Source organism: Pocillopora verrucosa, chromosome 6, assembly GCF_036669915.1.
Source record: "Pocillopora verrucosa isolate sample1 chromosome 6, ASM3666991v2, whole genome shotgun sequence".
NCBI classification, from domain to species: Eukaryota; Metazoa; Cnidaria; class Anthozoa; order Scleractinia; family Pocilloporidae; genus Pocillopora; species Pocillopora verrucosa.
The window spans coordinates 20,774,799-20,918,136 of NC_089317.1; the positions used below are offsets into that span (position 1 = coordinate 20,774,799).

At 37.7% G+C, this 143,338-nt stretch overlaps 6 protein-coding genes, 3 long non-coding RNA genes and 4 pseudogenes across 19 annotated transcripts in view; 7 read left to right on the forward strand and 6 right to left on the reverse strand.

The window, feature by feature from the left end:
* Nucleotides 1-339: 339 nt before the first annotated feature.
* Nucleotides 340-6,630, reverse strand: LOC131793726 (uncharacterized). Its single transcript, XM_066169196.1, has 13 exons — nucleotides 6,575-6,630; nucleotides 5,595-5,689; nucleotides 5,217-5,264; nucleotides 4,745-4,774; nucleotides 4,394-4,423; nucleotides 4,072-4,101; nucleotides 3,778-3,807; nucleotides 3,264-3,299; nucleotides 2,833-2,862; nucleotides 2,322-2,366; nucleotides 1,589-1,630; nucleotides 687-762; nucleotides 340-448 (listed from the first exon to the last, which is right to left on the reverse strand). The coding sequence occupies exons 2-12, from the start codon at nucleotides 5,659-5,661 to the stop codon at nucleotides 692-694; spliced, it is 459 nt and encodes a 152-aa protein (XP_066025293.1). The 5' UTR covers nucleotides 5,662-5,689; nucleotides 6,575-6,630; the 3' UTR covers nucleotides 340-448; nucleotides 687-691.
* Nucleotides 6,631-12,966: 6,336 nt separating this feature from the next.
* Nucleotides 12,967-18,006, forward strand: LOC131794210 (fibrous sheath CABYR-binding protein). The gene is made up of 17 exons (XM_066167946.1): nucleotides 12,967-13,076; nucleotides 13,823-13,905; nucleotides 14,213-14,266; nucleotides 14,572-14,607; nucleotides 15,041-15,076; nucleotides 15,253-15,288; nucleotides 15,490-15,525; nucleotides 15,736-15,771; nucleotides 15,973-16,008; nucleotides 16,219-16,254; nucleotides 16,458-16,493; nucleotides 16,703-16,738; nucleotides 16,948-16,983; nucleotides 17,193-17,228; nucleotides 17,453-17,488; nucleotides 17,664-17,694; nucleotides 17,904-18,006. Exons 2-15 carry the CDS (start codon nucleotides 13,839-13,841, stop codon nucleotides 17,473-17,475), a joined length of 540 nt encoding a protein of 179 aa, XP_066024043.1. The 5' UTR covers nucleotides 12,967-13,076; nucleotides 13,823-13,838; the 3' UTR covers nucleotides 17,476-17,488; nucleotides 17,664-17,694; nucleotides 17,904-18,006.
* A 1,585-nt stretch (nucleotides 18,007-19,591) lies between these two features.
* Nucleotides 19,592-23,858, reverse strand: LOC131794187 (uncharacterized). Of its 3 annotated transcripts, none has more exons than XM_059111722.2 (4): nucleotides 23,740-23,858; nucleotides 22,415-22,555; nucleotides 20,703-20,990; nucleotides 19,592-20,329 (listed from the first exon to the last, which is right to left on the reverse strand). In XM_059111722.2, exons 2-4 carry the CDS (start codon nucleotides 22,518-22,520, stop codon nucleotides 19,740-19,742), a joined length of 984 nt encoding a protein of 327 aa, XP_058967705.2. In that variant the 5' UTR covers nucleotides 22,521-22,555; nucleotides 23,740-23,858; the 3' UTR covers nucleotides 19,592-19,739. The 3 variants fall into 3 exon arrangements, with proteins under 3 accessions (XP_058967705.2, XP_058967693.2, XP_058967700.2); XM_059111710.2 differs by lacking the exon at nucleotides 23,740-23,858 and adding an exon at nucleotides 22,804-22,973; XM_059111717.2 differs by lacking the exon at nucleotides 23,740-23,858 and adding an exon at nucleotides 22,748-22,973.
* Nucleotides 23,859-24,856: 998 nt separating this feature from the next.
* LOC131794222 (uncharacterized) lies at nucleotides 24,857-30,567 on the forward strand. Of its 3 annotated transcripts, XR_010717868.1 has the most exons (8): nucleotides 24,857-25,176; nucleotides 25,336-25,440; nucleotides 27,683-27,770; nucleotides 27,961-28,028; nucleotides 28,196-28,262; nucleotides 28,619-28,701; nucleotides 29,137-29,161; nucleotides 29,377-30,567. It is a non-coding gene; the product is annotated as an uncharacterized lncRNA (long non-coding RNA). The 3 variants fall into 3 exon arrangements; XR_010717867.1 differs by having other exon boundaries at nucleotides 27,683-28,028; XR_010717869.1 differs by lacking the exon at nucleotides 27,961-28,028.
* Nucleotides 30,568-31,355: 788 nt separating this feature from the next.
* On the reverse strand, nucleotides 31,356-34,104 carry LOC136281940 (uncharacterized; annotated as a pseudogene).
* A 9,164-nt stretch (nucleotides 34,105-43,268) lies between these two features.
* On the reverse strand, nucleotides 43,269-45,742 carry LOC131794151 (uncharacterized). The gene is made up of 3 exons (XR_009340943.2): nucleotides 45,580-45,742; nucleotides 45,213-45,357; nucleotides 43,269-44,531 (listed from the first exon to the last, which is right to left on the reverse strand). It is a non-coding gene; the product is annotated as an uncharacterized lncRNA (long non-coding RNA).
* A 118-nt stretch (nucleotides 45,743-45,860) lies between these two features.
* LOC131793790 (patched domain-containing protein 3-like) lies at nucleotides 45,861-58,275 on the forward strand (annotated as a pseudogene).
* A 1,945-nt stretch (nucleotides 58,276-60,220) lies between these two features.
* On the forward strand, nucleotides 60,221-67,313 carry LOC131792729 (uncharacterized). Of its 6 annotated transcripts, none has more exons than XR_010717864.1 (9): nucleotides 60,221-60,560; nucleotides 62,075-62,181; nucleotides 63,635-63,706; nucleotides 63,796-63,900; nucleotides 65,523-65,610; nucleotides 66,048-66,114; nucleotides 66,471-66,553; nucleotides 66,988-67,012; nucleotides 67,228-67,313. It is a non-coding gene; the product is annotated as an uncharacterized lncRNA (long non-coding RNA). The 6 variants fall into 6 exon arrangements; XR_010717865.1 differs by having other exon boundaries at nucleotides 62,078-62,181; XR_009340872.2 differs by lacking the exon at nucleotides 63,635-63,706.
* A 951-nt stretch (nucleotides 67,314-68,264) lies between these two features.
* On the reverse strand, nucleotides 68,265-82,109 carry LOC131792718 (mycocerosic acid synthase-like; annotated as a pseudogene).
* A 14,308-nt stretch (nucleotides 82,110-96,417) lies between these two features.
* LOC131793039 (patched domain-containing protein 3-like) lies at nucleotides 96,418-105,258 on the forward strand. The gene is made up of 5 exons (XM_059110451.2): nucleotides 96,418-96,531; nucleotides 100,227-101,450; nucleotides 102,365-103,509; nucleotides 104,509-104,859; nucleotides 104,972-105,258. Exons 1-5 carry the CDS (start codon nucleotides 96,485-96,487, stop codon nucleotides 105,169-105,171), a joined length of 2,967 nt encoding a protein of 988 aa, XP_058966434.2. The 5' UTR covers nucleotides 96,418-96,484; the 3' UTR covers nucleotides 105,172-105,258.
* A 4,005-nt stretch (nucleotides 105,259-109,263) lies between these two features.
* LOC131792968 (uncharacterized) lies at nucleotides 109,264-113,027 on the reverse strand (annotated as a pseudogene).
* A 2,087-nt stretch (nucleotides 113,028-115,114) lies between these two features.
* Nucleotides 115,115-142,353, forward strand: LOC131792388 (FERM, ARHGEF and pleckstrin domain-containing protein 2). Of its 2 annotated transcripts, XM_059109758.2 has the most exons (34): nucleotides 115,115-115,410; nucleotides 117,778-117,882; nucleotides 121,348-121,390; nucleotides 121,574-121,652; nucleotides 121,962-122,006; nucleotides 122,175-122,227; nucleotides 122,877-122,950; nucleotides 123,054-123,100; nucleotides 123,520-123,607; nucleotides 123,781-123,869; nucleotides 124,026-124,092; nucleotides 124,442-124,536; nucleotides 125,236-125,376; nucleotides 125,845-126,612; nucleotides 127,400-127,584; nucleotides 131,240-131,412; nucleotides 131,637-131,692; nucleotides 131,913-131,943; nucleotides 132,628-132,761; nucleotides 133,276-133,354; nucleotides 134,045-134,146; nucleotides 134,246-134,330; nucleotides 134,559-134,609; nucleotides 135,183-135,241; nucleotides 135,396-135,467; nucleotides 136,146-136,214; nucleotides 136,303-136,392; nucleotides 136,505-136,654; nucleotides 136,898-137,006; nucleotides 137,440-137,684; nucleotides 138,052-138,159; nucleotides 138,354-138,413; nucleotides 138,696-138,787; nucleotides 139,072-142,353. In XM_059109758.2, exons 1-34 carry the CDS (start codon nucleotides 115,288-115,290, stop codon nucleotides 139,151-139,153), a joined length of 3,849 nt encoding a protein of 1,282 aa, XP_058965741.2. In that variant the 5' UTR covers nucleotides 115,115-115,287; the 3' UTR covers nucleotides 139,154-142,353. The 2 variants fall into 2 exon arrangements, with proteins under 2 accessions (XP_058965741.2, XP_058965748.2); XM_059109765.2 differs by lacking the exons at nucleotides 138,052-138,159; nucleotides 138,354-138,413; nucleotides 138,696-138,787; nucleotides 139,072-142,353 and having other exon boundaries at nucleotides 136,505-136,656; nucleotides 136,899-137,006; nucleotides 137,440-137,588.
* A 699-nt stretch (nucleotides 142,354-143,052) lies between these two features.
* The window catches only part of LOC131793967 (uncharacterized), an 8,025-nt gene continuing 7,739 nt past the window's right edge, over nucleotides 143,053-143,338 (forward strand). The window contains exons 1-2 of the mRNA XM_059111466.2: nucleotides 143,053-143,179; nucleotides 143,254-143,338. The exon at nucleotides 143,254-143,338 is cut by the window's right edge and continues 130 nt beyond it. Coding sequence (XP_058967449.2) covers nucleotides 143,053-143,179; nucleotides 143,254-143,338 — 212 coding nt within the window. The remainder of the gene's footprint in view (nucleotides 143,180-143,253) is intronic.

The window sequence follows — 143,338 nt, forward strand, 5'->3', positions numbered from 1 at the left end:
TTTTTTGTTCCAAGAGATGGTCAAGAGATGGGAGAAAGGCGAGTAGGTCTTATTTTTTGCGTCACATGTAAGCAGACGAGTTGCTGAGCGAAATTATTCAAAATGGCGGCGTCTGTAATCGAGTTTTCAGCACATGTTGAGACAATTTTCAAAGCTTTAGGTTAACCTTTCCAATTTCATAATGCATGGGTGTTTATTTCTCGAGTTCTTCAAGAACTCGAGATTGTTATATGGTTTATATCTCCACCATTTAAAGTTTAAATGGTGGAGGTATAAACCATATAGTATCTGGAACATACACTCTCTTAAAACTAGCTTTACACAGTCAAAGAACGTCACTCTTTTTCAGCAATCAGTCTTTATTGCGGTTATGGCAACATTTACTACAGAAACAATTTTATTGCTCCCTCCTCTAAGCTACTTGCCATGATTGCTGTAACGTAAATACCTGCAAATGCGAAAAAAGAAAAAAATTATTAATGATAATCTCGGCCTTCGAAGAAGAAGGAGATCGAAATTTGTCCGTGCAATCCTTGTAAATCTTCAACATCCCTAAGTACTCTAGTATCACCTGGATTCCTACTGCTTTTTTAATTTGATGTTTTTCAATTCTAACCTTGCAAGGCACATGTGGGAAAACGCCACGCTAAATTCCAAGCGTGGCCATAGCTTCAAGTAAAACTTACCTTATCTATTCATTTCCTGGTCCCCATTCTTCAGCCCAAGTTTCAAGCCCTCCTAGATGCAGGCACAGCGAACCCACTAGAGAGAGCATATACATCAAAACTTAATTAGTTACGAAGTTAATACCTGGCAAACAAAAGTAAGGCATTAAGTTTTATTCATTCAAAGGCTTTATATAAATTTCTTTTAGGCTTAACAATGTATGCAAACGAAATCATAAGAGAAGCTCAAATTGCAGTTTTGAGATTCTTAAGAGTTGCTTAATCGTTGGAATTGTCTTTAGATGTGTTGAATACCCGTCAATGGACGCCGCCATTTTGAAAACAACTCAGTAACCTGGTCACACCCGCAAAGAGCGCGTTTTGGTACATAGACAGCTACTGCTTTGCTTAGCACTTAAGTCATCCTTTGAGTCAAAAATGTCTTTCTGAACAGCACATATTTCCTCATTGGGTCACCAGAGTTAATAAAAAAAGAACTGAAAAAAGAAGCTGCGGATTGAAGCATCCATAGCCGAGACAGTTTTCGAAAAGCTAGTCTGCTTTTTGGAGAGAATAATCAAATAGAGTGATTTCTGAAGGATACTTCTTCCCTAAGTTCAGTGTAAGTTTGCAGTTTCTGAGGAAATGCGGTATGTTGACTTGTTTTCTTGAAGAAAGAATATCTCATCTTGATGCAAGCCATAATCACTTCGGGGGATCGAAGACATCAAAACTTTATTTCTCGATGCGAATGCCCTATATAAACATAGAAAAATTCCCCCTATGCACGATAAAATCAAAATATGTTTACACTACAGTAGAAATTCTGCAAATAATGACAATAATATAAACATTAAATTCATAAAATTACATCAGTCTTCATAGAAAAACAAAACCAAATAATTAGAATAGGCAATCCTTACATCGCTGCAAGGATTCCTGTCTCCTCTCGGTGGGAACGTCGCCTTGAGCAGATGAAAACAAGTAAGAATTTAGTACGCTCAGTTTCGCAATGATTTGAGACTTGCGGACGAAAAGTAATATCAAACTCCACGAGATGAGCCTCGGTGAAGGACAAAATCATAGATTGTCTTACAGAGCTTTTGGTTAAATACAATACTAAAATGCACACGGCATTACCATAGCAAGATAGCAAGTCAATTATATACCTATTGTATTAGTGATTATCTATTTATTAAATGTTTTGAATTTATTCCCGTGTTTTTTTTCTTGGCTTCTCATTTTCAAACTGTCTCCTTCCCAGCCGTTCTTAGGATGTCACGCAAACCTCCAATCGAGTCTCTCTTAGGCCACCATAATTTTTCATCCCAAGCGTCTTTGCGCTCTTTTTGTGTCTTTGCCAGTCTGACGCACACGCCAAACCGTCTACCAAGGAGGTTTTATCCAAGTTATCATTTGTTAATCGATTAGCTATATAAGTGAATAAGGGACTCGAAAATGAATCCATAGAGGGAGCCAAACCCCCCCCCCTCTCCAAAGGAAACAGCGTAAACACGGAAAATAACTTTTTGCATAGACATAATCTTAAAATGAAGACAGTACAATAGGCAAGCTTACAATAATGATATATAAATAAACTTCAAAATCATATCTATTTTATACAATTGGCAAAAACAAATTATTTTAATCAGTTACCTTGAAATCGCCTGAGGAATATTTTTCTATCGGCTGGCATTTCTTCTGAAAACGAGCAAGTAAGAATTTAGTAAGCTGAGCTTTGCAGAGATGCAAAACTTGTAAACAAAAGCTGATAGCAAAACCAATTGGGGCGAGCCCTGGCAGAGGACAAGATGATAGATTTTCTTAACAGTACTTTGCAAATTTGGCGAATACATTCTTGCGAACTCAAACCTCAAGTTTGGTGTTAATCATTTATCATGTAGGTAATTCTTTATTAATGACATGCATGTTTTTTATGCATTCATTTATTTTTGACTGTCATTTTCACGCAAAGATCTCATCGAGCTCCTAGTGCGCTGCCATTATTTTCAGTCCCAAGCCTCTCAGATCTTAGCGCCCTTTTTCACGGCGGCATTCTTATAAAGCTTTAGAGCACATAATAAACCGCCCGCTTGACAGGCTGTATCCAAGATATTTATCATCAGTCTATAAGCCACGCAAGTGAATAAGAGGATGGACAACGAACCTTTTTCTTCCCTTCTCTGAGGCGCATCACCTGAAAACAAGAAAATAATAAATATAGAAGGTAAGCTTCGCAATGATACAGATTGGAGGTCACAAAACTCAAAACTCCATCGGATGAGCTTCGGTGAAAGACAAAATCAAAATCTGGCGCACACGCCAAACCGCCCACTTAGGTTTTATTCCAGTCATTATTTTTTAGTCTCTTAGCTATACGAGTGTACAAGGGACTCGAGAATGAACCCATGGAGGGAAACAACTCCCTCCCCCCCCCCCCGGGAAACAATGTAAACACGGAAAATAACTTTTTACATTGACACAATCTTAAAATACAGAAATTACAATAGGCAAGCTTAAGAAAATAATGTATAAATAAATATCAAAAACTTATCTAATTTACATAAATATAAAAAACAATTCATTTTAATCAGTAACCTTGATATAATCCTCCTGGGACCGGCATTTCTTCACCTGAAAACAAGCAAATAAGAATTTAGTAAGCTGAGTTTCACAGTGATGCAAGCCTTGTAGACAAAATCTGATAACAAAACCAACTGGGGCGAGCCCTGGCAGAGGACAAAATGATCGATTTTCTTAACAGTACTTTGCAAATTTGGCGAATACATTCTTGCGAATAACTCGCCTCCAAACCTCAAGCATGGTGTTAATCATTTATCAGGTAGGTGATTCTTTATTAATGACATGCATGTTTTTTATGCATTCCTATATTTTGACTCTTATTTTCACGCAAATTTCTTATGAAGCTCCTAGTACGCTGCCATTATTCTCAGTCCCAAGCCCCTCAGGTCTTTTTGCTCTTTTTCGCTGCGGCATTCTCATAAAATTTTGGAGCACATAATAAACCACCCGCTTGGCAGGCTTTATTCAAGATAGTTATCATTAGTCTATAAACTACGCAAGTGAATCAATAAGAGGATCGACAATAAACCTTTTTCTCTCCTTTTCTGGGACCCATCGCCTGAAAACGAGCAAATGATAAATTAACAAGGTGAGCTTCGCAATGATGCAATGATCCAAGACTTGAAGACAAAATCTGGTGGCAAAAACCGCAAGGATAAGCCACGGCGGAGGAGACAATGATCATTTGTCTTAACAGAGTTTTACAAATATGACTGAAACATATTTGACAATAACTAATTCACATACCTAACATGTGGTGTAAAACCTCGGTGATATATGTGATTCTCTACTGAATGGTTTGAGTTAATGATCGACAACAAACCTTGTTCTTCCCTTTTCTCAGGTGCGTCACCTGAAAACAAGAGGCGAAAGACAAAGTTATCAACCGTCTTACAGAGCTTTTACTTAAAAACAATTCTGAAATGCAACCGGCATTACGATAGCATTACGTTCTTGGCCACGGTATGTCACGCAGAGTTCTCATCGAGCGCCAATTACGCTGCCATTATTTTCAGTCCAAAGCCTCTTAGATCTTAGCGCCTTTTTTCGCGGCGGCATTCTTATAAAACTTTTGAGCACATAATAAACTGCCCGCTTGGCAGGCTCTATCCAAGATTTTAATGAGTTAATGATCGACAACAAACCTTGTTCTTCCCTTTTCTCAGGTGCGTCACCTGAAAACAAGAGGCGAAAGACAAAGTTATCAACCGTCTTACAGAGCTTTTACTTAAAAACAATTCTGAAATGTAACCGGCATTACGATAGCATTACGTTCTTGGCCACGGTATGTCACGCAGAGTTCTCATCGCGCGCCTATCACGCTGCCATTATTTTCAGTCCCAAGCCTCTCAGATCTTAGCGCTCTTTTTCGCGGCGGCATTCTTTTAAAACTTTTGAGCACATAATAAATTGCCCGCTTGGCAGGCTCTATCCAAGATAGTTATCATTAGTCTATAAGCTACGCAAGTGAATCAATAAGAGGATCGACAATAAACCTTTTTCTCTCCTTTTCTGGGACCCATCGCCTGAAAACGAGCAAATGATAAATTAACAAGGTAAGCTTCGCAATGATGCAATGATCCAAGACTTGAAGACAAAATCTGGTGGCAAAAACCGCAAGGATAAGCCACGGCGGAGGAGAAAATGATCATTTGTCTTAACAGAGTTTTACAAATATGACTGAAACATATTTGCCAATGACTAATTCACATACCTAACATGTGGTGTAAAATCTCGGTGATATATGTGATTCTCTATTGAATGGTTTGAGTTAACACTTATGTTTTTTCTCGGTCTCACATGATCATACTCTCACTATGCAAGGGAAGATCCTCCATAACTTAACTACAATCAGTTCAACTGCACACATTACAGCAGAAATGCTTAAAACAATAATGTATACTTTAAATTATCAAAATGGTATGTACATTAAATTAACAGCGAAAACAAATAACTTGAATAAGCAACCTGAAAGTTTTCTGATGTATCCTCTTCGCTGGACCTCCTTCCCTTCAGCTGAAAAAAAGCAGATAAGAAATCAATATTGCTCACCTTCGGAATAATTCAAGACTTGCGGATTAAATTTCAAATTGAGTTTTGAGACCACTAGATCTCCACTTGAAAAAGGGTCACCATTATCTTCAAAATTCTTGCTCTCCGTTCTCCTCACCAGCTTTTCTACATTTCTTTGTTACTAACCCAGGAGATTGTTCTGTTTTATGAAGGCAACATCCTGTAGCAGTTAAGTTTGTCTATTTTCACCACCTACTTGCTAGATATTGTATTGATACTGAAAAAAGAAGTTAGAAGTCAGTCAATTCCGGGAGACAAAGAAAATTCTTGTACCTGATACAAAACAATCCATGAAAAACAAAGCCACCATGCAGAGCAACAAAACTGTGGGTATCTTCATCTTTATCTTGCGTTTGCTACTTTGAATACTAAAGAAAAAAAACCCAGAAAAACAATTAAGCAAAACCGATATGGCTTTATGTGGAAGAGAGACTTCAGTGCGCTACAAAGCTAATTACAAGTAAAAGGCTAATCTACAGATTAACATATGGTATGAATACCCTGTGAATAACCTGATGTAGAGGACAGAGTAGAAATGTCTAGCGCGTGTCAAGATCTTTAGCGGGCTCACGTGTGAAACCATTGCAGGATTATAATAAAATGGCAAATTTTGCAGAAAATAAAGATAGGCGTGGTTTTTTTTTTGCCTAAGTTAAGACGCAAGAAAACATGACTGAAAGTCTAGCAACAGAGCGTTCTTTAACAGGAGTGCGAAATATTATTTGAAAACCATATTTTGTCCTTTGAATGAAATTTTAAGCGATAAAAATGAAAAAGTCTTATGTTCAGTAATAAGGTGTTTCTTGAAAAAAAGACCGATATTAACAACAGCTCGTATACTACAAAGAATAGCAGGTAATTTAGTGTTAACGACTGGGTTGAAAACGTAAATTAGCCACCGTAAAGGGTAAAAAAGCTGACGTTTCGAGCGTTAGCCCTTCGTAAGAGCGATGACGAAGGGCTAACGCTCGAAACGTCAGCTTTTTTACCCTTTACGGTGGCTAATTTACGTTTTCAACCCAGTTGTTAACACTAAATTACCTGCTATACTCTCCCACCGACGCAGCACCACAGTTTCTTTAGAAACTTACCCCTTTACTACGAAGAATAGTTTTAGCCAAGGAAATGATCTATTTAACCAACTTTACGCCTTTGTAAACAAGACTTCAGCCCTGGATATCTTATACCTCCTGACAGGAAAAATGTGAAAAGAACGGCCTCATGGAGAGAAGAAAGCAGCTTACTTTGCACACCTTGTCACAAGATTCTGTAACCCTCTTGAAGTCTTCTTCTCGGACGGGAATGAGTAACTAATGATCAAATTAGGGAGTTTGCAGCTCTTTTATGCGATTTCCAAACAAAGAAGAGTTACTATTCTTGGCCGGAAAGCGCTTTAGGCGAGGTAAAACAATAGAATTTGCTCTTCTTGTAGACACAATCACACTTCAGTAACTAAAAAGGGTAACTAGACATGAGTTTTCTTACACGATAATCTTGATCAAGATGAAATTTACGAATTAATCTAAATATATTTCAAATTTTAGTAAATGCGTTATTCACAGTCCATGATTGGAAAGGTACAGTTCAAGATGTAACCTATAGAAACCATTTCTGCCACTGCAAACAGTTGGATTGCCAGAGGTCAGAAGACGTAAATAGGAAAAGTCGAATTAATTCGAGGGCTTAAGAGTAGAGCTTCTTTTTCTATCACATAGATATTTACCACACATACGTTAATGTTTAGTCTTTATCAAAAAATACATATATCTATGAAATATCAGAATATTTACTTTTACAGGATGATATCTGCGTGCATTGGACATGATTCATTCTCGCTATCTTCATACGAAAAGATATCTGTGTCGTCATGGTAATCGATCCTTTGAACGTGGCGGTTTTCATAAACGTGGCAGTTTTTTTTTATGAACGCGGTGGCTTTTCTTTTCGCTTATACTTTTTTGAAAGCTCACCAACTTAAGTAAGCTGTCATAGAAAGGGGAATCAAAATTAAAATTCTCTTCACGTCCATATATCTAACCCCAATTTAGACCCTTGACCAAGGCTGTGACCCAAGTTTCACTTAGAGGAAACGACTGAATAAGGAGCCTGGGAGGGGAAGGAATTTTGACTTAGAATTTCGCGAGCATAAGCTTTGTTTCCATCATAAAGATATTGATTAAATACCACAATTTCTCCTTTTTCGTAGGATAAGATCTTCTCCATGCGTAATAAGTTTATAAACACGGTGGTATTTCTCTTTATGAACAGTTTTTTCTTAATTTTAGGCTGAATCTTATTCAGTCCCAATGTCAATCAAAAAAACTGACGAACGGTATCTTAGCGTAAAGGCCTTGTCAAAGTATGCTTTCGTCTAAGTGGAGTGAATAGTGGTTTAAAGGTAAAAGGTTTTTGTTAGTTATACAAGTTTCCCACTTTTTGTCCGAAGAGTTTCTCCAAAATAGAAACTGATGGTCAAGATACTCAGATAATAGTACCTTGCAGCGCCAATTATTCTAGTAATGGGGTCAGAATGAACGCTGGGATTGGCCAACCCTGTACGTACCAAGTCCCTCAAGGGACGTGCAGTTTACGTTAAGCGTGTTTTCCTTCGCTAAACCCAATCGATCTATAATTCACGTGCACCTCTGAACAAAAAACATGTTTTTAGCTCCGATATTTCGGATCGGTTTGAAGACGGAAGTTCTCTTTTAACATGCCCACCTATATCTAACTTGTAACAAGCACGTGCACAGTCAGGGTCGATAAAATGTCAAGTTATACGAAACATAACAAACAATGAGGCCATCGTAAATCTGCATGAATAATCAAAATACCAATATTTTACTTCATAACAAAACTCTGCTCTCCAAGAAGCTGCTCCAATTCCAACACAATTGTAAAACAGTTCCATAGCATTGAAACTTATCTTCGAAGTAAATAACTTGATTTCAGCCTTACTAGTGTCAGTGAAAAAAGTAAAAAAAATAAAAAGCATTCGCGAGAAGAAAAGCCACCGCGTTCATAAAAAACAACAACAGACAACTATCAGGTTGATTATTCAATTTATTTGTTTTCGCTGTTTATTTAATGTACATATCATTTTGATAATTTAAAGTATACATTATTGTTTTAAGCATTTCTGCTGTAATGTGTGCAGTTGAACTGATTGTAGTTAAGGTATGGAGGATTTTCCCTTGCACAGCGAGAGTATGATCAAGTAAGGTCAAGAAAAACATAAATATTGATTCAAAACATTTAATAGAGAATCACATATACCACCGAGGTTTTGCACCACATGTTAGATATGTGAGTTATTTGCAAATATGCCTCAGTCATAGTTGCAGAGCTCTAATAAGACAACTGACCATTTTGTCCTCCGCCGTGTCTCATCCTAGTGGTTTTTGCCATTGTATTTTGTCTACAAGTCTTGGATCATTGCGAAGCTCACCTTGTTAAATTATCGTTTGCTTGTTTTCGGATGATGCGTCCGAAACAGAAGGGAAGGAAAAGGTTGATTGTCGATCCTCTTTTTCACTTGCATAGCTTGTAGGCTAACGATTAATAACTTGAAGAAAGCCTGCAAAGCAGGCGGTTTATAATGTGCTTTAAAGTTTTCTAAGAATGCTGCGCCGAAAATTAAAAATTAAATTAAGCATAACTCATGATTTGCTAGTTGCTAATTAGTGGTATCGCAATAATAGCATGATTATCAATGAAAACAAGCTGCAAGCAATAATATTGGGAACAACTGATCATACGTTTTCTTCTGTTGTCAAGCCCTCGATTGACGTATTTGTTGCGAGAATTGACAACAAATTTTGTTTCGATAACCATATATCTGCCATCTGCAAGAAGATAAACAATCAGTTTAGCCTTATGTTAAGACTTCATAAACTGATTTCTGATTGACTTCATGTTACCACATTTTCAATACTGCTTTACAGTTTGGCATCACTGTGGTGCACGTAATGCAGAAAAGTTAGAGGCTTTAACTAAACGCATACTCACATTACTTAAGGATTACAGCTCTTCCTATGACCAGCTACTTGACAAGGTCAACCTCAATTTTTTATGTTTGTGAGTATATGCGTATGTAAAAAAAACGCTGATACAATTGTGGTGGAAGCTGAAAATTTCATGAACAAAACGTTTTACCGCGAAATGTAAATAACATATTTCTCTTTAAATTTAAGTAACTTACAAGATATCTTGGTTTATTGTAATATTCGAATTCCATGTTATCCTCAGCCCATCGTGGAGCGAAAGAGGGTCTGCAAACATACACTTTTGAGAGCCTTTCAAGACTTTATAACAAAAAAGATCAAGGCTGTGCGGAACGGGATGGAAGGGTAAGTGTAACAACTTATTACAGACTTCTACATGAACCCGAAATAGAAGGTTTTAGTTGAAATTTAGTACTTTTCGGGATGTCTAAGGTAATTTTCACATTCCCACACAGATCAATGATCTCCTTGGCCCATCAGAGAAAGGCAAAAAATGGTTTGCCAACATACAATGTCATTAAAGAATTTGGGAGGCGTCTCCCACAAATACCATAAAGATCGAAGCCGCGCGAAAAAACACGCCCAGGTCCCTTGAGGGACCTGGTGCAGGGTTGGCCAATCCCAGCATTCATTTGGACGCATTATTAGCCGAGTCGCATATTCTTCGTTCGTGTTTTCATAATTGACGTTCTTACTCGTCTGCTTCGCTCATTGGCAAAGACATTTTCAAGACGAATAGATACGTTTGTGTCTACGAGGCGATATTTAATTCAAAATTTATTATTTAAATACCAATTCCATATCAGTAAATCAAAAACACCGAAAGAACACCGGATGCAAAGATCAAAGGCACGTAAGAACTGCATGAAGAAAAGTTTCATACATACAAGACAAGCTCTCCACATAAAGCTTATTTTCTTTTAAAAAAGTCGATTTCAAATAAGAATATGCTGTTCAATCCGAAAAAAACGAAAAGAACGTTCGCGAAAAGCCGTGACACGTTCATAGACCCAATGACCATGATAACTTAGTCGAATTTACTTGTACAAATGTAATTGTTCAATAAATTGGAGGAATATTGGATTTTGATGAAGGAGTTTCAGAAATTTTGGTATTTCATTAATATCTGTACGATAGAAACGATTATTATATATTCAAGCGCTTGAAGTCATTGTTTTTGAAAGTCATCTTACCTCTGGCAAAACAGCTGTTTTCATTAACGAAGAAGATTGTTACTAGTTACATCATTGTTTTTGAAAGTCATCTTACCTCTGGCAAAACAGCTGTTTACATCATTTTAACAAAATGGCCATTTCAAATGGCATTTATGCTCAGTCGAAGTGAAATGTGATCAAAAGAGAAGTGCTTTAGATGGTTATGCTAGGAACCCTGAGTTTTCCCACTTCCTTACCTCGGGCGTTTCTCCAAAATGTGAACTGATATTCGATATACATTATGAACAGAACATGATTGCACGTGAACATGACTGTTAATTTATGTTCGAGCTTTGTTACGCTAAAGTCTCTCACTTGTTCGTAAAATCAACTCTCACTTCATTTTTTTTTAACAGCAGCCGACTCTATAATCAACAGATCGCTTATCAAGACACCTCTTATGGAAAACTTGGCAAGGACTGGCCGTTTCATTTCAGAAATGAGGAGAGCCACGTCGACAACACTGAATAACGTCTGCGCATGCCACTTTCTCGTATCTGAATACATGGCAACAGAATACATCAGTTGATGTGCCCCCAATTTTGGACAATTTAGACCGTTGATATCCTCTATCAACTCAAACAACTAACAAACAAACCTCAGTAGACACCTATCGCTTAAGACTTTCCGCCATATGCACATAACACCATATTTGTAGCACAACCTGTGTGCCCAAGCTGCATTTTTGCGATAAAAAAATGGTGTTCAAATTTTATTTTGCTTCCCTGTTAAAAAACGGTCTATTTCGAAATTTTGTAGCTCCTCTTTTCGTCTTAGGTCTTAATAGCATCGCTTTTAGTTTTCTCCAAAATTTCACTATCATGTGGGCAAATATGCACGTGGTGAAGTAATGTACCATTGTACGTGGAAATCGTTGTTTAGGCAGCGGGAGCGAAACAGTTTCTTTTTCTGTACTCGTAGTTCAGAATCATAATGGCCGAAAAACGCTATCGCTACACGTATGGATATTTTTTATTGATTAAAAAATATACAACGTTTGAACAGCAGATGCATCAACTTACTACGCTTTAAAAAATTCGTCGACATACAGATGCTTGTGGACGTGTACGTATTTGCGACATTTAGACAGGCTGGCCCGGTTCAGCTCAGAGCTGGTTTGAATGAGGGCCTGTGTAAACATTGACAAGGCCAGACCACAACACTGGGACCAACGCTCCTTACTCTTTATAAAAGTGCGTAAGTCCTTAAACGTCCCCTGCTAACCAGTACAGAGAAGATGCAGGAGACGGGGCTTACAATTTATCGTAGAATAGAATATCTATCCATTTGCCGATGTCATAACAAAGGCAGCACATTCTCCTCAGTTTTTTTTAGTCCCTAAGTGTTGGTCCAGTCTAAGATTTGAACCCTCGACCTTCCGCGCGTCAGTCCGGCGCTGTATGACGTGCGGCTAACCAAGGGCGGTTATCATAAATGTCAACGTGATCATAAAAGTCATGCCCACCGGCGTCCGTGTTTACCATTTTCAATTTATCTGAAGCTAAATATCAGCTTCCTTTTTCGGAGAAACGCTCCAGGCTAGAAAGTAAGAAACACAGGCTTCTTTCTAAACAGAAAGCGCAATTTTACATGAGCATTATGATAAAATAACATTGATTGGTATATTATGTGATGTATGCCACTCGGAGTAAGTCAAATTGTTTTTGGAATTCATCTGACCTCTGACAACACAAATGTTTGCTTTAACGAAGATGATAGCTGTAGCTAACAGCACTTACCTTCGTTAAAGCAAACATTTGTGTTGCCAGAGGTCAGATGAATTTCAAAAACAATGGTTCGTGCGCTTATGGGTATGATATTGGTTTCTATCACGTAGATATTGATGAAACACCACAATTCCTCCTCGAATATAGTACATTTGACTACGAAGACGATCCGAGAAGGTGTGACTAAAGGAAGAAATCGCTTGCCGTTACTGAGTCGTTCTCTCTAAAGGATCTTCAACCTGAGCTTAGCTTCAAACTTGCAACTAAGACAGACAGAGCAGGAAAGATTAACAGAGTTTAATGTCCTTTCACCGTTAGAGATTTTTATACTTATACATAGAAGTATATATACATATATAGTATTAATTTACACTGGGAGAGAAACGAATATCATACTCTCAGGTCTACGATTTTTTTAGACTTTTAACTTACGTCATTTGACCTCTGGCAACACGACTGTTTGCAGCGACAGCAATCGTTTCTCTTAGTAACGTCTCGGGTAGGACCTTTTTCAATCACATTTTGAAAATAACATCTGAAATATACTCAGATTCTTCATTTTTATCATGATCAAGTTTAACATAAATTGAAACTCAAGTCCATCACCCTTCCTGGGCACGGAAGTGTGATCGTGACTATGGCATAAAATGCGTCGCCTCAAGCACTTTTAAAAAAAATGACTTTTTTTTGCATCTAAAATCACTTTAAAAAGCGGCAAACATTCTTGTTTGATCATAAGTTACTCATTCTCGTCCGAGCTGCTGCGAAGAATTCGAGAGGCTTTCAGAATCTTGTGACAAGGCGTGTAAAGTAAGTTGCTTTCTTCATTCCATGCGGCTGTTCTTCCACAATTTTCTTAGCTTTTTCTTACTAGTAGAGAATGGATATCCAGGGCTGAACTCTAGATTACAAAGGCGTAAAGATCTACTTAAATAGAACATTTCCTTAACTAAAACCATCCTTCCTAATAGTATGAGCTGTTGTTGGAATTAACTCGGCCCGCTTATCAAGACACGCCTTATTTACACGAGAGTATCTAATTTTTATTACTTCAAACTTTTTTCAAAGCCCTTCATGAAATTTCCGAGTTTTTTGCAAGATCAATTGACTGCCCTGTTCTTCACAATATTTTTCAGTTCGGTGTCACTTCTTTTTCTTCCCCGTCAATCTCTTGGAGTAGTTTAAGAAAAGAAAAATACTGTCAGCCTTCGGACATAGGGACGGAGAAAGCAAGAAGCGTTGACGAATGTTACCTGTCGCCCCTGTACGCTCTTACGAAGAACGCACTGAGAAATTGGCCTTTCAATTTTAAGGATGACAAGCCTCGTCGAAAGTGCTGAATAACGTCTGCGCATGTCATAATCTCACTTCTGTAACCATAACAACAGAGAAGACTAAACGATGTGGCGACAATTTTTAAAATTTAAAATTTTGATATCCTCTTTCCTCTTATAAAACGACTTGTTGGCAAACTAGAGCTGACTACCCTCCTTAAGGAACACCCACCACTCATTGATATTTCACGTTTTCCGTTTGGTTTTGTCAATTCAATACAGCGAAAGCAAGATAAACATGAAAATGTCCACAGTTTTGGTGCTTTGTATCGTGGCAATGTGTGCCATGGACTTCTTTGTGACAGGTAAAAGAATTTTTCAACTCTGAAACTCGCAGAAAAAGGCGACTTGTAACTTCTCTTTGCAACATTTATATATTTTCTAGCGAGAAGATAATTAAAATAGACAGACTAACCAGGTATAGGATGTTACTTTGCTATTTAGGAGTAGAAAGAAAATATATAATGGGGAGAAGAGTTATGAGGCAAAAGTCGGGAGAACAAGGACGGGTAACCTGTTTTCGATCGGAAATCTAGTGTTTTTTTAAAAGAAATGATTAGCAAATCTACCCGCGAATCTGAGCTTATTGAATTTTCACCTACTTGTTTTCAGCTGGCAAAATTGAGGCTGAGCGAAGACAATTTGGCAGACTCGCGAGATTGAAAGGTTGCATCTCACGTTAATATCATTTTAAAACTTTAAAGTGTGTATTATTATTTTTAAGAATTTCAATCTATACGTGTGCTAAGGAAGAGACAAGTCTAAATGAGATGAAGAAAAAAATAGGCAAATATATATATAAACAATGAATAAACAATGACAAATACAACAGATAATAAACATTATCCCAATATTTCAGGTTTCACGCAGACAATTTTGTCTGTCACTGAGCCTCTACTATCAGAATTCGTCCACAAGTCTTGCATCATCGCAAAGCTAAGATTACTAAACTAATATTTTATTGTTTTCAGGTGAAGGAATGCCTGCCGAAAGAAGGGGAGAGACAGGTTCATCGTCGATTCATTTGTTCACTTGCATAGCTTGCATGTTGACTTAAAAAAGGGTATCTGTTAAGAAAATCGGATAATATTTCATCCGATGTGCCTCATGCCTTTAAATTTGGCTATAAAATTCTCCATAAGTCTTAAATCATTGCGAAAACAAATTTTCCAACTTATTATTTAATTGTTTTCAGCTGAAGCAATGGCGGCCGAAAGAAGGGCACAACCAGATGAAATTCCTATCCACTTGTTCACTTGCATAGCTTGTTGACTTATAATTTGTAATTAATAGTTAATAATTATTGATTGATTAGACAATTGATAATTTTTATCTGTTGTGCCTCGTGCTTTTTTTAATTTTTTTTTTTATTAATAAATGTCACAAGTCTTTGATCAGCGCGAAAACAAATTTACTAAATTATTATTTAATTGTTTTCAGCTGAAGCAATGGCGGCCGAAAGAAGGGAACAACCAGGTGAAATTCCTATCCACTTGTTCACTAATTATTATAATTATAATTATATAATAATTATAATTATTATCTTGCTGTGCCTCATGCTTTTTTTAATTTTTTCTTTTATCAATAATTGTCACAAGTCTTTGATCAGTGCGAAAAAAAAATTTGCTAAATTATTATTTGATTGTTTTCAGCTGAAGCATGGGTGGCCGAAAGAAGGGAACAACCAGGTGAAATTCCTATCCACTTGTCTAATTGCAAAGCTTGTTGACTTATAATTCGTAATTAATAATTATTGATTGTTTAGACAATTAATAATTTTTATCTGTTGTGCCTCGTGCTTTTTTTAATTTTTTTTTTATCAATAATTGTCACAAGTGTTTGATCAGTGCGAAAACAAATTTACTAAATTATTATTTGATTATTTTCAGCTGAAGGAATGCCGGCCGATAGAAGAGAACAACCAGGTGAAATTCCTATCCTCTTGTTTAATTGCATAGCTTGTTGACTTACAATGAGTAATTAATAATAAGTAATTATTGATTGTTTAGACAATTGATTATTTTTATCTTGCTGGGCCTCATGTTTTTTTTAAGTTTTCTTTTTATCAATAAATGTCACAAGTCTTTGATCAGCGCAAAAACAAATTTGCATAATTATTATTTGATTGTTTTCAGCTAAAGCATGGGTGGCCGAAAGAAGGGAACAACCAGGTGAAATTCCTATCCACTTGTCTAATTGCAAAGCTTGTTGACTTATAATTCGTAATTAATAATTATTGATTGTTTAGACAATTAATAATTTTTATCTGTTGTGCCTCGTGCTTTTTTTAATTTTTTTTTTATCAATAATTGTCACAAGTGTTTGATCAGTGCGAAAACAAATTTACTAAATTATTATTTGATTATTTTCAGCTGAAGGAATGCCGGCCGATAGAAGAGAACAACCAGGTGAAATTCCTATCCTCTTGTTTAATTGCATAGCTTGTTGACTTACAATGAGTAATTAATAATTAGTAATTATTGATTGTTTAGACAATTGATTATTTTTATCTTGCTGGGCCTCATGTTTTTTTTAAGTTTTCTTTTTATCAATAAATGTCACAAGTCTTTGATCAGCGCGAAAACAAATTTGCATAATTATTATTTGATTGTTTTCAGCTAAAGCATGGGTGGCCGAAAGAAGGGAACAACCAGGTGAAATTCCTATCCACTTGTCTAATTGCAAAGCTTGTTGACTTATAATTCGTAATTAATAATTATTGATTGATTAGACAATTGATAATTTTTATCTGTTGTGCCTCGTGCTTTTTTTAATTTTTTTTTTTTATTAATAAATGTCACAAGTCTTTGATCAGCGCGAAAACAAATTTACTAAATTATTATTTAATTGTTTTCAGCTGAAGCAATGGCGGCCGAAAGAAGGGAACAACCAGGTGAAATTCCTATCCACTTGTTCACTTGCATAGCTTGTTGACTTATAAAAAGTAATTAATAATTAATAATTATTGATTGTTTAGACAATTGACAATATTTATCTTGCTGTGCCTCATGCTTTTTTTAAGGTTTTTTTTATCAATAAATGTTACAAGTCTTTGATCAGTGCGAAAACAGATTTACTAAATTATTATTTGATTGTTTTCAGCTAATGCAATGGTGGCCGAAAGAAGGGAACAACCAGGTGAAATTCCTATCCACTTGTTCACTTGCATAGCTTGTTGACTTATAATTTGTAATTAATAATTAATAATTATTGATTGTTTAGACAATTGATAATTTTTATCTTGCTGTGCCTCATGCTTTTTTTAAGGTTTTTTTTTTATCAATAAATGTCACAAGTCTGATCAGTGCGAAAACAGATTTCCTAAATTATTAGTTGATTGTTTTCAGCTAATGCAATGGCGGCCGAAAGAAGGGAACAACCAGGTGAAATTCCTATCCACTTGTTCACTTACATAGCTTGTTGACTTATAATTAGTAATTAATAATTAATAATTATTGATTGTTTAGACAATTGATAATATTTATCTTGCTGTGCCTCATGCTTTTTTTTAAGGTTTTTTTATCAATAAATGTCACAAGTCTTTGATCAGTGCGAAAACAAATTTACTAAATTATTAGTTGATTGTTTTCAGCTAATGCAATGGCGGCCGAAAGAAGGGAACAACCAGGTGAAATTCCTATCCACTTGTTCACTTGCATAGTTAGTTGACTAATGATTAATAACCTGAATAATGAGGGCTGTTTAGAAAATGGATAGTTTTTTTGTCGCTTTGCCTGAAAATATTTCCTCCGCTGTGCCTCGTGCCTTTATCTTTCGCTAAGAAAATTTGTCCACAAGTCTTTTAACATTGTAAATTTTAGCTTATTAAAATTTTTACTTGGTTGTTTTCAGGTGAAAGAATGCCGGGCTATTGAACGGGACAAAAAGGTTCATTTTCGATCCACTTGTTTACTTGCATAACTTTGTTGACTATGAATTAATAACTTGGATAAAGATGTCTGTTAGACAATAGCTAATTTTTCCTCCGCCGTGCCTCGTGCCTTGAAGTTAATCTATAATCCTGGCGAAACTAAGCTTACCAAATTATTATTTAATTGTTCAGTTTCAGGTGAAGAGGTGCCGGCCGAAAGAAGGTAAGGAAACACATCATTGTGGAAAATACATTACAAATGATGCCTTGCAAGGTTAAAATTGAAAAAACATCAAAAAGCCACAAGAATCTAAGGGAAACGAGCGTGCTTAGGAGCGTCGAAGATTTGCTTGGGTTATACGGACAAACTTTAATCCCCTTAAATAGCCGTCATTGTGTTATTCAAAATTATTTTTCTGTTTATATTTGCAGTATTTACAGCACCCATGGCAAGTAGCTTGGAGGAGGGATCAGCAGAAATGTTTCTGTAGTAAATATTGCCATTACCGTAATAAAGACTAATTGCTGAATAGAAGTGGCTTTATTTGACTGTGCAATGTTAATTTCAAGGGAATGCATGTTCCAAAAGGAAATGATTTGTGTCTTCGCCATACAAAAGAATTAAGGAATTTTGACGCTACGGCAGTGTGGAATTCTAAAGAGTAACCTAGCCCTTAAAATTTGTCTCAGAATACATCAAACATTCGGTTACACTCGTCTCCATTTTGAATTTTGCTAAGCAGCCCGGCCGCCCTTACCTGTGATCTAAAAACGTCCCACCCATCTGTCTCCTATTTCCTGGCGATCTCTTTGAACAAAAATATTTATTTAGTAACAATCAGAGCAGCTGCTGTTTACAAACCACACGTTATGGTCTTTTTGTACAAAACTGGTAGCCTTGAACCGGATTGGGTATTCCATCCAAGGAACGTCCTGAAGTTCCACTAGTTACATGGAAAGAACAACCAAATAATCGTTGTAATTAGCATAGCTTCATATTCGTAATCAGGACTACGAACCGAAGTAATCACGTCGACCCTGTATGACCCTTTGTTTTCTGAAATGTTTCCCCCCCCCCACTGGTCTCCAATCTTACCACATGCTCACATGCTATAGAATTATCATTTACACAAGCACAAGTACCGCAGACTTTGCAGATGACCTAGCCTGGCGCTGCTTTCTCACGGCCAACATCAGATGCAAAATAAGACCACAGTGCTAAGAGCCACCTCTACACAAATTGGCCTTAAGATACATCAGGAAAAGACCAAGATCCTCAAAATCAACACCAGCATCCCAGAACCAAAATCTCTAAGAGCCACCTCTACACAAATTGGCCTTAAGATACATCAAGAAAAGACCAAGATCCTCAAAATCAACACCAGCATCCCAGAACCAAAATCTCTGGTTAAGGAAACCACTAAAGAAGGTGGAAACATTTGTTTATCTAGGTAGCACTATCGCTAGGCAAGGTGGCACAGACGCAGACGTCATAGCACGAATCGGCGAGGCCACAGCCTCCTTTATACAGCAAAAAATCATCAGGAGCTCCAAGGAGATAAAAAAGAGGACCAAGATCAGACTGTTCTACTTCAATGCCAAGTCAGTCCTCTTGTAGAGCAGAAACCTTGAGGCAGACCCACCAAATACCAGCAGAAGATGAAATCAGAAGGTGAAGATGAAAATGGATAGGGCACACCCTTTGCAAAACAACACAAAGTGTTACAAGACAGGCCCTCTGCTGGAATCCCCAGGGTAAGAGAAAGAGAGAGCGACCAAGGAACACTTAGCGTCGTGATCTTGAGGTTGACATCAGAAAGACCGGCCACTCATGGCCCAGAACAGAGGTCTCTAGCGGACTATCTTTCATGCCCCAGTAGGAGCGATAAGCTCAGATAGAAAGATAGAAGTACAGCTGCGTTTATTGGAATATTGTTAGAAAAAATAAATTAGGGTGGGACATTAAAACTTTACGAACTCTGAGGGCCTCACTGAAAACCGTCATGGCGAGCAAGGCCTCCTCATTAAGTAGTATCATTATCATTACAATTATGATTATTATTATAATTATCATCATCATTATTATTATTCACCCAATCGTGTCCTGGTCAATCGCGCTTCTCCGCGCCCCAGGAAGTTTGCTCGTTTTCTTTTTTTTTTTTTTTTTACTTTGAGTTCTCATTTGTTCCTTGTGATAACTGCCTTTTTTCTGATTGGCTGCACTGATAACGTTAGTTTTGGTTAAACGAGACTAAATCAAAATTCACTCTATTGTAGTTTTATATTGTTCTCAGTAAGTCTGCAGAGTTGATCCCCAGGGAACAAATCTACCAATGGCGAGCCTGGCGGTGTAAGGTGTTTCTCCAGCTCCGATACGTTCATTTCAGTCTGGTTGAGCCATTTTTGATCCCTGGCATTGTTACTAATGACCGCAAAAGACTCTGCTCTTTGGACTTTTGTATCGTTAGACTCCTTCCATACACAGCAACCCGCTGTCCAGACAGCACGGGGTATGGCAAGATTTACACCATCGAGGACCACTTTTGAATGAAATGATTCTCCGTTTTCTTCAAGATAATTTGCAAGGCTAAATTCCGAGGATCCGGTTAGTAAGAACAAAGTTCCATGGCGGGCTCGATCTCCACACATACCTGCAGCGTAGCGGCGGATTTTAGCCTCAAAAATCTGCCAAGGTCCGCTGTTAGATGCAACGTATTGTGGGATTGTATTAGTGAGGGTGAATGTAGCTTTCATGAAATTTATATCAAATGTATTTATGGCGACAGGATTCATGTGCCCCCTGCTGAGAGGCTCTCGTTGTATCGCTCTTTTGTAGGCATTGTTCAAACCAGGGACACCTGGAAGAGAGAGGTATTCAAAGTATTCTGATACTTGTTTATGGAGAATTTACTGAAAAAATAGATAAATAAATAACAAATTTTCAGCTCCGTTGTCTGTGCTCTGGGGACACTAGATTGTTGGTGTCGTAAGTGATAACTTAAATTTCGTTGGATAATATGCGTCGCAGCTATAGCGGAGTCGGACGAAACTGGACCCGTTCTGATTCTTCCAGCCCGCTGAGATTCCTTAATAATCACACTTTTTTTTAATTTTCACTAGGTTGGAAGCGCTCTCACGACTCCAACAACGACTCCAGGTACGATTCCGCCGCAGGTGAAACTACCCCTGAGTGAAAAAATCAAAGACTCGTAAATATCACAAGAGTAATACCTGGAGGATTCCTAAATTTTCTTCTTTTTACGTCTCTTCGGCTGTATTTTCCAATGAAGGGCGCTTGCTGTGCAGTCACTTTGTATGCGGAATAAAAGGGGATATTTCTGTCCGGGTCAAACAGTGAAATAAAGTAGGGATGAGTTCCTGGGGGATCCTCAGGAAGTAACTGACGAATTTCTTGTCCCCGAGTGATACCTGGAAGACCCTCTGGATGTCTGTTCCCAGCGAAAAATGATGGCGACGGGGCCTTACATTGCCTGCGATGAGGAGCCTCGTAACGAGTTTCTTAACATAAAACAAACAAAACAAGACTGAAAAACAGTTTCAGTTGAGGGGATGCAGCGATAAGGGCGGGGATAATTTTTTGAAAAGATCTCTATAAGGAGATTTAATGATGTTATTCCATTCTTTCTTTTTTCATTTTAAAAGTGATTTTATTCTTCCTGTTGGAAGACACGATGGCCTCATAGTTGGTATGCTGACTCCTAGCCGAAATTTCCGTGTTCAAGACCAGGCGTCCGTTTCTCGAAGGTTCCGGTAATTTAACGGGCCCGTAAAGCTGTTCTGTTTTCCTTCAAGATGGGGATTTCCAATGTTTTAAAAAAAATTGTACAACAAAACTATCAGCTAAAAAAAACAAAATGGACTGGTAAAGCTGACTAAACCTGCTTCTCTCAACTTTAGATTTCTATTTCAAAATATGACTTCAAGCCCTGTTCGTGACCGGAACTTTTGAGAATGGGCCTCAGGCCCAGGTCGTTCTGCTGTGTTCTTGAGCACAGCATTTTACTCTCACTCAGGCTTTTACTCTTACTCAGGCTTTTACTCTTACTCAGGCTTTTACTCTTACTCAGGCTTTTACTCTTACTCAGGCTTTTACTCTTACTCAGGCTTTTACTCTTACTCAGGCTTTTACTCTTACTCAGGCTTTTACTCTTACTCAGACTTTTACTCTTACTCAGGCTTTTACTCTTACTCAGGCTTTTACTCTCACTAAGGCTTTTACTCTCACTCAGGCTTTTACTCTTACTCAGGCTTTTACTCTCACTAAGGCTTTTACTCTTACTCAGGCTTTTACTCTTACTCAGGCTTTTACTCTCACTCAGGCTTTTACTCTTACTCAGGCTTTTACTCTTACTCAGGCTTTTACTCTTACTCAGGCTTTTACTCTTACTCAGGCTTTTACTCTTACTCAGGCTTTTACTCTTACTCAGACTTTTACTCTTACTCAGGCTTTTACTCTTACTCAGGCTTTTACTCTCACTAAGGCTTTTACTCTCACTCAGGCTTTTACTCTTACTCAGGCTTTTACTCTCACTAAGGCTTTTACTCTTACTCAGGCTTTTACTCTTACTCAGGCTTTTACTCTCACTCAGGCTTTTACTCTTACTCAGGCTTTTACTCTTACTCAGGCTTTTACTCTTACTCAGGCTTTTACTCTTACTAAGGCTTTTACTCTCACTCAGGCTTTTACTCTCACTCAGGCTTTTACTCTCACTCAGGCTTTTACTCTTACTCAGGCTTCATTTTACTGTCACATAGCCTCCCTCCAGCCTGAGAGGAAGCTCTCCAGCTGATACACCCCACAATAGAGCTTGCCAGCAGGGTAGACGAAATGCTGGGGAGAGGGAGTGGCTTTATGTTACAGAAACCCAGTAAGTCTCGGGTGGACATGGAAGATGGGCCACTCGGCCTTTAGCAGAATTTACCTTCATTTATATACTCTCTGGCTTCAGAAACTTGGTTGGATAATGCAAACACTAACAGCACCACATGAATAATTGAAAATGGCCAAACATCTCCTATGTAAAGCATCGTAGCGTGCAATTAAACGCAGTCAGTTGCAGTTTCTGTTAAAAAAAAAGTAAAATAATTAATGAAAATAAAGCGGAATAAATCGGTAAACAAGACGAGAGACTGAGTCAGCAGAAGAAGGAACCTGCTGGCTTAAAAAGGACAAAAAAATCCTACTTTTGGCGTGGCGAGCTCAACGAGAATTCAACAATTCATTCAAGAAGTGACCAGAAAGTGCAATTACTCACCACTAAATCACAAGCTATGCAAGTCATTCTTTCAATAATAAAGTTTCTTTCCAAACCTTTCGTTCCACGTTGTTTCCGTGTGAAATTAATATCATTTTGATATTACAACCCGCAATCCATAGCGCAATAGAAGGTTTCTTAAAGGAAAAAAGCCTCCGACTTGGTTCTTAGCTTCACGGAAGACATTGATGTATCTTCAAGATGCAATCGTAAATTGTTGTTATCCGCCATTTTGAATGGTTATGCGGATTACCGCTGTACTATAAGTCCCAGACTCCCTCCCCGGTTAGTCTCCTTTCCGTTCTCTATTTCCTGTTCCCGTTCGCCGTTTCCCGTGATCAATTTCAGTTAGGTTTTCACAACACCCAGACGCTTTGTAGATTGGAAAAGTAGTTTTCAATCAACAGCCACCTCCCCACTTATCACGTGTTCATCACATCTTTATGTTTAAATGTGACCAAAAACTTAATTGTGAGGAGTCTTTTCTCATCCAAAATAGACAAGAAAAATTATGCAGGCGCGTAATACTAGAGGAAGGTTAGAATTCTGATGCGTAAGTATGCAATAGCGAGTGTAGAGTATATCCTGAGTATACCCTTGTCTAAAATCGGTTGAAAGTGAAAGGGACCTCCTTTTACGATGAATAAACATAAGAATACATTGTCTCGCAGTACAACTTCCTGCCCCAACAAATGATTTGCAAAAGCTTAAATTTTTAATTTTTTTTAGCTAAATGAAACGTTAATATGTACAAAGATACGCAAGTGCAAGACAGTGTGGACCTTATAACGTACAAAAGTCAATTTTCATCACAAAAATGTTGTGAAACGACACTGGCAAGCTGGACCTTAATAAATTTATGCATAAAATCAAGTATTTGTCCTTTATACGACGGCACGCTCACGGGATTCCCTAAGCTTTCACATAATAATAAATAAAGATAGCTATTTTCATTAAGCATCTGCTTCAATAGATCGAACAAATACTCTTACCGGTTCTATCCAGAAAGGACGATCGAGTAAGATAGTTGGGCAACCACCGGCCGTTCTCGAAGTTCGAAAGTTATGAAAATTAATATCCATAAGTCAAAGGTGGGTCTTAACGTGTCAACACGCCTCCCGAAAGCCTGCTTCGTTTGTGGGCACTGGGTTCAAATGGGAAAGCGGGCTTTATTTTAAATGAATTTCGTAATAGAAGTATCAAAAAACGGTTTGTTAAACAGTCAAGGGAGTAACATAATCAACTGAAAACGACTTAAGATGGGTCTTACAAACGGTGGGTCATGATCAGAACAGAGTTGGTCAGCATTGTTACGAGTTGCGATCCTACTTGGGTCATGCCCAGATACATTCGCAGACCGCCGGTGCCTCGCTTCCTTTTCAGTTTCTCCTCTCCTCCTTTTCAGTTCTTCCATTATTCCTTACAGGAATCAGTCGATCTGCTTGAATTAAAGACGTTTTTGAAGGTCTTGCGGATTGACTTGCATCAAAAAAAAAAAAAAAAAATTTTAAAAAAATCCTACGCACCATCCGCCTACCCTATGATCCATAGATTATGTGGTGGGTATCCTCCAGAAATGAAATCATTAAGTTGGTTTAAATAAACAATATTATAAAGCAGAAAGTGGAATTTAGCCTCGAGTGATGAAAATAACACCGCGTGAGGAAAAATGGGATCAAAGAGATCAATAAAAAATAGTGTAACTTTTCCTAAATACTAACTCAGCAAATCAACCGAAAGGTCATGAAACATAAAAAGGTACCATGTACTCAGTACGCTTTCCTAATGATATTACAGGACTTGAAACTGAAATTGAATTTTAAAAAGTTACAGGCTTGAAATGATATCACCGAAAGTAAATATCCCGTACATCCAATGTGCCTTTAGAAAATGATCACTGGGTTGATCGAGGAAAAACGCATCGCTAATGCGTTTAGCTGATTGAAATAGAAATTATTAGCGTCTTTGGACCTCTTTGAGATATTTATGAATTACCCCGCACAAATAGGCTCACTTCCGGGCGCTAAAACGCCATATTTGGAAGGAGTATTATCCTCTTGTACTTTGACCAATCACAGCAAGGATTACACTGAGCTCTTTGAAGCCATGTTGGTGTAAGCGTGGAGGAAGTTTAAGGCACGCTTTGTTGTTGTGTTTCAGTTTTGAATTTCTCCTTGATTAGTCTACCATCGAAGGGTTTTTAATCGAAGGGGGAGTGTGGTATGGTCCGCTTTCGTGAACCCGTCCAAACGCAGATCGCGTTAGAATGTCTCGCCGTTATGACATGGGTGAGCAAGATACTACATTATTGTCTTTACCTAAGATTGCACTCATTACTCTAAACCCAAAGAAGACACAATTGCAGAACTGTTTATTGGTCTACTTGTTTTGGGTGACTCCAGAAACATTTGGCAAGTGTGTCAAGCAAGGTGAGATCATGAACATGTGTATATTTAAAAAAAAAGTGAGGATTGGAAATACTTTGCCACCATGCCCCATTGAGAAGTGTAACATTATTCTTGTTTCGCTCAGTCTCAGTAGGACAGGTGCATTGTGTCCTTTGTCAAATGTTAATTTTTTTTTTGTAGCCAAAAGGTAAAGGCAAATCTCTCTATGACAATGTCTATGAATGCCTGAACTTGGAAGAAAGTCAATACTTTGGACTAAGTTTTTATGACAAAAATTATAATTTGGTAAGTGCCTCATTGTTTTTATAACAAAGCAAGAACTGCATCCTGGTGATATTGCATTCAATTTCGTATAAAAAATGAAAGGTACAAAGTATAAGAAAAAATTACTCGATTAAAGACTGCAAATACAATCATGACAATTCTCCTGTTTACTTTTTACCCCCACATCAGGATGCAGCTCAAGTTACTTTGGTGTAATTTGGAAGGAACTTTGTCTTAGTTGCCCTCTTCAGATCTTGAACTTTGTTTCAATTATCTGGAAGTACAATGTGTTTTTGAGGCATAAAGTTTAGTATCAGAAAATGGAGTGGCCTTGCAGAATCATATTCTCAACATCTGAATAAAACTGGCTCAGGGGACTGAAATATATCCAGAGAATTCTCCAATCTCTGATGCCCAGTAATCCCTGATACATGTTCTTGAGAAGATGGTCCCAGAAAATGTATTGTACATGTAAATAACTTGCTAGATTGAAGTTGAGTTCAAAAATTGCACTTTAGGTATAAGGACTCCATGAATTATTTAAGCACATGGATTACACCAAATGAAAAACATTGGTTTCCACAAACTTTTCCCAATGATAATCACACAGTTTCTGTGGAAATCACAACCATTATCCATCTCAACATATCACTTCCACCTCCATCACCAATGTGCCACTCAAACTACCCCAGAGTTTTAAAATTTCATTAGTCGGGTGTTTAGTTCACATTTAGATTCTACATGTATATTCAACCCTCTTACATGTATATAACATGATGTCACAAACATAGAAAAAATTCCATGAAGTTATTTTGTACTTTCAAATTGTAACATAGAGGCATTTGAAGTATACTGCCATTGATGCAATTTTGCCTGGCTGGAAAATCTGGAAGATTTTTGGTTGCACACTTGAATTTTTTTCTCTAGAGGCTTTGCTCTCAAAAATCAATAGTTGCATTGTTAAGCCAATATTTTCTTTCAGTATACTTTGATGTAAATTCACAAAATTTTTATGTACATAGCTCACAACTGAATTATTCCTCCCTCTGGCAAATTTTTTTTTCATGAAAAAAGAACATTTAAGGAATTTTTCTTTGTTAAATAAAATTTTGTTCTTGATACTGTTTTAACCCTCAACCTAATTTTTGTAATCTCACTGAACTTATCACAGACATAATGGCCTCCTCTGTCATTCAATTCCCCTACTTTGGCACCTTCAATTGATATTTCTATGGATTTGTCTTCATCAGGAAAAAAAGCAATTTCTTAAGATTTCTATCAGCACTTTTTGCATATTATTGTTGTATTGTTTAATTTTGTTTTGTACCTTCAAAAAGTACATCAGATGTGTGTCTGCAAAGGAGGGTCTTTATTTAAGTTGAAAATAATGATTTAAAGAAAGTAAGGATATTGAAAAATAAGACAAATAGAGAAAAGGGGTTTTGATGAACCCTAGAGGATATAATTTGATGGCTGGTTTTTAGCAAGGAAGTAGGGAACATGTTCTAACAGTTTTGCGAAGATTTTTGTTTAATAAGCACAAGTCACAGTGTATCTGTCTTTTATTGGCAGGCCATATTTTTAGCTTGATAGCATAAGAGTTCATGAACAATGTGCTGGTCATTGCGGTATGCAAAGAAAATTGCTTTTCTAAGCTTGCCTCTGGGCAAGTTGAAACCATTTCTCACTTGTCCAGGACCCATGGTATGGGCCTTTTGTCATCTGCAAGCAGAAAAAGGAAAAAATGCTTCATGCCCTCCAGGCAAATGTTAAATCAAATCAAGTAGTGCAAGTGGAAAATTAACTAGCACTGGATTATCTATCAGGACTTTTTTGCATGTGGTCATAGTTTTGGTATACATGTATATGTTTAAGCTACTAAAGGCAATTTATTTACATTTATTAATTTTTTTAGGACCCTTACCATGGAAAATTACTTACAAATTTAGCTTTGCCCCATGCCCAGGACTTATTCATTTGTTTATTTCACTTTGCTTTTTGGTCATTATTTACTTGTTTATTTATTTATTACATCCATTTTAAAATCACTGGTGATCCTTGTTAGGTTTTACAAAATGGTACCATGTACATTTGCAGTGTTAGGAGCAAACTGTACCTTAAATACAAAACCTTAAATTTGTACCTTAAATTTTTTTTTTTTTTACTGTTGTGGAACAGTGAGATTTCCAGTTTTTTTAGGGCATTGCAATTGAATTTTTGAAAGATTGAAACACCTGTATAGCATTTTCCTTTGTTTCTTCAGGTGTCTGTTGCCTGCTGGTGCTGACTACAACCTCCTGGGTGTAGCCAGAATACTAGAGATGCATGGTATTATACTCTATCCTGCCAAGGTAAGACATTCCTTTGAAATGCTGAATATTTTAGATCTGAATTGAATGGAAAGAAAATGAGGGGAAGGAAAAATAATACCAAGTTAACTTAATTATCAATAAAATTCCTTACCCCTTTGCAAGTGATGGTGATGTGCTACTTTTTTTTATTCCTTACAAGACAAAGATGATGTTGAACTTTTCCTTGCAGGCCCAGCCCATACATGTATGTGTGTCTGTATATTTCAGAACAGGACAAAAAAATTAATACATTTCCTAGTAAGTTCATGTGCACATGGTGTTTTCTCTACTTTGAAGTTCCTAATCCTCCTGTCAGTACCCCTCACCTTTCCCCCTTTTGTCACCAAAATTACAGGTGAAGTAAAATGTTTTTGTGGTTTTGTTGATCATCTGTGCCCACTGGTTATATTTCATTTCTGTTTCAGGGAAAAAATGAGAAAGCGTAGTTTTAAGAGAAGAAGATCTCTTTTGAAGCTCCATCCTGAAATATTTGTAAGTTGCAGATGTCATGAAACATTAGAGCCTGGCATTTATGAGTACAGCTATAGGGCTATTACTCAATTAAGTTTTGAAATTTATCTGGAATTGCTTTAGTTTTGCCTTATTCCCTCAGTGATTAGTCTCAAAAATGCACGTCATTGTCTAAATCAATTGGATGCAAATTAATTAAAACCAATCCTTACTTTGCTAATTGTGGTTGCCTGTGCTTTATATTTGCCTGTTTTAACTTCTTGTTTTTTTTTTCTTATTAGTGCTGATTACTTCAGTTTTGATTTTTTGACACAGTCTAAAACTACTCTGAACGAACCTATAGATATTTGGGTTAATTGTGTTCCTTTTTATCTTAGGGCCATAACTAGGATGTTGTGGCAAGTAGGAATGCATGTAAAAGCTTTTGGAAAATTGCAATAACTACACATGCTTTCTTCAGGTAAGTCTTTAATGTGTTGGTTTTTCTTGAATACCAGAGAAATGTGGATTACTATTCTTTTTTTGTTTAATGTACTCAGTTAAAGCTGCATGTACATGTATATCATTATTATAGAAATTTTGCACCACTGTTTAAACCAAAACATAAACCAACTCCAGTGTAATAGTTGGGTTCTCTGTGGCTCCTGGGGTACAGTGCACATATTTATCTCTCCATTATTTTCTAACAATTTTGGAAAGTAAAATTCGTATTCATCATCTTTTTTTTTCATCCAAACTTGACTAATAATTAACAACTTGAATAAAGAGTTCTGTTGAGACAATTGATAATTTTTGTCTCGCTTGCGTTATGCCTTTTTTAAGTTTTGTTATCAATAATTGTCCACAACCGGTTGATCAAATTAAGGTTACTAAATTATTATGTGATTTTTTTCAGGTGAAAGAATGCCAGCCGAAAGAAGGTAAGGAAATGGATCATTATGGAAAAATACATCATAAATGATGCCTTGCAAGGTTAGAATTGGAAAAACCATTAAAAAAACACAAGAATCTAAGCAAAACGAGAGTGTTTGGGAATGTTAAGATTTCCTTGGGTTATACGGACAAACTTAATCCTCTCCTCTTTAAATAGCGGTCATTGTGTCAATCAAAATCATTTTTGTGTTTATATTTGCAGCATTTACAGAAGCTTGGAGGAGGGATCAGTAGAAATGTTATTGTAGTAAATATTGCCATAACCATAATAAAGACAGACTGCTGAATGGTTGTGGCCTTTATTTGACTTTGCAAGTGATTAACATAATCGGACGACCGCGAAGACGTTAGGAGTTAAAAGGCGTACAATGTATTGTTTTTCCAATTTTGTTCCATATCCCAAAGCTGTTTGCGTAATGAAGTATGGGGTAAAAAAGAAATCTTGCCGATACTGCGTTGCTATGCATTTTTTTCTGTTTAATCCACTTTACTGAATTTTGATCTTAGCTTTTGTAAAGTAAAGTTGTTGTCTACATGTAGCTGTTTATAGCCGAAAAACAAAAAACTACAGCACTGCCAACGTGGACGTAAAGTCAATATTTTAAATATCTTTCCTTTGTTTAAACATGGGGAAAAGATTTGTTTGCATAAAAGAAGACAGGGAATAAGCCAAGAAATATAACGACAATGCAATTGGAACTTGAAAAAAGGGATGTGCATGGCACTTGTTGGGCCCATTCCGATTAAGCTATCTTTCTTTATCAACTGTTTTCTTTAAAAGCATCCCAATAACTTTATCATCGTAGAAATTAATGGTCCCCGAATGCTAGAGAATGGTCTAGTTGGGCCTGGGAAGCTAACAGCATTTACCAAGAGCGCAGAAACAGGACAAACATTAAAAGAGCAGATAACGCGCATGAAAGAACTTTGCAAGCGCATGGAGAAAGAAAGAATGGAAGCGGAAAATAAACTCGTGTATTCTCCTGTACTAGTTCCCCTGTATTTGAAAGTTAAAAAGGTATAAATAATCGGCAATAGAAACAGGTTTTTATCGCATTCCTACAATTTTAAGGAAGTAAGGGAGTGGAGCGCTTATTTGACATTTTGGCTCAGGGAGTGGGCGTTCATTTGGAGGTTGGCTAATTCGAGCCTAGACGGAAATACTGTATTTCAGGAAATAAAACTGAGCACAAAAACACCATTTCTCTTCATGGATGACGCCAGGTTGACAATGACTTTTGTAGTGACAATAATGTATTTATTCTACAAAAAGGCAATTAAAGAGCAAGCTTATATCTCCAATACCACTAAAATATCTTTTGAAATTTGTATAAGCTCATTTATGCTTCAAAAACTATATAATAAATGAAACTGATGCTAAATAAATGAAACAAGATCAACCCAGTGTAAACGAAAAGCCTGATCTCAAACAGTATCTGTGGATTGTACTTGTGCTCTATGAATTATTGAGTGGGAATTTACCACCAGAAGTCTGAAACCCCTTAGCCTAGGATACCAGATTACAAGAGGAGCAAGTTTTTGAGAGCTCTTCAGTTTCCCAGCTTGCTATCGTAGCTAACCTTGAACTTGCAGCTCGGAGGAGGTTATTAAAGTACAGTAATACTCCGCTAACTCGACTCAGTTAACTTGAACCCCTTGGTAACTTGAACAAGATACGATTTCCCGTAATGAGGCATTTTGTTTCCTAAATTGATATAAAGTTATGGGGCATTAGGTTCAAACAAAATACTTTTATCTTCTAGGGCTAGGGGCCAGGGGCTAGATTTAAATATAAGTATATCATATTTACAGCGTTTAGTTAAAGTAAGAAAATATAATTATTGGCTGTCTAGGTTGAAATGCGCGTAAAATGTGTGTTAGCACTCAAAATCTTTGCAAAGAGTACCTCTAGATTGAAAGTTGTGAGACAAATCAAAACAGTCACCAAAGGCCAACACAAAAACAAAAATTAAAATATAATGAACCTAAAAAAATTTGGATAGACACCTACTGACGACCTCATACGCTGGAAACTGTAAGAAACATTTGAATTTGGTGCACTTTGCAACTGATTGGTTGAGAGTGTGATTCAAACTTTCTACTTTTAGAGAACTCACAGTGGATAGTGAAACAAAAGGGTTGGACCCTGGATTAATTCTTGCACTCAACTAAAAAATTCCCTTATGGAAGAGGTTTTGCTCCTCTATAAAAGTCCTGTATCCCAATAAAATGAAAGTCAATCAACTTCTTCTTAATTTTCGCTGTTAAAGAAAACAAATTACCTCTCTTTGAATGAAGGAACACGTTTACGCCTCTAGAAAGTTTTCCTACAGTACGTCTTTGATTAAACATTCTCGGCGGAGTTGGGAACTCTGGGAATAACATGCGGAAGGTAAATGCAAGGGCTGTCGCTAGGATACCGCCTGTTACTTTGGCTTGAGGTAGCTTACTTAAGGAGAAATGATCACCAGGACAAACAAGGTGGGTTGTACTTCCATCAACCAAGTCTCCCCAAATGTCCGCGATACGGTGTGATACGGCATTAATGAGTGAAGAGCTATTGTCCTGACATTTAAGGAATGTGAGAGGACCTCGATAACGAACCTAATAAAGATAAAGTGGTAAAAATACATTTTGCATTGAGAATGTTCCCTTTAGAGTGATGATTTTCAATAGCTACCCACATTTCCTCTTGTAAAATATTCCATTGAGAGTCGGGAATTTGCTCACCGGAGCGATAATTTTTTCCTTCAGTACAGTCGGTTGTGTCAGTCAAAATCTAGATCAAAGCCTAATTGCGTCATTCGTATGTAAGTGGGAAAAAGCAGGAAATTCATCTATTTAAACAATTCTTAGGGCACAGTAAGGAAATATTATTGATTAAAGATTTTGAACTAGAGCTCCTAAATGCAAGGTGCCGGTTTATGGGTTCATAAAACTGCCAATACAAGTTTCATTTCCGAAGAATTATGTAATTAAGTGAAAATGCTATTTACCTCAGCAGGCTGCCATTCGTGGTGTGTTCGATTGGCAATGGTTTGATTTGTGAAAAGAGCCTCTCTGAGGGTTCTTAGATTGTAGGAAGTAAGCCCCTTTGTATAATGCTTCTGTTCTGCAGTTCATCAATTATCCAGTCTTGAGTGTGTGTCTCCCTCAGTTGTCTGTATTCGCTAACGTTCATCTTAAGGGAACCTAGGGCCAGCTTCTCTAGGTAGCTTTCATACTGGAGCTAAATAGAGGTAAGAAACATCTAATGAACTACAAGAGAAAACACTGGGCAGTGTGAATAGCAATGTGAAGCCACTTAATGGCTCTAAATCACTGGGAACACGTAGATATTGATTCGCTATTGACGATTCTTTACAAGTCGTCAGAAACTTGCCTTCCGTTTAAAACCCTTTAAGGTTCACAAACCAATGATCCATTGGTCCTTGCTTGACTGTTCAATTTTAATTGGCTGTTAAAATGGCCACCTAAGAAATCACTAGATTGTATAACGGACTCATGTTCTACTCCAGCTAGTCTGCTTCCCTCTCTGAGTACAAATGAAAGTTCTCTTTATGTCTAAAATTATTTGAGTTTGAAGGTCTACTGTACCAATAGTCGGGTTCGAAAGCAATATTTTTAGATTTTTTAAGACGTCAAATCCTGATTCCTTAGATAAATATTACTTCAACCCTAAGACCATAGACGAAATTATCCAAAGAGATCACCCATACATACACTTGCTTGATGAGGCATTTGAGTTACATTAATTCATAAACTTCAAAGACTGCAACCCCAAAATGATATGCATTTCATCTCAAAGCTTTGTTTATCAAATTGGCTATTAGCGGGGTGTACACTTTTAACAATAACTGAAAATTTTGTATTTTTGTCAAACCTGAACTTGTTAGATAACATCGAGTCAACTCTTTGCGTAGTAAACAGCCTAGAGGCTATAGTCTGTGAACGTGATGACCAAGGGAATGTGTCAATCATGGCAACAAACTCCACACTCTGATTCTGTTCTATCAACATGGAAGCCATTTCGTACGCCAGAAGTCCTCCATATGAATATCCGCTTAGAAAGTATGGTCCGTGGCGTTGCTCCTTCATGATCAAATGCACATAATGTGTGGCAAGCTCTCGTACACTTCCCCAGTCTTCACTGATGACTGTGGGGTCGGTAAAGCCCAGGGCATAAAAGGATACCAAATCCTGATGAGGAAAAATGAAAGATACGGCCATATGTTGAAAGACTTTTACAAATGATAGCTCAGACCAGCTCTCCTTAGGGAAAAAATTACTTAGAGGTAAAGACGGCTTGTAGAGCATATCAGCTAGAGTCTATTCCTTCAGAAGTCACTTTAGCAAACCAGGAAAAGCTCAATTATCCCTAGAAACTGTGACTTCATCAGACATCTTAGCCTTCGATGCATGACCCCTATAAACTAGAAAGTGTTTCTTTAGCCATAGCCTTCCACTTTTCGAGTTAAGGGAGAAATGTAAAGGATAATTTTTTATGGGTTGTAAGATATTATGCAGCAATAGATTTGGAACGAGATCTCATTCTGTCAATAGTCCTATAGAGGAGTATGTGGACTTACAAAACTGACTTTAGCGATAAATAACATGATGGAATTGTCAGGGCTTTACCTGTCCTTGAAATCCAGAGGATATAGGCACCAAACTTAACACATAGCGGTGTGAGGGATGGACACAGAAGAATTTTATTGCTGAGCCCTCAGGAGAGTACAGGGGTAGGACTTGCACTTCAGGCTCTGATGAGATGGTTGTGGGAGATGATTGTTCTGATGATTGAGTGTCTGTGGGTCCATTTTCTTGGGTCTCACTATTGAGGCTGGCTGCTTTTCCAAGAAGCTTGGCATTAACTTCCCTGGCCAATTTTGATACAGTGGTATCAGGCTGCATAAAGTATAGAATCTGAAAAATAAAAGAAGAAGGTTGAAACCTGTAGGATTTATTTTTTAACATCTCAGTCAGTACTCATACATTTCCATCTTAATGAAGAAATGCGTAATGTGGCCTCCAGGTTGCAGTTTGTTAAAAGTATTTTAAAACTCTTTACTTTTGACCCCCAATTACATGTTGAAAAATGATCACGCAAAACATTTATGAGCCGAGACTTCAACCATAATTTTTCAAAATTCTCTTTGTAACTGACTCAAATGATCATAATAGCGCCAAATAATAAACTCGGCATCTATTGGTTTGTTTGATTTTGTAGATAATGGGGCGATTTTGATCCACTTGAATCATAATGGAAAGCTATTGAGTTCAAATACAAGTGGAACACAATTACCTTATTATAGAACTAAAAACATCTTAAAATGGTTCTAAGGGCTAGACCGATCTTTATTCAATGGGAGTTTTATATCTTACCATCAAAAGAAAAATATCTCAATTAAATAATGTTTAATTCATTACGTAACGAACTTACCTCAAAAGTAGCCTGTAAAGTGGATTCAAGTAGCATTTTAAGGGTCAGAGCTCCAGTTGAGTCAATACCCTGGCTGTACAAGCTTTTGTTTAGATCCGTTTCTGAAGAAAACGAATGTCCTGACAAGTCTGACGTGACCATGCAAATATACTCCAAGACAAGTTTGCCTTTTGCTTCTGGATTCCTTTCCATCTGAATCCTTTGCAGCAAAGAATCGGTTGTGTTTGTCTGGCCATCAGAAATGCTCATTCCTCCAGTGATCAGTGAAAATCGGAGACTCTTTCGAATTCCAGTGTTACTTTTCATGAATCTAAACCAGTCAACACCAAATAGGGAGATTTGAGAACGACTCAGCTCCTGGGCTAAAACTTTGGCCATGAATTTGACACCTGAAAAGTAATTACAAAATGGACTGTGAAACGTTATTGTGATGAACAGCTTGACTGTGCACAAGTATCATGAATATGCAACCTGAATCCCGGAATACAAAGGAAGCAGAGAATGTTTTGTTTTAGAAAACTTCAAGTTGGCGAGATATATATTGACTGATTCAGCAGAAGTTGCCGTCTCATATTCAGGAACACCATTTACCACCAACTGATTTCTGTTGTTTGTGAGACTTCTGATTCATGGAGTAAACACTTTGCAATCAGCTCAACCATCCATTCAAAAATAAAGTAATAGAGAAACTGTTCTGTACAAAATAAAAATAAATCAATCGTAGCTTTTCAGTCACTGTGTCAAAGATAGCCTCTGAGCTGATGCTTTCAGCTCAATAGACTTTTCAAAGATAATGGAACTATTTCATGTGCACTCATTGCAGTTATTTTTGTTGCCTCTTTGAACTATTTAACATTCAGATGGAAGTATTTAGTAAGTGTTGACCTTAAAATTCTTTGTGAACTATACTTTACCATCTTTAGCGTTTATGAAGTCCAGTCCTGTTTCTGCCATGTGTTCAGCTAACGCCATATTACGTGCTAACACACCGGCCCCTCCTATAGGCCCCCATTTTATCGAAAGACCGAGTAGACCAAGCACCTGCCTCCGGTAATGGGCGAGAGAATCTTGGAAAGCGTTGCAGACTGAATATGAGGATGATCCTATGTTTCCAACGTCTGATGCCATAGAAGAAATCATAACGAAGAAATCCAGATCCATTTTCAAGCTATTTGATGTAGTAAAAAGGAAACTAAAATATATCTCACAGGCATTATTTCGGCTACATTTAAACTGAAGACGCAAATTTGTGAAGCTCAGGTGTTGTGCGTGCTTTAGATAAATATACCATATAGTTTAGTCAATTTGGCGATGATTCGCGCGTTGTTCAAGCATTTTTCAGTTTTAAAGTAGAGTTAGTTGTGAAATATTTAGCCAAAGTTTTGTCAATTCAATTTAACTGGCACTATTGTAATCTATATAAAAAGTACACACTCCCGCAATCAAAGTCTTCTCATTTATTTGATGAGGGGGACATATATGTTAAGGAAAGCAAAACTTCATATCAATGGGTACAACGTTGGGAGTATTACTTGGTTTTACAATTTTGTAAACGTTTTCCAATATTTTAAGAACAATAAAAATTAAGATTTAGGAAAAACGTTTAAACTTCCTGACATAAGATTATTACAGTAACCTTGAATTTTAGGTCCCATGACGTTTATGAAGCCTTCAAATGTCCAATCTTGAATTAAGGTATCGTTAAGAACTATAGCCGATTGCACTATTCCTGCTACACTTGGAAGAGATTCAAGCTGCACTTTCAACGATCTCATGGGCTCTTGTTTTGAGATGTCAACCTAAAAGAGGCAAGGATAATGTAGTTTTTAATTCCTACACCTCTCACTGTGCTTCAAATCCAAAACAGTTTTTCAGACATCCTTCAGAAGCAACCTGGCTTCTCCTACTTGGGAAATTTCACTCTTGTCAGCTTGTCATTCTTTCAGCATGAAAAGTGTCTTCGTAGCATGCCTCGTACCAGATGAGAAATTTTTTATTATTTAAGGAACCCCCAAAGGGTTTTTTCTCAATGTTGAAGCGAGTTTGTTTTGCTGTTTTCGCTTTTGTAGGTCACTAAAAGCGATCAAAAGGGCGATGAACAAGGTTCGGCTGTTCTGAGGTGAATATTGCTCACTTACAGAGGAGTTCCATAAGCTAGAGAACTAGATAACCGATTTAGATGAGATAATTAGATATGTGACGTCATGGCAGTAAACGTTTTCCTGACTGTGTTGCACTTTGCATCCACTCACGTACACCAGCCTACTAAATTTTTGGTTTTGGAGTTATTAACTCAATTGATAAAACCAGATTATCTTGTTTTAAAATCTGTTTTTCGTCTCTCTCGCATGGTCCAGAGTATAACCCTCCTGATCAAAGGTGTCCCTGTATTCACTCAGGTGTGACGACAAAGTTGCAATGAGCTATCACTTATACCGTGTCTTACTCGCACAAGTCGAACAACATGAATAATAGAAAATAGAAGAATTTCCAATCCAGAAAATCATTCGTTTTTCATACTCTCTCATCGATGTTGGCCATGTTGATGTATGGAAGGTCAGGAGCGTGAGAAGTTTTCTTATAGCACTTCGATTTTGACTGTGGGAAGTTAGAAAGAAGAATATTGTATGTGAAGAATGGCTATATTGCTCTAGCTTTAACTACAATAAAATGTTGCGACTTTCATTTAAAAAATTTACTTCTATAATAAAACGATATCCGTTACGAATCTTCGATAAACGTTGATAGATAAAATGAAATTCCTTAACAAACAAACAAACTCAATACTGCACTCCCTGAGCTTACGACTTCGTTGGCTACAATCTTGCTATTCGTGTAATGAGAATGCCCACAGGTGAATAATTTCAAACCCTCTTTACAATGTCTCACTCTTGAGCTCTGAAGAGGGTGTGAATATTATCATCTTGAACGATTCTCTTGTGGCGCCATTAGCATTGCTGAAAGGGTGTTGATTGTTTGTGTAAAGATTTTTTAAATATCAATGTTGTATCTTCTCGCAAAGAAGTTGTGGTGCTCCTTGATTTGTTCTTCTGTCAAAATTGTGTCTTCGTAAATTAATAGGTCACGCTTTCAAGCTCACGGTTGATGATGTTGAGCTGAGCATCTGAGAGGATGAAGATGTGGCATTCCCTGAACCCGCTGATTTTCTATTAATTGCGAGCTGAACTCCTTCTTTCATATTCACCAATGTCAATCCACTTCCACAAAGATCATTGTTTTTCATGCTTCTGAGATCTATGAAAAGACCGAATCTGTCTCCGGCATAAATGTCTGTTGCATTCATTGCGCTGTTTTCCTTTCCAAACCTTCTGAAGAGCTCTTCCCACATATCTATCGTCTTCATTCCTCGGCTGTAAACCTTATTCGGGATGCCATTGACAAACACCTTCATCTCATTGATGTCGGGATTGAACGTCTTCTCACTGTCTCTCGCACCAGCGACACATGGCTCGTAGAGTAGAAGATGAAGACCCTTCATTGACCTCCTCGGAACGCTGATGCTTTCTCTCATTGATGATCATGTTTGATCCGAACTGGCCGCAACAAGAAGGTCATGGGAATGATGAAAAGTGAAACTGGTGGAAAGATCATTGAAGACTTTGATGGATTGAGAGAAAAACTGTACAGCTACAAGATTCTTGAGGGAGAAGAAGAGAAGAAGTGTAAAGGGATTAAGAAGACTGTAATATAGAAGAATACAACTCACGACGACTACAGGAAGTGCTTAATCAGCGAAATATGCAAATGAGGAAAATGAATGTAATCAGATCACATAAGCATGTGGTCTTGACTGAGGCCATCAATAAGATAGCTTTGAGTGCTAATGATGATAAGAGCATAATAAGAAGATGACGTATCAACTTTTTTTCATGGTCACTATGAATCAAATCAATAAAAAAAATATGAATCCTGATAATATTCCGTTGAAAGCATTTGAAGTCGGACCTACAAATTCAGCAAAGACAAGATAACTGTTCAGTCTCCTTGAGCACCACCTTCCGAGTAAGGTTTGATTACATCGTTCTCCTCTGTCCAACATTCATCCACAACAAGACATATGACGGTTTTGGAGAAAATGATAAGGACACTTAATTATTTTGACGCGACTCCAAAACCAGATTGATGATTGGCTCAAGATTATTAGTAATGTGTACGAGGGAACTAATACACTGATCATTCTCGATGACTGCGCTGCTTCGAGAGATGTGAAGCAGAGAACGAATGAACTCGTGGATTTAGCATTCCGCGCAAGACATAAGGGGATCAGCGTTTGGGTCTTCACACAGCAGATAACAAGCATCGCGAAGGCATTCAGAGAGAACATTGCTGCATTAGTTCTCTTTTAGACACCATCTGCCAAGGATATGAAGATCATTTTCCAGGATTATGCAGGTGATTTGACAAATGATAAAAAGAAAGAATTGACAGCCAGACTAGAGAGAGTGAAATACATCTCATATTCTAACTTCGCCATGCCTTCAGTATAAATTTTGAAATTTAACATATAAATTGGATATGTATAAAAAAGAAGAAATCATAGATGTTAAGAGTATTCTTAAAGCTGAACCCTCCGGTGATTCTGATCATCGAGAGCAGCTCGCTGTTCTCGATATATGTAAGTGGTAAAGTGAAGGAAATGACTGGTGTATCTCTCACCAAGGATCAAGTCGAGAAGCTTTCTGAACAAGATGTTGAGAAGTACTTCAAGAGATATGAAGCTTCATTGTCTTCAAAGACTTGCGATGCAATGGTTAATGCATTTCTTCAGCTCTCATGTAAAGCATTTGCCCATTTTCTCCCTGTCGATGAAGGAACTTCTGAAGGACTTGAACGATAACTTTAAAGGAAAAAGAGAACTCGGAATGATTGCTGGTGTATTGAGTCTAAAGTATGGAAAGTAAATAGGAATCGCAAGTGCTGCTCCTCTCACTACCAAAAATTTTGAAATACCCTTCATATCGCCATCGATCAATGATAAGGAAATAGATAGTATTTGTGAAGAAACTGATCAAATACTTGTGTAAGCACTTGAATAAGAACTTGAATAGGCACTTGTGTAAGTACTTACGCAGTACTTGATAAAAACTGGAAAATTATGCATCAACAAATAAAATGGATGGTAAAGAACCTAAGACTGAAGATGCAACAGCTCAACGGGTGACTTTAACACACATTCCTGGAAGAGTAAAACGAATGGATTTTTTTGTTTGCCAAAAAAAATGTCTGATAATAAGCTTGTTAAAACATTGACCGATTCAGTTACATTGACTAGATTGGCTGCTGGAATTGGATGGGTTGCAAAGAAAGTCATCAAGGAACCGATGACTTCTGATCCCAGTTCAAATCTCATGAACTATGTTAAGTTCACCTTCGTGATCGCTGCATCAATTGCAACATACCAAAAGATATCTTGAATATCAAAAGATTTCACCATCTTAAAAATGTTCAGCCGATTTACAATGAATGCTATTAAGTTAATTAAGCAGCAGTCTGACAATCATTGTGACTGCCTTAATGTTCTATATCAACGAGATAGATGAAGAACTTCGTGAAAAGTTTCATAATGAATACTTGTTGTCGATTTTCGAAAATAATGTTGAAGATAGCAGTAAGCATAGCAATAATGATTGGAGGAGCGCTCATCGATTCAACCGCATCTGTTGGTGGAAGCTAACTCGCAAAGTATTTGAGTGGAGACCAGAATAATGTTGAAGAGGAGAAGAAGAGGCTTAATCTGGCTTTGGAGAAGTACTTTAGGTGAGCGCCTCTTTACTTTCTAATGCAGTTAGGAGATGAACATAGATCGACAGAATGGGTAAAGAGGCTTGCAGAAGTTGTTTTAGCTTTGAATAGTGAAGTGACCAGGTTGACAGGAGAGAAACCTATTGACGCAATCAAAGACAAGTCAGTTGATGCGAAGAGTTCAACCACTTATTCAAGACCTGTTAGCCTGGAGGAAAAGAGACTGAATTATTCAAAGAATGTGAGACATCTCTATGCCGCTGGTGAGCTGGAAGGTGGTCAAACAAGAGCATTACATACAATCTGGTCTCTGAAGGTCTTTGGTATCGAGAGATAAATTGTGAATTGGAATGAGCCTCTTCTCTGCTATCTGAAAGATGGTCCACAGCGATGTTTCGTCAGGGAAGAGCTTCAGATTGTACCTCCTGGAACTTAGTTGCCTCCTGAAGGAATTCGTTGATTTGAAAAAAACTATTAAAAATGAATTTATCAATAGACCCAAGTAATCCTGGCGAATTAATTCAAGAAACTGATAAAGATATGAACAAAAGATCGTCAATCTTGCCAATCCAACTGATCACCAAGACGCATGGACGAAGAAGTATGTTGATCGGAAAAAGAAGACAATCGATTTATTCTCTTTTTTGTTAAAATATTCCCCTAGAAGTCTCTTTATTTAGATATTTATCATGGAAAAAGCAGCGTGCTGGTATCACACAGGCCACAACTCAAACAGTGAAGTACTTCGTGAAAATAAATTTTGTGTCATTGCTTTCGATCAATCAGGATTGACAACAACGCAACACAAAAAAATAAAATTTCATTCAAACCGAGAATACCCACTTTGAAAAACTATGGAAGAAACTTTTTCTCTTTCAGTGAAGACAATTTCTTCGATCACCCTTTCAAATTTACTACAATTAAAAGAACAAACCCAGATATCTTGAACGTGTTTAGTGTTATCAAGATAAATAAAAGCCTGCGTGGAACATCAATATACTCAAGAAACTGTTTGATTGAAAGTGGAAGCAAAAAAGGCTTTCTTCTTTCTCTTGAAAAAGATGCAGGTGTAATCATTGAAAGAGTAAGACCAAAAACAATTGGGGGTGTTCCATTCATTATTGTTGGCGAAAACACAAAACCATTCCATGTTGGAGCAGGATTACAAAGTAAATTAATCGATGAAGCACCTTCAGCAAGATTCAAGACAAAAACAAACCCGACAGAAAAAGGAAAGTGGAAAATTGTCAGCTGCCATTGGAATGGAATATTGGGAGATTCTGCAGTAAATACTTCTTCTTTCTGGTGTGATGGAAAAAAAGACTTGTCAATTTTAATGCAAGGAATAGATACAGATTAACATTATGTATAGGGGAATTTTGAAAAATAAGATAGAGATGATTTTCCTGAAGGTCTAAACTTAGACTTTCATACTCTTCTTATTTATTAAGACACAATACAACATTAATGCCGATCCTGTTATATGAAACCACGAAGCATACTTGCATGTGTAAAGACCCTTTCGGCCATGTTGGTGGCGCGACAAGAGCATCATGATATTCAAAACCTCTTCAGAACTCACGAGTGAGACATTGTGAAGAGGGCATGAAATTATTACCTTTGAATAATTTAAGTTACCTTTGAAATCAAAATTGATTCAAAATGCGCAAAATTGTTTTTTTTTAAATCAAGGTTGATCTCAAGTCAACCTTGATTTCAAGGTTGAATTCATGAGTTGCGTTAAAACTCAAGGTTGATTTCAAAATGCGCCAGAAACCCCATTTTCTAACTATTAACTGCAAAACAGGACGAAGGCATCACGCGATGTCATGTCTTTGACATAGTATTGACATACTTGAGAGATTTTTAGTCGATAAAGATGCGGCTTATTTCCGTTTCAGTGGCCTAGCAACTGTCTGAGGTAGCTGCGACAATTACAAATAGTTGTAAAGGCGCCCTTTTTTAGAGTTTAAAATCGAATACCGTCAAAAATCAAAACTCATGAATTTCACTCTCGTAACTAATCACTATTTCCATGGCAAGCCTCTCGGGCTCTCAACGATAAATACCTTATTTCTAATATGGTTTTCGTCGATATGGTTTTGGCTGCACTTTTGAGTAACTGTCGTAAGTGCTGGTGGCCGTTGCTGGCATTACTAACTGAATTATCCAAGGTGTGATCGAGTGACTAACACCAATATAAGTCAATTTCCTTAGCTCAGAGTAGGCATAAATATTTCAACGAGTTGCATTGGCTGGTATTTGGAACGAGGTCAGCTTCATTCCAGGTTATAGATTTGAATTTCTCGCAAATGCTATCCCCAACTTGAACATCATTCCAAAATTTACACAGGCTTTCCAGTCGGCTATGTTAATCATGTTAGTCGTGTGTATATTTTTACACTGTAAACCACATTCAGCAATACTTTTTACATCTACATTTTCTTCTCATTTTTTTTTAAGTTTCGAGAAGGCATAACAATTAAAGACAGCTCTCGGCCCATTTGAAATCGTCATCGACATCAAAATCAACAAAATGAACTGTTCTTTCCTTTCGCCCGTGCATAACACTATATCAGTATAGGCAACCATGTTATTATTCTTATACGGGTGCAAATTACACATGGCGCGTTGTCAAAGTTTCGTCTGTCTTGACATTCTATGATGCTTTTTTCATGTAAATTATTAACAAGTAACAGCATGATTTTTCTGCAATTCTAATTACTGCAAACTATAAACGAGGGCAACCTTAATTAATTTTTTTAGCTTTTTGGTACCATTCTCTTTATATATTGTTATTATTATTATATAAAGTAGATCATAGCTTTTAAATATCGAGTCGATTATCAGTAAATAGACTATTCAATTTTTTAGTTTTTGCTCAGGTGTATCGCTAGTTACAAAATGAAATGGGGATTTGAAGTCGGAGGCTCAAGATCTACTATTGCAAGAACATGCGAAAGTTCTGCTTAGTTCGTACTGGAAAGGCGAAATCAAGACCGTCGAACTTAAAATTAGTCATTCTAATCTTACCAAAAGGTGGCAAACTAACGTCTACCGCAAGCTTAAATATGTCTATTCGGCAGAAAAGAAAGATTCCTTGCGAAAGGTTTTGATGTGAAATGTTTATTTTTCTCAGCTTAAACAATCCATAATGTGTCTTGGAGAACATAATTCGCTTTGCCTAATGTTCTCAATTTTCGTTGGTAACCTCAGTGGAAACACTGATGTAAAATTTGGCTGTAAAAAAACATGTTCTCCATTTCTACACCCCCAACTACTTGCAAATGCAGAGTAGTTTCATTTCGTCCGCAGAAGTAACACCGAAAAGATTGAGCGCGAAAAAATGGCTGTTTTGACTAACGATCAAACGGTGTAGAGGAATGATGTACATATTGCCAGTCCATATTAGAAAGAAACATTTGGTTACAATTCCGAAAACAAAAGACGTGTAGAGTAATTTTTGCTGTGAACTTAGTGAGGGAACTGATTTGATCGCTGCAGTTTGCTATCGGACAAGGATTCTCGTGAAGCAAAGTAATATCACCTGGTTAGCTCCTTATCTTACAATAATGCAGTTCCTCAGATTAAAGAGAGGTGTTGCTAGTTTTATGGTTTAGTATGTAAAGTATACCTGGGTTCCTCCCACTCTTTCATTACAGACTACTGCAAGTCAACGCGAATGTAACACTTACTTTTCCGATATATTCCAAATGAAGATAGAAACTGTAATTTAATGTAACTGTCAATGCAGAAACTTCTCAGAAAATGCACGGAATGTGTCCTTACAGAGTGATTGATATTATGAGCTTTAACCATTCTCAAGGTTTCAATTTTCTGCTCTCTCTATCCAAATCGCCCTAGTCAATCAAATGTACAGAAGTGTACCTGGGTTTGGTTTCTCGGCTTGTTTAGCCCGATAGGTTCTTCCCACTCGTTCATTACTTACTGCGAGTCAGTGCAAATATAGCACTTATTTTTCTGAAATATTCCAAATGATGGCACAAACTGCAAATATAACTGTCAACGCGGAGGCTTCTTATAAAATGCGCGGAGTTTGTCTTTAATTGGTGATAGGCATTATGAGTTTTTTAATATTCTTGACGTTTCAGTTTTCTGCCTCCTCCGTCCAAATCCCCTTTGCCAGTCAACTGTGTGGAAAAAAAATGACAACTGAATTAGAAAAAAAAAGTTGAAACATGGTCAGGAAACTGATCTGATCACCGTGGCTTCATGGCGGACATGGATTCTAAGTTCCACAGTACCAAAAACAGGTAGCTCGTTATTTCATGAGGATGCATTAACTCAGATTAATGAGGAGTGACAAAATGTTTCCTTTTTATATCTGACGTTCCTATTTCCTGACTGTTGCTTAGTGAAAAGGACCGATCATCAATGGAAATGAAAAGGTAAAATTCCTTTCTATTTTCTGGTATATTCTGATATAACCCAAAGTAAGATAAAAACTGCAAATGAACCTAATGGAACATCAATTCTTATATATAATGTCAATGCGGGAACTGCTTTGAACAGGTACATACATTGTACCCAGAAATTAATCAGTATAAAAATTTTTAACATTCTTGAACTTGACCGCATAGTTCTTTTATCTTTACTTATAGGTCCCACATATGCTATAGGCACACGTTGCATAATTACTTTTTTTGCCTACTCATCATCATCGCAATAGATAGACAGATAACTCTATTTAACGTGGACGAAACGTCTAACCGGATGGTCAGTTTACAGGTTTTATACAATATAAAAGATAATCAAAATAATACAATAATGATATTAACTATATAAATTTCTACTTCAACTTTTCAACCAACCCTTAGTAAACGTGCGATGGTCCTTCGCGAAAATTAGCAAAGCAAACTCTGGTAAGTGGTTGTCGTCGGTTTATCCTTACAACGTTTTAATGACAAGTGAACCATTTCATACAGACATTCCTCCTTAAACTTGGACACGTTCCAACTACGTAAAAAGTAGATCCATAATTAGCTCCATCATTTTCATTACGCGTGACTTGTTTCATCAAAGAAGAGGTTTTTTCAGTTTCTATCAAATAGTAGGTGAGGCCACCTATTGTTAAGGAAGATAGATCCAACTTGTTATTGAATTGTGTATAGAAGCGTACAGTAAAATAAATGAGATTCAAATCAAATTTCACCGCTTTGTAGCCAAACGACGGTCTACCTTAGATAAAAGTCGGAGGTCCTTAAAAGGACACTACAATCGCACACTCAGAGCTACATCCTCCTCCAAACTTACGCTAAAAGGCATACCAAAATTGGTGAGCTGTCTGTTTCTTCGTTTATCTTAAGAGACCATTAGATTCATACACGTGCTTGCAGCTCATATTACGACAGGGTCATATTTGAACTACAAAGGCATTCTGGGGGTGAAGGGTAAGAATTTGAAACCTCCAGAAAGTTTAAAACTTATGATGCAATCTCCTTCTGAGGGCAAAGTCCGCGCAATTTTTAACTGGCTTCCGCAAAACAGTATAATACAAGCGGTGATGCATGTCCCATCAGGCGCATTTGCAGTTTCTATCTTCATTTATCTTTGCGTTAGCTCGTAAGCTGTAATGAACGATTCGAAAGAAGTTGTTGAGATGAAAAAGCCGATGGGCAGGTAAGTGCACGTATTGTGGCCATCCTGACTGGAGCAGTGACTTGAAGCGTTAACGATCGACACTGAATACGCTGAAATGACAAGCAACATTAACATAGACACAGCTTTCCTTAGGTTTACGAACACATTTAGTAATCAAGAAAGCGAAATATAAATGGCAAACATCTCACCAAAAAAGTCATTAACACTATTCTTTAATCTGAGTGGCTGCATGTTCCCAAGTTAAAATTTGGTTCATGAGAATGCATTTCCGACAACAAACCACACGGGCCAAAATGGTTTCCTGACCGATTTTAATCCTTTTTATCAACTTCAGGAAAAAACTTACCTTTGAGCTTAACTTGAAACATTGAGAAATCTATTTATTTGGCTGCCGCAGTCATTGATCTGCTTTCGGCATCTTGTACAGGAGGTTGATTTGAAATTTAGCCCAGGGCTTCAATGCAATGATAATAAATACATAATTAAAATGCTGCAGACTAAATAGAAGCGAGAATGGTAAGGATTTTTCGCGGAATACGAACTTTGAAAGATGCGATAAAACGATGAAGATGAACCAGTCGTCAAGTATAAACGAATAAAAATTGTAGGAGTAAACGATGTTTACATTGTACATAGCGTTCCCACCAGTCGCAGTATAAATACATACGGTGATTGTCGGCCAAAGGGATTGCCGAGCAAACGTGTTAATCTTTGCATTCTTGGTTTCTGAGCACAATGACACCTTGAGGTCTTTCATTTAGGAATGCTTCACACAGCTACTATCACCAACTACAGCTAATAAACAGGGAACCGAGAGGGAAATGAGTTAAATCTCCGACAAGGAAATGTTATACTGAGAGTCATAGTAGAAGTAGGTGTAGTGAAAAAGAAAAATTTGGAGGCTGTTACAGAGGAACAACTGCAGGCAGAACCCCGATGCATTGTGTAGCATCCGGGAGTAGGAGACGCTTGAATAGAAGGAAGAGCGGACTTCTTTAATACCGGCTATTTTTGCATGGAATCTTTCGTAGTTATTAACTGAGAAATGGTCGCTGCAAATGTGACCCGAAACTGGTGTCCAACCATTAGGTTCTCTTTTTGTTCGAACAAATGCAATCTACTGTCGCTGCACACTTTCATCAGCTGGAAACTGGTGAGGGCTAACTCCGTCTGCATTTATTTTGTTACAGCACATCACTAAACAGCGCTTTCCTGGTTTTCGTTTTCTTCGCTTGGAATCCTGTTGTTTTCCGTTTATATTATAAATTTCAATGCGGCTAAAAGTGGTACAGGTTTGGATAAATATATTCTCAGGTCGTAATTTGAGAAACATTACGTGCTTCTTATTTCCGTAGCGCTATTGTGTCGCTGACTTGGTTCGTTTCTTAAACCAAGACACTGCGTTTTATACTGTTTGCTAGGCAGTTTCATGACGTGCATTAACGGTTTCCTCTCTCAGGCTGTCGGCTTGTTTTATTTACGATAAGCGAGAGTAGGTAATTTACTGTTCACTCAACTGGCAGTGGTACATTTTTGAAACTAGTAACATTGCGAACAAGATTAATTTCATCACGTTTTCCGGTTGCAAATGACAAACAAAGCTTGAGTGTGACGCTCAGAACAAGGCGTTTTTTGTAAACGACGGTTTACAGCATGTTTTTGTTATTACTCACTTCCACTGGAAGTCAAACTCAGGAACACGAATGTGCTATATGTGTTGTTTAATGTTGGGTAACGTCATCTCTGAAGAAGTTTCAGCCAGAGACGAAACGCGTCAGTAAAAATAAACAAAAAGTTACAACAGCAAGAATTCGTACTTCGTGCTGCTAAGTCTCCGTTAAAAAATAGAAAGAAAGGATAAATACATTACCGGAACGTGGAAGAAGAGTATCGTTCGCAAAACCAGATGAAGACCCCCTATAATTTGAGACAACAGTCTGCGCTTATATCACGCTCACTTCAGAACCGATGGGCCTGAGGTCGCAGTGATGTACACCGGACAAAATCTCGAGACTCGATAATGGTTAAGAAGAAAAAGTAAGATAGATATATTTTTTACCGCTGTTTGCTATGGCATGCAATTTACTTGTGGTTTTGAACACAGATACGCGATCGGTCACTCTTCGATAATTCAACCCCTTCAGAGAAAGTGTTTTATTTCTCACTTCGTATTTCATAGTCTCTAAACGGTGGCTTGTAACAAAATGGAACAAATCTTTGTTTTTTTCCCGCTCGGTAGCAGCTGAACGGCGAGGGCGAAGTTGTTACTTTCAGGTCTTAGCATAACCCTTTTCACTGCCTTATACACGTGTGCGGTTCACATCACGTGACTTAGTCGAAACGTTTTAAAATGGCCGTCGATTAAGCATCAACAAAACTTTGTACAAATTTTTTTTTAGCACAATATATCCTTTATTTGCTTATTTAGGTTTCTTTAACCTAAGATGAATGTATTGGGACAAAAAAAAGAGGGGAAAAATTTGCCGTCAGTTACCCTAAGTTATCGGGAAACCGCTAAAGGTAAATAAAGGGAAGCTACTACAGAAAACAGAAGGTCTTTATATGAGCAGAGAAAGCTTAAACATCTTTCAAAACCGTTTTTCTAACACAGTTAACTATTTTCCTCGTCACCATATTCCCACCAATAGCGTAGCTTAATTTTTTGCTCCTAAACCCACACACAACCCACAATTCCTCCAATCGCTTTGACGAAGGGCTAACGCTCGAAACGTCAGCCTTTAAACCGTTTAGGGTGGCCAATTTACGCTTTCAACTCAGTTGTTAACACTAAATTACCTGTTTTACTCTTCCACCGACGCAGCACCACAGTTTCTTTAGAAACTTACCCCCTTTAAACCAATGTTTGTCGACTTCAAACGTATCGCATTGAAAATGAAAGTTAGCGATTACTTTGATCCTATGGAAAATTCAGTTTTAAGTTCTCTGTTCCTGATTATCATTCAGTTAAGCCCAGTTTCACTAAACATATTTTGCTGGAGTGAATGGCCATGGATTATTAGTCAAGGATACAAATAGTAAGAAGGTTCAAGTTTAAAACTTATTGCATAGTGTGCCGACCTTATTGGTCTATGTATCCAATTCACAATCCGGGCTGATTCCAAGCAATAAAGAAATATTATTGCAACAAACACTGAAAACACAAGAGAATGATTCTTAATTTTCTTGTCAAAGAAGGTCGCATGCCATCCAGTCCATGGATACGTTTGTTATGCCTCAAGTGCAGTAAGAGTGATCACAAAGCTCCTTGCCACGAATACATTTGATAGCTAAATGTAGGTCTTTTTTGTCTGTTTCGTCTTAATCAAAGTCTAAAGCAGTGTGCCCATCTTTGAAATTATCAAGAAATAAGTTTTATGAGCTGCACCGCGGAACAAGGACCCCTAGCAATCGTTGCCACTAAACGTATGTTTCTTTTTCATTCAATATAAAAAGGAAGAAACAAACGGAAAAATTGACATCGTCGGAGTCTAAACCGGCAATAACTCAACAAAGAATAGAATTTGTAGTAGAAATCCTACATCGAGTCTAGAAAAGGATCCTTTCACGTTGTGTTCCCTGTCTGTTTGACTTAATGCGTGAGTGATTCCAAATAAAGATCACATCTTTTGTTCATGGTCAACACACAAGATATTTCAAAATTCACCCACAAAGCATTGCTTGGAAAACGAAATTTTCTCCGCTATACTTATATATTCTAATAAAACATGATACAGCTTATCCAAGAATTATTGAACTATAAAGCTGTCACACTGTGAAATAACCATTACTGATAACAACTCAGATGTAGGTGTGACTTCATCCTGTTAAGAAATCGTAATTCCACCTAAGTCATCAGTACTTCAGTTTAAAATATTATCTCCATAACTTCATCCTTCAAAAGTAGGGAAAGAGGCCTGTAACCTTTCTATTAGTATTCCTGAGGCGAAACACTAAACCAACTACAATAGCTACACTAACTACACCATCTACAATGGCTACACTTATTACACTACGTACAGCAGGGATACTGAATACGCCAACTTTAGGAGATATACTGATTACATCGAAAAAAGCTTTACTGAACAATTTTCCCATAACAGCTTTATCGACCGCAGGAAGTAAAACATCATCACTATATGTATGTAGGTATGCCAACTTTAATTGCCACACTAACGTTACAAAGTGCAACCGTTACACTGTCTAAAGAAGGTACAAAAGCTGGGGCTGCACTAGGTACATTGCTTACAGCAGCTTTTTGGGCTACACCTTGCACAGTAGTTACGCCTACCTTTGGAGTAGTAAGGGTATTTGTTGAAGTCAATGTAGCCAGCGTAGATGTTATGTTTGGTGTAGTCAGTATCATAGAAGTTCTGTTGAAGCAGTGATCGTAACTTTCGTTTATGGTATAGCTAGTGTGGTTGTTATGAGGTTGACGCACTCATTGCAGATGTTGTAGTTGGTGTAGTCAGTATTTTACGTAATGGTGTATTCAGTCTTTTCCATACTTTTCCAGTTACTAGTTTACCAGCTTTTCTAGACTCAAGAAATGACACACAAGATAGAGAATGAATACTACTTATATTAACTGAAAGTATATCACTAATAACACTCTTAACCCTCAATAGATTAGTGTCACCATGCAACCTCACTTGCTGTACATGTATATGTGTAAAGATTTGTTTGTTTATTTGTGATTGTAGTCATGACCTCACTTTTCCTGGATTACTTCCACAATACTATTTGGCAATTTTCTTTTAATATATTGATAATCCATTTAAAAGTCCCTTTGATCTACATTTTATTGTTAGACACTCCAAAGGTTACCAATTTATTCCATGTCTGCTCTGGTCATCCCTCTGCAATTTGTATTTGCGTCTTCTGAAACGCTTCTTTGGTTGGTACTGTGTAAAGATTGCCAGACATCCTGCGATAACAATCCAAATATGCGTCATATTCATCGGTATCTGTTCTATGGGTTTTATGTGGTTCCATTCAGAAGACAGAACGGTAAAATTGTTCATCCCTCAAAACAGTAGAGCCATAGACGACTTAGAAACTGCTGAGAAATACTTTCGAGTCGATTTTCGAGAGGAAATCATCCTTTTAACGGTATCACCTGGTCATCCCAATGTTCTTTCTCCTAAATGTGTGAGGCAGGCCTTTCAAGCTCATAATGCAGTTATGGGAATTGAATCTTATTCCCACTTCTGCGTCACACTCTCTGGGAACAAATCTAGATCCCTAAACGATTGTATGATGATCAACCCACTGGAATTTCTACAGTTCAATGAAAGCAAAGTGAGCAGCGATAATATTGAAGTGGTTCAACAGGAATTGAACAAGGCTTACAATGACACAAGCTCACTTATGCGGAATGGACGCCCATTCTGGTTAAACTTCGACCGCATGTTTGGGGATGCGAATCGAACACAAGGAAGCATAACAGGCGCCAAAGCATTGCAAATGATTTATCTCCTCCGTAATCCCAAGGATGATGATGCAAATGAAAAGGTTCTCCAATGGGAAAAGACTTTTGTAGATAAACTGGCCTCATTGGTAGACAAACTGTCATGCTTCAAAGTCCATTATTCAAGTGAAAGGAGCATGGATGATGCCATAAGTGAAAGCACTGGGTCTGATGTCAGTCTAGTGTCAGTCACTTATAGCCTTATGATTTCTTTTGCTTGCATCATGCTAGGAAAGTTCTTGAATCCGCTGACTGGCCATTCTCTACTTGCCACCGCAGGAGTGTTTGCAGTGGCCCTTGGTATTTTAGCTGGACTTGGCCTTGGTATGTGGTTCCGAGTTCCCTTCCCCAGTATGGTGGGAATAGTGCCTTTCCTGGTCCTTAGTATCGGCATAGATGACATGTTTATCATGGTAGACGACCTTGATCGACAACCATGTGGGCTGTCGACAATTGAGAAAATCAAAGCAGTTATGAAGCATTCAGGAGCAACTGTAACCATGACAACTATGACTGACTTAGTAGCATTTGCAGTTAGTACATCTTCCTCATTTCCAGCAATCAGGTAAGGCACTTCTTTAATTGTTGCCAATACCTTTGAAGAGCCTAAATTTTCCTCATAAGCATCAGAGAGTGTAAGCACATACCATTTAACTTTGCCAACAAATGGTCTTTCAGGCAGAAATAGCAACCCAGTCCTTGTTTTAAAGAGGGAAGGGTTGAGTTTTCCTTTTCGGTGCATTTTAGTTAAGAGTTGATAAACTTAACTCATACATGTAGTTATCACAACAGCCAATCAGAACAGATGAAAGAATCATAGGGAGCAAAACAGAATCCAAAGTGAATTCAAAAGTGAGTGACTAAATCACAAGTACACTCAGTTTTGCTTGTGATTGGAATAGAGGCTGGTTTAAGATTTCACATCAATAGGACAGTTCAGCAATCATCTGATTACTCTACATGCAAGGAAGAAGCATCTCAAAACTTTGTGAAAGAGTCACAATAGAATTATTGGATTGAGCACAAATTAATTTTAAAAATTATATTAAGCTTTTTCACAGAATTATTTTAACTTTGCACTCTTTTAAATTGCAACACCAAACACTGCAAACAAAATCAATAACAACGTTTGAAGTGGATTTGCATCAGCTCAAGTTCTCCTCATGTAAATATTGACCTCTGTTATAATATATTTTAAATTCAAATTTGATTTCCATTGTTTTTATTACAGTGCTCGATGCATTTGCAGAGTATGGTATATCTGAAGGTTGAACTGATCAATCAGTGATTAGTTCAACCTTCATGTCTTGCCAAATTGTACATACTCACTAGTTTATCTAGTTCAAGTCCACTGGCATAGTTTGGATGATACTCTGTCCAGGAGGAGACATGTCTTGCCATTGTGCATCCTCACTGGTTTATCTAGTTAGTCCTCTGGCATGGCTTAGATGATACCTCAATTGTGGGATCATTCAAGGTAGCTTAATGCTTCTATATATATATACACATACATAAGTTAAAGAAATAAAGAGGATGCATCGATTCTCTGTCACTTTGAGTTTTGCAGCTAAGTGCTTATCAGACAGAACCAGGTCTGTCTGACGAGCACTTAGGCGCGAAACTCAGAGTCGCAGAGAATCAATGCATCCTCTTTGATTCTTTAACATATGTTTACTTGGCTCAGTTACCACAGCACTGAGCACTTTATGCCAAGGTAGACTCTACCCCCACATTCATTTATATTCATAATATTTAGTTCAAAATGACTAAAATGAAACACGCATGATTCCCTGTAACACTGAGTTTCATGCTTACGCACTCGTCAGACAGATTAAATCTGTCTGAAGAGTGTGTAATCCCAAACTCAGAGTTACAGGGAATCATGCATGTTTCATTTTAGTCATTTTGAACTGTATTTCGCTCTACACTCATGTGTATTAAGCACTTTCCAATAGCATTTGCTACAATTTCCTACAATTATTTATAATATATATATATATATATATATATATATATGTATATATATATATAAATATATATACATATATACATATATACACACACATACACACATATACATATATCTAGTGAGGATGTACAAAGGCGAGACATGAAGGTTGAACTAATCATTGATTGGTCTATTCAACCTTCAGATAAACTATGCTCTGCGAATGCATCGGGCACTTAACCACAAGGATAGACTATAACAAAGATTTACATATATATATATATATATATATATATATATATATACCTTTCTTCAGGTGCTTACAAGGATAATTTTTAAATGCTCAAAAGCTCCTTTTCTTCATTTCCTTTATTTTTGTGAGCTTAATGTGTATTTCAAGGGTGATAATAAAGGGAAATATTAGATGCTAGTCACTTACATGTAGGGGTAGAGAGTTAAACAAATATTTAGTGTTGAAAGAAAGAAGAGGATCCTAACTGACCTGAAAAACTTAGTTTACAGTTACAAACAATAAAATCTGTTCCTCTAAATACCCATGAACACAGATTTAGTTCTAGGTAGATGCTCAGTTACTAACTGCCTGGAAAAATTGTTCCCTACCCAATAGGATTTAAGATGATTTGACTAGCTACTGACATCTCAATACTTATTTATGTAGCAAGGTGAAATGATGTGAACAGTTAAAGTTTTTTTCAGATTTTCTTCTCCATCTAAATTTATACTACTATAACTTCTTTCATAGGTATTTCTGTACTTATGCTGCTTTGACAGTGACATTTTCCTTCCTGATGGTTGTCACATTCTTTGTTGCTATTATGACATGACATGAGACGAATTAAATCCGGACGCAGAGATTGTATCCCACTTCTCCTGGCGCCTCCACCAAAAGAGGGTATGCCAGCCTGGGAAGAACCTCTTCCACAGACTTCAAATCGACTTATGAAATATTGGGCCACATTGTTGATGCTTCCAGTCACAAAAGTTGTGGTCATACTATTGTCACTGACATTGCTTGCTGCTGGAATATATGGGGTCACCCAGGTGGAGGAGTCTTTTGATGAGCGCATGCTGGCTAAAGATGATTCTTACTTGAAGAAATTCTTGACAGTTCAAAACAAATACTTTGGAAGTGGAATGGAAGTGAATCTTATAGAGACTGGTAAAGTTGATTACAAGCTAGAATCAACCCAGGAAAGCATCAAACAGCTGACAAACATCTTGATTGAAAATGAATATTACCAGAACCAATCAATATCCTGGATGGGCACATTTTATCAGTATGCCAAGATGTCTAAGAAAAACATTACTGGCTCAGGATTTCTACGCGAACTGAAACAATTCCTCCAAATTCCCACCTTTTCTTATTACAGGCAGGACCTGAGGTTTTCAGAGGATGGAAAGAAAATAGAAGCTTCTCGTGTCATTGGTTTTATGAAGAATTCCAGCAGCTCCACTTTCCATAAGGATGCAATGCTCACACTCCGTGAAGACATTGAAAAGAAAACATACCTGAAAGCCTTTCCGATAGTTCGATATTTCATATTTTTTGAAATGTATGCTATTGTGATAAAGGAGACCATACGAAACCTGATTATATCAGCCTTAGCAGTGTTTATTATCACAAGCCCCTTCTTAGTAGACTGTGCGGTGACGCTCCTGGTGATGGTAAACTTCGCAGCCCTGGTTTGCGAGTTGTTCGGTTTGATGGTAATCTGGGATGTGGCTCTGAATGCTGTGTCCATGATTAACCTTATTATGGCTATTGGCTTTGCAGTTGATTACAATGCACACATTGCTCATGCCTACATAACATCAAACAAGGCAACTGCCAATGAGCGAGTAGTGGATGCACTGACTACACTGGGTGCAAGTGTTTTTATGGGAGGTAGGTCAGGAGCTCAATTACTAATTGCAAATCTTGTATTTTGAAAAATATGAAGCCTCCCCCACCACCACAAAAATTTCTTCTGTCAGCATTTGATTCCAAAGAGTTCATTGACATGTGCTTCACAAGACACACAGCTTTGGTATTTCTGCAGTGGAATCATGTGTACTTGAGGCATCTGTTGGTTGAGTATTGGTTGATACCATGGGTTGACATGTTGACTGGGTGTTGGTTGATACATTGGCTGATGCACAACCCACATACTGATGGAGTAGCAGCCGACATGTTGACTGAAATCGGTGGCCTCTCAACCAACACACATGTCAAATGTTACTTGGCTGACATGCTGCTGATACTTTACCCACACACTCAGCCCACACTACTTTCACTTGATCTGCTTTTTTTGGTGAATTCTACCTACTCTATTCCAATGTTAGCTTATTTTCTCTAACCAAAGTCTTTGTTTGTGTAATATATGGCTCAGGGAAAGGAGCTAGGATAGCTACCATTCCAGCAAAACAATGGTTAATAATATACACATACCACCCACAGTCACATCCACATATACCACCCTAAGTCCACCCATATGCTACCGACCCTTGACCAGTATGCTGCTAACTGTTGATGGCGATGTCCTGGTTGAGGTGTCAGACTAGTGGCAACTGACATATCAACCAAGTAGAGACTGATAGTGGTGACCTACAATCTCACTGGTATCTAACATGGCAACCCACAGTTGGCTGACTATTGGTCAATGTATCTGTGGAGTATTGACTAACTCACATTCGACATGTCAGCCAGTACTATTGGTTGGTACTTGGCCAGCAGATGCCTTAAGTATACATGATCACTGTAGTGTAGCTGAATGAACATTCCATAAATATAGCCATCAATGTTGGCTCTTTTTTTCAAATTAGATTTCTAAAGAATAGGATTTAAGGTTAAAGTATTTTTTCAGATACTGTCTGTGCATGATTTGAATGACTTCTAAATTTACCAGTACTGGATATGTTATGAACTCCTCTAAAAGTTTTCTTTTTTGTCTGATGAAGGATTCAGTACCTTCCTTGGCATGGTTGTCCTTGTTTTCACTGATTCAGAGCTTTTCCGCATATTCTTTCGAATGTTTTTTGGCATTGTTGTGCTTGGCCTTCTTCATGGCTTGTGTATCCTGCCTGTTTACCTTTCCTTCCTCTGCTGGAGACCTGCTGTTATCACAACTCTCTCGGTGGGGGACATTTCTGGTAATCATGGAGAAGGAAAAGAATCAGAAAATCCCACCAAGGAAAATGACACATTACAATTAACATCACGTCAACAAATGGACTCAACCAGACATGTCAACGATGCATTATTTCAATCACATCAGCACCCAAACTCTCAGGATGATAAACCAGCCAGCCAACAGAAAGAAAACGTTGCTGTTGAGATAGGAATTCAAAATATGGGGATTGAAGAAGACTCAAGAAACACACAAAGCAACAACATTGTTTCCAGCATCTCAGCAGAAGACCCTGAGTAGGAGACTAAGAGCACAGATGGACCAGCCAACTAACAGACAGTGAATGGTCTCAATATACCAATTCAAAACCTGGGATATGATGTAGATGAGCATGAGGCTGAGATGAACATAACAGAGACAGAAGGTAAAATCAAACAGCCCTATGACTAACTCAAACACATTTTGAATGAAGATGAGTGTTCTTGGACTGAAAAAGAGCCCCAAATTACATCACTTTAAATTTGCTACTACTAGCTAAATCTTGCTAGAAAACATTGCAATTTAAATTTGAGGAAGGTTTGAAAGCTGGAGTGTTAGGAGTGTAGAGTGTTAAGCTGGCAATTGACAAGATGCAGCTGTATCAATGTGCTTAAATTGAAAATCAGTGTAGATATTTTGACAGTTTGCCAAAATTACTTAGTTAGCGTGAAACTTTGGGTATGATACTTTTGGAACTAGTAATTCCATAGGACAATCACAGTTTAGTGACCATTCATTAGTTGGTAATTGTGAAGGACAACTCCCTGAAAAGAAAGTTTGCTGACAGTTGTAAGCACACCTGTTGGCCACAGTTGATCTGTTGGTTATCTGTCTGTAAATTGTCAGTAACAACATTACTGTCAGCTGACTGTTGGGTGACAGGTGTGCTTAAACTGTTGACTGTAAGTCAACTGACTCTTGGCTAACAGTCCACTGACAGTTGGTTGACCCACTTTGTACAAACTGCCAGCCAACTGTTGACAGACTATTGGCCGCCTGTCAACTGACTGTCAGCCAAAAGTTTGAAGCACAGTTGTCAGGTGACAGTCAGTAATCTGTTATTGATCTGTCAGTAAGTTGTTGGTAACAATATTATTGTATTACCACATTTATAATCTAAACTTCAGGGCATGTAGAGGCTACATTGGATTGAAAGTTTAGGCCACATTTAGTGCCAGTTCTTACAAGGGTTGCGGAAATACTGGTGTTGCAATCTGCCATATTGCAAAGGTTATAAAGACCCCATGAGTTCACTTAATGCAGTTTGCACATGCACAAACTGATAAATGTATTATAGAGCAGGCAAATAGAAAGGGAGGACGAGGACATGGTTGATCAGTACAGTCAAAGTTTTGTTTTAGATGTTAATTTGCGGGTATATCGCCAATTTGTAACCTTTCTGAGGGGGGCATTGGAGCCTATTAGAAGCTGCAAAACTGTAGAAAACAATCATCCAGAACCCAAAAACCCCCCAAAAATTTGATCAAAACTGAAAACCGCACGCAAAGCTACATTTTCACATCCCAGTCATCAAAAGCCTGATCGATCCAATACGGTGGTGACAAGGGGAGCATACCTACACTAATTTCAAAAAATGGAACTAGCTGTCCCTTAATCAATCAGAACTTGCACCAGCCTTGCTACTTTTGAGAAACAAGTTGATAGAAACAATTAAAATTTTTAGCAAAGCTTTTGGTAGTAGTTGTTGTCTTGAATGCAATGTAAATATTTACAGCTTTTAGTGCTACATATTATCAAATTAATTACTATCATTATTAATTATAACATTCGAGCAGGCAGATTTCACAGTGTGATTACTTCTGTCTTAAGATCTAGTGGGAGACAGATGCATAGATGATGTCATCATTAACAATTTTTTGGTCCTTCATTGTACAAAAGAAATAAATTCTGAATTGCTATGGGTGCGCAAAGTTAGAGATCACAGAGGATATGAAAATGTGGTAAGAACGTCAATGACATGGTCAGCTCCCCATCATGTGCTACTTTTTTGTTCTAATCATATTTTGACATCACTGTGATCTATTACATACTGAACAGATGCACAGAAACATTAAAGACAATTTTACATGAGTTAAGGCAACTTGGGTAGAATCAGGTGACTTCAGGCAACTTTGAGCAACTTCAAGTAACTTAACACACCCACACAGAACAAACAAAACAAAATATTTCTGACAACCACTGAGATCCACGATCCAAACTTTATCACATGCAAGATCCAGAATCCGGGCCCAACAAATCGATGAAAACTGCAAATTGCTGCAATCCCAGGATCTGCAAATGCGCTTTTGATCTGAATCCAAAATCTGGGCAAAAATACTGCTGATCCCTAGGCCTATTCCTCCCCTCTGCAAGGTTAGAATTGAAAATCAGCAAAAGGACAACAAGAATTTAAGCAAAGGGAGAGTGCTTAGGGATGTTGGAGATTTACATGAATTGCTCATATGAACTTCACTCTCTTCCCCCTTTGGTAGCCAAGATTAGCTCAAAAATAACTTTTCCCTGTTTTCTATTCACAGCAACCATGTAACCTGAGAAATTATAACCCAAAATTATTATGATTAATAATAATAATAATAATGGTTTAATATCAGTACATCCATGGTATGGCTCTTTGCCTGATATAAAATAAAAAGAAAATATAAATAATAAATAAATCTGAATTATGAATTTGTAAATAGCTAGGTAATAAACAGTAAAATGTAATTATACAATATATATATTGTTTAAAACTAGCCAAGAAATTATTCCACCCTATTCCGGCAGTGCTTCCTTAAAATACATAACCCTTTGAAAATGATCTTGACATATGCAGAAAATTTGATGTCACCATTTTGAATTTAGCTCAGCAACTCTGCCACTTACTTGTGACCCAAGTATTTTTTCCTTCATGATGGGGGTTGCAAAAGTTTTTAAAAAATTGTAAAATAAAACTATCAGCTGAAGAAAGAAAATGCACCGGTTAGGGTGACTAAACCTGCTTCTCTTAACTTTAGATTTCTATTTCAAAATATGACTTCAAGCCCTGTTTGTGACCGGAACTTTTGAGAATGGGCCCCAGGCCCGGGTCGTCGTGCTGTGTTCTTGAGCACAGCATTTTACTCTCACTCAGGCTTTTACTCTAAAGGGAAAGGGAGTTATTCCTAATGTTAAAGAAACCCAATAAGTCTCGGGTAACCATGGTAGATGGGCCACTCGGCCTTTTGCAGATTTTACCTTCATTCTCACTGGCTTCAGAAACTTGATTAGATAATACAAATACTAACAGCACCACAAGAATAATTAAAAATGGCCAAACATCTCTTATGTAAAGCATCGTAGCATGATATTTAAATGCAGTCAGTTGCAGTTGCTGTCAAAAACAAAATGGAATATAATAAATCAAAATAAAGCGAAATAAATCGATAAAAAAGACAGGAGACTGAATCAGCGGAAGAAGAAACCTGCTGGATTAAAAACGACAAAAAAACCTGATTTTGGTGTGGCGAGCTCACGGAAGGCGCTGACACATCTAGATGCAATCGAAAATTGTTTTCATCCGCCATTTTGAACGTTATGCGGATTACCGCTGTACTTTAAGTTCCAGACTCCCTCCCCTGTTATTTCAATTCCCGTTCCCTTTTCAGTTAAGTTTTGACAACATCCAGACTCTTTGCAGATTGGAAAAGTAGTTTTCAATCAACAGCTGTTGTTACAACATCCAGATTCTTTGAAGACTGGAAAAGTAGTCTTTAATCAGTGGCTGCCTCCCCACCTTTCACGTGTTTATCACATCTTTATGTTTAGATGTGACCAAAAACTCAATTGTGAGGAGTCTCTTCTCATCCAAAACATCGAAGCTAATCGAAGCTTACATGGGTGAGCAAGATACTTCGGTGACTCGTGCAGTCTTTAATCGTCGGAAAGTCACCGTTAAAGTTGTATGCTCGACGATTCCGTGGTAAAATTTGATATAGAGGTAAGTGCTTAAGCTTTGACCGCCATGAAAGTTTATCCTCGGACAAGAAAGGTGCACAGAATTTTTACGTTCATCTTGTCTTTTTTTTGTCGGCATTTTATCAGTTCTAAAAGTTCTGAAATTCTCTGATGTGCTTCGTAGCCCGCAATAAAAAATAGCGGCTACCTTGATCCATGTGTTTCGTGCTGAAATTAAAAGTAAACTTTCGGTATTCCTCGCCCGACTATGCTTTCAGTTTGATGTGAGGATTTCTTTAATTTCTTGTTGCCCGATGTTGTCGTTGAAAAATCTGCACAAATTGGCATTTCGATCGATGAAGCGTTCGAAGTATTCGATATCGATAGCTCCGAATGTTTTCTGGCAATAATTTAATGGCTCTCCACGTGCTTAATTTTGCCTTCAATATTTTTTTACCTTAGATTGCCTTTTAATCTTTGTTGTGACCCGAAAAAACATTCTGTCTTTCATTTTCCGTTGGACTAGGTTCAATCAGTGGAAATGTTATGTCGATCGGACGGTTCACGGTCGTTTCGATACAAGTGGTTTCGATACAAGTTGAAGTCGATTCGTTACACATGTAAAGTGGATTCGATACATACTTATGTTACTTCAAGTTGTTTCGATACAGAATACTATACCATATATAAACAACCAAAGGAACCTTCAAAGACATACTAGAGCGAACACAAACCTCTGTTGTAAATAAACCCATACCTCTGCTAACCTCCACATGGACTCGAGTTTTTCTGGGATGGGTTTAACTCTGTTGCCCACAGTGCAATAAAACTACTGGAGGTGTGTTCCTACCTCAATGGCCTGGTAGCTTCCTGAGACAGCTCTTTTAGGAACCTCTGCACCCTGTTTTCATCACTTTGGGACGATTTCAGGTTGCTAAAAATGGCTCTTTTAGGAGCCACCACATCAATGTAAATGTACTTGAGTAATTACAACTACGTCGATTGATCAAGTCACTTAATTAATTGAGTCAAATTTCAGCTAATTTGTTGAATAGAAAACAAAAAATCACCACACATATGAAAGACAGAAACTAACACTCTTATACTGAACTTTTCTAAAGTTTGCTTCAGTATCCAAACGACTTCAGCTTGTATCGAATCGACTTTACATGTGTAACAAATCAACTTCACCTTGTATCAAAACGACTTGTATTGAAACCACTTTGTATCAAAACAACTGGACACCTGATCGGACACACACTTTGTTTGACTTTGCCTCAAATTATGTATTTAGGTGTTCGTCTCGCTCCATCTTAATATTAGCATGGCTAAACACTTTTTTAGTAATATTTAGTGGATTATGTAGCGGTTTTGCCTCTGCTATTTTTATTGATCTACTTGTTTTGCGTGACTCCAGGAATGTTTGGCAAGTGTGTCACCGAAATTGGAGCAAGGGTGTGAACATGAACATGTTTATGTTTTTAAAAAAGTGTGGATTGGAAATACTTTGCCACCATGCCCCACTGAAAAGTGTAACATTATTCTTGTTTCTCTCAGCAGAGCTTTCAATAACACCTGGTACCCACTGGAGCTCTGGTGGGTGTTCTGTTGTGAATTGCCGGGTATACTTTGCCATGTTCAAGTCAAATTTACAGAACAAAAAGGTAAAAAAATAACATAGGAAATAACAGTCAATTTAGTACTGGAGTAATCACCCTAGTTATTTTTTTAATCCTATAGTCTTTTTTTGTTAGATTCATTCTTTCACTGGCAGTTTTCTCTCTCTGCTTGTTTCGTGTGTATTTTAAAAGTTAATCACGCTCAAAGTAGAATTACACATCATTGGTTACCTAAATAGTTTTCAAACAAATTTGTGCTGAACTAAAATCATTAAATACTTTTACACAAGTAAAATCACAGCAGTTCTTCTCAGCTGCTGGTTAGAAAACAAACTTGAAAATCAGATTAGTTAAAACAGCTGGCTTGTTGATAGCACATGTAAATCAAATTTGAAATTTTTTTGCAAAGATGTTGACCTTGCTAAAAGACACTTAACCTAGGCATGGCTGTGAAGAGAACTACAAAAAGGCTATTAAACACTTAGTGTCTAAAATTTTATAAAAAAAAGCTGCATTTGTTGAAAAATTGAAGAAGACCTTGTTCTATGCTATGACAATTGTTTGTGATCCGATATGAGACATAAGCCATGGGAACAGCTAAAGTTCATTGTCTGATTGATTTAATTCAATTATCTTATATAAACATTTAAATGAACACTTCTGTGGGAGAGAATAATCCTGAGGTTTTTCCAGGAAATTAAACTAGTGGAATTCACAGGCACAAATCTTTAATTTCACCCAGTAACCAAAAAAAAAAAGAAAACAGCACAAAACAAAACAAAAACAAAACAAAAACAAAACAAAAATTTGCAATCACATGCGTTCAGCGTTTGAAGCAGGAGACCGAGAGGTTTGTTTTCAATTGTAAGCAGAAGAAACATCTTTTAACAAAGATCAGATGAAGAAAGGTTTGGATCGTAGCCTAAAAATTTGAGAACATATGCTGACAGAAATTTGATGCACACAGGATATTATCTAGTTTGATTTTTGTTTACTGCCTGTTGAAAGTGTCTAGTATCATGTGATGTTAGATGGTTAACACAATTCTGGATCTTTCTGTGACTTTTTGGAAGCTGAAGTGAGACCTCAAACACCCGAAGATCTTTTAGATTTCTTCCAGGTGACTTTTACCTCTATAAACAAGGTTTGAGTAAAAAACTATTGATATTGGCTTATCATACCATAAACCAAATTTCCAGGAATAATAAGATTTTGAGTTTACGAGAACATACTGACTAAAATTTCAGTAACCAGTAACCACATGTCCTTTGAGAGGAGTTTTTGTGTGAAACTCAAGCAGCATGTTTGCAAATCAGCAAATGGAAGATTTTGATTAGAAACAAACAATCAGTTAAACATTTGTTGCAAAGGAGGACACTAATAATAAATTTTCATTTACTAAAGTTTGCCACAGAAAACTCTGTTTGAAGCAATTTTACTCTAATGGAACTAATGGGTGAATGAGATTGAAATTGTTTTTCATATTATCCTCTGGCAGGTGCTTTACTGAGGTAGCCACTTACTTCAAATCTTATTGAAAGCACCACTCAGTGTCAGTAAAAATGGACAGGTACATTGTGGCCACTTACATATGTCATAGTTTGGTTTTACTTGTAATTGTGTCCTTTGTCAAATGTTAATTTTCTTTTCTTTTTGTAGCCAAAAGGTAGAGGCAAATCTCTATATGACAATGTCTATGAATGCCTGAACTTGGAAGAACGTCGATACTTTGGACTAAGTTTTTATGACAAAAATGATAATTTGGTAAGTGCCTCATTGTATTTATAACAAGGTTAAAACAAGGCAAGAGCTGCATCTTGGTGATCTTGCACTCAATGTCAAATCAAAAATGAAAGGTACAAAAAATTAAGGAAAAAATGACTTAATTGATGACTGCAAATACAGTCATGACAATTCCCTTGTTTACTTTTTACCACCACATCAGGATGCAGCTCAAGTTGCTTTTGTGTAATTTAGAAGGAACTTTGTCTTCTTGAACTTTGTTTCAATTATCTGGAAGTACAATGTATTTTTGAGGCTTAAAGTTTACAATCAGAAAAATGGAGTGGCTTTGCAGAATCATCTTCTCAACATCTGAATAAAACTGGCTCAGGGAACTGAAATATATCCAGAGAATTCTCCAATCTTTGATGCCCAATAATCCCTGATACGTGTTCTTGAGAAGATGGTCCTAGTAAACATTGTACATGTAAATAACTTGCTAGATTGAAGTTGAGTTCAAAAATTGCACTCTAGATATAAGGCCTCCATGAATTATTTAAGCACGTGGATTACACCAAATGAAAAACATTGGTTTTTGTTTCTGTGGAAATCACAACCATTTTCCATCTCAATATACCACTTCCACCTCAATTAAACTTCACCTCAGAGTTTTAAAATTTCATTAGTTGGGTGTATAATTCACATTTAGATTCCTTCATTTTGGAAAAAAAATAGTCTGTTAAGGGTGAACATTTGTATTTATAAGATATCCATTGTACATGTAGGTGTGATAAGAAATATTTTTGCAAATGTAGATATAAAATTTCTAAATGCTTTTCTATCTTACAATTGTGTAAATGTGAGTGTTGAAAATAAATAAGTAAATAAGCAAAATAATACATTATTATATTTTCCGATGTGCACTATTATATGCAGCTGTGTCTTTTGCATCAATACTACATGTATATTCAACCCTTGTACATGTATATAACATGATGTCATAAACATAGAAAAAATTCCATGAAGTTATTTTGTACTTTCAAAGTGTAACATAGAGGCATTTGAAGTATACTGCCATTGATGCAATTTTGCCTAGCTGTTTTTCACTCCCTCTTTGGGGTGATAGTACTAGATCTATACGTGTCTGTAAATTTTTTTTTTTCATATATAACAATTTCTTTTACTATTCAGTCTTATCCCTTTCCCCTGATCTGAATCTTTGTTTACTGTTATTACAGCCATTTCCTTTTCATAATATTATTTGGCATAGGTTGAATGTTGGCTTGAAGTGCTAAATTTCTCACATATTTTTTTAGACTTTGATCACATGGTGCAGAAATTGTGTTGTCATTATATTTTAATGCCCATGACTTATTCATTTGTTTATTTCACTTTGCTTTTTGGTCATTATTTACTTGTTTATTTATTTATTACATCCATTTGAAAATCACTGGTGATCCTTGTTAGGTTTTACAAAATGGTACCATGTACATTTGCAGTGTTAGGAGCAAACTGTACCTTAAATACAAAACCTTAAATTTGTACCTTAAATTTTTTTTTTTTTACTGTTGTGGAACAGTGAGATTTCCAGTTTTTTTAGGGCTTTGCAATTGAATTTTTGAAAGATTGAAACACCTGTATAGCATTTTCCTTTGTTTCTTCAGGTGTCTGTTGCCTGCTGGTGCTGACTACAACCTCCTGGGTGTAGCCAGAATACTGGAGATGCATGGTATTATACTCTATCCTGCCAAGGTAAGACATTCCTTTGAAATGCTGAATATTTTAGATCTGAATTGAATGGAAAGAAAATGAAGGGAAGGAAAAATAATACCAAGTTAACTTAATTATCAATAAAATTACTTGCCCCCCTTAGAAACACAGATCCTTTGCAAGTGATGGTGATGTGCTACTTTTTTATTCCTTACAAGACAAAAATGATGTTGAACTTTTCCTTGCAGGCCCAGCTCATACATGTATGTGTGTCTGTATTTCAGAATAGGGCAAAAATTAATACATTTCCTTGTAAGTTCATGTACACATGGTGTTTTCTCTACTTTGAAGTTGCTAATCCACCTGTTGGTACCCCTCACCTTTCCCCCTTTTGTCACCCAAATTACAGGTGAAATAATATGTTTTTGTGGTTTTGTTGATCATCTGTGCCCACTGGTTATATTTCATTTCTGTTTCAGGGCAAAAATAAGAAAGTGTAGTTTTAAGAGAAGAAGATTTCTTTTGAAGCTCCATCCTGAAATATTTGTAAGTTGCAGATGTTGCGAAACATTAGAGCCTGGCATTTATGAGTACAGCCATAGGGCTATTACTCAATTAAGTTTTGAAATTTATCTGGAATTGCTTTAGTTTTGCCTTATTCCCTCAGTGATTAGTCTCAAAAATGCACGTCATTGTCTAAATCAGTTGGATGCAAATTAATTAAAACCAATCCTTACTTTACTAATTGTGGTTGCCTGTGCTTTATATTTTCCTGTTTTAACTTCTTGTATTTTTTTTCTTATTGGTGCTGATTACTTCAGTTTTGATTTTTTGACACAGTCTAAAACTACTCTGAACGAACCTATAGATATTTGGGTTAATTGTGTTCCTTTTTATCTTAGGGCCATAACTAGGATGTTGTGGCAAGTAGTAATGCATGTAAAAGCTTTTGGAAAATTGCAATAACTACACATGCTTTCTTCAGGTAAGTCTTTAATGTGTTGGTTTTTCTTGAATACCAGAGAAATGTGGATTACTATTCTTTTTTGTTTAATGTACTCAGTTAAAGCTGCATGTACATGTATATCATTATTATAGAAATTTTGCACCACTGTTTAAACCAAAACATAAACCAACTCCAGTGTAATAGTTGGGTTCTCTGTGGCTCCTGGGGTACAGTGCACATATTTATCTCTCCATTATTTTCTGTCAATTTTGGAAAGTAAAATTCGTATTCATCATCTTTTTTTTTCATCCAAACTTGACTAATAATTAACAACTTGAATAAAGAGTTCTGTTGAGACAATTGATAATTTTTGTCTCGCTTGCGTCATGCCTTTTTTAAGTTTTGTTATCAATAATTGTCCACAACCGGTTGATCAAATTAAGGTTACTAAATTATTATGTGATTTTTTTCAGGTGAAAGAATGCCAGCCGAAAGAAGGTAAGGAAATGGATCATTATGGAAAAATACATCATAAATGATGCCTTGCAAGGTTAGAATTGGAAAAACCATTAAAAAAACACAAGAATCTAAGCAAAACGAGAGTGTTTAGGAATGTTAAGATTTCCTTGGGTTATACGGACAAACTTAATCCTCTCCTCTTTAAATAGCCGTCATTGTGTCAATCAAAATCATTTTTGTGTTTATATTTGCAGCATTTACAGAAGCTTGGAGGAGGGATCAGTAGAAATGTTTTTGTAGTAAATATTGCCATAACCATAATAAAGACAGACTGCTGAATGGACGTGGCCTTTATTTGACTTTGCAAGTGATTAACATAATCGGACGACCGCGAAGACGTTAGGAGTTAAAAGGCGTACAATGTATTGTTTTTCCAATTTTGTTCCATATCCCACAGCTTTTTGCGTAATGAAGTATGGGGTAAAAAAGAAATCCTGCCGAAACTGCGTTGCTATGCATTTTTTTTCTGTTTAATCCACTTAACTGAATTTGGATCTTAGCTTTTGTAAAGTAAAGTTGTTGTCTACATGTAGCTGTTTATAGCCGAAAAACAAAAAACTACAGCATTGCCAACGTGGACGTAAAGTCAATATTTTAAATATCTTTCCTTTGTTTAAACATGGGGGAAAGGTTTGTTTGCATAAAAGAAGACAGGGAATAAGCCAAGAAATATAACGACAATGCAATTGGAACTTGAAAAAAGGGATGTGCATGGCACTTGTTGGGCCCATTCTGATTGAGCTATCTTTCTTTATCAACTGTTTTCTTTAAAAGCATCCCAATAACTTTATCATCGTAGAAATTAATGGTCCCTGAAGGCTAGAGAATGGTCTAGTTGGGCCTGGGAAGCTAATAGCATTTACCAAGAGCGCAGAAACAGGACAAACATTAAAAGAGCAGATAACGCGCATGAAAGAACTTTGCAAGCGCATGGAGAAAGAAAGAATGGAAGCGGAAAATAAACTCGTGTATTCTCCTGTACTAGTTCCCCTGTATTTGAAAGTTAAAAAGGTATAAATAATCGGCAATAGAAACAGGTTTTTATCGCATTCCTACAATTTTAAGGAAGTAAGGGAGTGGAGCGCTTATTTGACATTTTGGCTCAGGGAGTGGGCGTTCATTTGGAGGATGGCTAATTCGCGCCTAGACGGAAATACGGTATTTCAGGAAATAAAACTGAGCACAAAAACACCATTTCTCTTCATGGATGACGCCAGGTTGACAATGACTTTTGTAGTGACAATAATGTATTTATTCTACAAAAAGGCAATTAAAGAGCAAGCTTATATCTCCAATACCACTAAAATATCTTTTGAAATTTGTATAAGCTCATTTATGCTTCAAAAACTATATAATAAATGAAACTGATGCTAGTAAACAAGATCAACCCAGTGTAAACGAAAAGCATGATCTCAAACAGTATCTGTGGATTGTACTTGTACTCTATGAATTACTGAGTGGAAATTTACCACCAGAAGTCTGAAACCCCTTAACCTAGAATACCAGATTACAATAGGTGCGTTTGCGGAGTTTTTGAGAGCTCTTTAGTTTCCTAGCTTGCTATCGTAGCTAACCTCGAACTTGCAGCTCGGAGGAGGTTATTAAAGTACAGTAGTACTCCGCTAACTCGACTCAGTTAACTTGAACCCCTTAGTAACTTGAACAAGATGCGATTTCCTTTAACCCATTCTTTCAGTCATGGACTATTAGCTAACTGGAACCCCCGTTAGTTCGAACCTTTTTTGTTCCCCTCGGAACATCAAGGTGGCATGGCATTCTACCTTAATTTTAAATCTATAGGTTTCCCAAGCCCAACATCTGTTTTTGGTGAGAAGTGTTCAATTTTATACCAAAATTCTAGAACTAACGATTCAAATTTGAGAAAGAAACGTCTCGTAAATTTTCTACAATACTGTAATGTTCTATGTACGCCTTAAGGACCTACATTATTTAAGCGAAATGAGAGTGAATCGGCCATACTGTTGCAAGAGGCGTGCTTTGATTAAAGTTATATTCAGAGTCAATCCTATTGTTTTGTTGGACCCCAAACAGCAAAGATACTGAATATTAAATCCCAAAAGGTTTGCTCTCTTGTGCTAGACGCAGTAAATATACTATGTAGTGAGACGCAATCAATTCCAAGTTAGCTAACATGGTAAACTCTGGAAGAGATTACTTTACATGAAATGATTTGATTAACTTTCCATCAAATGTTGTTTTAAACCTAAGTTTTCAAGAGGAAGCAGGACATAAAATACCGAAGGCCATTTCACCTCTTCTACAAAATTTTAAGATGTGGTAATACTTGATTTGTCAAACTACCCAAAACATAAAATTATGTGCTTTACTAATGAATATCAATATGACTACTGTTTTAAACGGTTAACAATTTTACAGCAAATACAGCTTCTACCATGTCATAAAATGCCTTCAAATCAGAATAAACACAAAATTCCAAGTTGTAAACTCGGTGACTGGTCACGACAGAGGCAATGTGTCCCAGGTTACCACTCTCATAACCTTGAACTCTTCGCTTGCGCCAGGCATACTTCAAGGCATTAGAGACCAGCCTTCCAGGCTGTACCATGCGAAGTTCTGAAAAGAATAATTCCAGGTAACTATAATGATAATGAGTTCAAGGAAATGGTAAAGATATATCAAGTGGCGAATAATATTTTGTCCTATAAAAGGTACATTAGATGTGTAGGCAATGTTGTTTTGAACGTGCAGATGCATACTACAGTTGAAACAATAACTGCAAGGATAAACGTCAGAAGTATTAAAATGTGGGTCTTCTTAGCACACAGCTAAGCTGGCGAGAGGATAGAACTAAGGTAACTTATCTTCCAACTAGGCTTTTATTATGATACATAAATAGAAATACAGAAAGAAAAAATTGGATCAATATCAGTATCTGGGCAACTGCCCACCTACCCCTCCTCTAACCTAACATTAACCTTAACTTGTTGTCAATTGACTGTTGTTGAGTTAGGGAAGGGGTAGGTGGGCAGTTGCCCAGATACTGATAATGATCTGAAAAAATTATGAGCAGTTAAGTTACCTCTCAGGTCTATGTTCTTTTTTACTTTCTTGGTCTCATTTGCTTCTCCTTCGTCAGAAGTTGATCTCAATTCAAGTTTACAAACATCTTCATGAAAAAATAGTTCACCGTAATGCGGCATTTTGTTTCCTAAATCGAAATAAAGTTATGGGGCATTAGGTTCAAACAAAAATACTTTTATCTTCTTTGGGACACCAGCAGGGCTAGGGACCAGAGGCTAGATTTAAGTATAAGTGTATCATGTTTACAGCGTTTAGTGAAAGTAAGAAAAATATAATTATTGGCTGTCTCGGTTGAAATGCGCGTAAAATGTGTGTTAGCACTCAAAATATTTGCAAAGAGTACCTCTAGATTGAAAGTTGTAAGACAACTCAAAACAGTCACCAAAGGCAAAAACAAAAACAAAAATTAAAATATAATGAACCTAAAAAATTTGGATAGACACCTATTGACGACCTCATACGCTGGAAACTGCAAGAAACATTTGAATTTGGTGCACTTTGCAACTGATTGGTTGAGAGTGTGATTCAAATTTTCTACTTTTAGAGAACTCACAGATGATAGTGAAACAAAAGGGTTGGACTAAAAAATTCCCTTATGGAAGAGGTTTTTCTCCTCTATAAAAGTCCTGTATCCCAATGAAATAAAAGTCAACAAACTTCTTCTTAATTTTCGTTGTTAAAGAAAACAAATTACCTCTCTTTGAATGAAGGAACACGTTTACACCTCTAGAAAGTTTTCCTACAGCACGTCTTTGAATAAACATTCTCGGCGGAGTGGGGAATTCTGGGAATAACATGCGGAAGGTAAATGCAAGGGCTGTTGCTAGGATACCGCCTGTTACTTTGGCTTGAGGTAGCTCACTTAAGGAGTAATGATCACCAGGACAAACAAGGTGGGTTGTGCCTCCATCAACCAAGTCTCCCCAAATGTCCTCGACACGGTGTGATATGGCACTTATGGGTGAAGAGGAACTTTTCTGGCATTTAAGGAATGTGAGAGGACCTCGATAACGAACCTAATAAAGATAAAGTGGTAAAAAATACATTTTGCGTTGAGAATGTTCCCTTTTGAGTGATGATTTTCAATAGCTTCCCACATGTCCTCATGTAAAATATTCCATTGAGAGTCGGGAATTTGTTCACTAGAGCGATAATTTTTTTCCTTTAGTGCAGTCGGGTGTGTCAGTCAAAATCTAGATCAAAGCCTAATTGCGTCATTCGTATGTAAGTGGGAAAAAGCAGGCAATTCATCTCTTTAAACAATTCTTAGGGCAGAGTAAGGAAATATTATCGATTATAGACCTTAAACTAGAGCTCCTGAATACAAGTTGCCGGTTTATAGGTTCATAAAACTGCAAATGTAAGTTTCATTTCCGAAGAATGATATCATTAAGTGAAAATGCTATTTACCTCAGCAGGCTGCCATTCGTGGTGTGTTCGATTGGCAATAGTTTGATTTGTGAAAAGGGCCTCTCTGAGGGTTCTTAGATTGTAGGAAGTAAGCCCCTTTGTAATGCTTCTGTTCTGCAGTTCATCAATTATCCAGTCTTGAGTGTGTGCCTCCCTCAGTTGTCTGTATTCGCTAACGTCCATCTTAAGGGAACCTAGGGCCAGCTTCTCTAGGTAGCTTTCAAACTGGAGCTAAACAGAGGTAAAAAACATTTAATGAACTACAAGAGAAAACATTGGACAGTGTGAATAACAATGTGAAGCCACTTAAGGGCTCTAAATCACTAGGAAAGCGTGGATATTGGATCGTTATTGACGATTCTTTAAAAGTCGTCAGAAACTTGTCTTTCGTTTAAAACCCTTTAAGGTTCATAAACCAATCATCCCTTGGTCCCTGCTTGACTGTTCAATTTTAATTGGCTATTAAAATGGCCACCTAAGAAATCTCTAGACTGTATAACGGACTCATGTTCTACTTCAGCCAGTCTGCTTCCCTCTCTGAGTACAAATTAACGCTTTTTTATGTCTAAAATGATTTGAGTTTGAAGGTCTACTGTATTAATACTCAGGTTCGAAAGTAATATTTTTAGTTTTTTGAAGACGTAAAATCCTGATTCCTTAAATAAACAGCGCTTCAACTCTAAGACCATAGACGAGATTATCCAAAGGGATCACCCGTACATACACTCGCTTGATGAGGCATTTGTGTTACATTACATTCATAAACTTCAAAGACAGCAACCCCAAAATGATAAGCATTTCATCTCAAAGCTTTGTCTATCAAATTGGCTGTTAGCGGGGTGTACACTTTTAACAATAACTGAAAATTTTGCATTTTGTCAAACCTGAACTTGTTGAGATAACATCAAATCAACTCTTTGGGGAGTAAACAGCCTAGAGGCTACAGTCTGTGAACGCGATGACCAAGGGATTGTGTCAATCATAGCAACAAACTCCACACTCTGATTCTGTTCTATCAACAGGGAAGCCATTTCGTACGCCAGAAGTCCTCCATATGAATATCCGCCTAAAAAGTATGGTCCGTGGCGTTGCTCCTTCATGATCAACTGCACATAATGTGTGGCAAGCTCTCGTACACTTCCCCAGTCTTCACTGATGACTGTGGGGTCGGTAAAGCCCAGGGCATAGAAGGATATCAAATCCTGATAAGGAAAAATGAAAGATACGGCCATACGTTGAAAGACTTTTACAAATGATAGCTCGGACCAGCTCTCTTTGGATAAAAACTACTTGGAGGTCAAGACGGCCTGTAGAACATATCAGCTAGAGTCTATTCCGTTAGAAATCACTTTGGCAAATCAGGAAAATGGTAATAGTCCTATAGATATGTATGTGGACTTACTAACACTGACTTTAGCGATAAATAACATGATTGAATTGTCAGGGATTACCTGTCCTTGAAATCCAGTGGATATAGGCACCAAACTTAACACATAGCGGTGTGAGGGATGGACACAGAAGAATTTTATTGCTGAGCCCTCAGGAGAGTACAGGGGTAGGACTTGCACTTCAGGCTCTGATGAGATGGTTGTGGGAGATGATTGTTCTGATGATTGAGTGTCTGTGGGTCCATTTTCTTGAGTCTCACTATTGAGGCTGGCTGCTTTTCCAAGAAGCTTGGCATTAACTTCCCTGGCCAATTTTGATACAGTGGTATCAGGCTGCATAAAGTATAGAATCTGAAAAATAAAAGAAGAAGGTTGAAACCTATAGGATTTATTTTTTAACATCTCAGTCAGTACTCATACATTTCCATCTTAATGAAGAAATGCGTAATGTGGCCTCCAGGTTACAATTTATTAAAAGTATTTTAAAACTGTTCACTTTTGACTACCAATAACATGTTGAAAATGATCACGCAAAACATTTATGAGCCGAGACTTCAACCATAATTTTTCCAAATACTCTTTGTAACTGACTTGAATGATCATAATAGCGCCAAATAATGAGCTCGGCATCTATTGGTTTGTTTGATTTTGTAGATGGTGGGGCGATTTTGATCCACTTGAATCATAATGGAAAGCTATTGAGTTCAAATACAAGTGGAACACAATTACCTTATCATAGAACTAAAAACATTTTAAAATGGTTTTAAGGGTTAGACCGCTCTTTATTCAATGGGAGTTTTATATCTTACCATCAAAAGAAAAATATCTCAATTAAATAATGTTTAATTCATTACGTAACGAACTTACCTCAAAAGTAGCCTGTAAATTGGATTCAAGTAACATTTTAAGGGTCAGAGCTCCAGTTGAGTCAATACCCTGGCTGTACAAGCTTTTGTTTAGATCCATTTCTGAAGAAAACGAATGTCCTGACAAGTCTGACATGACCATGCAAATATACTCCAAGACAAGTTTGCCTTTTGCTTCTGGATTCCCTTCCATCTGAATCCTTTGCAGCAAAGAATCGGTTGTGTTTGTCTGGCCATCAGAAATGCTCATTCCTCCAGTGATCAGTGAAAATCGGAGACTCTTTCGAATTCCAGTGTTACTTTTCATGAATCGAAACCAGTCAACACCAAATAGGGAGATTTGAGAACGACTCGGCTCCTGGGCTAAAACTTTGGCCATGAATTTGACGCCTGAAAAGTAATTACAAAATGGCCTGTGAAACGTTATTGTGATGAAAAGCTTGACTGTGCACAAGTATCATGAATATGCAACCTGAATCCCGGAATACAAAGGAAGCAGAGAAGGTTTTGTTTTAGAAAACTTCAAGTTGGCAAAGATAACCTCTGCGCTGATGCTTTCGGCTCAATAGACTTTTCAAAGATAATGGAACTATTTCATGTGCACTCATTGCAGTTAGTTTTGTTGCCTCTTTGAACTATTTAACATTCAGATAGAAGTATTTAGTAAGTATTGACCTTAAAATTTTAGTATCTTTGTGAACTATACTTTACCATCTTTAGCGTTTATGAAGCCCAGTCCTGTTGCTGCCATGTGTTTAGCCAACGCCATATTACGTGCTAACACACCGGCCCCTCCTATAGGTCCCCAGTTTATCGAAAGACCGGGTAGACCAAGCACCTGCCTCCGGTAATGGGCGAGAGAATCTTGGAAAGCATTGCAGCCTGAATATGAGGATGATCCTATGTTTCCAACGACTGATGCCATAGAAGAAAACATAACGAAGAAATCCAGATCCATTTCCAAGCTCAGTTGATGTAGTAAAAAGGAACCTAAAATATATCTCACAGTCATTATTTCGGCTAAATTTAAAGTGAAGACGCAAATTTGTGAAGCTCAGGTGTTGTGTGTGCTCTAGATCAATATACGATATAGTTTGGTCAATTTCGAGATGTTCAAGCACTTTTCAGTTTTAAAGTAGAGTTAGTTGTAAAATATTTTGGCCAAAGTTTTGTCAATTCAATCTAACTGACATTATTGTAATCTTTATAAAAAGTATACACTCCCGCAATCAAAGCCTTCTTATTATATGTTAAGGAAAATAAAACTTCATATGAATGGGTACAACGTTGGGAGCATTACTCAGTTTTAAAGTTTTGTAAACGTTCTCCAATATTTTGAGAACAATAAAAATTAAGATTTCAAACTTCCTGACACTAGATTATTACAGTAACCTTGAATTTTAGGTCCCATGACGTTTTTGAAGCCTTCAAATGTCCAATCTTTAATTAAGGCATCGTTAAGAACCATAGCAGATTGCACTATTCCTGCTACACTTGGAAGAGATTCAAGCTGCACTTTCAACGACCTCATGGGCTCTTGTTTTGAGATGTCAATCTAAAAGAAGCAAGGATAATATAATTTTTAATTCATTAACCTCTCAATGTGCTTCAAATCCGAAACAGTTTTTCAGAAATCCTTCAGAAGCAACCTGGCTTCACCTACTCGGGAAATTTCAATCTTGTCAGCTTGTCATTCTTTCAGCATGAAAAGTGTCTTCGTAGCACGCCTTGTACCAGATGAGAAATTCTGTCTATTTAAGGAGGCTCCATAGGGTTTTTTCTCAATGTTGGCACGAGTTTGTTTTGTTGTTTTCGCTTTTCTTGGTCACTAAAAGCCATCAAAAGGGTAATGAGCAAGGTTCGGACTATCTTTTTCTGTAATCAATATTAGCAAAGAGATTTTCGTTATTAAGCTAAGGCTCCACGAAGGGAGACACTCGCCGGTGATAATTTGGCTTTGCCCCTGTTCCTTTTCAATTTGTATTGGTGAAATCTCTCAAAATTTTCACAATTAGTAAAATTTGTACTGCCGATTATTTAAAAGCTGAAAAAATAGGGGTTGCAGAGGCAGTTTCCTCGCTATTTGGCATTTTGTGTTCTCTTCGCCTATCTAAAATTTGGTCTTGTGAAATTTTTTTATTTGTTAGAGGGTCCAGTAAATCTTAGGAAATTCCACCGAGGGAAACGCGATAAATCTCGTTCGAAAGATCCTTATTTTCTATGTCGCAAAATATTACGTAACGGAATAGAACTTCACCACGATCTCTATATGAGCATGTGTAAACTTTCGAATTTGTCGCGATCTGTCGCCTTTTGGCAACCTTTCCCACGGTGTTCTCTATTCGGTTGACCTCTTTTTCAGGCGTAGAAGGCCTATGAATATTACGTGTGCAGTCGCTGGAAACCCGAGACTCCATAACATAAAAGCTGTATTGTGTTAAACTGTTTTGAACACACCTTTCCAGATAACAATCGTGCGATCGTATGCGAGCTCGCGCTTTGTTCCCGCCTAGATCTCGCGGTCAAAAAGACCTTTGGGGCTTCCTTAAAGGTGATGCATTAAATTACCTGGAAAATATGGAACTGCACGCCTGTCTTCCTTTCGATATCTCTTAGTTTTTGGTTTTCTGCATCTGAGGGCTTGGAACGACCAATAAGCCCATAGACTTGGCCCCGTTTCCAGCCATCCAACAGGCCACTTCAAATCCAAATCCTCTGATCCCTCCTGCTACCAGATACGTTCTGTTTTCTTTGAGGCCACACTCATCCAGACCACGTGGAAGAACGGGAATCTTTTGCAGAGTAGAACCTGCTTCAGACGGTGCAAATGAGTAAATGTGAAAGGAAATACCTGGGGATGATGTTGTTAAACGTTTCGAAGATGATTTGTTGAGCCTGGTTTCGTTTGCAGCTTCAACTGCTGTTGGTACTTCTGTGGATATCAAGTTGATTTCCAGAAGCTTTTCAAGAAGTCCTCCATCTTTTAGGACTGTTAGACTTTCTGAGCTAAGCTTTTGGTAAGTCTGTGGTGATCGAAGCATGTCTGAAATGTTCTCTCTTTCATACACAACGTTTTTATTTGCAGGAAGTACGACATCACCACTGAATTCAGGGCACAAAATGACAACTTTTCCCCCGCGTTTGAGAGCCCGACTACTTTTCTGAAGAGTGTTTGGAGGAGGTGGGTGGAAAAAGATAATTGCATCGAGAGGGTTATTGAAATGATCTTCAAAACTGGTGAATCTCTGATGTACCACACTCTCTGCTCCCAACTCTAGGAGAGCGGATTTAGTTGATGATTGGCAAGTGTCAGATATGGTGCAGAATACTCTGTGACCCAATGTCTTTGCAAGGGCAACTGATGCAGGTCCAGGGCTAAGTTGAGCTTGATGTATCAGTAACGTCTTACTTTCTTCCGTTGTTGCCACCCGTTGTAAGGCATAAAAGGCTATAGCTAGAGAAGCAGGGATGCATGTCGCTTGTTCTTGAGTTAGACAGGCAGGCTTAGAGAACACGTTGTTTGCTTGAATGGGAAGAGAACGAGAAACACGTCCGGAGGTCATAACACCACACACCACATCGCCAATCTGCAACTTTGCAATTTCAGTTCCCTTCGGTAGAGCAACCACCTTTCCAACAGTAAAGACACAAGCATTTGGTTGGCTGCATCAACTATAGACTCAGAGGGTGTCCAGAAATGAAACAGTTCCATTGTGATCTCAGAGAGCAGTGGTTTAGAAACACTGTTTTGGCGCAGGCAGATCTTCTGTGAGGCAGGGATATTCGACAGGTAAAGAGAGGACTCCTTTTTTCTGAAATTTTTGTCGCTTGTAGGTTGCTCTGAGGAAATTTTGATCTCACAAGGCGATTTATGAAACGTTTTCCATCTCGGAAGGCCACCTCATCCTCCTCACCATCACCTAGGATCTCAGAAAGCAAACAATCCACCTCATCTAGGTCATTCTTGTCACCAAGATCAATTGTTGTAATCTTCAAATCAGGTTCTTCGAGCTTCGCTGTTCGTCTTAGACCCCAGACTGTTGACGCCCACGGAATGAAATTACTCTGTGGAGATCTGATGGAGGTATCTAACCGTTGCGTACTTTCAGTAACCAGCAGCAGTTGACAGTTAAGCCACCCTTGTTAACGAGCTGCTGGATCAAAAATACTGAGCTGCTGAAGGCAAGGTTTTGCACTCGTTCGATAACATCGAAGTTGCTCGGTATTAGAGTGGTTTCTACTGGCCACATATTAACCACTTTAAAGCTGAATGAATCGTTTGGGGGTGTGTCAAGGAAGGCCGTGCTGATTGCCTCTACTGCTTTAGCGTCAAAACAAAAACTCTTTGGTGGATCAACGGTAATTACTTTTACCTTCGAGTCGTGAAGTTTTGTGATTAAGGCGTTTGAGAACAAAGAGCTGTCCCTTAGTAGGATACAAGTCAAATCTGGCGTCATTCGTTTGTGTTCTTGCACATCCGCTTCCTCCCACAGCATGTCATATGCAAGATCCTCATCGGAAGTAAACTGCCGTGGTAATTGCCTCATTTCCACGACTCGAAACCCGCTCATGGTCAGTAAAACTTTGCCTGATGGACTCATTAACGTGATGTTGTACCTTCCAATATAACTGAGATCTTCAGAGACGTGACAATACAGCTGATTGGTGGATGGAACCTCACTTAAAGTGATGCTCTTCAGTCCGAATGGAAGTGGAGCAACGGCTAAATCATCAATCTGTCGGTTCACACGTGAAAGCAAGCAGGATTGAAGACAGCGTCTAAAATGGAAGGGTGTACAATAAATCTTTACTTTCTGCCTGAACCAGGGTGAATCACCAATATCAACCAGAGCAAGTCCATTATTGTCGCAGTACCAGGTTTTTTCGATTAACGAGAAAGATTTTCCGAAGTCAAAGCCATACTTCTGGGTTAATTGTTTCAATCGTTCAATGGGCACTTCTGTCATACTTCTGATCAAATCATTTAAGGCTGGGCCAACTTCATCGCAGCCTGCCGGAAGGAAATATCTTTGTAAGTGTTAAATTATTAAATAATTGTGGCTTTTCAAAACAACTTTTATAAAATTTAGAGGTATACAAATAAACAGAGAACAGGGGCAGGTATTACAATGTTACAATACCTTTTCCCTCACAGCTTTCTTTACTGTGCAAGAGATCTACAGAGATATTTCCACTGCTTAAACTGATTTCAGATTGATTTTCCTGCAAACAAGTGATGTGAAACTGGGCCTCGTCAATTCTTTCGGACTTTACCAGGCGTAGTCGTAAGGATCTAACCTAAATTAAAAAGGATTATAAACAGTCAGAAATTCAACTGTAGCTTCACTGTATTTTTTATTTAGCATTGCTCACCTTTGTTTCTGGCAAGGTAAGAATACTCAAAAACTTTACATCTTTTAGTTCAATGCCAGAGCCATAATTGAACGTTTCCTTTGCCATTGCGAATGCCATCTCCAGGTAAGCTGCTCCGGGCAGCACTGTACCTCCCTCAAGAAGAACATGGTCCTTTAGACTCTGAAATTTCTGTAGGTCAATCTCCGTCTCCCAGCAGTGTACACCTGAAAATGGGTCTGTCTTTTTTACCTCTGAAAGAAACGGATGCGGTTTCTTCTTTATGGTTTCCTCAGAACCAAGACGGTGCACTACAGTTTCCAATGGGCCATCCTGAACCAAAAGCTGCTTTCCAGCCATGGGGAATTTGGGGGCCGAACAAATCTAGCTGACTGGTTCCTCTGCATCGGAGTCCAATCTACTGGAAATCCTGCCGCGTACAATATGCATATTGTGTTCTGAAGAAAGCATCTGTGTTGATCCTTGATGGGTACCCTCTTACGCGGAAGAGTTGCCACGACAATGGGCCTTTCTTTAACTGTGAGATTTTCTTGAAGAGCAATCTGTTTGACATAGTGGGCTAGAATTGGTTGGGTACTGATCTCAACAATTTGTCTGTAGCCATCTCTTAAAAGCTGTTTCATCGCTGGATAGAATTGGACTGGACATCGAATGTTTCGCCACCAATAATCATTGTTTAAGTGCTGACTCGAAATCACTTCTCCCTCAACAGTAGAGTACATTGGAACTTTCGACGTTTAAGGTTCAGATGCATGGCTTCAACAGCTCCTTGAAAAGGTTTCTTGATGGGTTCCATATGCAGGCTGTGAAATGCATGATTTGTTCCAAGAACACGCCAGAAAGTATCCTTTGCGTGGGTCGATAGATGTTCTCCAGTGCTTTAATCGATTGTGATTCACCAGATACTGTGACACTATTAGCATCATTAATTGCTGCTATGTCGAGAGAGGGGCTTAATTTAAGGGTAAGTAGTAATTCTTCGGCCTTGACCTCGGACATGCCTAAAGCAGCCATACTTCCATTGTTGGCAAATCTTTCTTGAAGAGTTGAGCGAGCCAGTACTAGCTTAACAGCTTCCTTGACAGTTATGATTCCAGAAACGCAAGCAGCTGCAAACTCTCCTAAACTGTGACCAATAACAGCTGAACGGATGAATTTTCCAGGATTTCAGCAGCTGCGCAGTTGCGTACTGGATAGCAAAGGTGGCCAGCTGAGCGATACAGTTTTCCGCCTATTCTGGGAAACGTCTTCAGGGGCCATCAACTCATCTATAAGTGACCATGTCACTCCCAAGTCTCTCAGAAAGTTGCTAACTGTCAAGACAGCTTCTTTGAAAACAGCTTCATATTCCATTAAACTGTCTTCCCATGGCATTACCATTGCGATCCTGGCTCCAAACATGAAAACAAGTTTTCTGTCACTTGAGGTCACTTGGGCATAGGAAGCAAACTTATCCCAACCCACCGAGTCATTGGCGAAGGCCTCCAGTGACTTTGCTGTTCGGAAATGGATCCGAAGGCAATTGCCAAGCGATGCGGGTTCTGAGTTCGGCGTTCATTTAAAGAGTAGCATAAGTTTTCAACAAAATGCTCATCCATTTCTCCAGCGTTGGCCTTAATCCACTCAGAGTAAAGGTGTGACATCTCCTTGAGAGCATCTTTAGAGCGCGCTGTGATCGTGAGAATTCTATTACGACGTGTCAAGTTTTCAACTTTTAGGTTTGGCGTTGATGTAACCTCGCGGAGTATAACATGAACATTTGAGCCACCAAAATCCAAATGAGTTTTACAGCTGCTATTCGCGACTTTTCCATTCTCTTTGCTCCAAGGCTCAAGAGTTTGTTGCAAAACTAGCCCCTTCTATTCTAGCTTTAGTTTGGGATTCAAAACTTGAACGTTGACAGTTGGTACAAAGTCTTCTTTTTTATCATCAGAGCAGCCGTAGTTAGCCCAGCAAGTCCAGAAGTGCTTTCTGTGTGATTGATATTGGATTTTACTGAAACGATTCTTAACTTCCTGTACGGATTGTGTGGCTCTACTAGTGTAGGTCCTCCGCTATCGAGGTGACCTCCACTAAGTCACGGCCTGCAGTACCAGTCCCATGTGCCTCAAGGTCATCCACGTCTTCTGCAGTCACTCCTGATTGTTCCAGCACCCACCTTGATAGTTGAACTTGCATCTCGGTAATTGGAGCGGTCATTGGCACACGCAGTTTGTCCATCACTGTTCATTCCACATGCAATAACTTCGCAATATGGATCGTCTTTGTCACACAAAGCATCTCTTGTCATTTTTAAAACTACCGCTGCAAAGCCTTCTCCTCGTCAATAACCGTCCCAGTAGCATCAAAGCTTTTACTACGCCCATCGGGCGCGAGTAGTCCAGCCATACCTGTTATCATCTGCATATGATGACAGAGAATGAGATTATGTGCACAAACGATGGTACGTCGCAATCATCATTGTGCAGGTTATCACAGGCTATCTTAGAGCAGTAAGCGACGAAGAGCACGCTGTGTCCACAACAAGACTTGGACCCGTTTAGGTTAAGGCAAAATGACACTCTGGTTAGCCAGAATACTGGCCGTTGTTCCTGTCGCGGAAAACTGATCAATATTACCACTATTTGATTGTTCTCTTAAAAGACTACCGTAGTCAAGATTCATAGCACCAACAAAAACACCTGTTCTCTACACCTCTGTAGGGGTCTTCAAGTCGCATTCCTGCATCTTCGATTGCCTCATACACCACTTGTAGGATAATTCTTTGTTGAGGATCCATTCCACGAGCCTCTTGGCTGGAGATACCAAAGAATCTGTTGTCAAAACTTCGAATTTCTTCCAAGAAAGAACCGTTGATAGTACATAGGCGTTTTTTAACAAAACGGTTGGATTGTAATGCTCGACGAATCTTCTATACTGCTCTGTTCTATTCTCGGGAACTGTACTGATTGAACTTTTTCCTTGCTTTAGACGCATCCAAAATTGGTCTACCCTGCCAGCACCGGGGAATTTACAACTGATGCCACCATAGAAATTCCTGGACGTCTAGACAGAACTTCCCTATGTTTGCCACCCTCGTGTGTGTTTTTCCTCTAGGGGGACAAGTCTTGAAACGTTCCTGGCCTATTTGGTTCCTCATTCTTTCGTTCACAACCACTTTGAAATGAAAACTGGTGCAACAAATTTTTCCTCATTATGATATATGATGACTGCTGGGAAGTATTATGATAGCGTACAAGGGTTTAGCGGGTGGAAAAATTTTTTTCAATTATAAAAAGGATCAAGCACCAAAAAATTTAAATGGACCATTAGGGTGGTGGTCAGATGGGGGGAAAAGAAAAAGAAAAGGGAAACACAAAAATAAAAAAAATGTCTGCCCAAAGTTTGGCAACCGAATAAACCCTACATGAGAGACCAGAAGGAGGCGGCCATGGATCATTAAGCGTACCAATCAGCACTGAGCAGTCGTCCATCCAACATGAAAACACGCAGGGGCCGGAGAAAGTCAAATTAACCCCCCTTCGGGTGGAGGTTGTCGCGGTTCGCCCGGGTGGCGCGGGTGCGTAACATTAGCAATGGAAAAAATCTCTCAATGAGACCCGTATTTCTTATTTGCTTACTTGGAAAAACAAAAGAAAACGAAAATTGGGGCCCACCCCCCTTTCAAAAAAACTTGAAGTAAAGTTTCAACGGGATATGATGATCGGTTTTGCAAAGGGACAAAAAAAAAGAATGACGGCAAAAGAAAAAAAAAAACGGAAAAAAACAAGGAAGGAAAAAAAAAAAGCAATTTGATTCAGGGAAGTCCAATAACGAGGACTTCAGCCATTGCCTCCTCAAATAGCTGCTGCTATTCCATTACAAAGAAAGCGGGCATTCGAATGTCCCCCAGAGCCAAAAAAGATACTGATACGGGCAAAATGACACGGATAGCAAGGGGGAAAAGGAAATTTGGTAAACACTACCACTCACCTGTCACCAGCAACGAACAAAATTATAACTGATTATCTTTTTTTCGAACGTGTAGAGAGATCATCAAGGGTCGACAAAACCAAACAAATAAAAAAAGTTCCTCAGAGACCGGGGTGGGCTTTATGTGTAGGGAAACTTTTTTTCCTAAGTAAGTCGCCCCCCCCTCTCATTCTTAAGGAGGAATTTCATTTATCCCCGTGAAAATCTGGTTGTCGTAGTGGACCTCCTTAGAAATGAAAATTCGATGACGCTTGAAATTTTGATGACACCAGGAAAAGTTGAAAAAGTTGAAACTAAACTCTCCAAAAACGATGATTCTTGTCGACAATGGCCACCAAACTCGTGAGACTCATTTAAGGAAATTGTTTCAAACACTGGTTTTTTAGAAAATTTGAGTGCGAACTAGCTCATTTTCCGTTTGTATCCCCGAATTTTCGTATCCACTGAATTCCTGCTGTATATTACCTGCCCTCCCAACATACGTGGGATTTCCTTCATCACCCATAGGGTGGGCCTCTATCTATCTCTCTTCCAGATTTACGCGGGGCCAAGAACTGATTATTATTACATGATTTTGCAAACAGTTTTCAAATGGACATAGTTCAAATGTCCTCGGAGGAAAAACGACCATTCTTCATATCAGTTGTCCATAAATTCATGGGAAGAAGAACTTTCTTTTCCGTTGCCCCACTTGACACTGTTTGAGAAGTTAGTGGGTTTTCTTTTTTTTATTCTGATATGCCGGGGGGACCTTCCATTGGTACGACAAGCCTCTCCTTTTCCTCCGGGTAATATGGGGCCCCCAAAAAACACACAGAGCGTATGGTTATGGAAAAAAGTAGTACAAGCGGAGGACAATTTTTGCCGACAGTGTTGGACGTTATATGAGGAATTCTCTAGCAAGTCCCATTAAAGGGAATTCGTTTGCACCGGTTTTAGTTCAATAATTGTCAATGGCGTTGTAGGCGTTCCTTGAGGGGTGGGGGGATCAACTATTTTCAAACTTCCTTAATGAGGCAACATTTTCATTTTGCAACGGACGGAAGAGGGAATGGAATGTAAAATGGATGGTCTTTGAAGAACCATTTCAAAGTGCATCTGGCAAAAATGAATTGGTTTTATAAAAGTAAAAAGCAGAAATGATTACATAAAAGATAAGTATTGTCAAAAGCGCTAACGAAAAAAAAAAAAATGCGAAATCCCCATCGGGAAAGAAAGAGATTTGATTGCAAATTCCAGAAAGAAGCGTTTCCACACAAAGGGGCTAGTTTTTGGTTGGGTTGGTTTGTCAAACAATCGTAGCTATGACCCCTGTTCTAGCTAACAAACCAATTACTGACAGCGGATGGTTGAACGTGATGACAACCTTTTTTGTCTGCTTGTTCCCACTCACACTAGGAAAGTACGACCGTCAGAGGTTGATGCTTTCCCGAACAACAAGAAGGGGAATACATAGGGTATTTGAGGAGGATAAGGGAGTGATTGTCATGGAAGGACAGAAACCAACAGAACTTGATATTGTTTTTTACAAAAATAATCGGAAGAAAACATGAGGAACGGCTGTTTGATGGACAAGTGGCGTTAGGAAAGAAAAAAAGTATATATATGGCGAGGGGAAGACAAGGACAGGTACAGTGCGAACACTGAAAATAAAAAAGAAGGCTTCATTCTCCGGTTTAAAAAATCAAACTCATTGCAAGGCGAATCCATTGCTGCTCGTTCTTTTTTCAGGTCTTGTAGGATAGCTTTTGCACATTTCAGGCGCGAACCCATTCGAAGAGAGGAGGACTGTTTCAAAGGAGGATTCGAAAACTCGAAAAAAATTTCTTCGTCGTCTTCGTTACTACTTGACTTTTTTCATGAAGTAAATAGCACGAAGGGCGTCGGCATGAGCTGTCAGTGGATCTCTATTTCGCGCTCTATTTGGAAAATTAGCCAACATTTGCCCCCGTGAAAAGATTTGAATGTTTTAACAGAAGAGATGAACGCAGATTGTTAGGGTTGGTCAATATCAACGCATCAAGAAAGTGTGTTGAAAGGTTGTTTTTTAACATGTTGGAAGGTAAGTTCCGGCCAGTTCAAGAGGACCTGCGGACCATCATCTGTGGCCCCAGACATTTTTTGTAGAACTGGCTTGGACTGTTGCCTGAAACATAGTTTGGTGTAGCCGCTAATATGTTATTATGGTCTTTGTGCACCATAAGGGCGTCCTCGCATGCATTCCTCTTCCCCCCCGCCTTCCTCTCTTCAAAAAATTTTTTTTTTGTGTTTTAGGAGGTCATAATAACTTGTTCTTGAGACGCGCTTCAAGCGTTGGAAAGAATCGGCAGCAACATGCAAGTCCTTGCCTGGAAGTGGCTTGTACACTGGTAGTGAAAAGACCTCAACCAAAAACCGTTAGGCTGCTACGATACGATAGGCGAAATAAATCCGAACCAGCTACCCATAGCAAAAAGGAAGACGAACAGGAAGAAAAACCACTGTATTCTCCGAGAAATAACGGATCCAAATTGTTCGAACAGGCGTGTCTTTGGTCACCGAAAACAACACCAATTGGGGTAGAGGATTTTGTTCTTGTGGCGGCCCCAACCTGGCATGAGACATACCCCAGAGACGGGTGCCCAAGTTTCTTACAGTTTCGGGTGCAAGCCGGGCTAGACCTACGCGAATAAAGGAACGTCAACAATCAGTTAATTAGTAAGATAATTTATGGTTCACTAAAGAAAAATAAAACGGCCAAGTCTAACGGGGGGGGGTGGGGTGAGAAAATACATAATATTGTGCAAGTGTATACACACATCGTAAAGTTAGAAAAGTAGGTCAAAATGAAAAGAGAAAACGTCAACCAATTAGTTTGTACAACTCCAAGACGGAATTGACACTTAATTGTGGTTTACTACTTTCTTACTTCTCTACTATCTGCTACTAACACAACTTTGTGGATGTACATGAGTTCAAGAAAATTACATGAAAGCTTCCTTACTTTATAGTATTGGTGTTTTTTCTATGTAAATCTCAAGTTTTCCAGTTTTTTCTTTTCCTTTCTATCAACTACTTTACATGAACATGTACCAACCGTATCCTGTATCCCCTAGAGTATTATATTTCACTGGTATTTTTCTAAGGGCATCAACGAGTGGAAGCCCATTCCTTTATGTCTATTAGTGGTATTGAATAGGGGACGTGTGTCTTTGGTTATAAAGCAGGTGAAAATCCATCATATTAGGTTGATAGTTTTTGTGGGTGTTTAAAGGTACAATTGATGCTGTACGAAGATATCAAAAACCCTGTGCATTTCATTATTATGTATTATTTCATTCTCAAGAAATTGACTTGCTTTGAAGTGAATCAGTTAATAGTCCTTCACTCTCACAAATTATCCAAATTTTCTTCAGTTTCACAAACATATACAGTTCTTGGAAGATTAGCTGGTGATTGTTGGTTGTGTTCTAAACTTGATTTACGACGCATCTTTTTGCCTTTGTCAACAATTGTAGCTAAGGATGAGTTGTAATTTCAGTAGTTAATGATTTCATTATAGAGTAGCAAAGAGGGTATAGAGCTACAGCACAACTTAGGTTAAAGTTTATGGTTTCATTCAGACTGTTTTGAGAAACCATCCTGTTTTGAATATTCTCAATTTTTACTCCTCTCACTTCAAATATATCATTGTTATGTATACTCTGAAAATAATGCCCTAAACTATCAAGAGACAGTACTTCGAGAAGAACACATGTACCTTGAGGCTGCCCTCTACCATACAAATCTCTAACATGAAAATCAAATATTTTGAACCAAATATCACTATTACAGTGATACACCCTACTGTTAATGGGAAATTGGTGTAGCTATCAAATATGAGCGACTCAAAGGCTCTTGGTAAAGATATGCAGAACTGATATCCCTCTATAGCAATTTCTTGGTGAACAGTACCAGAATAGCTTTCACTATATTCCAGTTGATAATCAGTATCAAACACATTTAATGGTGTTGGTAATTCTGACTGCATTAAATATGCCTGTCTGGCTAATCATGAAATACAGGGTTGAATAAAGCTGTACTTGAATAAAGCTGTACTTGAATAAAGCTGTACTTGAATAAAGCTGTACTTGAATAAAGCTTACTTCCAATATTCGTTATTTATATAAGATCATTTGCAGAGCTGATCCCTTGTGTGTCATTGTAAATCAAAGAACACAAACTCATTGCAACACATTGTTGTCCTGCATTCTGTCAAAAAACTAACTCGTTACCTTGACTATAGGAAGCTACTATCGTTTTGTTAGGGTCAACATATGTTGGAGGGCCAGGATTTTTTTCCGACTAAATTTATAGTTGCAATAATTTGCTACATGAGCTTCATTCTTGCAAGAACACATATGCATTGACGAATTCTTTCACGACAGTTAAACTTAAATGTCTTTTTATTTAATAGTTTTTTAGCGTTAACATAACAGTATAACGTAGATGACATGGGGATACATGGGAGAATACGTGCATAGACAAATTTTTCTAACCTTTCTGCTCTTGTTCCTTAACCTTTTCAAATTTCGTATTGGTATTCTGCTTGGTTCACGATCACGTCTACATACACGATAAGATTTGCGTCTATGCTTCTCTCGATTATCATTAGATAGCTCAGTTGATATGGCATGTTTCTCGATGAAAGGTTCACTCATAAAGAGGTATCTCATAAGGTTCACGGACCGACCCCTTCCAAAAAACGCTCGACTTCTTTTAGTGTGGGTCTACCGCGAACGATGTGACCATACTTTGTATGCGTTTTGAGCGTCTTATACACATTGTCTCTGCTAATTTTGCGCCGCGAAAGTTTTCCTTCGTCCGCCATTACACCATCCTGTGTGCTCATTGGTCAAAAATTCGCGCATGCGTCAGGCTCAAAAGGTTGCGAATGCGTGATGAGGACTTGACTGCGGTTTGCGACCGAACGAAAAAAAAAAACCAAGCCGGAATTTCAACTCGGTCGTTTCCCTTGGAAAGCCCGAGTAAAAAAAGAAAGAATCGATTTATTCACTGTTTTGTTTAAATGTGCTCCCAGAGGTCTCTTTATTGAGACATTTATCATGGAAAAAGTAACGTGCTGGTATCACACAGACCACAACCCAAACAGTGGAGTACTTCCTACAGATAAATATTGTGTCACTGCTTTCGATAAATCAGGATTGAACAACAATACAACACACACGAAGCTTGCTTACATTTGTAAAGACTTTGAATTTCGCAGCTGATGTTTTGAAATCCAAGCGTAATGATGCGTGATGAAGCAAAGGCATGAAATCTTCAGTCAAATAATCAACACCCTTTCAGCCACGCTGGAGGTGAAACAAAAGGAACATGATATTCACACCCTCTTGTGAGAGATTGATTTCAAGTGAATCTTGATTTCAAGGTTGTTTTTATGAATGCCTTAAAAATCAAGGTTGATTTCAAAATGCGCTAGTAAGCCTATTTTCCAACTACTAACCGCAAAACAGGACGTCTTTAGTTGAAGGCATTATGCGATGTCATGTCGTTGACATAGTATTGACATACTTAAGAGATTTTAGTCGATAAAGGTGCGGCTCGTTTCCGTTTCAGAGGCCTAGTAAGTGTTTGAGGCAACTGGGACAATTACAAGTAATCGTAAAGGTGCCCTTTTTTTATAGTTTAAAATCGACTACTGTAATCAACTCATAAATTTCAATCTCAAATGAAAAGGAGTTTTGAAGTCGGAGGCTCAAGATCTACTATTGCAAGAACATGCGAAAGTTACGCTCAGTACGTACTCGAAAGGCGAAATTAAGACAGTCAAACTTAAAATTAGTTATTCTGATCTTACCTTACGTCGGCAAACTAACGTCCACCGCAAGCTTAAATATGTCTATTCGACAGAAAAGAAACATTCCCTGCGAAGGATTTCGATATGAAATGTTTATTTTTCTCGGCTTAAACAATCCATAATGTGTCTTGGAGAACATAAGTCACTTTGCCTTAATACCAAATGTTCTCAGTTTTCGTTGGTAAGTTCAGTGGAAACATTGTCGTAAAATTTGGCTGTAAAAAAAACATGTTACCCATTTCTACACCCTCAGCTACTTGTTTATTTGGCGTTCGAAGACGGTGGGTAGATACTCTGCTTTCCAAAGCCAGCCGGATGACACTCTATACAATAGTCAAATTGATACTAAACGCAAAAATGCAGAGTAATTTTACTTCGCTCGCAAAAGCAACATCAAAAAGATTGAACGCGGAAAAAATGGCTGTTTTGAACAACAATTAAACAGTGTAGAGGAATAATGTACATATCGCCAGTCTACATTAGAAAGAAACGGTTGGAATTCTGAAAAAAAAGATGTGTAGAGTAAGTTTTGCTGTTAACTTAGTTAGGGAACTGATTTGGCCGCTACGATTTGCTATCGGACAAGGATTCTCGTGAAACAAAGTAATATCACCTGGTCAGCTCCTAATCTAACAATGATGCAGTTACTCAGATTAAAGAGGGGTGTTGCTGGTTTTACGGTTTAGTATGTAAAGTATACTTGGGTTCCTCCCACTCGTTCACTACAGAATACTGCAAGTCAATGCAAATATAGCACTTACTTTTCCGATATATTCCAAATGAAGATAAAAACTGTAATTTAATTTAATTGTCAATGCAGAAACTTCTCAGAAAATGCACGGAGTGTCTCCTTACAGAGTGATTGGCTTTATAAGCTTTAACCATTCTCAAGGTTTCAATTTTCTGCTCTCTCTGTCCAAATCGCCTTAGTCAATCAAATGTACAGAAGTGTACCTGGGTTTGGTTTCTCGGCTTGTTCAGCCCGATAGGTTCCTCCCATTCGTTCATTACTTACTGCGAGTCAGTGCAAATATAGCACTTACTTTTCTGATATATTCCAAATGATGGCACAAACTGGAAATATAACACTGTCAATGCGGAAGCTTCCTATAAAATGCGCGGGATTTGTCTTAAGGTGGTGATAAGCAATATGAGTTTTTTAACATTCTTGGCGTCTCGATTTTCTGCCACCTCCATAAATCGCCTTTTCCAGTCAACTGTGCGCGAAAAAAAAGAAAGAGACTACTGGATTTAAAAAAAAGATCAAACATGGTCAGGGAACTGATCTGATCACTGTGGCTTGATGTCGGACATAGATTTCAACTTCCACAGTACCAAAAACAGATAGCTTATCACGTCATAAGGATGCATTAACTCAGATTAATAAAAAGTGATAAAATGTTTTCTTTTTATATCTGACGTTCCTATTTCCTGACTGTTGTCCTGTGAAAAAAACCGATCTTAGATAGAAATGTGAAAGGTAAAATGCGACTGTAAAGTTGATAACTTTTTCTCCTCCAGACTGTAGGTCAGTGCCAGCAAAATTACTTACTTTATCAATATATTCCACACATGTCGGAGGAAACTGCACGTGTACCTGATAGAACAGCAATGCTAATATGAACTGTCAATGCAGAAACTGGTTTGAACAGGCACGGACTTTGTACTCACGAAAAAAAAGTATTAAAAATTTTAACCACTCTTGAACTTGACCACATATATGCCTCAAGAACCTTCTTCGAGGTCCCTTATAACCCAGTTTAAGTGCTACAGGCACACGTTGCATGATAACCTTTTTTTTTGCCTACTTATCATCATCGCAATAAATAGATAGATAGATAGATAGATAGATAGATAGATAGGTTCTACACAAACAAAATATAATGCAAGTATTACAATAAAGAAATTGAAGTCAACTTTTCAACCAACCCTTAGTAAACATGAAATGGTCATTCACAAAAAAGTATCAAAATAAACTATGGCAGGTGTTTGTCGTCGGTTTGTCTCTACGGCGTTTTAATGACAGGTGAACCATTTCATACACACATCCCTCCTAAAACTGGATACATTTCCAAACACGTGAAAACCAGATTTGCAGTTAGTTGCGTCACCTTCATTGGGCGTGACCACTTCATCAAGGAAGGGGCTTTTTCAATTGCCATCAAATAATGGGTGAGGCGACATATTGTCAACCGAAATCATTTTTACGAGTTAGTATCGAGAAAGTCATAAACCATGCGAGGAAATATGCCTAGGACTTCAGTCAACAATATGGAAAACTTATTCACCTTGTTAAAGAATGGTGTAGAGAAGCATACAGAAAAATATTAAGGGGAAGTTCAAATCAAATTTTATGGCAGCGTGCCCCAGAAAGGGTGTACTTAGTTTCTATTGTGAGGGTCTTAAAGAAGACTCTATCTCTCAACGCACGCTTAAAGCGCATACCAGTAGAGGAAATCTTAACCAAATCCTTTAATGAGCCCTCTACTACATTCATCATTTCACTATCTTCATAAACTTTCCTTTCAACTTTGTGAATTATGTTAGTCGTGTGAATGTTTGACCATTATAGACCTTATTCAGCAATTAATACTGCTTACATCTAGATTCTCTTTCCATTGTTTTTGAAGGTAAGAGAAGGTACAAAAAGTTACGACAGCTCTTGGTGCATTTGAGACCCCCATTGACAACATACACAACAAAATGCCAGTACTATACGCCCTCGCCTTTGTACTTCGTCTGCTCATTGAATTGACGACAGAAAATGAATAAAGCAACTCAATGTATTTTTCATTTATGGATTCTTGACAACTGGTTCATCTTCATCGTTTTCATTTAGTCTGTAGCATTTCAACTATTTGTTTCCACTGCGTTGAAGCCTTAGGCTAAAATACAAATCAGACTCCTATGCTAGAGACATCCAGAAAGTTTCTGGCTGTCGATTCAATGACTGCTGCAACCAAATGAATAGATTTCTCAATATTCCAGCATTTGCTCATAAGTGAGTAATCTCTTGCTACAAAATCAAATGGAGTGTTGAAGTCGGAGGCTCAAGATCTACTATTGTAAGGACATGCGAAGGTTCGGCTCAGTTTGCACTCGAAAGGCGAGATCAAGACAATTCAAACTTAAAATTAGTTATTCTGATCTTACCTTACTTCGACAAACTAACGTCTACCGTAAGCTTAAATTTGTCTATTCGGCAGAAAAGAAAGATTCCCTGCGAAATATTTTTGTGTGAAATGCTTATTTTTCCCAGCTTAAACAATTCATAATGTGTCTTAGAGAACATAATTCGCTCTGCCTTAACATCAAATGTTCTCAATCTTCGTAGGTAACTTCAATGGAAGCATTGACATAAGATTTGGATGTAAAAGAAAGATATTCTCCATTTCCACACCCCCAACTGCTCTGTTGGTTGGCGCTCGAAAAAGGTGGGTAGATACTCTGTTTCCCAAAGTCTGCTGGGTGACACTCTACATAGTAGTCAAATTGATTCTCGACGCAAAAATGCCAAGTAGTTTCATTTTGCTGGCGGAAGTAACATAAAAAAGATAAAGCGCGAAAAAATGGCTGTTTTGACTAACGATCAAACGGTGTAGAGGAATAAGGTACCCATTGGCAGTCCACATTAGAAAGAAACATGTGGGTAGAATTCTACAAATATTGATATGTATATAGTAAGTTCCACTGTGAACTTAGTTAGGGAACTAACTATTTATCCCTGGTGCTTCCCTGCAGCAGTAAGGATGGCTAAAGCAGCTAAGTACACTTACTTGCTTACTGGCTTGTTTAGTTCAACAGCTGCCTCCATCTCGGCCATTACAGACTACGAGGCGGGGCGAAGGAAGACCTGTCTATTTTCTGGTATGTTCTGATATAGTCCAAAGGAAGATAAAAACTGCAACTGAACGTGATGGAACATCAATGATACTATATACTGTCAATGCGAAAACTGGTTTGAACAGGCACGAACTTTGTACTCTAGAAAAAAATTAGTATTCTTCGCTTCAAGAGCCTTTATCTAGGTCCCACATGCTACAAGCGTGATGGAACGTGATGGAACGTCAATGTATTCATAAAGAAGCCCCGAGGTATCTAGAAGAATTTTTTAAGATTAAAATCTGCAATAATAATTTGAGAGGGTCGGGGACACTTTTAACGTTACCCAATTTCAATCTAGAATGGCGCCATAAGTCATTCTCATTTTTAGCAGCAAAACTTCAGAATTCGTTACCTATGTATGTTAGAAACGCCAAGGATATTTCTTCTTTTAAATGTCTTTCAAAGAAGCAAGTTTGTAGAAAGATTTAAGAATGGTAACTTCAAAGTTATTTCTTTTCTTTTCAACGTTTTTCGTTTCACGCACGTTTTTATCACTCCTAGTTGTAGCGTGGGTAAATAAAGTATTGTATTATATTGTATTGTATTGCTAATACATACTGTCAATGCAGAAACTGGTTTGAACAGGCACGAACTTTGTACTCAGCAAAAAATTAGTATTATTCGCTTCTTCTAGGTCCCTCATAAGCCAATTTAAGTGCTACAAGCACTTAAATTGGGTTAAATTTTCCCAGCTCAAACAATCCATAATGTGTCTTAGAGAACATTTATAATTCGCTGTGCCTTAATACCAAATGTTATCAATCTTCGTTGGTAACCTCAATGGAAGCATCGACATATGATTTGGATGTAAAAAAATATATATATTCTCCATTTCTACACCTCCAACTGCTCTGTTGGTTGACGCTCGAAGAGGGTGGGTAGATACTCTGCTTCCTAAAGTCTGCTGGGTGACACTTTATATAGTGGTCAAATCGATACTAGACGCAAATGTGACAAGTAGTTCCATTTCGCTGGCAGAGGTAGCATCAAAAAGATAAAGCGCGAAAAAATGGCTTATTTGACTAACGATCAGGAAAAAAATTGTATTCTTTGCTTCAAGAGCCTTATTCTGGGTCCCTCAAAACCCAATTTAAGTGCTACAAGCTCAAGTTTATTGCGCGTGACTTGTTTCATCAAGGAGGAGGTCTTCTCAACTGCCATCAAATAGTAGGTGAGGCCACCCACTGTTAAGGAAGTTATATCCATCTTGTTATTGAATTGTTTATAGAAGCATACACTAAAATAAAGAAAAAAAAAATCAAAATTTCACCGCTTCGTAGCCAAGCGACGGTCTACATCAGATAATATGAGGAGGTTCTCAAAAAGGACACTACAATCGTACACTCAGAGCTATATCCTCTTCCAAACGCACGTAGCAAAGGCATACTAAAATTGGTGAACCGCCTGTTTTTTGTTTATCTTTGTCTTCTTCTAGGTCCCACATATCCTAATTTAAGAGCTAGAAGTGTGATGGAACATGATGGAATATCAATGCTAATATAAACTGTCACTGCTGAAACTGGTTTGAACAGGCACGAACTTTGAACTTGAAAAAAAAATTAGTTTTCCTCGCTTCAGGAGCATTCTTCTAAGTCCCTCATGACCCAGTTTAGGTGCTACAAGCACACGTTGCAAGATTTATCTTTTTTGGCCTACTCATCATCATCGCAGTAGATAGATAGATAGATAACTTTATTTAACAAAGACAAAACGTTCAACCGTTTGCAGGTTTTACACACTATAAAAGATAATCAAGTGTGATGGAACATGGTGGAATATCAATGCTAATATATACTATCACTGCGAAAACTGGTTTGAACAGGCACGAACTTTGAACTTGGGAAAGCATTAGTTTTCTTCGCTTCAAGAGCCTTCTTCTAAGTCCCTCATGACCCAATTTAGGTGCTACAAGCACACGTTGCATGATTTCTCTTTTATGGCCTACTTATCATCATCGCAATAGATAGATAGATAGATAACTTTATTTAACAAAGACAAAACGTTCAACCGTTTGCAGGTTTTACACACAATAAAAGATAATCAAATAATACATTATAATGTTATTTAAAGAACTCTCTACTTCAACTTTTCAACCAACCCTTAAATATGTCTATTCGGCAGCAAAGAACGATTCCCTGCCAAAGATTTCGGTGTGAAATGCTTATTTTTCCCAGCTTAAACAATCCATAATGTCATGACTGTCGTAGAGAACATTATTCGCTTTGCTTTACTACCAAATGTTCTCAATCTTCGTAGGTAACTTCAGTGGAAGCATTGACATAAGATTTGGATGTAAAAAAAGATATTCTCCATTTCTACACCCCTAACTGCTCTGTTGGTTGGCGCTCGAAGAGGGTGGGTAGATACTCTGTTTCCCAAAGTCTGCTGGGTGGCACTTTTTAAAGTAGTCAAATTGATTCTAGTCGCAAAAATTTCGAGTAGTTTCATTTCGCTGGCAGAAGTAGCATCAAAAAGATAAAGCGCGAAAAAATGGCTGTTTTGACTATCAGGAAAAAATTTGTATTCTTCGCTTCAAGAGCCTTCTTCTAGGTCCCTCAAAAAACAAAAAAATAAGTATAAAAAACTTTTACCATTCTTGAACTTGACCACATATTTTCCTCAAGAGCCTTCTTCTAGGTCCCTCATAACCCAATTTAATTTCTACAAGCACACGTTGCATGATTACTCTCTTTTTGCCTACTTATCATCATCGAAATTGATAGATAGAGAGATAGATAGATAACTGTATTTAACGTAAACGTTAATTTATTAAAGCAAACTATGGTAAGTCTTTGTCGTCGGTTTGTTCCCACAGTGTTTTAATAACAAGTGAACCATTTCATACAGACATTCCTCCTAAAACTTGGACACGTTTCAAGCACGAGAAAAATAAATTTAATTGATGAAACAAGCGCGTGACTCACTTGTTTCATCAAGAAGGAGGTGTTTTTAATTGTCATCAAGTGGTAGATAAGGCCACCTAATGTTAAGGGAGATATATCCACCTTGATATTGAATTGTCTATAGAAGCATTCAGTAACATAAAGAGATTGAAATCAAATTTCACCACTTCGTAACCACGCGACAGTCTACATCAGATAATAGTTGGAGGTTATCAAAAAGGACACTACAATCGTACACTCAGAGCTATATCCTCTTCCAAACGCACGCCGCAAAGGCATGCCAAGATTGGTGAGCTGTCTGTTTCTTCGTTTATTTTTGTCTTCTTCTAGGTCACACATATCCCAATTTAAGCGCTACAAGTGTGATGGAACATGGTGGAATATCATTGCTAATATACTGTCACTGCGGGAACTGGTTTGAACAGGCACGAACTTTGTAGATTATTGTTCGTTAAAACAAACAAATAAAATAAGTCTGTGCTTGCAGCCCATGTAACGAAAGGGTCATATTTGAACTAAAACTGCGTTCTAAGAGTGGAAGGTAAAAATTTGGAACCTCCAGAAAGTTAAAAACAAATGCAAATCTATTTCTTAAGGGTGAAGTCTGCCCATTTTTTTAACTGGCTTCCGCATTAACAGTATAATATAAGCGGTGATGCATATCCCATCAGGCACATTTGCAGTTTCTATCTTCACTTTTTATTGACTTCGGAAAAGTAAGGATGTATCTTTGTGTTAACTCATGAGCTGAAATGAACGATTGGAAAGAAGCTGCTGAGATGAACAAGCCGATGGGCAGGTAAGAACTTTGTACTCAGGAAAAAATTAGTATTCTTCGCTTTAAGAGCGTTCTTTTAACAGTATAATATAAGCAGTGATGCATTTCCCATCAGGCACATTGCAGTTTCTATCTTCATTTTTGATACATCGGAAAAGTAAGGTCGTATCTTTGCATTAACTCGTGCGCTGAAACGAACGATTGGAAAGAAACCGTTGAGATTAACAAGCCGGTGGGCAGGGAAGTACAAGTATTGTGGCCATCCTGTCGCAATAAAAACGAGTAAGATGAACCGTTGCTGTTTAGTCGTTTTCAACGCTTGTTTGAAAGCCTGGTAAAACAGAAACAGAGAGGTTTCATTTTCGAAGCATCGTCAGGTCAATACCACAAGTTTATCTAAACAAAATGTTATCTTGGGAACGAGGCTTTTCTTTTATCCTATCATATAAAAAAATTCCGCTTCTGTCCCCGCCTCCAGGACCAATATATCGTTAAATCAAATTTAAATTGCGGCATCGGCATTCTCTCGATAACTCCAAATATGTCCCCGTGGGTCGGGGGACCGGGGTTTCAATTGCCTGATGTAAATTTCGCTGTAACGTTTGGGATCGACGAACTACCTTGTGAAAGAGTTAATGCATCAGTCTGATTTTCCAAAACCATAGCGAGCCCATTTTGTATTATCTAGCTTCAAGATTGCGCATCATAAAAACGGAAATAAAGGAATAAGTTTCTGTAAACTGCCAGCTGGCCGAGTGACATTCGCCTCAAAACATTTTGTCTTAGAACACTTGTCGCCTAACGACTTACTTTCATCAGTGTGCTCGCCACCTAGAAGCTTTTAGTTTCTCCTTTCATCTGCTAAGGCGATCAGATGGGCGCCATCTATTGTCACGTTATATACGAGAAAGCCTGCCTCTTCTAATCTGCCAATCATATCAAGTCATGACATGGTCGAATTGAGAAGATTCATTAAGATGCGCTTATGTTGACAAATGGCGTCGTTGGTGCGTATGATACTTTCAATTTGACTTGGACATCCTGCTTTGTAGTTTCGTCAGATTTCAGTGCGCACACGAAGAAATTTTGGAATGACGTTGGAGTAAGAGAGAGGTTCTTTTTCGAAGAAATATCATCTGGTAAACTCGTAAAACAAAAAGTTTTTTTTTAGAAATAGCTGCGAATACAAGAAGTGCGTTATGACTACAAGAAGCGAGGAAAATTACGTCGGCAAATGTAATGAGATACCAAATGCGGAAAAGGATCTCGTTTATTTCCAAAGGTATAGACACTTTTAATTGATTTTACCTTTTTTGTGGGTTGTTTCAGTTACCCTAAAATATCAGTAATATCTTTTCAATATCAAATACTTCAATTTTGTGCATTGAAACCCAAAATGTACCCGCGATTCACACTTGGTATATATACTTGAGAGGCCATAGGACCGAGACAACTTAGTCGGTAAGTCTGCAACACGGCTAAGGAAAGTTGGTGCCTCAATTTGGCTTGACACGAAGACTCAAAGTGAAAATCTTCGTCTCTGCCACAGAATTTGTCTGATGAAGTATATTCGAGGGATAACTTACATATATTAGTAAAAACATATTTTTATGTGCGACATCATAGCCGTACATAGCGTTGGCCTTAGCCTTAAGTAATAAGGAAACCTTCAAGAGTAAACAAAGGCAAGCTACTACATATAGCAGAAAGTCTTTATATAAGCAGAGTTCTATACCCCATTCACGCCAAAGCTAAAACATCTTTTAAAACTGTTTTGCTAAGCACATATAATCATTTTTTCCCGTAGTGGCTGCTTAAACCAATGTTTGTCAACTTCAAACGTGTCACATTGAAAATAAAAGTTAGCGATTACTTGAATCCAATGGAAAATTCAGTTTTTCAGTTCTATGCTCCTGATTATCAGTCAGTTAAACCCAGTTTCACTAAACATGTTTTGCTGAAATGAATGGGTTGTTAGTCAAGGATACAAATTGAAAGAAGGTCCAAGTCCGACCTTATTGTTCCATATATCCAGTTCACGATACGAACTGATTCCATGCAATAAAGAAATATTATCGCAACAAGCACTGAAACCACAAGAGAATGATTCTTAAGTTTCTCGTCGATGAAGGTCGCTTGCGATGCGGTCCATTAATATGTTTGTTATGCTTTAAGAGCACTAAGAGTGATCACAAAGTTTCTTGCTACGAATGTGTGTCGATAGCTATATGATGGTCTTCTTTTCTCCGTTTTGTCTTAATCAAAGTCTAAAGCAGCGCGCCCCATCTTTGAAATTATCAAGTAATAAGTCTTATCGGTGTGGTATTTTTATTCAATGTAAAAAAAAGAAACAAACGGAAAAATTGACATCGTCAGAGCATTAACCGGCTGTGACTCAACGAAAAAGAACAGAACTTGAAGAGATCTCACATCGAGTCTATAAAAGGATCTTTTCACGTTGTGTTCCTTGTCTGTTTGACTTAATGCGTGAGTGATGCTAAATAGAAGATGGCATCTTTTGTTCATAGTTAACACACGGATATTTCAAAATTTACCAAAAAAGCAGAGCTCAGAAAACGATATTTATTGCGCTATATTTATCTATGCTAGTAAAACATGATATAACTTATCCAAGAATTAATGAACTATAAATTTGTCTCACTGTGAAATAACCATTAATATAAACAACTCAGATGTTCCGTGTGACTTCATGCTGTTAAAAAAATCCTAATTCCACCTAAGTCTTCATAAAGTCATCAGTACTTTAATTTCAAATATTATCATCATAACTTCATCCTTTAAAAGTAAGGGTAGGGGCTAGTAACCTTACCACTTACATTCCTGAGGAGACACACTAAACCAACTACAATAGCTACACTGACTACATCATGCATGTTCAGTAGAGATACTGGGTACACCAACTGTAGGAGATACACAGATTATGTCAAAAACAGCGTTACTGATCAATCTTTCCATAACAGCTTTATTGACCACATGAATAAAATACATCATCACTAAATGTTTGTAGGTACGCCAACTTCAATTGTCACACTAACGTTACAAAGTGCAACCATTACACTATCTAAAGCAAGTAAAAAAGCTTCAATTATGATAAGAAGTACAACAGTTACACTGGGTACATCACTAACAGCAGCTTCTTAGGCTATACCATGCACAGTAGTTACGCTTACCTTTAGAGTAGTAAGGGTGTTTGTTGAAGTCAGTGTAGCCAGCGTAGCTGTTATGTTTGGTGTAGGCAGTATTATAGTAGTTTTACTGAAGCAGTGATCGTGGCTTTCGTTTTTGGTATAGCCAGTGTGGTTGTTATGTGGTTGACGCACTCTTTGCAGATGTTGTAGTTGGTTAAGTCAGTACTTTCCGTAATGGTGTATTCAGCCTTTTCCATACTATTCCAGCAACTAGTCTACCAGCTTTTCTAGACTCGTGAAATGACACAGAAGATAGAGAATGGATACTACTTATATTAAATGAAAGTATAACACTAATAACACTCTTTACCCTAAGTAAATTAGTGTCACCAAACAACCTCACCTACTGTATATGTACTTATCTGTATGGATTTGTTTGTCTATTTGTGATGGTAGTCATGACATCACTTTTCTTGAGTTACTACCACAAAACTAGTTAGCAATTTCCTTTTTAACTATATTCATAATCCATTTAAAAGTCCCTTTTGATCTACATGTTATTTTTAGACGCTCCAAAGGTTACCAACTCATTCCATGTCTGCTCTGGTCATCCCTCTGCAATTTGTATTTGAGCCTTTTGAAACGCTTCTTTGGTTGGTACTGTGAAAGGATTGCCAGACATCCTGCGAGAACAATCCAAATATGCATCATATTCATCAGTATCTGTTCTGTGGGTTTTGTGTGGTTCCATTCAGAAAAGAGAGCAGTAAAATTGTTCATCCCTCAAAGCAGTAGAGCCATAGACGACTTGGAAAGTGCTGAGAAATACTTTCGAGTCGATTTTCGAGAGGAAATCATCCTTTTAGCGGCATCACCTGGTCATCCTAACGTTCTATCTCCTAAATGTCTGAGACAAGCCTTTCAAGCTCATAATGCAGTTATGGGAATTGAATCTTATTCTCACTTCTGCGTCACACTGTCTGGGAACAAATCCAAGTCCTTAAACGATTGTATGATGATCAACCCACTGGAATTTCTACAGTTCAATGAAAGCAAAGTGAGCAGCGATAACATTGAACTGGTTCAACAGGAACTGAACAAGGCTTACAATAACACAAGTTCACTTATGCGGAATGGACGCCCATTCTGGTTAAACTTCGACCGAATGTTTGGAGATGCAAGTCGAAATCAAGGAAGCATAACAGGCGCCAAAGCATTGCAAATGATTTATCTCCTCCGTAATCCCAAGGATAACAATGCAAATGAAAAGGTTCTTCAATGGGAAAAGACTTTCGTAGATAAACTGGCCTCATTGGTAGACGAACTGTCATGCTTCAAAGTCCATTATTCAAGTGAAAGGAGCCTGGATGATGCCATAGGTGAAAGCACTGGGTCTGATATCAGTCTAGTGTCAGTCACTTTTAGCCTCATGATTTCTTTTGCTTGCATCATGCTAGGAAAGTTCTTGAATCCGCTGACTGGCCATTCCCTACTTGCCAACGCAGGAGTGTTTGCAGTGGCCCTTGGTATTTTAGCCGGACTTGGCCTTGGTATGTGGTTCCGAGTTCCCTTCCTCAGCATGGTGGGAATAGTGCCTTTCCTAGTTCTTGGAATCGGCATAGATGATATGTTTATCATGGTAGACGAGCTTGATCGACAACCACGTGAGCTGTCGACAACTGAGAAAATCAAAACAGTTATGAAACATTCAGGAGCAACTGTCACCATGACAACTATGACAGACTTAGTTGCATTTGCAGTTAGTACATCTTCCTCATTTCCAGCAATCAGGTAAGGCACTTATTTAATGATTACAAACACCTTTCGAGAGCCTAAATTTTTTTCATAAGCATCAGGGAATGTAAACACATACCATTTCACTTTGCTAACAAATGGTCTTCGATTTTCAAGTCTAAAAACCTTAAACCGCTTCACTCTGGCAGAAACAGCCCAGTCCTTGCTTTAAAGAGAGGAAAGGTTGAGTTCTTCTTTTGGGTTCATTTTAGTGAAAGAGTTGTTAACCTAAACTCATTGTCATCACAACAGCCAATCAGAACAGATGAAATAATTATAGGGAGCAAAAACAGAATTCAGAGCGAAATTAACAGTGAGTGAATAAATCACAAGTAAACTCAGTTTTGCTTCTGATTGGAATAGAGGCTGGTGTAAGATTTCACCCCAAAGGGAGAGCTCAAGAATCACCAGATTACTCTATATGTAAGGAAAAAGCATCTCAAAACTTTGAAAAGCATCTGAAAACTTACAAGGATAATTCTTTTAACAATCAAGAGCTTCTTTGGTTGGTGATCATTTCCTTTATTTTCGTGACCTTCATGTGTGTTTCAAGGGTGATAATAAAGGGAAATATTAGATGCTGGTCACTTTAGGGTAGAGGGTTAAACAAATATTTATAGTGTTGAAAGAAAGAAGAGGATTTCAACTGACCTGAAGAACTTAGTTTACCGTTACAAACAGTAAAATCTGTCCCTCTAAACACCCATGAACACAGACTCAGTTCTGGGTAGAGGCTAAGTTACCAATTGCTTGGAAAAATTTTCCCAATCCGATAGGATTTAGGATCATTTGACTTGCTATTGACATCTCAATACTTTTTTATGTAGCAAGGTGAAATGATGTGAACAGTTAAAGTTTTTTTCAGATTTTCCTCTACATTTAAATTTATACTAAAATAATTTCTTTCATAGGTATTTCTGCACCTACGCTGCTCTGACAGTGACATTTTCCTTCCTGATGGTTGTCACATTCTTTGTTGCTATTATGACATATGACGTGAGACGAATTAAATCCGGACGCAGAGATTGTATCCCACTTCTCCTGGCGCCCCGACCAAAAGAGGGTATGCCAGCCTGGGAAGAACCTCTTCCACAGACTTCTAATCGAGTTATGAAATATTGGGCCACATTGTTGATGCTTCCAGTCACAAAAGTTGTGGTCATACTATTGTCACTGACATTGCTTGCTGCTGGAATATATGGGGTCACCCAGGTGGAGGAGTCTTTTGATAGGCGCATACTGGCCAAAGATGATTCTTACTTGAGGCAATTCTTGACAGCTCAAAACAAGTACTTTCGAGGTGGAATAGAAGTGAATCTTGTAGAGACTGGTAAGGTTGATTACAAGCTAGACTCAACCCAGGAAAGCATCAAACAGCTAACAAATATCTTGATTGAAAATGAATATTATCAGAACCGATCATTATCCTGGATGGACACATTTTCTCAGTATGCCAAGATGTCTAAGAAAAACATTACTGGCTCAGGATTTCTACGCGAACTAAAACAATTCCTCCAAATTCCCACCTTCTCTTATTACAGGCAGGACCTGAGGTTTTCAGAGGACGGAAAAAAAATAGACGCTTCTCGTGTCATTGGTTTTATGAAGAGTTCCAGCAGCTCCACTTTCCATAAGAATGCAATGCTCACACTCCGTGAAGACATTGAAAAGAAAACAAACCTGGAGGCCTCTCCAATAGTTCGATATTTCATATTTTTTGAAATGTACGCCATGGTGACAAAGGAGACCATACGAAACCTGATTATATCAGCCTTAGCAGTGTTTATTGTCACAAGCCCCTTTTTAGCAGACTGTACGGTGACGCTCCTAGTGGTGTTAAACTTTACGGCCCTGGTTTGCGAGTTGTTCGGTTTGATGGTAATCTGGGATGTGCCTCTGAACTCTGTGTCCATGATAAACCTTGTTATGGCTATTGGCTTTGCGGTTGATTACAGTGCACATATTGCCCATGCCTACACAATATCAAACAAGGCAACTGCTAATGAACGAGTAGTGGATGCTCTGACCACACTGGGTGCAAGTGTTTTTATGGGAGGTAAGTCAGGAGCTCAATTACTTATTACAAATTTTGTGTTTTGAAAAATAAGAAGCCTCCCCCACCATCACAAAAATTTCTTCTGTCAGCATCTTATTCCATAGAGCTGATTGACATGTGCTTCACAAGACACACAGCTTTGATATTTCTGCAGTGGAATCATGTGTACTTGAAGCATCTGTTGGTTGAGTATTGGTTGATAACATTGGCTGACATGTTGACTGAGTGTTGGCTGTTACATTGGCTGATACACAACTCACATACTGACGGAGTAGCGGCCGATGTTGACCGAAATCGGTGGCCTCTCAACCAACACGCATGTCAAACGATACTTGGTAGATATGCTGCTGATACTTTACCCACACACTCAGCCCACACTACTTTCACTTGATCTGCTCTTGTTAGTAGGTTCTATCTATTCTACTTCAATGTTTACTTATTTTCTCCGTCCTAAGTCTTTGTTAGCGTAATATATGGCTTAGGGGAAGGAACTACATATATAATAATACACATATACCCCCCCCAGTACACCCATATGCCACCGACTCTCGACCAATATGCTGCTGACTGTTGATCGCAATGTACTGGTTGAGGTGTCAGACGAGTGTCAACCAACATATAGACCTAGTAGAGACTGAGAGTGGTGACCACCAATCCAGCTGGTATCTAACATGGCAATCCAAAGTTGGCTGACTATCGGTCAACGTGTCCGTGGAGTATCGACTGACTCACAGTCGATATGTCAACCAGTAATATTGGTCGATATTTGGCTAACAGATGCCTTAAGTACACATTATCCCTGTATTGTAGCTGAATTAACATTCTATAAATATAGCCATCAATGTTGGTTCTTTTTTTCAAATCAGATTTCTTAAGAATAGGATTTATAGTTAGAGCATTTTTTCAGATACACTGGTGCATGATTTGAAAGGGTTCTAAATTTACCAGCACTGTATATGTCATGAACTCCTCTAGAGATTTCTTTTTTGTCTGATGAAGGATTCAGTACCTTCCTTGGTATGGTTGTGCTTGCTTTTGCTGCTTCAGAGATTTTCCGCATATTCTTTCGAATGTTTTTTGGCATCGTTGTGCTTGGCCTTTTTCACGGCTTGTGTATCCTGCCTGTTTACATGTCCTTCCTCTACTGGAGACCTGCTGTTATCACAACTCTCTCGGTGAGGGACACTTCTGGTGAACATGGAGAAGGAAAAGCATTAGAAAATTCCACCAAAGACTTTCAGGATGATAAACCAGCCAGCCAAAAGAAAGAAAACGTTGCTGTTGAGATAGGAATTAAAAATTTGGAGATTGAAGAAGACAGAGACGAGGTTGAGATGAATGCAAAAGAAGGTAAAATCAAACAGCCCTATAACTAACTCAAATACATTTCATGTCGCTAAAAATTAAGAACCAAAGACATAAAGTAATGACATTGTTACCAGTATTTCCATCATCTCTACAGATAGCGCTGAGAAGACTGAGAACTCAAGCAACTACAACCCAGCCAACCAGCAGACAGGAAGAGACCCTGTTGTTGGAGGAATGCAGAACAAGGAAAGTGAAGCTGTCAGAGGCACGTTTGCCATGAATTTAACAGGAGAAGGTTTGAATGAAGATAGGTATTCTTGGACCAAAAAAGAGCCCGAAATTACATCACTTTAAATTTGCTACTACCAGCTAAACCTTACTAGACAACGCTGCAATTTGAATCTGAAGAAGGTTGAAAGCTGGAGTATTAAGAGTGTAGAATGTTAAGCTGGCAATTGACAAGATGCAGCTGTATCAATAAGCTTAAATTGAAAATCTGTGTAGACATTTTGTGACAATTTGCCAAAATTGCTTAGTTAGTGTGAAACTTTGGGTATTATACTTTTGGAACTTAAATAATTCTATTGGACAACCACAGTTCAGTGACCATTCATTAGTAGGAAATTGTGAACAACGACTCCCTGAAAAGACAGTTTGCTGACAGTTGTAAGCACACCTATTGGCCACGGTTGATCTGTTGGTTATCTGTCTGTAAATTGACAGTGATAACATTACTGTCAGCTGACTGTTGGAAGACAGGTGTGCTTAAAACTGTTGACTAACAGTCACTGACTCTTGGCCAACAGTCCGCTGACAGTTGGTTGACCAACTTTATACCAACTGTCAGCCAACTGTTGACAGACTGTTGGCCACCTGTCAGCTGACTTTCAACCAAAAGATTAAAGCACAGTTGTCATATGACATTCAGTAATCTGTTATTGATATGTCAGTAAGTTATCGTTAACAATACTATTGTATTACAACAATTATCATCCAAACTTCAGCGGATGTAGAGGCTACATTGGATGGAGAGTTTAGGCCCCATTTAGCGCCAGTACTTACACGAGTTGCAAAAATACTGGTGTTGCAATCTGCCATATTGGAAAGTTATGAAGACCCCATGAGTTCACTAAATGCAGTTTGCACGTGACGAACTGATAAATGTATTTTAGAGCAGACAAATAAAGAGGGAGCATGAAGACATGGTTGATCAGTACAGTCAAAGTTTTGTTTTAGATGCTAATTTTCGGGTATATTGCCAATTTGTAACCTTTCTATAGCCTGTCAGTGGCCTGTTGGTTATTTTCCTGTCTGTTTTTTAGGGAGCTGTTCTTCATCATTACCCATTTGCAGCTTCTTGATTTCTAATGTCCAACGCTTTAGTTCAGTTAGAGTTGTACTTCAATACTCAATTGCATTTTGTTCTGGCCTGTGGTTAATTAATTTGTGAACTTCATTGTAGCTTTGTAGAACATTATTGTTGGTCAGATTTTGTTAACCTTATAACCTGATTTTGAATACCAAGAAAACAGTTTAAGAACCCTTAATTGTAATAACATTGGAAAAAATACCATAAACATGTACATTATACAAGTACATCTTTGCAAATAATGGACCTGAATCCTCAAGGGCAAGGAACTATGTGGTGGAAGGATTATAAGGCTTGCATGCTGCTTTGGTCAGATTTATGATAGGTGCAAGGAGTCTGTAATGAGGAAAATATTATACAGGAAATATGTATCATTAAAAATGTTTTTCCAAGTGAAAAAACTGCCATTCATGTTTTGCATCAGTTTTATATCAAGTCATTTGATGTAAGGGCAATTTGTGACGTAAATTAGTACCTTTAATACATTCAAAGTATAAGCGAAATATTCAAATAAAAATAGTTAAATAACATTTTTCACTATAAATATATGAAAATGGATTTTAAGGACTACTATCCTTCCTGTTATGTCACCATTCTACATGACAAATAGCAAGTTAATTCTCACTTTCTGATAACTGGCCCTTTAAATTTCCAGTGTTTCTCCAAAGACCTCATCAGTATAAAATTCCTGTGATTAAAAATCAGCAGAGCTACCATCTAATCCAGAAGTAAAATGCACTCTGAAACTTAAGTATGAATATAGCACAATTACAAATGAAATTCAATTTAGGTCAACCAATACATGTATGCGATCAGGCAGTTATATTATCTAAGCTGATTTTAAAATGTCATATTGCATGGGCCCAAGGGCAATTCTTATGCCATTCAAAATAGAAGTACAATTCATTCTTTACTGCCAGAGGTAACTTGAAATTACTTGACTGTTTATCAAACACAGGTTAACTTTTAGAAAGAATATTCATTCAGGCATTAATCATATGCCAAGCATATCCAGAAAGCCCACTCATAGCCAGACTAAGTGACAATTAATCATCTGAACCAACCAATTGACTTCATGAACATTCTATTTTCAAAATACAACAAACATACTGACAAAATCTTATTTGGTTTAAGTTCAAGACAGTAGAACATTTCCACCGACAAAAATATGGTGCTTATTTATTATAATTGTACTTAAACCTGAACAAAGTAAGCTTAATCAGAGTTAGAATCTTGGAGAATGATCAGTCCTATTATACCTTAATTTTCTTGGACTGACTAAGACTAAATTGTGATGAATGGTCTTTGGTGATGTGAAGCATCAAAGTTGTACACTTCTGCATCTACAAGAGAGAAAGGAGAGTGGTTGAAGTACTTGTCTTGCATTCAAGAGGCATTATCAACAAATCGGATGCCACTCTCAACTCATTTGCATTAACCAACTCATGGTCTGGACTGAAATAATCCCTAAAAAGAATTCTGAGGAACTTGATCTTGTAAGTAAGACTTAATTACTGTTGCCTCAAGAATATCATACCTTACACAAGGGTCGATATTTGATTGCTTCATCACTGTTCACCTTTTAACTCCCAATAACTAATTGTTAATTCTCTCCTCTAGCTGCTACAAATTTCTTTGTGAATTAGTTCAGAGAATTTGGTGTTGGATCAAGACAAAAACTTCAACCTGATAAGTTTGAGGATTCTCATCACCTTTCTGTTGTATAATGTATGGATATGATAAGGAGAGGTTACATGTTAGTCACTCCTGGGAGTTTCAGGGTTAAACCTTCCTCTAAACTCAATTGTTGCTGGTGATGCCTTCTAGAAAACCACTCAGGGAAAGCATCCAGAACTCTGGGTCCTGGTTTGATGTTCATTGGTGCATGGATGGTCGATTATCCTTTAGATCTAAAGCAACACTTTTACAAACTCTACACAGCATCAGACAGATCAGAAAATTCCATTCCATGCAATTAACAAAAACTGATTCATGCTTTTGTATCTTTGCACCTTGATTACTGTAATGCACTCCTTTTCAGTCTTCCTCAATATCAACTTGATCCTTCACATAAAGTTTCGAATGCCACAGCTAGTTATTTTCCAGATCAACAAATTTGACCATATCAAACCATCTCTTGTCAACCTGCACTGGCTTCCACTATCATTCAGAATTGTTTAAATTGCCTTAATTTGCTTTCACACCATTAAACAATCTAACTCAACCCTTCATTACATATCTGTTTTCAATTAAACCTGCCTCTGACACAACCTCTTCTGTTCATTCCAAGGGTCAAATGATTGCGCCTTCACTCAAGCTGCAAACTGCTTTATGGAACTTGTTGTCCCTTAATCTATCAGAACTTGCACCAGCCTTGCTACTTTTGAGAAACAAGTTGATCAAAACATATAAAATTTTTGGCAAGGCTTTTGGTAGTAGTTTGTCATTCTGAATGCAATGTAAATATTTACAGCTTTTAGCACTATACACTATAAAATTAATTACTATCATTATTAAACTTTCAGGTGCTTGTAGTTTGATCTTGGAAGCACACATACATGCACATGTCTGTAAAGTGATTTTGATTTCTCCCTTTCCTGTACACAATTAAAGGAAATTGGTCAAGGAAACATTAATTCCTAGTTCTATGTCATGCAAGATATTTTGAGCCCCAAGGCACTCTTGTTGACCATAGAGGAGTGTTCATGAAAATATATTAACATTCAAGCAAGCAGATTTAACAGTTTGACTGCTTCTGTCTTAAGATTTAGTGGGAGACAGATGCATAGATGATGTCATCATTAACAATTTTTTGGTCCTTCATTGAATGAAAGAAATAAATTCCAAATTGCTGTGGATGCACAAAGTAGTAGATCACAAAGGATATCAAAATGAGGTAAGAACGTCAATGACATAGTCAGCTCCGCATCATGTGCCACTTTTTTGTTCTTATCATATTTTGATATCACCTGTGATCTTTTACATACTAAGCAGATGCACAAAAACATTATAGACAACTTTAGGTGAGTTGAGGCAACTTGGGTAGAATAAGGTGACTTATTTTTAGGCAACTTTGAGCAACTTCAGGTAACTCAACACACACACCCACACAGAACAAACCAAACAAAACATTTCTGACAATCACTGAGATCCATGATCCAAACTTTATCACTTCAAGATCCAAAATCTGGGCCCATCAAATTAATGAAAACCACAAATTGCTGCAATTGCAGAATATGCAAATGCACTAAAATTTTGATCTGAATCCAAAATCTGGGCAAAAATACTGCTGATCCTTAGGCCTATTCCTCCCCTCTGCAAGATTAGAATGGAAAATCAGCAAAAGGGCAACAAGAACTTAAGCAAAGGGAGAGTGCTTAGGGATGTTGAAGATTTACAAGGATTGCACAGATGAACTTCACTCTCTTCCTCCTTGGGTAGCCAAGATTAGCAGAAAAATAACTTTTCCCTGTTTTCTATTCACAGCAACCATGAAATCTGAGAATTAAGACCCAATAGCGAGAAAATTAACTTTAATGAATTATTATTATGAGTAACCTAACCCTTTGAAAATGATCTTGACATATGCTGAAAATTTGATGCCCCTATTTTGAATTTAGCTCAGCAACCCTGCTGCTTACTTGTGACCCAAAATAGTCCCACTGACCTTTCTTCCATTTCTTGACAAACTCTTTGAACAGAAAAGGAGCTGGAAAAAAGCCACCCTCCATAATCAGGGTAGCTACTATTTGCAAGCCATGCATTACTGTTTACTTGCATACTGAGGTTAATGAGTTGTTTCAAAAATAGTTACTTCCTTTATAAAATGTTATAATGCCCCTGGAGTCTAGTTTTGAAGGTTCCTATTGCTTCTTGGAATGTTAAATCCCTGAAGAAATATCCTTATTAGCAGTTCCAGCAGACTCCCTTTGGTGCCCTGAGGAACCATACCATGCCCTTATGGGATGAGAAAATTGCCTGTTATAGACTAATTTTTGATAGTTTGTTTCATACAATTGATTGACCCTCATTACAAGGCTATTTTTCATAGGCCTGTTAGGTCCTGGCTGGATGATGAACCTGAGTGGATGATGACAGCAAGTGAGAAATGAATTCATGTTTGGGAACAAAAAAGAGAAAATTATCCAGTTCCACTTTTGCATATAAAAAATATTTGAAGAAAAAAGCATTATCCTGTTGAGATGATTGATAAAATCTCAAGCATGTTGTTAAAGCAGATATGCAGAACCAAACCCAAATGCCCCAGGCAGTTTGCTAGTTTTTTAACTATGAGCTCTCATTAGTTCATTGTGATATCTGCCTTCATTCTGATTGGCAGCTACGATTTCATTGGTTTTGGTTTTACAGCACTGAGTCAAATTCACTCTATCACAGTTTTATATTGTTCTCAGGGGGTCTGCAGAGTTTATTCCTGGGGAATAAATTCACCAAGGGCAAGCCTGACAAAGTAAGGTGTTCCTCCAACTCCAACACATTCATTTCAGTCTGGTTGAGCCATTTTCAATCCTTTATATTGTTACTCATGACTACAAAAGATTGTGCTCTTTGGACTCTTGCACTGTTGGACTCCTTCTATACACAACAACCTGCTGTCCAAATAGCTCAGGGTATAGCAAGATTTATGCCACTTAGGATCACTTTTGAATGAAACAATTCTCCATTTTCTTCAAGATAATTTCCAGGGCTAAATTCCGTGGGTGCAGTTAGTAAGAAAAAAGTCCCACGGCAGGCTTGACTTCCACACACATCTGCTGCGTAGCAGTGGATTTTCGTCTCAAAAATCTGCCGAGGTCCGCTGTTAGATGCAACATATTGTGGGATTGTATTAGTGAGAGTGAATGTAGCTTTCATGAAATTTATATTGAATGTATTTATGGCAACAGGATTCATGTGCCCCCTACTGAGAGGCTCTTGATGTATCACTCTTTTTTCAGGCATTGTTCAAACCAGGAACACCTGGAATAGAGAGGTATTCTAAGTGTTTTGTTACTTGTTTCTGGAGAATTAACCAAAAAAAAGAGAATAGATAAATAAAGAAAAATTTTCAGCTCCATTGTCTGTGCTCTGAGGACACTGGATTGTTGGTGAACAGCAAACAAGTTTTGTGATGAGTTAGTTCTTCTGCTTCTGGCTGCAACCCCGATAACTTAGTTTTCATTGGATAATATACGTCACAGAGAAAGTGGAGTTGGAAGAAAATAGACCTGTTCTGATTTTTCCTGCAGGCTTGGATTCCTTCACGCTTGTAACTTCAATTTTTGATTTTCACTTGGTCGGAAGCACTCTCATGACTCCAACTATGACTCCAAGTACAGTTCCGCCACAGGTGCAAACCAGCCCTGGGTGAAAAAAACAAAGACTTGCAAATATCACAAGAGCATTGCCTGGAGGATTCCTCCAGTTTCTTCTTTTTACATCTCTTCTGCTGTATTTTCCAATTAAGGGTGCTTGCTGTGCAGTCACTTTGTATGCAGAATAAAAGGAGATATTTCTGTCCTAATCAAACAGTGAAATAAAGTAGGGAGCTTGTGCAGATGATAGTAACTCGTGTGACCATGAGTCTCTGGGGGATCCTCAGGAAGTAACTGATGAATTTCTTGTCCCCAACTGATACCCAGAAGACCCTATGGACATCTGTTCCCTGCAAAAAATGGTATTGACCAGGGTGACCAGGCCTTACATTGCCTGCAATGAGGAGCCTCATGATGAGTTTCTTAACATAAAACAAACAAAACAAGACTGAAAAATAGTTTCAGTTGAGGAGATGCAGTGATAAGGGTGGGAATATTTCAGTGTTTTTGAAAAGATCTCTGTAAGGAGATTCCATGATGTTACTCCATTCTTTCTTTTTTCATTTTAATGGTACTTTTAATCTTCCTGTTGGGAGACAAGATGGCCTCATGGTAAGCTGACTCCAAGCCAAAATGTCCGTGTTCAAGACCAGGGATCCATTTCTTGAAGGTTCCAGTAATTTAACAGGCCCATAAAGCTGTTCTGTTTTCTTTCATGGTGGGGTTGCAAAAGTTTTTAATACAATAAAACAATCAGCTAAAGAAAGAAAATGGACAGGTTAGGGTGCCTAAACCTGCTTCTCTCAACCGTAGATTCCAATTTCAATATGTTCTCCAGCTGCTACACCACACAATAGCGCTTGCCAGCAGGGTAGACAAAATGTGGGGGAGGGGGAGTGGCTTTATGTTACAAAAACCCAATAAGTCTCGAGTAGACATGGTAGATGGGCCACTCGGCCTTTTGCAGAATTTACCTTCCATTTATATACTCTCTGGCTTCAGAAACTTTGTTGGATAATGCAAACACTAACAGCACCACAAGAATAATTGAAAATGGCCAAACATCTCCTATGTAAAGCATCGTAGCATGCTGTTAAATGCAGTCAGTTGTAGTTGCTGTCAAAAAAAATGGAAAATAATAAATAAAAATAAAGCGGAACAAATCGGTAAAAAAGACGAGAGACTGGGTCTGCAGAAGAAGAAACCTGCTGGATTAAAAACGACAAAAAAAATCATGCTTTTGGCGTGGCGAGCTCAACAAGAAAAATTTTGATTCTAGAAGTGACCAGAAAGTGCAATTACTCACCTCTAAATCACAAGCTCTGTAAGTCATTTCTTCAATAATAAAGTTTCTTTCCAAACGTTTCACTGCACGTTGTTTCCGCGTGAAATCAATCTTTTTTAGATATTAAAATGCGCAATACATAACGTATTAGAGGGTTTCTTAAAGGAAAAAAGCTTCTGACTTGGCTCATAGCTTCACGGTAAGCGCTGGCATATCTTCAAGATGCAGTCGAAAATTGTTTACATCCGCCATTATGAATCGTTATGCGGATTACCGCTGTACCTTAAGTTCCAGACTCCCTCCCCTGTTATTCCAATTCCCGTTCCCTTTTCAGTTAGGTTTTCACAACATCCAGACTCTATGCAGATTGGAAAAGTAGCTTTCAATCAACAGCTGTTGTTACAACATCCAGACTCTTTGAAGAGAGTTTTTTTTGTGTCATAATAAAATTTACCTGACCCTTCATGATGCCCTGTACTATTGTTCTGACCCCAACTCCTCCTCCAGTTGATTGGCAGTCAAGTTTCTATAGTCACCCTTTATACTCTGTTGGTGACGTGTGATTCCCACCTCCGTCCCCCCTACACACACGCACACACACTGTCCATATTCCACCCCATAGTCCTCCGAACCCCCCCCCCCTCTCCCCTTTTACAGGCGATAAATAATGACGGGTCTAGATCAAATATGGACCTTTTGTATCTCCGTTCACTTCTAAATGTTTGTATCCTTGATAATTCTTTTTATTCTTATTCTGAATATAAAAAAACGCATCGGTTGAAAGTGAAAGGGACCTCCGTTTACGATGAATAAACATAAGAATACATTGTCTCGCAGTGCGACTTCCTGCTCTAACAAATGATTTGCAAAAGCTTAAATTTTTAAAGTTTTTAGCTGAATGAAACGTCAATATGTACAATGATACGCAAGTGCAACACAGTGTGGACCTTATAACGTACAAAAGTCAATTTTCATCACAAAAATGTTGTGAAACGACACTGGCAAGCTGGATCTTAATAAATTTATGCATAAAAGTATTTTTCCTTCATATGACGGCTCGGTCACGGGATTCCCCAAGCTTTCATTTATTAATAAATAAAGATAGCTATTTTCATGAAGCATCTGCTTTAACAGATTTAACAAATACTGTTACTGGTTCTGTCCAGAAAGGACGATCGAGTAAGACTGTCGAGCGACCACGAGCCGTTCTCGAAGTTAGAAAGTTATGAAAAATTAGTATTCATAAGTCAAAGGTGGGTCTTAAGGTGTCAACACGCCTCCTGAAAGCCTGCGAAGTCTATTTCATTTGTGGGCACTGGGCTCAAATGGGGAAGCGGATTTTATTTTAAATGAATTTCGTAATAGAAGCCTTAAAAAACTGTTTGTTAAACAGTCGAGGGATTAACACAATCAATTGAAAACGACTTAAGATGGGTCTTACAGAGTAAGTCAGAACAAGAGTTAGTCAGCATTGTTACAAATTGCGATCTTACTTGAGTCATGCCAAGATATTTTCGATTTGAAAAACCGCAGACCACCAGTTTCTCGCTTCCTTTTCAGTTCTCTTTTCCTCCGTTTCTGTTCATCTGTTATTCTTTACAGGAATCGATCTGCTTGAATTAAAGACACTTGACGGTCTTGCCGAATGACTTGCATCAAAAAAATCCCACGCACCATCCGTCTACCCTATGATCCATTGATTATGTGGTCGGTACACTCCGGAAATGAAATCCTTAAGTTGGTTACAATAAACAAGTACAAAGCAAAAAGTGGCATTTAGCCTCACGTGATGGAAATAACACCGCGTGAGAGAAAATTGGATCAAAGAGATCGATAAAAAATTAATGTAACTTTTCCTAAATACTTACACAGCAAATCAATTGCATCCATTACCTCATGAAACCAAAAAAAAGGTACCATTTACTCAGTCCACTTTCCTATTAATGTTATTGGATTTAAAACTAAAATTGAATTTTAAAAAGTTACAGGCTTTCCATAGCACAAGAAAAAAACGTGCGTCGAGAAATGACATCACCGGAAGTACCCCGTGCATCCAATGTGCCTTTAGAAAATGATCTGTGGGTTGATCGCGAAAAGAAGCATTGCTAATGTGTTTAGTTCATTGAAATATATATTATTAGTGTCTTTGAGATATTTTAATGAAGTTGGATATCATAAAGAGGTTCATTGATAGATTGGAAATTTGCCGCTATTTAAATTAATTGTAATTACCCCGTATAAATAAGCTCACTTCCGGGCACTAAAACACCATATTTGGAAGGAGAATTATTGTCTTGTACTTTGACCAATCACATCAAAGATTACACCAGGGCCCTTTGAAGCCATGTTGGTGCTAGCGCGGAGGTAATTTTAGACACGCTTTGTTGTAGTGTTTTAGTTTTGAATTTCTTCTTGACTTGTCTGCCATCGAAGAGTTTTTAAACGAAGGGGGAGTGTGGTTTGGTCCGCTTTCGTGAGCCCGTCCAAACGCAGATCGCGTTAGAATGTCTCGCCGTTATGACATGGGTGAGCAAGATACTTCGGCGACTCATGCAGTCTCCAATCGTCGGAAAGTCACCGTCAAAGTTTGTATGCTCGACGATTCCGTGGTAAAATTTGATATAGAGGTAAGTGCTTATGCTTTGACCGCCATGAAAGTTTACCATAGGGCAAGAAACGTGCACATAATTTTTATGTTGTCTATTTTTGTCGGCGTTTCATCAGTTCTAAAAGTTCTGAAATTCTCTGATGTGCTTCGCAGCCCGCAATAATAAATACAGTTAGCAGCTGTCTTGAGAAAATAATAATTCCTGGTTATCCATGTGTTTCGTGCTGAAATTAAAAGTAAACTTTCGGTATTCCTCGCCCGACTGTGCTTTCAGTTTGATGTGCGGATTTCTTTCATTTCTTGTTGCCCGATGTTGTCGTTGAAAAATATGCACAAATTGGCATTATCGATCGATGAAGCGTTCGAAGTATTCGATATCGATAGCTCCGAATGTTTTGTGAATGTAATTTAATGGCTTTCCACGTGCTTAATTTTACCTTTAATATTTTTTTACCTTAGATTTCCTTTTAATCTTTGTTGTGACCCGAAAAACCATGCTGTCTTTCATTTTCCGTGGAACTGGGTTCAATTAGTGGAAATGTTATGTCCATCGGACACACACACTCCGTTTGACTTTGCCTCGATAGGGAATTCTCAGGAAATTGTCATTTTTTCGAAATCCAGCAATATTGTCAATGAACAAACTATTCTCTATAGGACTAGATCCTTCCAGAAAGGACAAAGAATAAAAGCTGAAACCCATGGGAGAAAACGAAATCTATCTTCAGTAAAAAAAGCTCTTACTGCATCGGAAACCATTCTTTGTTCCTGTTGGAGTCCAAAATAAACTGTTCTTGATTTCTGTTGCCGGCCCTTTCTTATCGATTATTCAAGTTTTAAGGCATTCAGGAATTATGTATTTAGGTGTTCGTCTCGCTCCATCTTAATATTAGCGCCGCTAAACATTTTTTTGGTAATATTTAGTGGATTATGTAGCGGTTTTGCCTCCACTATTCGAACAATTTTCAGTAAGTCACTTCCGAAGTGAAACAGATTTTAGCATATAATTTCCATTGACAGCCATTTCATCAAAGATCGATATGCAGGGAAGATGTTAGAAAGGTTGTTGACTTAGATAAGAGTGAATCATTTATTTGATGTTTGTTCTTTGCCGGGATGTTTTAGAATAGGCGATTGTGCGTCCCAAGGACATGTTAATCCGTGAAGATTTGTGTCGATGAAGTTGATAGGTATATTGAGAATCCTACCTTTCAGTTTATTTAGAACATTTCTTGCTTTTGTTTTATCGTTCTGTTGTTATCATGACAGCAAACTATGACTGGAGAATTTTTTCTCGGTTATGGTTTTATTTTGATCGGCATCTATAAAACGTTAGATTCAAGAAGTCAACAGCGAGTTGCAACTGAAATTACAGTTATGTTTCATTTTTAATATCATTTGGAAAAATTGCTCAGTGCCTGCTCCTTTTCAGTGTCAAAAAAATTCCTCAGTTTTTAACTGAGCGGTATGATTATGCATCTTCATGTATAAACAGTGTATTACATGCTAAGCCTCTTTCAAGGTGTTTGGAGGCAGCTAATTATAATTAAAATCCGAACTGATATTTCATAGGCTTTGTGGAACGTTGTTTGACTACCTTAGATGCTAGAAATTCCTTGACCCGGAATTCTCAGCATCGAGAGATTAGACATGAACTTTGTTTACACAGATGTACACTATATGGTGTGACTTCAGGACTCTTTTTGCTTTTGCTAATTCATTTTGTGCTTTCAGATAGGGTAACTTATCATTCTTTCAATTGAGCTTGCCTAAAGCAGGCACCCTTAATTAATTACCACCATATCTTAATCTCTGACTAGTGACTTCTTGGTTATTCTCTGCAAAATACTTTTTCAGCCAGCAGTTGATTATTCATTTGCATTAACAATTTTCGTATGTTGCACATCGCAAGAATTTCTTGATTTGACACATGTGGCTAGGTCTTGCGGTATTGGTTTTTTTTTATGGAAAGCTTTCCATAAAATGTAAGATATATGGGAGTTCTGTTCTCTGAAGGATTTGCAGCTTTTGATTTTACACACATTATTTTCCTTACCTAAGACTGCGCTCATTACTCTAACCCCAAAGAAGACACAATTGTAGAACTGTTTATTGGTCTACTTGTTTTGGGTGACTCTAGGAATGTTTGGCAAGTGTGTCAGCGAAATTGGAGCAAGGGTGTGAACATGAACATGTTTATGTTTTTAAAAAAGTGTGGATTGGAAATACTTTGCCACCATGCCTCATTGAGAAGCGTAACATTATTCTTGTTTCTCAGTCTCAGTAAGAATGGACAGGTGCATTGTGGCCATTTATATATGTCGTGGTTTGGTTTTACTTGTAATTGTGTCCTTTGTCAAATGTTAATTTTCTTTTGTTTTTGTAGCCAAAAGGTAAAGGCAAATCTCTATATGACAACGTCTATGAATGCCTGAACTTGGAAGAACGTGAATACTTTGGACTAAGTTTTTATGACAAAAATGACAATTTGGTAAGTGCCTCATTGTATTTATAACAAGTTTGAAACAAGGCAAGATTTGCATCCTGGTGATCTTGCTCTCAATGTCAAATCAAAAATGAAAGGTACAAAGTATAAATGAAAAATGACTTAATTGAAGACTGCAAATACAATCATGACAATTCCCTAGTTTACTTTTTACCATCACATCAGGATGCAGCTCAAGTTGCTTTGGTTTTAATTTAGAAAGAACTTTGTCTTAGTTGTGCACTTCAGATCTTGAACTTTGTTCCAGTTATCTGGAAGTACAATGTGTTTTTGAGGCTTAAAGTTTAGTATCAGGAAAATGGAGTGGCCTTACGGAATCATATTCTCAACATCTAAATAAAACTGGCTTAGGGCACTGAAATTTATCCAGAGAATTCTCCAATCTCTGATGCCCAGTAATCCCTGATACATGTTCTTGAGAAGATGGTCCCAGTAAACATATTGTACATGTAAATAACGAGCTAGATTAAAGTTGAGTTCAAAAATTGCACTTTAGATATAAGGCCTCCATGAATTATTTAAGCACGTGGATTACACCAAATGAAAAACATTGGTTTCCAAAAACTGTTCCAAATGTAAATCACACAGTTTTTGTGGAAATCGCAACCATTATCCATCTCAACATACCACTTCCACCTCCATCACCAATGTACCACTCAAACTACCTCCGAGTTTTAAAATTCCATTGGTTGGGTGTATACAGTGTAGTTCACATTTAGATTTCTTCATTTTGGAAAAAAAAATAGTCTGGCAAGGGTGAACATTTGTATAAGATATGCATTGTATGGTTAGGTGTGATAAGAAATATTTTTGTAGATGTAGATATAAAATTTCTAAATGCCTTCCCATCCTACGATTGTGTGAATGTGAAAAATAAATCAGTAAAAGAGCAAAATAATATATTAATATATTTTCTGATGTGTGTTATTATATGCAACTATGTCTTCTACATCAATACTACATGTATATTCGACCCTTGTACATGTATATAACATGATGTCATAAACAAAAATATTTATGATGTTATTTTGTACTTTCAAAGTGTAACATAGAGGCACTTGAAGAATACTGCCATTGATGCATTTTTGCCTAGCTGTTTTTCACTCTTTCTTTGGGGTGATAGTACTATATATATAAAAATATAGGTATATATATATATTTTTTTTCATATATGACAATTTCTTTGACCATTCAGTCTTATCTTTTTCCCCTGATCTGAATCTTTGTTTACTTTTAGTACAGCCATTTCCTTGCAATAATATTATTTGGGATAAGTTCAATGTCAACTTAAAGTGCAAAATTTCTCAGATATTTTTTTAGACTTTGATCACATTGTGTAGAAATTGTGTTGTCATTATATTTTAATTTCCTTAAAAATAATTTTTTACAATAAAAAATACATTGAAAAAAATTTTGTGATAAATATCAATAGTGTGAGGATTTGATATGCATTCTGCAAAAAAAAAGAGAGAGGAAAATCTGGAAGATTTCAGTTGCACACCTCAATTTTTTTCTCTCTAGAGGTGGATTGTTTGTTTTCAGAAATCAATAGTTGCATTGTTAAGTCAATATTTTCTTTAAGTATACTTTGATGTAAATGTACAAAATTTTTATGTACATAGCTCACAACTGATTTTTTTGTTTTCATTAATCTTCCCTCTGGCAATTTCCTTTGTAACGAAAAAAGAGCATTTAAGTGTTTTTTCTTTGTTACATTCTGTTCTTGATGATGTTTTAACCCTCAAGCTAATTTTTGTAATCGCAGTGAACCTATCACAGACATGATGGCCTCCTCTTCCATTCAATTCCCCTAATTTGGCACCTGCAATAAATATTGCTATGGATATGTCTTCATCAGGGAAAAAAGCAATTTCTTAGATTTCTATCAGCACTTTTTGCACATTATTGTTAAATTGTTGTTTTTCTTTTTTTTCCAATAAAAACTCTTATTACTGGTTGTAATAATAATTTACCAAAGATGCACAGGGTAGTTTCTTTCACAGGGTTAGCAGTACATTGATTTTCTTATAAGCTGTGGGTTTTTTCTTTTTTTTTTTTTTTCACCTGATTTAAATATTAAAAAAATTATGCCTAAAGGGCAAAAGTGTAATTTTTTTTTCTTTATATGACATTTTTAAGATTATTTCTTTTCAAAAGGTACATCAGATGTGTGTCTGCAAAGGAGGGTCTTTCTTGAAGTTCAAAATAATGATTTAAAAAAGTAGGGATATTAAAAAAACAACAAATAGAGAAAAGGCTTTTAACGAACCAAAGAGGATATAATTTGATAACTGGTTCATAACAAGGAGGTAGGGAAAATGTTGTGACAATTTCGCCAAATTTTTGTTTGATAAGGAAACGTCACCTGTATCTGTAGCTCTATTTTTAGCTTGATAGCATAAGAGCTTGTGAACAGTGTGCTGGTCATTGCACTGTGCAAAGAAAATTTTTTTCTAAGCTCGCCTTCGGGCAAGTTGAAACCATTTCCCGCCAGCACAGGGCCCTAAGTATGGGCCTTATGTCATCTGCAAACAGAAAAAGGAAAAAATGTTTCATGCCCTCCAGGCAAATGTTAAATCAAATCAAGTAGCGCAAGTGGAAAATTAACTAATACTGGGTTATCTATCAGGACTTGTTGGCCTGTGGTCATAGTTTGGGTATACAAGTACATGCATAAGCTACTATAGGCAAGTTATTTACATGTATCCTTCTTTTTTAGGACCTTTTCTATGGAAAATTACTTGCAAGTTTAGCTTTGCCTCATGCCCATGACTTATTCATTTGTTTATTTCACTTTGTTTTTTGGTTGTTATTTACTTGTTTATTTAGCTTTAACATCCATGTAAAAATCACTAGTGATCCTTGTTATCTGATTGGCTCTTATTGGTGCAATTTATCAACAAATTGCACTTTTTTTTTTTGCTTCAAATCCAATCTTTTTCTCTTTCATTTTCATTATTCTCATGAACATAATGTGTGATTCAGGAGTGATACTGAAGGAAAAATTGATTCTTTTGTTGGATTTGAAATCAAGCATATGATTCCAGACCAAATAGCACCCCAATCAGTTCAATTACCATTATCATTTACTGAAGAAATGTAAAATGGTTTCTCTGTTTACATAGCCTGATGTAAACATGCGGGAGGTTGGGAGAACATGAGATAAGTGCAGGAAACCACTCTGCTTCGGGTCGTGGTTTCCAGCTTATCTCATGTTCTCCCAACCTCCCGCGTGTTTACATCAGGCTATGTAAACATGGAAACCTTTATACATTTCTTTTCTAAAATAACTAATGAAAGAGGAACAAAAACTGTGTTTATATACGCTCATGTAAAATGGTTTTATGGCCAATCAGAGCGCACATACTATTTGAATTATTTTATAAATGTATTTGTTTGATTTTCAAATGTTTGCTTAAAAAATGACTGGATTTCATCTGTGATTTTCAGTTTTGGCTTGATGATATTAAACCTCTCAACAAACAAGTCAAAGGTGAGAGCAGATTACATTCTATATTCATGTTATAAAATTTTATCTAAGAAATGTTATAAAAAAATTAAATTTTGCTGTGAGTTACTGATCACGGCGAAAGGTGTTATATTTTGTTGTCGGACAATGTTCTATGGTTGATGAAATTCTCATCAAATACCTATACTTTTTAAATCTTTCTTTTAGATCTCCGTTCAACGCTATTTAGATGCTGTGTGAAGTTTTATCCACCAGATCCTGCAAGTCTTCAAGAGGAGTACACAAGGTACCTTTGTCTCTTTTGTCAGGTTTGAATTAATGGTCCATTTGCAAAGGGTTCATGTCAGCAGCACCTGGGTTTTACAATGAACTGATCTTCCTACATGTACATGTTCTTCACTTCTCTTGCAAATATGGGTTTTGTGTATGCATCTATGAACTTATAATCCAAGCTGTACTGGTAATGGCCTACCTGTCGAGATGCTATCAACCTGTATATCATACATGTACATGTAGGTGCCTTATTAGGCTTACAGTAATTCTTACAGGAAACTTGAATTTTACAACTTACTGATTTTTTGTTTTGTGCCCACAGGTATTTGTTTGGTCTTCAGATAAAGAGAGATCTTCTTAGTGGAAGGTGATTGTTCATTCATTCGTTCTTTCTTTTTCTTTTTTTTCCTTTTTTTCGCATCTTAAGGAAAGTCCTCCTTGTGTGAGTGCATTGTGCACCAACCAACTGTAGTTCTTCGTATGTGGTTATTAATTTCAGCGATAACATTTTTATACCCCCCTTCTAAAATTTCAGATTAAAATGTTCAGAGAATACAGCTGCCCTATTGGCGTCCTATGTTGTTCAAGGTATGTATAACTTAATCTCACTTGTTTTCTAGCTGCGCGAAATTAGGAAATGCTTCAAGTTTTTGGGGAAGTTCTGGGTGAACATCACTTTTAATTCCAGATTCTTATCTGAGAAATCTATATGTACAGTGTAGCTGAGATGGGATCTTCTATCTTTTATCTGCTAGACCAGTTCCTCACACAACTGAAAGCTTCTTAAACCTTAAACTCCCATGAGTGACCAAGACAGAATTTTTCCTTATATTTTCAATACAATATCAAGCAGACAAGTGATGAGAATTAATAACATCAATTAGGTACTTATGAATTGATCCAATACCAAATTCTCTGAACTAACATTATAAGAATTGTAGGGCAGGCAGTAAGGAGAATTAGTAATGAGATCTTGGGAGTAAAAGGGTTAACTTTTCCATTCTCAAAAAAATAGAAACCCAAAATTGAGTGTTACCGCTGAAATATGTACATGTATGTTAAGGGATCTCGCTAAGTATTGAAGTGGTTTTTGAGTGGAGATACATGTATCACAGGCAGTAGTGCATGTGGTCAAATGTAACTAGTCAGGGATCAACATCTTCACTCATATCATCAAGTTAGCTCAGCTATAAAAGGTGTTGTGGGTTCTCTGTCTTATTGTTCTCACCTTTTTTAGGTGAACTTGGTGATTATGATTCCATGTCATGCAGACCAGGATATTTGTCAGAGTTTCAATTTTTCCCTGGTCAGGTATGTTTGATCAGAATTTTCCCATGCATGAAGTTTATTTATATGACATTTTCTTGTTTATATCTGTGTGCTTTCATCTCCTTTATTTTCTTACTCTTTTCAGACAGCTGACTCAGAAAAGAGAATATCTACTTACCACAAAGAGCACAGGTACTTATTATTTTGTACCCTCATGTGACAATTTTGTAGTCACAGGTTTGGTTTTAGACTCAACTACAATTTTTAAAAATAGGATTATTTTTCTTTAAAAAAAATTGGTTCTCATTGATAACAGCTTTCTCAGAATTCAAACATGACCAATGATACCAACCTTACATATTCAATTTTAACATTTTAACAGTACTGTGTTTATGTTTTGTAAACAGCTCATTTGTCATTTTGTCCAGCTGTAGGTTTACAAAATGATACAATTAATGTACAGTTGCAGTGTCAGGAGCAAACTGTGCCTTGATTACAATTTTTTTACTGTTGTTGAACTGTGGGACATGCTGTATTTTTAGGGCATTGAATTAAAAAAATCATTTGATAGATTGAAATGCATGTATATCAATTTCCTTTTGTTTCTATAGGGGTCTGTTGCCTGCTGATGCTGACTACAACCTCCTAGATGTAGCCCGAAGACTAGAGATGTATGGTATGATACTTTATCCTGCCAAGGTAAGAGATTCCTCTGAAATGCTGAACATTTTAGATCTGAATTGAATGGAGAGGAAATGAGGGGAAGAAAAAATTATACTAAGTTAACTTAACAATAAAATTCCCCTGCCCCCCTCAGACACACTCATCCTTCGCAAGTAATGGTGATGCACTACTTTTTTTATTCCTTACAGGACAAAGATGATGTTGAACTCTACCTTGCGGCAGCTCATATGGGTGTCTGTGTATTTCAGAATGGGGCAAAAATTAATACATTTTCTTGGTAAGTACACCTAGGCGTGTTCTCTCTACTTTGAAATTCCTAATCCTCCTGTCAGTACCCCTCACCTTTCCCCCTTTGTCACCCAAATTACGGGTGAGGTAATACATGTTTTGGTGATCATCTGTGCTCACTGGTTGTATTTCATTTCTGTTTCAGGGCAAAAATAAGAAAGCTTAGTTTTAAGAGAAGAAGATTTCTTTTGAAGCTCCATCCTGAAATATTTGTAAGTTGCAAATGTAGTGAAACATTATGGCCTGGCATTTATGAGGACAGCCATAGGGTTATTACTCAATTGAGTTTTGAAATTTATCTGGAATTCCTTTAGGTTTGCTTTATTCTCTCTGTGATTAGTCTAGAAAATGCACATTGTAGTCTAAACCAGTTAGATGCAAGACTAGAACTAATCCTTACTTAACTTTTTGTGTTTGCTTGTACTTCAAGTTTGCCTGGTTTAATCTCTCGTTTCTCCTGAATTATTGATGCTGATTACCTTGGTTTTAGTTTTCTGAGACAGTCCAAAACTGCTCTGAACAAATCTATAAATAATTGGGTTGTTTTCATTTTTATCTTAGGGCCATTACAAGGATGTTGTGGAATTTCTAATGGCAAGCAGGAATGCTTGTAAGAGCTTTTGGAAAATTGCAATAACTACACATGCTTTCTTCAGGTAGGTCACTAACTTGTTAGTTTTTCTTTAACACCAGAGAATTGTGGATGACTCTTCTTTTTCATTTAATGTGCTCTGTTAAAGCTGCATGTACATGTATATCATTACTCTAGAATTTTGCCCCACTGTTCAAATCAAAACGTAAGCCAACTCCATTGTAAGACCATTGTTTTCAAGAGCTGTTTTCATATGTTGGGTCCTCTGTGGCTCCATGGGGTACAGTACCCACAGCTATTTAAGATCCATCCTGGATTCTCAATCCTCTGATTTCAAATATTTGGGTACTCTGAGGATGTAATCTTGAGCCAAGCTGATAAATGTTAAGGGTTGTTCAAAAAATTTTTTGAGATCTTTCTAGAAATGTTGAAGTAGAGAAACAAAGCATGACTACATGTATCCATGCAGTAACTCTTCCACAGAGCCTGAGGCCCTTAAGCATCTGTCTTCTTCATGTGATGGAAAATGTTACGGCACATATCTATCTCTCCATTATTTTTACCAATTTTGGAAAATAAATTTCATATCCATCATCTTTTTTCATCCAAACTTGTTTTTAATGAGTTATTAATGTTAACAACAATCACATACATACACATGTGATTGTGGATCACAACTCTGTGGATCACCTTCCAAGCATATCGAGATTTTTGTGCAAAACCGAACCATCATGAAGAAAGTAATTGATATGTTTTCTTGCAGACAAAATGTAAGCAACCCAGTTACCAAGTCTCGTCCAAGAATCCTCAGCAGAGGCTCATCATACAGATACAGTGGAAGAACACAGAAACAAATCATTGAAGGATGTCGAACAACTTTCAGACAACAGCCTCCATTTCAAAGGTTTGTTTCTCTGACCTCTTGTTCAAACATTCACAAATGTTACTGTACTTGTTAATATTCATAGTGTAAATTGAACACTACATGTATAGACACCAGGTACATGTGTATTGACAATGCTAGGAATGACTTGGTAATACTTCTTCACGTGCAAGTATCAATTCCCACACTGTCATGTATGGAGGTTGTATAGCTACTGTGCTGAGCTTCAGATTAGAGGTCTGGCCCTGAGCCCTTTCTGTTCAGGCAAGAAAAATCAATGGAAACTTGGATGAGCTCTAGCCAGATAGGGGCATGGCCATTATACTTGTACTTTTTCTTGTCCATGAGCAGATTAAGGACTAGGCTTGTACTCTTACATATGCTGACCTAGTACAGATGGAGGGACAGACAACAGAAATCTCAATTTTGTCTTTAGTGTAATTTTTCCTTTGTGTCATTATTTTGAATTGTAATCTTTTTCCCCCTCAGATCACAAAGCATGAAAACACCCACAAGACACAATTCTATGGGAAACTCATCACAACCATCACCTATGTTTTTCTCTGGACTAAGTGAGAACACACCCCCAAGGTCACTGATACCTCTCCAGGAAAAACGGCCCCTATCCTCAAATGGACCAACAACAAGTATTTCACATGAGGATAGACCACAGGAAACTCCACCTGAGGAGGACTTGGTCACCGAGCCATTACCTGAAAAGAAGGGTGCCATTCCACTCCAAGATCTTGATGATGAACCAGATATGATGAGGGAAGAGTCAGATACACCTTCAGAAGCCCAGTCAGAGGCAGACCTTGAGTGGCAAACAGAGCCACTTGAAGTTGCTCCTGCAAGCACTACTGAGGCTTCTGTAAATGTGCATGAATTTAAAGAAACAACAGATGGCAAACCCAGAGAGGCTGTGGAGAATATTGATGGTGAATTTGAACGTGATACACCACTGAATTATTGCAGTGGAGGTGATGATCACAATGTTGATGAGAAGGTTTTGATTCCAGAAGAATGTGTGCGCATTGAGTATCAACCACAACCAAAACCACCTTCACCTGTGGAGGTGAGTGATGTTGACACAATGTCACCTCCCCCGCCATCTCCTCCCCCACCTCCACCAGAAGATGAGGAAGATGATGAAATTCCAGGAGAGATCAGAGATGAAGGGGTTGGTCAGGAATTTCCATCACCACCACCAGAACTATTACCCTCACCACCACCTGAGTTGCTGAATGACTTTGAAAAGTAAGTTGATTTACTTATTGGTTGGGTTAACTGGTTTCTATAAATATGTATACTGAAGGGTATTTGAGCTTTGCTGCCATTGACAAAAGGCATTTTTGTGAGTAACTTACCTGGAACTGCACCAGGCAGAGGGCTTTGCCTGTTGAAGCAAATCATTCAGAGAATTTTTTGTGCAACCCTGTACATGTAACACTAGCATGCATAGCTTTGCTGCCATTGACAAAAGGCATTTTTGTGAGTAACTTACCTGGAACTGCACCAGGCAGAGGGCTTTGCCTGTTGAAGCAAATCATTCAGAGAATTTTTTGTGCAACCCTCTACATGTAACACCAGCATGCATATTCTCCATACTGTTCTCTGTATGTCTCCTATGATCACGACAAGGAGGTTATGTTTTACAATCAAGAACTTTTTCAACTGGCAATCATTTCTTTTCTTTTTGAAACCTTGATGTCTAATTCAGTGGCAATACTGTTAGGAAAAATAAGATGGTAGTCAATCCTTAGGGTGATAGGATTTAGCCAGTATATTTGACTGCTGAGTCCAGAACTCTGCCTTTTGATTTGTGGGTTATTGGATCTTTCAAAATCAAGAGAGATGAAGTTAGAAAAAAACAAAAAAGAAATAAATAGCTTGAAATAAAACAGAGGAAAACAATTTCCTCCAAGACCAGAATCTAACTTCTACTATAAGTAAATTGTATGTCCTGATCTCCTTTGTTTAACTTAGTGAATCATTGTTGCATTATGAGTTTGAGGAAAACTGTCACAATTTTACAATCTTTTAGTTCAGAGGAAGTTGAGCGTCCAATACCTGTTGTTCCACATAATGGATTCCAAGAAGAAAATCAAAAACTATATGATAAGGAAGGGGAAAACAGGGACGAGAAAAGAGATTCAGCAAAACTGAACATCACATGTAGCAGTATAGTCACTAAAGTACAGAATGGTGGAGTAACACGACATGGGAAAGGTGGGTGCAAGTATTTTTTGGCACATGATTTCTTGATATAAGTTGAAAATGCCAGATACAGCAAGAACAATTATTGAGAGAGCAAAGCACAAAAAACTAATTGTGGACACAATAGGGCTGATGCAAATAGGACATAAAGCATCATGCAAGACCTGTGAGATCAATTAAGTTGGCAGGTGAATGCTGAAATTGTTGGAAGTTTGGTTAAAATCTGTTTTTGTCAATATAGAACGTTCTCTAAAAACTAGAGATGAATATTGATAACCTCCAGAAATTTTTCAGGGGTGGGACTTAGTGGTTATTTGCAGTGTGTCTTTCTTAGTAAGCTTGATGGTTAAGGGAATTTTGTCAGGTACATAGGCACAAGTGTTTGTAATGAGGCTTAATCATGCAACCTGCAATAGACTATGGAAAAAAAAAATTGATGTTTGTGCACCACGGGGAGCTCTTGGAGTGAGGTGCTCTCTTCACTCTAATTGCTGTAGTACATATTTATGGTGAGAATTTTGCTGGATTAAGTATGTGTAATTATCACAAGAAATATAATTATGCCTTTAATGCTACTTGGCTGAATTAGATAAGAAAATCAACTTTATGTTACAGTGATTATGCCATTAAAAATATAAGTAAAATAAATTTGTTTCAAAGGATAAACAATACCAACTACTGGAATATTAAATTAAAGTAAACCCTTGCATTTTAAATGTTAAGATGCTCTTACGAATAAACAGATCAATGGTGCTTTTAATTTAAAAATTGATTGTTCATCTTTCTTTTGCTCTATGAAGTACATAGTAAAAGAAAATTGTAAAGTAATTAATACATGTAGTAGCTTAAAAAAAGGCAACGTTTCGCAGTAGACTGATTTACTGTTGCTGCATATTGTAAATGTTTTTAGAATGCTGTGCAAAACATAATTTATAAGGTAATATTTCAGTGGTGGTAAACATTTGCGTCAGTTTGCATTGTCATTCAAATGACTTTGGCTGAAAAGTTTTTACATAATTGTCAAAGTAATGACTGTACATCATCAACAGCAATTTCTGGCAAAAGAAAATTCATTGCAAGGATGATTTCTAAACTGTAGTAATTGTGTTGATGAGGGATGCCTTAAGATCCATCCTTGACATCACGAATATCAGTGTACGTCTCTTACTTTTAATTACTAACCTGTGTTATGGACACAGTTGATAACTAGTGAAGTGTCCAATTATTTCTTATACTATTGTTCTTTTTGCTGTCTTTGCTTGAATGACACGCTTCTCTGTCATTGAACCACTTTCATATGCATTCTCTTTAATACAACTCTTTCTCTCATAACTCTCCTTCACTCTCCCTGACATAATTCTTTTCTTCCAAATCTTTTTCTCTAGATTATGATGAAGTCTGTGGTCCTTGAAGTCAACAAACGACAAACACTGAGTAAACATGGTTTTCAAGATAACAAAGGACATTTTTTTTGCTAAGAAACCAATGAATGCTTAAGATGATAAATCACTGGCTATTGTTGGCAGACTGTATTCAAAACAAACACCTTTGCCAACATAGTTATTTGTACCGTAAAGATTTCAAATGTATGATAAATAAACTCAGTATAGGCGGAAATGCAGATGGTTAAAACTATGCTAATAATTTAAAGAATGTCGTCTTTGCTCGAATTCAAAAGCTAATCCATTTCCTGCCTCCGACTGGATTACACTAATAGATTGGTCTAACCTAAATACGGCTTAAACGCCCCTGAGGCGTGTCGTAATAAGAAAACAGACTTTAAATTGACGTGAGGTTTCTTGAGATCTTAATCTCAAGTCTTTTGTTTATTGTGAATTGTCACTGAATTAAAACCTCACGGTTTTACACCTTTTTTTAGCCCTTCAGACAAAAGTAAAGTGGTAGTTTTATGCAAGATGGTCATCATCTTCTGTGAACAAAGAAAAAATTGCAGCGTAATATTGTTAACTGAGCCGTAAGAATTCAGGGTAATATGGTATTGAAGCATTGCTCGTTGAGTATGTTGTTTTGATTAAATGTTTGATACTGGCCAATAAAGTATAACTTCTTTTAGTATACATCTCATTATGTATACGCAAAGGTAACGCTAAAGAAATGAGATTGAAGTCAGTTAATATTCTTGCGCGTTCTCTGCATACTGCTTCATGTGCAGCCTTTGAACCAGAGCTATTACAAGTTTTGTAATAACTAAGACAATCTAACCAAGAAATGTCTATTGTATTGGTTAATAAAGACAGTGATACATTGAAGTTGATAGTCACAGTTGCATATGCGCTCAAAGGTAGATGAATTTTACTTGCGGGCTATACAATCCTCAGGAGTTAATGTTACCTTTAACTTCTAAATTGTGTTGCGGTGTATATCTGCAACTTTGTACTTCTCAGTGCTGTTGTTATCATAAATATGACTCTGAGAGTTCTTTAAATAAAAAGCTGAAGTTATTTAAAAGTTACAGCTTTGTTTAACTGAGAATTTTACTGAATTTGTATAACTTGAAATGCTTAGGTAAAGTACTTCGGATAGAGATTCAGTGCAATCGCAGTCCCTCCTTTAAGGACTCTCTTGCTTTCATACTTTGCTTCGTGGTTTTTTTTTTTTTTAACAAATCCTTGTAACTCCCCCGTGTCGCAAGCTTGTAACAGAATCGCGTGGGTATTGTTTTGATGTACAACAGAGTTTGATGCTGAATTCATGATTTATGATGAATTCGTAGCAGCTAGATAAAGTCTCCTTCTTAGCCGTTTTTTAGGGCTCGTGACACAGCTTATGGTTACTTTGGCTAGGAAGAGAACATTTTCATACACAGACTGTAGAGAGGATATCCATTCTTTTTAAAATAACAATGGCTACGCATTCCCAGAGTGCAGTAGCCACAAAAATTTCCCGTGTATCGGGGTGTTCGATTAACTGAGATGTGAAATTTAGATTACATCACTGAGCTTTTGATTCATTCTTGCAGCAAAAATGATGCAACGAGATTGACTGTAGGTACAATTTTTTTGGTTTGTTTTTGTTTCCGCCGCGGAAACTATCACGGTTGCGGAGATCCCTATTCAAGAAACTCTTCATTACCTATGAAGAGTTTTAATTAGATCGTAGCGACAGATTTCCTCGCAATTATCTTCGTAACGACGATAAGAAATATCCACATTTTGGGGATGTCTGTTAATTTAAAGACTGACAAACCTAGTAACCTGAATTTTAGACTCCATCTGTGAGCCCTGACTTGGACAACTGTGATGTTATCCGGCCTAGACATCTGGAAACCCTTGGTGTTTCGATTTCACTTAATTGAGCTTGGTAAATGGCCTCAAATTATTAGGTTAGTTCTTGACAGATATTTCCTCGACTGAGACTGTTATGTTGAAAGTACCCTCAAATTCTCCTCCTAAATGGTAACTGAACATATAAACTACAGAATATTACATAAAAGACACTGTCTAAAAAAGCTTTCTTTCTAACGATAGGAGTTGCATTAAGTTTAAATTATCAGTTTACACTTTTGAGACCATCTATATCATTACCTTAATGTTTAGTTTGGCAAGGACACTGTATGGAGAAATTTGATTCTGATCACCCTTAGGGGTTAAAGAGTATGCGAGTATGCATCTCCCTTCCGCTGAATTCATCTTGTGTCTCATTTCAGGTAGCAGAGGGTCTCGTCACAGCACAGACAGCGGTGCAACATCAGACTCTGGAGAAGCAAGGGATACTATGTATGACGAGCTGTCGTCTCCATTCCGAAGTGACATTGAAACATCGCCCCCAGTGTCTCCCACCTCACCAATTTCATTTCAAAAGGGTGCTTACATCTCCAAGGTAAAGGCTGAATCTACTCATTTACTGAATGGCGGTGCTGGAAGGGAAATTATCTGGCTCTAGGTAAGGAAGTACGTATCAAGCGCAACGAGGTCTTCATGTGATGATCGAGAGCCAAATATTTTCCTGTCCAGTGAGACCAAACTCGTCCAAGGAGCATTTTCAAGACGGCCGCTCTTCGGGAAATAATTATACTAAAAGTATGATTTTGTATTGATCTTTAGGAATTGTACAGCGCAGCTCACAATGTCGCCAGAGAACTGTTGAACACGGAGAGAACGTATGTATAAACATGAAGTTACAACTAAAAAGACACAGACTGCACTCTAAACATTTGAGGAAAAATAATGCAAATCCCTCTTATTTGTGATTCGGAATTTTTTACTTTCAATATTTTTAATACAACTTTGTTACCCCGATTTTACTTTGTCTTTTTCCTACCTGTGTCAGCTTGGCGCATATAATGCAAAACTATTCACTGATTTTTCCGTCATTGATAGATTTGTAAAAGACCTGGAAGTTATCACCATTGTAAGTAGCAAGCTTTATCTTTGTTACTCTCTTTCTCTACCTGAGACTACTTAACTGCAATTAGAGGTCAATCGATACCTGTTATTAACCGAGGTCGAGGTCCGTACCGTTTGTTACTGAGTTCGTTGAAAAAAAGAGGTTCCTTAATTTACAGTACGGACCGATAAAACGAAATTAGTAAAATATTGATTTTATATCTTGGTTGAAAAAGAGGGGGAATATTTAATTTCGAACAAACCTTGAATTTAGCGGGCTATACAGTGAATTACGGTGCGCTAAATTGACCAATCACAGCGCACGTACTTACTGAGAGATATGATAAAGTCATGCGTACTCGACTAACGAAAGGCCTGCTTCGCAAATTATGCTGGAGTGTCCTTACACAAATAGTTTCTCGTTAATTGAAAAATGAAAGTTATTTGAGAAAATCTCATACCCGCCCTCCAGACTAAGAAATGCTTCCCAAGGTGTGCCACTCGAAGAGAAAAATATAATTTCAATTAGCTTTGATGAAATATTAATGAGAATTAATTCATTGCTGGAACATGAGGGACAGTCCTCATTCCATTGCCTTCGGATTAAAAGTAGGTCTCGTGGCCGTCCTATGCAAAGGGTTTATTGCTGTCTCGCTTGATCAAGGCATATTAAATAGCTTTTATCGTCTGTTGTTTGTTGTTTTATTAGGCCTTTAGAGATGTTGTGAATGAAGACAGTATTCTTCCTGAGGAGAGAAGAAAGCTTCTGTTCTCTACATTTGATCCAATTTACGATTTCCACTGCTCATTCTTATCCGAGCTCGAACAGCGAATGAACCTGTGGTAAGATAATGTCGTCGTTAGTATTACAGAAGTGAGTTAAATCACTTCAGTTTGAAAGATTGTGTCCCAAACTTTCAAGGAAGTGCACGATGTTTTGTGAGGTATTTTGATTCAATTGTTGTTGTCAGCTTTTTTGTTCAATTGTCAGAATATCTTGCGTTTGGGTGCTCCACTGATATGGCTACAGGAAAAAAATTCCTTCATCGATACAACTGTGGTACACTATTTAGGAAAGGAAGTCAAGTCAATAGATTATCGCTACAAATTTGCGCTCTGGTGTGTTTCAGAGGTTTTTCACCTCAGAAGACACTCTTAAATTCAGACCAATGTCAGTATCTCAGCAATGCGCACTTACCCCTCCCCTAACCCAACATTAATCCCAGTTTGTCATCAGTTGAACTTTTGTTGGGTTAGGGGAGGGGTAGGTGCGCAGTAGCTCAGATACTGGCGTTGATCCGTAAGCTCTGTCCCAGTCGTCAATTTGATGGTGGTGGTATTGTTTTTGAATGTTTAGGGATAAAAGTGGAGCGTCTAAAACGAACGAGAGTCCAAGAATGGGAGACCTGCTGCTACGTAACATGAAGCAGATAAAGGTAAGCGAGGACCTATTGGCATAAAGCTGGTAATTTTTAAGCCGTTTCTTCCATCATGGATGATAGTATGTGCTTAAACATTTGACAACGTGGAAGGAGTGTTCTGATTTGTAACTCAAACTCCGAATGTCCTTTGCTTTTCATCTCCGAGCAACTCGCGCGGGATTTGCGCCCGAAAATATTGCAGTCGTTGCAGGAATAAATGAATGAATTAAAGTACTCTTTTTGTGCTATGTGATCTCACGAGTGAAATGAGTGAAATTCTACCGAAGGCTTGACTTTCGCCAAGGACTTCATTTACTGTGGGCAGAGAGAACCATCGGCTACTTTGTAACACAATATTGAAACAGCTTTGGGGTATACAGTCAGAGATTGAAATGTTTCCTACTAACATGGAACAAGGTTGTGATACTTGTTATACATCATTTTTCTGTTTTCGTGGGAGTTATCGTGGGTGTCTTGCTTGCAAACCCGTGTACTGAAGAAGTACGCGCACGTTCGTTCGTTGTATTTGTTCATTCGTGCGTTCGCACTTTTACGGGTTTATTCATTCAAGTTTGTCGTAAAATTTTTAATTCATTCAAGTTGGCAAGTTTGGTTTGGAGAATTCTCATCTTTATGATATGTAGTCTACTCTGTTTCTAAATTTAATTGTTAATTTATTGTCTACTTTACTCTACCTTTGACTAGCGATACCTACACCATGTGAAGAGACACGCCCAAGTGATGCTTGAATTAGAGGATGCAACAAATAACTATAGAGACTTTGAGGTCGCCTACAAAGAGTTCGAGGTGTGCTCTTTATTGATAAAGTTTTTATGTGCCCTTGTCGATGTCTCATTTTATTGGTTCCTCTTAAACAATTAAACCTTATTTTTCTCTTTTTTGTAGACTCAAAAAGTTTGTTACCTGCCATTCAGTGCTTTCATCTTGAAGCCATCGCAAAGAATAGTTCATTACAAATCTCTTCTAGAGAGTAAGTCAAAGAAAACTTCTTATGACAAATGCTATCCGTATATAGTACAGCCAAGGCCATACCAACGGCCAATTACAAATAATTTAAAAAAGAACGAGCTTACTCGAAATAAGGAAAAGCAATCTGCTTCATACAGTTTGCTTTCTTCAATAAAGTGTGTCCGAGGGACATTTGAATTTTGGTCTCCGTTCTGTTTATTTGTGAAATAATTCTTTTTCCTCTTTTCAGGACTTTTAAAGTTTTATCCCACTGAACACATCGACCATAAGGACACTCAAAGTAAGTAAACGTAACTTTGGTTTGGCTCTACAACCATTTGGTCCATGAGTAGTTTGGTGGTTAAGATGAGCAGAGTCCAAGTGTTAATCAGTTACCTACTATCGTACTGGAATTTATTTTTCAAACGATTTTCCTTTATATTCTACGTTAGCTTAAGATATTTCTTTTACGTTTATCCTTCCTTAACCTAAATAGTGGTTCTCTCTTGTGGTTGCTATTCATATCCTTGTTAATCTATTTCTGGGAATTTTGCGTTTAACCAAGATACTCTTTGAAGCTTTATTTCAAAGTTTGCAAGGAAGTACATGTATATCGATTGAAATTGCAAGGAGAGGTTTCTTTTTATTCGATTGTTGAAGCTAAAGGATTTATCTCCACTTTCATGCGAATTTAATTTTGTTTAAAATTGTAGCTGTTTATGCGAATTACTAATGCACTTTCCCTTGCTGATACTTTTGCTAACTACCATGCTTTATCAACAATGGACATGAAATTATCTGAAATGAATTTGTGGAAAACATTTATCTTGTCTTTGGGAAAATTATTATTCTGATTTTTCTATTCCTTATCTAGGAGCCTTGGAGGAAGTGAACGAGGCAGTTAAAGCTGTAGAGGAAAGTATAAGGAAACTGGTGAGTTGAGTAGGAAGCTGTTTACATTTTACATTGTTATTGTATCTTTGTTTTTATTGAACGTTCTTGTTTTTTTGGATAAAACATTTCTCCAGTCTGGCATATCAAACCATCTTGAAAGACCTAAAATTTTCCTATTCTCGTTGTTTGATAGGAAAACTTTCAGAAAATCATCGAGCTTGAAAGAGATTTGCTTGGAGTTGAAAATCTCGTGCAACCTGGAAGGGTAAGTGATTGGTTATACAAAACAGCGGTGTATATGACTAATAAGTCAGGTTTTTTTACACAAAACAACAAAAAATAAATAAATAAAATAAACAAACAAACGGAGGAGGACTCAAACCTCTTCAGGGCGTGAAATTAACCTTTTTTTTCTGATAGCCACTTGGCTCCTAAATTCTTCAAAGTGGTAGCCAATTCGAAAAAAGTTGGTCGCCATTTTCAAAGACAAACAAAATCTTTCTTTAAGCTGTCAGCGTTCTAGATAGACCCTCCAAAATTAAGTTAGGGAAAAGATCTTTAACGTGCTACAAAGTGGACACTAGGATAGATGATATACAACGTTCAGTCTCATCTAAATCCAAGATGGCGTCTAGTTATCGATCGAGATGCATGTGCTACGTTTTGGAAACAAACTTAACGAGAATGTTTGCCGCGGATTTATCTTTGCAAATCTTTTTAATTCACTATATCTCTTGGTAAGGTTATGATGAAACGTTCTAGTCGCCAATTTGGCGACTAACTTTCAGGATTTGGTCGCCAAAGTGAAAAATTTAGGCGCATTGGCGCCTGTATTAGGCGCAATTTCACGCCCTGCTCTTAGTTGTTTCCTATCATTTATGCCTCAGCGTGTGTTTGAGGGAGTCATTGTTCCCATGTGATATGTTTTTATGTCTCTTTGTAGGAGTTTATCCGAGAGGGCTGTCTTCAGAAAATTGACAGGAAAGGTCCACAACCAAGGATGTTTTTCTTGGTAAGAGAACACTCTTTGTTCACGTTTCTATGCAATATAATTATGTTCTTGACATCAATTTAAAATTTTGTTGTGTTCTTCGTGGCAGTTTTCCGATATTCTCCTCTACACGTTCAAAGGCGTCACGTTAACAAACCAGTTTAGAGTGCGGGGCCAGATCCCTCTGGATACCATACGGGTATGTTCTATTAATTGCTGGTTTGATCTGCCACTGATTTACATTAGGAAAGGGAGGCACATTGTTAGACCCCGAGATAATAACGTGTTCTGTGTGTTCAATTTACCCGTAGCTTGAAAACAGTGGTCCGGAGATGCACGGGTTATATTCATTTACTATCATCTCGGAAGCAAGAGAAATTCATTTAGCGGCAGGGTCAGAGGAAGAAAAATACAAGTGGATGGAGGATCTGAAAAGAGCTGTAAAACAAGCTAGAGATCGGGTAAGCTATTCTTTTTGCTAATACTCTCCAAGATATGTAGGTAGGGAAATTGGCAAAAAATATACCCGATTGTTCAGGACTTTGAAACTGATTTTTGTTATCAGGGAGTCAAGACCAAGATTTTCTACTTTTCTTAAGTGGATGATCATTTGATTATGTTTGTTTTTATTCCTACGATATTTTGATTTGTTTTAGTCTTGCCGAAGTTCCAACATGTTAGTTACAAGGTTTTAATTCTTCCAGGTTTTTTGCGGAGCTTGCTCTCAGAAGAGATCCAACTTTGCCTACCGAACCCCCAAAATGAGATCAACTCGATTCCTATGCGAAGAATGCTACAGCGATCTAGAGCAAGGTAATGAATATTTTCATGCTATTTTGTCTTAACCCTCTACACCCTAAAATCAGTATGCATATTCTCCATATTATTCTGTAAACATTTCCTAAGATGTCGACATGGAGAATTTGTCTAACAATCAAGATCTTCTTTAGTGGGTGATCAGCTCCTTTATTCTCCTGACCTTAATGTTTGATTCAGGGGTGATATGGTAAGGAGAAATTAGATGCCAGTCACTCTTAGGGGTTAAAGGGTTAAATAACCACCGAAAGAACCCATATCTAGTTGTCGTGTTCTTTGTTACTACCAGTCAGGAGAAGGGTTAAATTAGCAATATGGGCTGTTAAATTAGCAATATGGGCTGGAAAAAGTGTTTTTTTTTTTTTAATTTAGTGGGGTAAAGGATTATCCACTTATCCTGTAAATAATGTTCTTTCGTCCCCCTTTGCAGAAGAATTACATAATGGAGACACTCCCTACCCCCAGATGGGATCAGGTGACAAGGTCCTGCCCCTACCCACCCCCGTGGAAATAACAGGAATAGCAGATGGTGATGGATCGGATGACGAGATCAATTCTAGTCCAGTGTCAAGCTTGGAAAGAAGACATGCGCACACTCACACCATGTCCACACGTAGAGTCTGTTGGCATAGAAATACTAGTATTAGTATGATTGAACATTCGCTTTCTGTGCGAGTAAGTATAACTACTGTTTACGTGGGAAGTCTATTCCATTCCATTTTATTTATATAGTTCTGGTAGCCATTGCATGTACGTTGTCATAGAAAAAAGCAAAAACAAAAAGAAACAAAAAAAAGAAAAGGCCAAGAAGGAATTTATAGGCATGTTAAACTACCCGCTTGCTTCACGTGCGGCAGCCGAACGACTTAATCGGAATTTCTATCGAGAACCTATTCCAACTTCTTGAAAGTATGAGATGTTGTGAGGAATATATACGCTAAGATAAAAAAAAAAAAAAAAAAAAAAAACAGTGTGGGGTAAATTGTATTATAACAAGGCTCTTCTGAGAACAGGTTCTCACTCCATTCCTGTTTTATTTCAGAATCAGATGAGTGGAGAATTGCTGAGGAAATTCAAGACTGGAAATCGATGGCAGAAACTGTGGGTCGTGTTCACAAACTTCTGTCTTTTCTTCTACAAAACACACGAGGTATAAGTGTGCATCCATCGGGAAAGTTTGCTATTCTTCAACTGAAATTGTCTAAGAAAAATACATGTTCAAACATATTTGTGTGGTTTTTTGTATGGGAGGTAATCTTTCAGACATTGGCGCTCGCCAGTTGAAATTATTTATATACTTATCTCTCTAATTGTTAAATATTAACTCAAGACTTTTTTTCCTAGGACGAGTTCCCATTGGCGAGCTTACCACTGATTGGTTACTCGGTTGGGAGACCGGTTGAGGTAATAATTTGGAAATCAGCATATTTTTCCTCTGGAACATAGTGACTCCGTAACTTTCTTCGCCATTAACTTACCTTAGGCAGATAGGAGACTGTAAAGGACTTGAGATGGTTATAATACGGTTCTTATTGTTATTAAATTGCTATTAAATAGCTATTTCCGCAAGTGAGCAAGATGAGTCCAGCCAATGCTAAGAGGCCCTTAAATCTAGAGATAAGCTCCAACCTTGTGGGCTTCAAGACAAACTGAGCATTTGACCTTGACCCTTTTTTTCCTTTACAGGCCGATGGTATCGACAAGGACCTCGTTTTCAAGCTGCAGTACAAGACCCATGTGTACTTTTTCAGAGCCGAAAATGAATACACCTTCTACAGGTGCAGCAAAACGTATTAATATCATGTAAACCAAATTGTGTTCACCAATAGCTCAAACCTTGACCACCGAAATGGTGTTGCTTATTTTGTGATGTTTTATTCACAATGTTTGTCAACGAAACTTCGTAAACAAAGTGTCAGCAAGAATGAAAACAGGTTGTTTCAGTAATGGAAGTGTCTGGTAAGAGCAGGAGGGAAAAAAACATACGCATTCGTCAATTGAAGCGCTACTTTCTCTCTTGATATAAATTCATAAAGCATTTCTTTTGCGCCTTTGATTTCAGGTGGATGGAGGTGATTACAGGTGCAACCCAAAGCTCATCCAGAGTGCGTCTTTTCAGTCGTCAGATCAGTTCTGTTCATTAAGCAAGCTGCGATTTGGAACAAGCTGCTTCTTTGTTGTACGTTCACCCGAGGTATTTTATAATCGTTTTATTACATGCGTGCGCTGCTTTTCTAACGGGTACCGCGAAGCCAATCTTGGAGAAAAGTGAGGTATTGTTCCTGAACAGTCTCTCAAGCTTTTTTACAATGGTGACTAGGATCGTAGCCAAACAAGGCTTTTTTACCGAAGGGATGCGTCTGCTACAAGCTGTGAATGTGACCCTTTGTGACCGTGGAGACGAGAAATAAGTTAAATTGCTGCAAGGATCAAGGGCAGGCCTTCACCTCAACATAGGCCGGAGGATTTCTCCCCAACACTTCAAAAATTCAAAGGCATGGAATGGAAGTATCGTTTTACTTGTAATGATTTCCCAGGCGCGCATTCAAGCTGACCTAAAATGGGTTGTTGGTTCTCTTAAAGAGTCTGCAGTGAATCTCTCATCTTGAACGTCTCTTTCAATGTGGAATGGGCTTTGCAGCATCCAGTAATCTTCTCTTAATTGTACCCGATAGTGTTGTTGCTGAATGACTCAAGTAGTTTCCGCGAGGGAGACTTAGGTAATGGTTAGAGGCCATATAACAGGGCATGATAAGCAGCCGTTATCTTGGCATTACTTCAACGCCAATTTTAAGCGTTCTTCTTAAAAAACTTACTTACAAACACATTTTTTTAAGAGGTCTATTTCCTACCGCTTAATACTATATTGTTATTTAGTCTCTCGCCTGGTACTCCATTAACTTACAAACTCCGAATTTCTTCTCCACAGTTCTTTCATTTTAGCTTCCCCTCGTTTTCTTGTAAATTAATTGAGAGTTGGAGTTCTCTAAAGATAAAACTTGTACATAAGGATTTCTATTCTCCCCATCTGTTCTCAGTAATGTATTGCAATTACGAGGAGAAGTTTCATGTTAATCACTGATCGGAATGAAGACAAAGACATTTAAAAATGCGGGTGCGGAGGAAACAGTTTATATAACAATGTTTACAGTTTGGTTTTCGTTCTTGAGCGAGAAAGCCATTGAATTGTACAATTATAGAATATCTTGCTTATTTTCAATTTTATTACCGATTTTAACAGAAATTGTCGTACGCCGGAAAGGGGTCTCGTGGTAGAGTTTAAGGTTCGGTATATTAAAAATACTTATACCCTCTGCTGCCTTGGGCGAATTACATTAGGGGATGGGAAGGTGAAGAATTTTACATAAGCTAATTGTAGCTCGCGTAAACATTTCCGTTGCAAAACTAATGAAAAGCTTAATTTTAGGTGTTTAATGCTACATCCGGATTTGATATTAATGTGGAAACTATTTTTCGCGTTGTTGATGTAGCGAGAGTGCTTTTACGTTATTTGTATTTACCATCACGTTGAACTTGAGCCAAATTGCAAAATCTGTTTGAAAGTTACAATTCGACTGCTGAAGCAATGAACCTGAACGTAACATTACCCAAGTGACCTTGAAGGTATTAAGCAAAACAGTGGTTAAGTTAACCCTTTAACTCCCAAGATCTCTTTAGTAATTGTCCTTACTGTCTGGCATACAGTTCTTGTGATGTTAGTTTGGACAATTTCTTATTTGAGCAACTCAAAATCCCCTAACTAGTATTTTTCGATATTCTCATCACTTGTCTACTTGTTATTGTATTGATATTGTAAGGAGAAATTCTTTCTTCGTCATTTATGGGATTTAAAGGGTTATTGACGGATTCTGTGTTCGTAGTGACCACCCGAGCGGGAAAGATAAGCAGATCTTCCACTCTCCGCTTTGCTGTCTTTTCTCTCGCCAGTGTGGATTTCTTTGGTGTAGTATTTTACTTCAGAATAATTTTTTCCTCAAGCTTGTTCGGTCTTGATGGCTGGTTATGGGACTCTACTTCGTCTCAGCTGGTAGAATCGCTAAAGGACGAACTTAGCCCATATCCTGCCATTCTGACCTCTATTTTGGACAACAATGGGCAGTACATTTGAGAGAAAGTTGTTACTCTACATCAACAAAGTGAAAAATAGTCTCAGACTCTCGCAATAACGTCAGGCAACTTTCAAACTACGTGGAAACTTCGATTTAACGGCCGGAAGAGACACTTAGAACTGGACATGACATGCAAATGTTACACACCCCGATTTAAACACGAAAGGATAAGGAGAAGAAGACTCAGTTACTTAAACAGTTTGTAGAACTTATGAGAATGCTTCTAATCTTGTGAGTCTTATCATAAAGCTGTCTCGGCACATTATTGCCCTCGGTTGCTATAAAAGTTTAAAAAAAAAAAAAAGGGGTCTGTAACGCTTCTCAACCATAGGTACATACATACATCTTGATACACCTATCAGGCAGTGAGAGCGAGCGTGCTCTATTAATTTTCTATTAATTTGTTTTCGTTGCATGAGAGTTGCAACGTATTAAAGCTTTCGAATTCTTATTAAGGTGAAGGGTCTTCTAGCTGTAATTGAGAAAAGACCGAGGATAGGCCAAGATGTGTGTTTATTTCAAGTTAAAAGAGTCTCCTCACTATGCGCGATAATCTCGAGATGGTTGCGCCTCAAGGAGTTGTTATCTGAATGGGACTAGTCGGGCTGTCGTTTGGTATGTGTTATTTACTAGCGTCGATGAAACTCTAGGGCAATTTTTGTTGTTTTTGTCTTTTTGTTTGTTTGTTTGTTTGATTACAGATTGTTAGTCTAAAACCTGGGTAAATTGCACCTTGGCAATTACACTTCTCGCTGTAAAGTTACTACAATAGTGTTTCGGTGAACGTGCAATTTTAACATCATTTACCTGTTTACCTGAGTGCTCTTCATGGCACGGCTCTTCCATAATGAATTGAAAGTTGCCCAATTGCCCAATTGCCGTGTCGCGCAAAGGTCGGTCTTATTGTTGATTTGGTCGAGGATCGAGATTTGGATCAAGCGATTGGATGTGAGAATCCGTTAAAGCGTGGAGACTCTTTTAACTTGAAGGTTTGTCGTGCAGGTCAGAATTTTGTACAGAGTATTGAGATTATTCAGAAGAATGGCTAAATAAATGTTAAATTTATATTCTTTAGAGTTATTATTCATGTCGAGAAATTCATTGTAAGTTCAAATAAAGTTTTGGACATAACAGAAATAAAGAAGTTGGCGAGTTCTTGCATTTTCTCATTGGGTGTCCAGTGTAGGGAGGTAACCACTGCTCTATTTATTTGATGTAGTAGGCGTTTGTTCCTTATTCGTTTTGACGAAGGGTAGTTGCTTGAAATGTGAGCTTCACAAACTGTTTAAGGTGGCCAACTTAAATAATCAACTCATTTGATAAGACCATCTCATATTACCCCCCCCCCCCTCCTTCCCGCCGTCACAGCATTACAATTTCTTTAAAAAGTCAACAGGCAAAGGCCAATTCGAGGAAAACAACAACACGATGCCTCAGCAATTATTGTTTTACTCTAACAGAAAAAGGATAATCTGTTCATGTTGTCCTTCAGCAGCATAATTAAAAATATAAAACTGTTCTAATGAGGCCTCAAACTGCTGTTTAAAAAGTAAAATCTAAAATCCAAGCTTTCGCCGATCAACGGCACCATCAGGGATGAGAAATTTATGTAATACTTGGTGGCCAAGTGCAACTGTGCAAACTTAAACCTTTATATACGCATTGAACCACGCATTGTACCACGCAACCACTCTTCAAAATGTAAACTTCACATCGTTTTTTCATACTAAATTCAAAATTATTACCGGATGATGAGAAACCAAACCCTTAACATGTAATAAACTGAGCTCAACGTTTAAGTAAATTACCAGTAAATGGGCCCAGCTGTCGATTTGCGACTGATAATGAGTACGTTAATAAATGTTGCATGAATGCGCAAGTGAATGCGCGCACTTTTTTTCATAATAATCGGGATGGCCGTGCAGCGAGCGACACATATTTTCTTGATGTCTTTTTACGCGCTTTTGGTAATCTTAGCTATCTTTGCTGTACCGGAAAGTTCGGCCGACTACTGTGGAAACGTATTTGAAACTTCAGCTAGTACGTACTAGAAATATGTGATGTAATTTTCTTTTCTATTTTCATTTCACAAATCAGTCTTACTCTTTCTTTAGACCGTGTTTTACTTGGTCATGTCATCGACTCTGTTCTTAACATCGATGAATTTGAGTGTCGGCTGAGGTGCATCGGCGAAAAGGG

Bases quoted from the DNA above. Each gene is read 5' to 3' on its own strand.
- LOC131793039 (XM_059110451.2), top strand. From the start codon at position 96,485: ATGAACGATTGGAAAGAAGCTGCTGAGATGAACAAGCCGATGGGCAG. The intron at 101,451-102,364 runs GTAAGGCACTTA...TTTCTTTCATAG, and splicing joins TCCTCATTTCCAGCAATCAG to GTATTTCTGCACCTACGCTG. The intron at 103,510-104,508 runs GTAAGTCAGGAG...TGTCTGATGAAG, and splicing joins TGCAAGTGTTTTTATGGGAG to GATTCAGTACCTTCCTTGGT.
- LOC131793726 (XM_066169196.1), bottom strand. From the start codon at position 5,661: ATGAAGATACCCACAGTTTTGTTGCTCTGCATGGTGGCTTTGTTTTTC. The intron at 4,775-5,216 runs GTTGCTTATTCA...GCTCGTTTTCAG, and splicing joins ATACATCAGAAAACTTTCAG to GCGATGGGTCCCAGAAAAGG. The intron at 2,863-3,263 runs GTTACTGATTAA...TCTTGTTTTCAG, and splicing joins CCCAGGAGGATTATATCAAG to GTGATGCGCCTCAGAGAAGG.
- LOC131794187 (XM_059111722.2), bottom strand. From the start codon at position 22,520: ATGCTTTACATAGGAGATGTTTGGCCATTTTCAATTATTCATGTGGTG. The intron at 20,991-22,414 runs GTAAATTCTGCT...TTTTATGTTAAG, and splicing joins CAGAGAGTATATAAATGAAG to AAACTCGTTACGAGGCTCCT. The intron at 20,330-20,702 runs GTATTACTCTTG...TCTCTCTTCCAG, and splicing joins AAAATTTAGGAATCCTCCAG to GTGTCCCTGGTTTGAACAAT.
- LOC131794210 (XM_066167946.1), top strand. From the start codon at position 13,839: ATGAAAATGTCCACAGTTTTGGTGCTTTGTATCGTGGCAATGTGTGCC. The intron at 15,772-15,972 runs GTGAAATTCCTA...GATTATTTTCAG, and splicing joins CGAAAGAAGGGAACAACCAG to CTGAAGGAATGCCGGCCGAT. The intron at 16,255-16,457 runs GTGAAATTCCTA...AATTGTTTTCAG, and splicing joins CGAAAGAAGGGAACAACCAG to CTGAAGCAATGGCGGCCGAA.
- LOC131792388 (XM_059109758.2), top strand. From the start codon at position 115,288: ATGTCTCGCCGTTATGACATGGGTGAGCAAGATACTTCGGCGACTCAT. The intron at 127,585-131,239 runs GTGGGTGCAAGT...GTCTCATTTCAG, and splicing joins AGTAACACGACATGGGAAAG to GTAGCAGAGGGTCTCGTCAC. The intron at 134,610-135,182 runs GTAAGTAAACGT...TTCCTTATCTAG, and splicing joins CGACCATAAGGACACTCAAA to GAGCCTTGGAGGAAGTGAAC.